We start from the raw sequence: 144,179 nt of genomic DNA, 5'->3' as shown, positions 1-144,179 counted from the left end.
ACAATATTATATTAGTTTCAGTTATACACAATAGTTGTTCAACATTTTTATAACTGAAGAAGTGATCACCATGATAAGTCCAGCAAGCATCTGACAACGTACCATGCTATGATTGACTATATTCCCTATGCTGTGCATTACATCCCTATAACTTATTTGTTTTATACCTGGAAGTTTGGACCTCTTATGCCCTTCACCTTTACCCCTTCTAATTTTTTAGTTACAGTTGACATTCAATATTATTTTATATTAATTTCAGATGTACAGCTTATGGTTAGACATTTATATAATTTAAGAAGTAATACCCCTGACTAGTCTTGTATCCATCTGGCACTATCCGTAGTTATTACCATATTATTGAATATCTTCCCTATGCTTTACTTTACAACACCATGATTATTTTGTAACTACCAATTTGCACTTCTTAATGCCTTCACCTTTTTCACCGTACCCTCCAACGCCAAACGCCCCTCCCATCTATCAACCCGATAAATCTAGTACCCATCTGACACCGTACATAGTTATTACAATATTATTGACTGTAATCCTTATGCTATATCCTATATTCCCAAGACTTTGTAAAAACCAATTTGTACTTCTTAATCCCTTCCCCCTTTTCACCCATATCTTCAATAACCCTCCCGTATGTCAACCATCAAAATATTCTCTGTGTCTGTGAGTCTGTTTCTATTTTGTTTATTTTGTTGTTTAAATTCCAAATATAAGTGAAATCACATTGCATCTGTCTTTCACTGTCTGACATACTCGTCTCAGCACAATGCTTCCAGGTCCATCCATGCCGCAGCAGATGACAAGAACCCATTCCTTTCCCTGGCCAAGCAATATTTCATTGTATATATGTACCACCTCCTCTTAATCCATTCTTCCAACAGACACCCAGGCTGCCTCCACATCTTGGTCATTGTAAATAATGCTGCAATTAGCATATGAATTCACATGTCTCTTTGAAGTAGCATTTGGGTTTCTTTGGATAAATACCCAGAAGTAGGATTATTGAGTCCTTCTTTCTCTGTTGTTATAGTCTTTGTTTTAAAGTGTATTTTGTCCGGTATAATATTGCTACCCCAGCTTTTTTTTTTTTTAATAACTTCTTTCATCCCTTTGCTTTCAGTCTGTGTGTGTCTTTCAATCTGAAGTGTGTCTTGTAGGCAGCATATGTAAGGCTTTTGTTGTCTTATCCATTCAGCCACCGTTTGTTTATTTATTTATTTTCTCATTAATTTAATGGTTCTTAAAAATCTGTGACAGATTTTTGGTCAAGTTGATCCCTTTAAAAAAACACTGATTTTAAAGTTTAAAAACTGCCACACACAAAAAAATAAAAGGTCCACAAAACATTCTCCTTTCCTTCTGAAGATTTTACAACATATTATAATCATTAAACAGTTTTTTACTATTCAACTTAAATAGCCAATTGAGACAAACAGTTCTGAGACTGTTTTTCCACAACTGATTAAGATTGAGGTGGCGGGTATTGGGGACAATATTCATTTAGCCTTCTGAGCTTTCTGGGCAGTCTTGGTGACTTTGCCAGCTCCAGCTGCCTTCCTGTCCACTGCTTTGTGATGCCCACAAATGTCTGTTTCATGTCATGGACAGTGAAAGGGCCCAGAGGAAAGTAGTCAGAGAATCTCAACACAGATGGGGTTGCCAGGAACCATGTCAATGATGGCAGCATCGCCAGATTTCAAAAATTTCAGGCCATCTTCCAGCTTTTTCCCAGATTGACGATCAATCTCTCCTTCAGCTCAGCAAGTTTGCAAGCGATGTAAGTAAGCTGTGTGACAACAAAGCACAGGTGTGTATCTGGCACTGATTTAGCGTAGGTGGTTCAGGATAATCACCTGAGCCATGAAGCCAGCTGCTTCCATTGGTGGGTCATTTTTGCTGTCTGTCAGCAGTCACATTATCATGATGAACATTTTTGCCAGACACATTCTTTTTTTCCTGTAATTTTCATATTTTTTTTATTTTTAAAAATTAGATTCAGGTGTGAAAAACAATGCACTAGACAGCTCACCCCTCACAAAGTGATAACCCCTCTCCCCCAATCTATTGCCCCTCTGACATCATGTATATCTATTATAATTCCATTGACTCTATTCCCTATGCTATACTCCATATCCCGTGACTATATATATACATAAATTATAGTTGACATACAATATTATTCAGCTTCAGCTTCAGGTGTACAGTGGCCACATTGACATTGAAGCCCACACTGTCCCCAGGAAAGCTTCATGGTGCATTTCAACAGACTTTACTTCAGTTGTAACATTGACTGAATCAAAGGTAACCACCATTCCGGGTTTGAGAACACCAGCCTTCACTTGGCCCACAGGCACAGTACCCATACAACCAATTTTGCAGACATCCTGGAGGGGCAGACACAAACATTTGTCAGTTGGATGAGTTGGTGGCAGGATGAAATCCAGAGCTTCAGGAAGAGAGGTTCCACTGGCACTGCCATCTTTATGGGTGACTTTCCATCCCATGAACCAAGGCATCTAGTCTGCTGGTGATTCCCTCTAATGCAGCCTTTATTTCAGTTATTGTAGTCTTCATTTCCGACTAGTTCATTTTTATGGTTTCTATGTCTTTTTTTAATGCTTTCTATCTCTTAGTTGAAGTTCTCACTAGTTCCTTGAGCATCCTTATAAACATTGTATCTGGTAGGTTGCTTACCTCTATTTCGTTTAGTTCTTTTTCTGAAGTTTCCTCCTGTTCTTTCATTTGGGACGTATTTCTTTGTTTCCTCATTTTGGCTGTCTCTTTGTGTTTGTTTCTATGTATTAGGTAGGGCTGCTATGTCTCCCAGTCTTGCCGGTGGCCTTAAGTAGTCTGGGTCCTGTGGGGCCCAGTGTCACAGTGTCCCTGGTCACATGTGCCATGTGTTCCATGAGTGTCCTTTGTATGGGCTATTATAGTTGAGCCTTGATTGTTGTTGGCATGTCAGTGGGCGGTATTGACCTTCAGGCTGCCTGGCTGTGGGGTTTGGCCACATCCATAGCTATGGGCTACTATGTGGGGGGCTTACTCCATGGAGCAAGATTCACCCCAGTGGGCTCTGGTCCCTGTTGAAATTTCCCTTCGGATTTGACCCTTGTGGGGCTAATTGGGTGGTGTTCTGCTGTGGTCTGAAGCCAAAGTCCAAGTATGTTGGCTTGGTTCTGGGGCCGCTTGGGAGAGGCTCCAGGGGAGGTCCAGGTTAGCTGCTGCCTGTGACTGGCCAGGAAGTACCCAGTAGGAGCTATGAAATGATACACAGTTGTTTACTGCCTATGCTCTTCCTGGAGGTACATGGGAGAGGCCACGCTGCAAACCAAGGATGGCTGCCACCAGTACCGGGTCTGGGCTAGCTCCACAAAATGCAGGACACTCAAGGCCTGCTGCCACCTATTGGGTCCCATAAGGATCAGCCACTAATAAAGCCTCCTGGGGTAGGCAGGAGGGTGAGGCAGGGTCTCAGTGAGTCAGGAGGGTGAAGCAGCAGAGCTCACCAGGCCAATCAGATTCAGATTGTCTGGGGGAAGGGGGCGCGCTCAACACAGGAAAGATGACACCTACCTGCTGGCTGCAGGGTAGCAGGGCGCCACACAGGGGAAATGGGGACTGTCCCTCCAGTCCTCACCCTGAAGTGCACAACTCAGTGTCTTTCCATATGTCTCCAACATCCCGAGTCACCATCCCTCCACCGGAGTCCAGGGTGAGTGCCTGCACGGGCCCTTTAATAGCATACCTGGGTTTCCCTGCAGGTTTCCATCCCACCCAAATGGTTGGAATCCCCCACTGTTTTTAACAGCCAGAAGTTTTGGGGGCTCCTCTTCCTGGCACAGTACTCTGGGCAGGGGAACCTGGTGTGGGGGGCTGGGATCCCTTGCTTCTTCATGGGGAACCTCTGTGGTGGAAGTATATCTCCCAATTTTCAACCGCCACACGTGGGTGTGGGACCAGCCCATTTTCCATCTCTGCCACTCCTACTGTTAACGGAGAGTGTGTCCTCCTCGGTGAGAAGCCCAGGTTCTTGACATCTTGAACAAAGAATTGAACGAGACACAGAGGCAAAGTGGTGAAAAAGTGTATTAGAAGAGGTAGTACACTCCAAAGAATTAGAAGTGGGCCAAGCACCAAGAGGAGCGGCTCAGGGCTCAGGGCTCAAGGTGGCATTATTAGGAGAAAAAGTACACTCCAAAGGGTTTGGAGCAGCCCTCAGCAAAGGGAAGGCTCAAAAGGGGCTCAAGGCTTAATGCTCAAAGGGCAGCAGCTCACGGGAGCCTGGGGCTTTTATCTTTTTTTCTCTGTGATGGGCTTTTCACCTCCAGATGCGGGACTACTTGATTGACATCTGTGATTGATAAGGGCCATTACCTCACCCTCTTAGACTGTGCGTGTTCCTTCCCAGAGTTCAGTATGTTATAATGATATTAATGAACTACTGGGCACATGTGTGATATTATAATGATGGTATAATGAGGCTAGGGTGAAATGGAGGTCGCTATAGCTCTCTACTGTGCAGGACCCATCTAATTTATGGTCTGTTAGTTTTCTCACAGTGGCTAATGGGCAGATAAGGGAAGAATTTGAGAGGTCTCCAGGCAATGCTCCCCATAGATTGTGTTGAACATGTAGGAATGCAGAGACTCCATTATCTATCTCTAACTGCCTGCCTTATTTTTCCTAAGAGATGTGATCCCTATAAATCTCTGTGGGGAGTTGAAGGACAGGAGGTCTCTTCTTCTGTATCTGCTTCAAGTTGAGAAGGGGGAAGAGATGTCCCTACCTAACGGGGATTCATGAAATTGTCACCCTATCTGTTCTTAAATAAAAAGAGGGGCCCCTTCTTCCTTGGTCAGGGTGCACTGGGAGCTTTGCTGGGACATAATTCATATCCTGATGGCCCCTAAATGAGGAGTGACAGACATTAGTTAATAAACTAAAAGTGCTGTCTCCAGGGATGGGACTCAAAGCCTATTTATCTTAATTTTACCCAGGGGTTATTTAACACTCCCAGAGGAGTGTTCAGACCCATTTGGTCTCTAGAATAGTGTTCATTTATCCAAGAGTTAGGTCTGGAATGGCTTGGGGGAATGTTGGGCTTCAATGATTACAATTCACAAGCTTTTAAGTAGTTATCTGAAGCAGAGATGAGAAACACTTTGTGAATTAGGCTAGCAACAATCTTTAGTTTAGGATTAAAATACTGATTTGAAGAGTGATTAAAACCAGGGGCTAAGGAGCTAAAAAACTAAGGAAAAGGAGACTTAAAATTTCTATAGTGAGGGGACATAAATCTGTAGTGAGTGAGGCTTAAAACCTTTATAGTGAGGGAGCTCTCCCATATCACTACCAGTCTCGATGTGGCTTCTTCTTTGTATCTTTAGTTATAAAATTTGTGTTCAGCTAGACTTCCGATTGTTCTATAGGCTCTCCAGGTTGATTGTTCTATAATTTTGTTGTAATTTTGATGTGTTCATGGGATCAGGCAAGCACAGCATTTATGTTCTCTACCATCCTGAATATGCTCTTCCTTATGATTGTCTTAACATTTTATTTTTTCTAGCTTACTTTATGTAACAATACAGTATATAATACATATACAAAGTATACGTTAATCAACTGTTTATGTTATAGGTAAGGCTTCTGGCCAACAGTAGATTATTGGTAGTTAAGTTTTGGGGGAGTCAAAATTTATATCCAAATTTTAGTCTGTGTGGGGTTTTGGTATCCTTCACCCCCACATTGTTCAAGGGTGAACTATACATTCTAATAGAAATTTGGGATATTGGCTGTCATAAATTGAAGTATCTTAAATAAATATTGAGTGTTTCTTCCAGTCTAAAGAAAGATTCTCATAGAGGGTAAGCAGAGGGAGAGACAGGTAAATGAGATGAAGGTCCCATAAAAGAGGAAACAGGTACCCTGATTTTTGTCATATATACTGGCTGCAAGACCCTGAAGAGAAATGGCTGTGTGATACATCTGGTCATAAGAGATAAAAAATAGCCCAGCAAAGATTTCTTCCATCTTCCAAACATGTTATGCAACATTGTAGAGATGACTATCTCATTGGAAATCTGTGGAACCAATGATCAAGGCATACTTTCCCCTCCCCCTGATGTATTGGCATGGTGTGAGATCTGGGGACAGTAGCATAAACCTGGGGGACAGAGAGCTATCTCAAGATGAGCCCAAGTTAAAATTTTGTTTTCCAGTTACTTACAGCTGGAATTCAGAACTTATGTTGTAAGCAGAAAAATTATGAAACTTTGACTCATGTGTCCCTCAGGGGAAACACTGATTCCTATATTCAAGCTGTCTATCTTGTTACCCAGAGAAACTCCACATTTTCTTTTCAGATAAAGCTTTACAAAATGAAACTCCCTGCTTAAAACCCTTCAGTTATTTTCCATGATCTCCAAACTAAAGTTCTTAATACAAGACCATCCATGATCTGTCCATTGCAGATTCTGCTTTCGTATCTTCCCATTGCCAGTTATGTCCCACCAATCAACCCTCCATTTTTCCCTCAGTCTGAAAGTACTCCTTGCAGTTCTTTAGTTTGTGTTTTCCAGTTCCACATTTTTTACTTTCTTTTTCCTTTTCTGAATTGTTCTCTCCAGTTTTTCATATGGCTAATTTTCACTTGTCTAGAACTCAACCAAACACCACGTCATCTGGGAAATTTTCACCCAGTTCCTTCTCGATGGGTTGGGTCCTTCTCCGATCTGCCAAGGCACACTGTACTTGCCGGACAGAGGGCTAATCACACTGTATTGATGCTCATTGATGTGTCTGTTTCCCCCACCAGATTATGAGGCCTTTAAGTATTCTTAAAGGGTTGCATCCTATTCATTGTAGTATTTCTAGCATAGCAGTGTCTTACACATAGCAAATCCTCAATATAAGTGTGTTCATTGAATCATGACAGGATTTTGTAAAATATTTTTGTCTATTTTGGCTGATGACTCAAGCAGTATGTGTCACATTTCAAAGTGAGCTGCAAGACCACCAGACGAGACCTGTAGTTTAAGCACAATCTTTAGCTTGTGCCCCCCGTTCTTATTTGTAGATGAGGTTGACCATCCCCTTTTCAGCTCATCCTATGGAATATTTCATTGTGAAACTCCTGCGAAGATTCTCATTTTCCCAAGCCTAATGTTGCTTCTGTTTATAGGGTAAGAGAGCTTGGGTGATGCAGCCCATAGAAGACAGCTTCCCATAGCTTAGAGAAGAAAAGAGACAGGCTGAGAATGGATATGGATGGGCAAACAGAGAGATTCCAGCGAAACTGAGATACTATCAGGCCAAATGAAGGAGTTAAGAAAACAGAGCCTCATTAGACAGAGGGAGAACAAGCCTGAACAGAAGAAAACACAACAGAAATCTTCATCATTAGCAAGCACAGTTTTGGCTCCTGCGGTGAGATAGCAGATCCAGGAAACAGAGAGGGAGAGAAAGTTTGAGGGAGCGTATCAAAGGAGTTACTGAGAAGACACATGCACGTCATGAACAGAGTAGATCTTACCTGTTTTCTGCTTCTGAAATCTTCAGTTAAAATTCGCTTCAGTGAAGCACTTGTGACCATCAGTTGGTACTGATGTAGCAGGGCGCACAGGAAAACAAAGTCTAGAGAATCTAGCTCTAATTCTTATTGGATCTCTGAACATGTGGGCCACAGTCCCTAATTTCATATCAAAGAAGAGATATCAAGCATTTCAGACACAATTTCAAGATTATTCAATTGATTGTTGAATGAGACAGAGTGTGGTGTGGATGAGGTGGGGATCAAAGGCGTTATTCCAAACACCTAATATCCATTTATATATTTCTTTCTTTTTCCACTTCCACTTGTTTATTTTTTTAATAGGTGCTACACTTTCTCCAAGGGGAATTTAAGACAACCTAAAAAAAGAATTTTATCTACAAGACCACTCAATTACAAGTAGAAAACAAAGGGAAAAAAACAGGCACAAGAGAAAGTGGTGCTCTGGTTGTGTGTTGCTGCATAGGAAACCATCCCCAAACAACAATCATTTATTTGGCTTGTGAATCTGTAATTTGTGTGAGGATAATTCCATGACATTTAGGGACATAGATATATGTGACTTGAATATCTGTGGGGACTCAAATACAGGTTGTAACAGTGGGGGCTGGCTAATCATTTCTCCTTCCCTCCATGAGGCTTCTTAACATGGACTAGCTTGGGCTTCTTTTTAGCATGATGACTTCAGGATAGTTGCACTTTTTACATAGCATGTCAGGGATCCAGATAGAAGGTTAAAAAAAACAATCCAGATGCAAGGTGCAAGGCCTTTCATGACCTAGCTTCAGAAGTCACCCTCTGTCATTTCCCACCATGTTCTATTAATCGCACAGGTCCAATCATACTTCAATGTGGGAGGAGATGCATATTGCATGAATACATGGGAGGCATGGATCGCAAGAGAGGCATTCTAGAGGCTGGATTCCTTAAGTGGTTGCAGAAATTAGGCTAAGAACACAGGGAATAATGGCATATCCACTTGGTCTGAGTGGGACAAAAAGCCATTCAAATTATGAGGATAATAATTATAATAATATAATATTAAGTACTATTTACAACAATTTTTTATGTCACTCACTGTTCCAAGGACTTTGTATAAATAGTTCAATTTATCCTCATCATAGCCCTATGAGGTAGGTACTATTAACATCAACATTTGGGAGATGAGGAAACTAAAGCATAGAAAGCTGAAGTAACTTGTCTAAATTCAAAAGATCAGGACATGGCAGAACTGGGGTTCACATTCAGACAGTTTGGCTTCTGAGCCCAGGTTCTTAATCACTAATTTTTCTAGCAGTCAAAGAAAAATGAGAAAGGCTTACAGTTCTGCAATTTAGTGTCCTTGAAATTTTTATTTTTTAATTAAATATATTGGGGTGACAATGGTTAGTAAAATTACATAGGTTTCAGGTGTACAGTTCTATAATACATTATCTATATATCATATTGTGTGCTTGCCACCGAGATAGTGTCCTTGAAATTTTTATAAGGGCTCGGGAGAGTCACAACTGTTGTAGTACTAGGACCAGTTAACTGTGTAGCAAATAACAATCTCATGACTGATTCACAGGTGAGTTTTGAGGTATTGTCTTGTATCAACTGTAAGCTGATATATTTTACAGTATTTGGAAGATCAGATGAAGTGTGTTTCCTTTAAAGAAGTCTCCAAGAACATTGTTTCTTTGACCTGAACATTTGATAAATCTGAATGGCCATGACCTTGAGATTTACTCCCTGGGATACAACACATTTCTTAATAGTTAACTAATGACATCTGTGCCTGGACAGACTAATGAACTTGGGGGCACTCGATATTATGTTCATATTGAATCTCTCCCACCTCTCTTCGTCAACCATTGCAAATTCTGAAAAGGCATAAAGGAGAGCCTCTGTCATTTCCAAAGCTTCTCCCCCTACATTGAGCTTCTTTCTGAAATGCAAGAAAGTAGGGGTTTTTATAAATGTTTACAAAAGTAGGGAATTTTTATGAATGTTTGTGCCTGCAGACTTCCCGGCACCACCCCCAATGCCAGTTCCACCTCAGTCACTCCTTTGCCAGCAGCTATGTTGTGTGTGTTTGTGTAAATGTGTCTCAACTTGGCCCACATTAATGCAAGCTGCAGCTGTTCCTTGGTGTCGGGGATTTCCAGGGGAAGCTTCTTTAAACTTGCCAAAAGTTGCTAGGAAATGAAGGATGGGAGATATGCACACTCTGATAATCAGAATTAGAACCTTCTGATATGTTAAGAATTCGGTAAGGCTTGTTGTTTCTTGTTTACAGTCACCTCCACTTTTCTTTGCATTCCGCTCCTTTGCCCCAAGAGAAGTAAGAGTCAAGGGTTCTGCTATTTTTTACCTTGAGCTTGGTCTGGGTCGAGTGGACCCAGTTTTGAACTGCTTTATTGTGTAACTCTACACTGAAAAGTTCTGCATTCTAAGAACTTGATGTACCAACATTATTCCTGCAAGGCTCAGTTCTGAGATCAGGGCTTCGGCGGTCCCACGAACCCAGCATACACAATTGGATTGTTTGTGGCCTGAGATGAGCCTCTGAGAATTTTTCTATCTCGCTTGTAATAATGTTTTGTTTCACAGAGAAGAGCTTTAAGTTTTGTGTGTGTGTGTGTGTGTGTTTCGGATCTTTATTTTGTTATCAGAGAAATACCTTTCCTTTTTTCTCTTACCTTTTCCTTATTTTCCTCACCTCATTTCCTTTCCTACGTCTTCTCTTCGCCTGGCCTTTAAAGCCCTCTTTTCTTGTTTTCCTCCCTCTTTTAAATTTTACCATTGAAGAACAGGATGGAAAAGCATGCCAGCTTGGATAAAACCAGGATGTTGGATCAGATTCTATCCGGGGTCTTGCGGCAGCATCAGTACAAGGATGTTTGAGGAATACAAGCCCTCGCTCTATTCAGACTAAATGTAAACTTGTAATTAGGTTAAAAAGTTTCACAAAAATGGAATTGGAGAAAAATTACTTAATAATTGTTAATTATAATTTTAAAAATATCCTAAGATTTTAATACAAACCCAGCTCCATGTGAGCCAAAGTCAGATGGTCCTGTTGAGTACTCACCTTAAACAGATAGACAGCCAGATAGTTCTCCAGCAAAAAATGGGTTTATTCAGAAAAAACAAAAAATTTCATTTCATGACACGTAGTTTGATGGGGAAGCCTAGTCAAGTCCAGAGAAACAAAGGAGAAAAACTCTCTTTTATGGATTTGGGAGGGGCTGTTGTAAATAAAGAGTCCATTGGATGAAACTGAAAGTTTGAATATGCAGCTTTTCATTGGCTGGGTTGTTGCAGGGGCAGTAGAATAGGAAACATCTCCCTGTTGGCCATGCAAGACAGGGTCTCTTTTTATTTGGGGCAACAAACTATGAGTGGTAGGATGTGAGAACTACTTAGATTCCAATCTTGGTTGAGGTCTCCTTTATTGATTTTCACATGAGTAAAGGTCATTTGATTTTTTCCAGCTTTATTGAGATATAATTGACATGTAACATTGTGTAAATTTAAGGTACAGAATGTGTTGATCTGATGCATTTATATATTGCAACATGATTACTACCATAGCTTTAGTTAACACCTCCATTCTGGCCTGATTTGATTTTACATTTCAATCTTGCTAGCCAAGTGTCCAGAAAAATGAAATTACATACTTGTGCACTGATCAGCATATACCTCAAGTGCTGTGGTCAATGTTGAGAGTAATACTATTTTGCTCTGATGGATTTCTCAGGAGCCAATTCCTTAAGTCATTGGGGGGGGGGGGGTGTGGATATGTGTGAGCATCAAAGCAAGTTCCTTTCCATGTAAGTCAGATGTTTTTGGTAGCGATGGACAGCAGGACAAGCCTGAAGGCATTACAATTGGGGATGGGGAGATTAGGTCAGCAAAGAGCCTGAAAAGGAGATGAAAGGGCATTTCAGGATAGCCTGGTATGCTACGGATAGTGATAAGGATTGTCTTAAGGCTAGGAAATGCTAACTTCAATGGTTCTAGAAAAAAATAAGAAAATAATTACCAAGACTTTGCGGAGCATCAATCATTGGAGTAATTGGAGTAATGTCTAAAATTGACTCAAGTTTGTAGGCGTTTCCTTTGAAAGTGTATTTGATGGCTCTTGTTTTGTTTTGTTATTGTTAACTTTCCAGAAATAAGAACTATTTCTCCCATAGTTTGCCATACAAAGTTAATCAATATTTCAATTAAAAAGTAGGGAGAATATTATTGACTATTCCCTGAGCTATACTTTACATCCCTATGACTAATACTATAATAACTATATATAGTGCCAGGTGGGTACTAGACTAATCAGGGGAATCACTTCGTAAACTATATAAATGTCTAACCACTGTGCTGTATTGAAACTAAAATAAAAAAAATATTGAATATCAGCTGTAATTGAAAAATAAAAAATAAATAAAAAGTAGGAAGGATACTAATTAATAATAGAACTCACACACTTTATAGATAAAATACCTTTCTTCCTGGGGTATGCACGTGGGCTTAACTAAGGGATTAGGGAGAAATTCAGCCAGAGTTAGGAAGAATATGAATGTCCTTGTAAAAATAGGAGAAGGGTCTGATATCAGACTCAGAATATGGAGTAGGGTAGAGGAATAATAATGTGGCTACCATTTGTTGTGCATCTACTCTGTGGAGGGGATGACACATAGCATTGATATTTACATAATATTGACATGTACATAGCATCATATAAATTGGGTATTATTCTAAGATAATGAAACAGAAGCCAAGGAAAGTTAATATTTGCTCCAGTTTACAGAATTGGGAAATAGCAAAAGTATTATATCCACTTTTTCAAATCCGTCTATAATGATAGAAAGATTTTTGCTAAGATACAGCTGGTAAATTTCTATATTCACTAATGTCAGTTACTCTCTCTTGCTAACTAGTTTTATAACTATAAATCATATTTATGTTAATATATTTTTAAAAATATTTTAAACAAAATGATTCAAAACCTACAGACAGTGTGAGAGATTTAAATACTTTAGAAACTTATATTTTCAAGTTTTGGGGAGAGTTCCCTCCTCCCCCTTCTTTCGCCTACTCCGCCACTCTGGTTCAAGCCGTTGTTTCTCAATCTAGTTGTGTAGGACACAGCTCCCTGGCCATGCTGGTATTATGAGCCTTGTGCTCCCCCCCAACTGAGGCAGTTGGTTACCAGTCAGATGCCAAGAGCTGCTGGCCACTCATGCTGGCTGATGGCCAATCACGCTAGCCATCAGCCACTCATGGCGGCGCATAGCAGCCCAAGGCAGCTCACCTCAACCTCCAGCTCCTCATGGTAGCCCAGTTACAGGGAGAGCTGTTGTTCACAGTCTTAGCTGTAGAGGGCGCACCTCACTGGTCCATGTGGGAATTGAACTGGCGATCTCGTCATTAGAAGCTCGGAGCTCCAACCACCTGAGCAACCAGGCCAGCCGGGGAGACTTTTTATATATAGCAAACATTACTGTTAGCCACAGAATCACATATGAACAGAAACATTTTCAAAAATGATCTCTTATTACTATTACTTTATTTAAAAGATTAGTTTCCTTTTCCTCAGTGTTGAAATATTATTGTATCAGTCAACAGCTGGCAGGAAACTTAGATGCATCAAGAAATTTTAATGAAGTGATTGCTTATAGAGGTAAGGACGTAATTAAGGGAACCACCAAGGGATAGCAAGGCACCCAGACATGCAATAACAGGAAGCCATTACTGTCCTAAGCTTGAAGGGCAAAAGGAGGAAATACTGTACTAATGTATTTCAGGCAGAGATGCAGTCCAGAGGAGGGATCTCCCACCAGAGTTTGGATATAGAAACAATCAGAAAACAGAGCCCAGAGTAGGGAGCAAGCAGAGATGAAATGCTACGTCTGTTTCTATTCCTGCTCTCTTGTCCTCTGCTGACATTTCTCATTGTCTACATCCAATTGGAAGCCAGCCCTCAGGGAATCCATTGATACATTCCTTGGAGATCAGCCTCCTAGAGAACAAGGCAGACCACAGAAAAGCTTAGAATGTTTCAATGTAAGAAGGTGGATGGCAAAAACCAGTATAATCATCTTTTCCTTACAGGGAGATACTACAACTATTCATTAGGTTGTAACAATCTCTTGTGCTGTTCTAGTGGCATTCACCTAGCATCAAAGCAAAGGTCATCTAATTTGGGTTTTTGTTTTGATTTTGGTACTTTTCAACTAAGTTGCCAATGACTCCTAATGTTGTGCAAATTTTTAAGGTTACTTACCATCATCACATTATAAATACTTGTAAAGTTTCTATAATGTACTAAGTGTTTCTATTTCTAAAACCCTTATATTGAGGACATATTATAGAAATCTGTACACTCTGACTCCAACACCATTGCTTCAATAACTTTGTTATGAATGCCTCAATGAATGAATTTTATATGAGTTGCTATTTCCATAACCTTATTTCTGAATGATCCCTATTTTTAAATTGGCGTACAGATTAGATTTTTTGAGAATAATTTTTAAAATGCATAATTTAAATATAATACATCTATTTCAAACATATAGTTAAGCATCTTTTCATATTTCTATTGGTCATCTGGATGTCCTCTTTGGAGGAATGTCTATGCAGGTCCTATTGCCATTTTTGAATTGGATTGTTTGTTTTTTTGTTGTTGAGTTGTATGAGTTTATTATATATTTTGGATATTATCCCCTTATCAGAGGCATTGTTCGCAAATATCTTCCATTCGATTGATTGCCTCTTTATTTTTTCGATGGTTTCTTTTGCTGTGCAGAAGCTTTTTTGTTTGATATAGTCCCGTTCATTTATTTTAGCTTTAACTTCCTTTGCCTTTGGAATCAAATTCATAAAATCCTCTTTGAACCCTAGGTCCATAAGTTTAGTACCTATGTTTTCTTCTATGCAGTTTATTGTTTCAGGTCTTACGTTTAGGTCTTTGATCTATTTTGAATTAATTTTGGTACATGGTGTCCATCGATAGATGATTGGATAGAGAAGAGTGGCATATATACACAATGGAATACTATTCTGCCATAAGAAAAAAGATGAAATAGTGCCGTTTGTAACAACATGGATGGATCTTGAGATTATTAAACTAAGTGAAATAAGTCAGACAGAAAAAATTGAGAACTATATGATTTCACTGATATGTGGGGTATAAAACTGAAAGCAAGAAATGAACAAGACAAACAAACAATGAAACAAAAACTCATAGACAAGAGTTTAGAGTTTACCAGAGGGTAAGGGAGAAGGGGAGTGGCAGATGAGGGTAAACGGGATCAAATATATGGTGATGGAAAAACTGACTCTGCATGGTGAACACACAACGTGATATATGGGTGATGTATTACACAATTGTACACTTTACTAACCATTGTCACCAAAGAAACTTCAATTAAAAAAATAAAACATATCGTTAAATTAGTTTTGACAAATGTATGCACCTGTGTACCTAGCTCCACAATCAAAATATGTAATATTTTCTGGCATCAGATAATTTCCTTGTGCCCCTTCCTGTCACTTTTTATAAACCGATCCCCAAGTAACTACTGACCCAACTCACAAAACTACTATACTAGTCCTCAAGTAACTACTGACCCTAGAATTCATGAAAAAGAAATCATGTATTATGAACTCTTTTGTGTATAGTTTTTTTGTTCAGCACAATGTTTTTGAAATTCAACCATAATGTTGCATTTATCAATAGCTCCTTTTTTCTGATGAGTAGTATTTTATTAAAAGGATGCACAACAGAGATATATCAGTTTATTTATACATTCATCTATCAATACACATTTTTTTTGAGTGTTTGACTGGTTTGCATAAAGCTGATAAGAATGATTATATTGGAAGTTTTATGTGGGCCAAGGTTTTCATTTCTCTTGGGTATCTAGGAATAGAATTGCTGGGTTGATTAATAAATACATATTGAATTCCAAATGCCCATTTAAAATTTTGTCTCTTTTTAATAGAGTTTGAAATCAAGGGAGGCCAAGAGATCCCAATTAGTGTCTACAAGCATAATATAAAAGACTTCAGAATATCTTGTGAAATCAGACTCATGGGAATGCATTGTTTATGTCAGCTCTCAGGACTTCAGTTTTAATAACTTCCTCTTAGGAAAATCCACTGTTTATGCCCCTGGAGGATTTAGGTTTGTGTCTTTGAGACAAGAGGTTGGCAAAGGTTTAAGGTGGAGAAACATTCTGAGTGTCTAGGAATAAACATCCGGTAAGAACACCAAGTGGGATTTTGATTTCCAGGCTACAGATTTTACCACCTTATACTCAGCCCTTGAGACCAGTGAATCTACTGCTCTGTGCTCAGCTCAGCTCAGCCCAGCAGGTGAAAGTAGGTAATGTGTCCAGGGGTCTGTGTTTCTTCGGGAGATACTGCTGGGTTTGTAAAGAATTGGCTTTTCCTCTTCAGCATCATCTTTCTTTTTCCTGGGTTGGGGAAGACTTGTCGTTAACTTTCCTCCTATAGAACTCAATATACTCATAGAAATTATGCTCCAAGCTGCCTGTATGTATCTGATTCTACACAGAAGAAAACAAATTAGTGTTAGTACCCTAAAATCTCTATTGTAATTACCTTCCACTTTGCCCTCATCTTCCAACTACGGGACCTTTGCCAGATATCCCCTGTCCTTTTCTGACTCTGTGTTCCCATCCACTTGTACTTTTCGTTTTATCACAAGCAAAAGGCTACAAGGAAACCTAGTCTTTGATTTTGAAAATCCCTGGGTGTAGAAAGTGAGATAAATACGACAGCTATTTGAGGGCTTTTGTTACTGTAAGACCAAATACTTTGTTCTTTCATCTCTGTCACAGCTCATGGAAAGTAAAGGGTTTGTCCAATTTATAATCTTTGCTTCTTCTTGAGTTCAAGCTAGAAAGGAAAAAAAAGAAAACATTGTTTTTGCATCTTTATGTGATGAACATGCTTCATTTTTCTTGCTGGTCAGTTCTGGGGGCACTCACGCTAAGAGATATTGTATCTTTTATACTTCTCACACTTTTTTGTTCCTGGTGGTATAAGTGTTTGTGTTTGGATGTGAGTGAAAATATGTATAAATACGTTATGTGCGAAAATATATGCATGAAATATATACTTATTGATTTGCTCAACAGATCTTAATTGAAAAACTTATCTGTGTCATGTGATGGGGGTAAGATTACTGACCGTCTTTTTCATCAAAGAACTCATAAAATAAAAGAAAACAGAGGGACTTGAAAGTATATGTATATATATGTAACATATATATGTATATATGTATATATAATATACATATATAACACATATTTTATATATATATATATATATATATGCTGTGATAGAAAAGATGTATTGATAGTGGTAGGTATAAAACCTAGAGGAGCAGAGAGATGGAAAATAACAACTCGCCTAATGAAGTCTGTAAAGCTTGGAAGAAGCAGTGACATTAGAGGAGAGTATTGGAGGATGACTAGGAGTTTATCTAGTTAATGAAGCAAGAAGGGAACTTCCATAGAGGAAGTGGCACAGGTGAAGGCATGAGATCATGTACCTTTGTGAATGGAGGCCATGGGTTAAGAGTTAGGAAGTGGGGAGAGCCAGCCTTGCAGACATCTGCAGTCAGGCAGAGATGCTGTGGGGCCGGATTTATGCTTCTGGGCTTAGTCTATAAACAATGGAGAATTATTGAATAGTTTAATGGGGAATTGAAAAGGATACAATTGGCATTTTCTAAAGATTATTGTATTATTTGAAAGAGCGATAACAGGAGGCAGAGACATCATAGAGTTATAACTGGTAGAAACTATGGGGTCAGAAAATAGGTTGGTGATCCTAGGAGTAGAGAGGAGGAGACAGATTTGAGATTTTCTAGGATAACATCCAGTGACTATTTAAATTGACCAGTAGGTGGAAAGGAAGAAAGAGAAAATGCCTCCTATTTTCAGTCTGAGAGATGGTCATACTAGTTGTGCCAATGTAAGAGAAAGAGAAGGAGTATTTAGGTGAAAAATAAATTATCCAAAAAACAAGAAAAGCATAATAATTTCAGTTTTAGTTGTATTAACTGGAAGTTAAACGAGAAAGTGCATGTAAAGTAAGTGTTCCATAAGTGTGCATTAAATAATACATATGTATTATTGCTCTAGATAAAGTTTATCATGTGCTAAATAATAACTGTGGTTTTAGAAATTATTTCACTTAATCCGTGTAGTAAATGGAGAAATTAGGCACAAATATCCTCATATTATAGATGCAAAAACTGAAGCTTCTGCAGCTCAAATGACTTACTTACGATGATCTATATATTTGTTAACTTATAGAGCTCAGATTCAAACCACGCTGTCTGTCCTGAAGACTTAGGCCATCACTAGCAACATCATCATTATTATCATTACTATCATTGTTATTATTTCTATGACATATTATGGGAATTGTGAGTGAGGTCATTTGATATGTGAATCAGAACTTTGGAAAAAAACACCTCAGTTGTTTATAGAGACTTAGGAGTCATCAACAATTAAATGATAGCTGAAGTCAGACGATTTGATGAGGTCATGAAGAGAGTGTGTAGCCTCAGAAAGTGAAGAAAAAAGAAAAATGCCAATGTTAAGTGATGGACAGAAGGAAAAATGTGAGAAAGGAAAAGGAGATGTCATCAGGAGAATAAAGGAGTAAGAGAAGACAAAGGAGAATACAGCTTCAAGAGTTTCTATAGTTTTAAATATGACTGAGAGATCAATCAAGACATTTTACTAACCAATGTCACCCCGGTAAATATAATAAAAAAGATAACTAAAAGCAAAATCAATATATTTGGTCATTGAGAGGTCAATTTGAATTGTGCAAAGTAGATTCACTAGAGAAGCAAAATCATTATTTTGAGAAGCTTAGAGTGAAGGGGAAGAAGATAAATGCATTCCTGTGTTAGAAGGAAAAGCCAGTAGCACAAGAAATGGGAAGGTAAAGGAAAAATAGAGGTTATACCTATTAGAGTAATCGCCAGAGAAGAAATGTAGGGCATTTAGACCACAAGGGAATACACTTACTTTAGTTAAGACAACTCTTCCCCTGAAAGGAAAAGATGAGTTTTCCTTTTCCTTTTTTTCCAGGTTTGTAGGGATGTGTGTCGGGAGAGGTGAGCAGGTGAACTTACTTATGTTGAGGCCTTTAATTTCTCTGTGACATAACAGAGAGAACATCCTGAGAGTGATGAGGTTAATGGGGTTGCTGTAGGTAGGGACTTGGGAAGAATGTTCTCCCAGCTGTGATGAGGGTATTGGGAAGACACAGGAAAACGTAAAGGAAGGAGACTGACAGGCGTGAAAGCACTGGAAGTAAGAAGAAATGTATGCACTTGTGATCTTTCTCCTATTTCACCTAGCAGCTGGAACATACGTATATGAGACAGAATCCCATTAATCAAGGACTTCAGATTCAGGAAATTATATTAATGATTCAAAGAATCCAGTGGACAAGAGTTTTGGGAAGGAGTGCCAAACAGTTCCAAAAACAAACAAGCAAACAAACAAACTGACAATGCAGTCTGAAAAGAGGTCACATCCGATAAGTAGCAAATTATGAGAGATTTGGAAATGACAGTTTTAGTAGTCATAGGAGTAGAAGTTAGATTGAAAGTGTTAAAGAAAAAGGGGGAAAATGGATGGGAATTTTCAGTCATGAATATGCTGGCAATGAAAGAAAAGAGAGTGATTGGAAACGTTGGCAACAAATGAAAAGAAAATTTAGTCAGTGGCTAGAAAGGATAGACCCTCTGTGTGTGAGTGTGTCTGTGTCATCACATCAATGAACAAGCATTTGTCTCATGTATCTGGGAATTCTTTTCTGAATCTACTTTCTGAGGCTACAACCTAATGATAGGACTTGTTAGAAAAAATTCACTATATTAAATTGGGTTGGTAAATTTCTTAATTTTTATGATCTCCTCCTCCTCCTTTTCCTCTCCCTTTCTTCTCCTACTTGCCCTCAGCTCCTTGTCCTCCTCCTTTTTCTTTCTTTTAAATCATTTTCACTTTATTTATCTTGTCTTCAGATAGACAGAAGTTCCCAATTTTAGGATATTCTCAACTTTATCATACTTTTCCATTAGTTCGTACCTTTTTGTGCCTTGTTTAAGAAATCTTTCCCAAGTCTGAGATCATGAAGATAATTTTCCTATTTATCTTCAAAAGCTTTGTAGTTTTGTCTTTCACCTTTAGGTGCATGGTGTGAAGGAGAGGTCAAAATTAGTTTCTTTTATGTGAATATCCTTGTCCCATCACCATTTATTCCAATGGCACGTTTTTCTCTCCCTGCACCAATGCCATGTTATCTCAGTTAGTATAGTTTCATAATACATCTTCATGTCTTCCAGATCAAGTCTTTCCCCTTTGTTCTTCATGAGAGTCTTGGCTATTTTTGTATATTTAACTTCTATACATAAACTTTAGAATCATTTTATCAGGTTGATGGGATTTTGCTTGGTATTGAATTTAATGTGTTAATGATTTTGAGGAGAATTGACAACTTCACAATATTGAATCGTCTGATGCATGATAGAGAATATCTCTTCATTTACTTACAACTTCTTTGGTGTCTCTCAGAGTTTTACAAGTTTCCCTCTAGACATCTTGCTCATCCTTTGTCAGATTATTCCCTACATCCTTCACATTTTAAAATGGTATTGAAAATGGTATTTAAAAGAAATTTCATGTGCTAACTACTGATTGCTGGCATATAAAAATGCTGATCATTTTGTTGGATTGATTTTGTGACTAGAAGCTTTAATAAACTCTTTATTGCAATAACTGTAGATTTTTTTTGGATTTTCTATATGCATAGTCATATCACTAATAAATAGTGAGAGTTTTATTTCTTTCTTTCTAATTTTTATTCAGTTTCTTCTTGTTGTTCTGGCTACAACCACTACTACAATGTTGAATAGAAATGACAGAAAAAAATGAGAATATTCTTGTCATTTTCCTGGTATAAAAGGGAAAGCTTTCAATGTTTTACCATTAAATACGATATTTTCTGTATTTTCTGTATATGATATTTCCGTATTTTATTTTTCATTTATGTTTTATTTAATTTTTAATAAATTTATTGGGGTGATATTTTAGTAAAATTATACAGGTTTCAAGTGTACATCTCTCTAATATATCATCTGTGTATATTGCATTGTGTGTTCATCACCCAGAGTCAATTCTCCTTCCATCACCATATATTTGACCCTCCACCTCTACCCTCTGGTAACCAGTAAACTGTGTTCTGATTTCTCTTCAGATCACAGAAATCTTGTGCCTTTTTCTTCTTCTTAAAAAAATTTTTGAATCCAGAAAAATTTAAGAAATAAAATAATATAAAATCTTAAATAAACCACAGTTAATTCATTTAGACATTTTATTGTGGATTGACTATTTTAAAAATACTCTTTTCTGAGACAGTATAATTATACTTGTCAAATGTTCTATTTTAAAGCAAACTCTTAAATCAAAGCATAATATAACTACAGAGAAGCATTCAAATTATATAGAGTTCAATGAATTTTCAAATCATGAGCACAGCTATGTGATCAGCACATATCTTAGGAGTAAGAAAATTGTCAGCACCCCTGAAACTCGTCCCTGATTTTTTCCTCATCACTATATCTGTTTAAGTGTAGCTAGTCTTGAGATAGCTTATTTAAAAAAAAGAAAAAAGCATCTACATAGGGCAAGAGGAAAGAAAGAGAGGTCTGTTTGGTGTGAAGTCACGTTAGCCAATACACACAGCTCCATCCTCATTCTAAGCAATTGACTTAGACCGAGTTAATCAGCAAATTTCTCCTCCCCTCAGAAATGTGTCCTAATCAGGCTGAATCTCAGAAAGTGTGGTAGAAACCTTGGTCAATTTTGGTGTCTTTCCTTTTACATTTTAGTAAGGCAGTAATACTGGAAGCTTCTTGTAATTATTCTTAGATCATAAATGGAGTCATCCGTAAGGTTAATGTGACGTCTTTAATGGTAGAATTAAAAAACAAAAAAGCAAGAAAACTCAGAATTCTTATCATGTTAAAGCATTGGATAAATTCTCTTCTGAACCCAGCCTGTCCTCCTTATCAATTACAAGAGCAATAGATTAATTTCCAAAAGTTTAAGATGGGTTTTTTGTTCATTGAAATGTTCAACATCCTATTTTTATCCCTTGGTATAATTTAAATAATAAGAATGATCTAGTCCTTGATGTTTATCTGTAAAACTATATGTGCCTGAGCCTTATCAATTATAAATATTTATAAACCAGTATAGTATCCCTATGGTTGTCAGTCTCTTTATGTCATTCCCCTTTTTTTCAAAATTCATAACTTAGAAAATTAAAAAATTGTTTATTATCTCAGGAAATTCAATATTTATTTTTAGATAGTGTACATATTTTTTTAAAAAAACTTAAACCATTCTCCATTAACAGATATATTTAATGTGACCTATTCTTGTTATCAGTCTCTGTCTTTTTTACCTAACCAAGCTCTTTGAATCCAAACTCCACAGATCATTAACAATTTGGTTTTATTGAAACAGAATATAAAGAACAAATGCAACTCAACAACAAAAAAACCAAACAATACAATTGAAAAATGGGCAGAGGATCTGAACAGGCACTTCTCCCAAGAAGACATACAAATGGCCAACAGATATATGAAAAAATGATCAGCTTCACTAGTTATTAGGGAAATGGAAATCAAAACCACAATCAGATGGCCATTGTCAAGAAGACAAGTAATAACAAGTGTTGGAGAGGTTGTAGAGAAAAAGGAACCCTCATACACTGCTGGTAGGAATGTAAATTAATACAGCCACTGTGGAAAACAGTATAGAGGTTTCTAAAAAAATTAAGAATAGAATTGCCATATGACCTAGCAGTCTCTGTTCTGGATATCTACCCCCAAAATCTGAAAATTTTATCTGTAAATATACCCTTGTGTTCATTGCAGCATGATTCATGGTGGCCAAGACATGGAAACAACAAAAGCGTCTTTCAATAGATGATTGGGTAAAAGAAGGTATGGTACATATACACAATGGAATATTACTCAGCCATAAGAAAAGATGAAATACTGCTATTTGCGACAACATGGATAGATCTTGAGATTATAATGCTAAGCGAAATAAGTGAGAGAGAAAAAGTCAAGACCATATGACTTCACTCAAACGTGTGATATAAAACTGAAAGCAACAAAGGAATAAGACAAACAAAGAAACAAAAACTCATAGACACAGACAACAGTTTAGTGGTTACCAGAGGGAAAGAGTGGAGAGGAGGAGGAGGGAGATGGTAGAAGAAGGTAAGCGGGGTCAAATATATGGTGATGGTAGGAGAACTGACTCTGGGTGGTGAACATACAATGGAATCTATAGAGAATGTATATTATAATTTTACACTTGAAACCTATATAATTTTACTAACCAATGTCACCCCAATAAATTTAATTAAAAAAAGAAACTTCAGGCAAAAGTCGGAAAGAGACTGAGATATGCTTGAGATAAGCTTTAAATGCTCAACTAGGGAATTTTGAGTTTATTTAATTGGATATCGGAAACCATTTAATTTGGAAGATTTATCAGTTAGTGAGTACAAGATGTATTAGACTCTAGGGTATAGAAACAAGTTAGAAGGATATTGAAATACAAAAGTAGAACTGAATGAAAGGCTCATCTAGCAAGAATGACAATGACAATAAAAAGAATGTTTAGAGATTTAAAAGGATTCAAAGGATGAACTTGATTGACCAACTTGGCATACAGTAGATAAAGAAATCAAAGTTGATTTTATATTCTTAGGTTATGGTGTTTAGAGAAAATGGTAGTGATATTTATTTGCAGGAAGGGTGAAGTTAAAAATTATTTGTGGATTAAATTAAATTACAAATACGTTGATTTTGAGACAGAAATGAAATATTCTATTGTAAATATCCAGAAGAAAATTGAAAATTCAATTTTAGCATAGTGGTCAGATGCCAAATAATTATTGAGATATTCTAGATATGGGTGATAGTTTAGGCAATGGATTTAAATGAGATCCTCTAAGGAACAGTATGTAAAGAAGGAAAGGACAGAAACAAACTTTGAGGAATATTAAGATGTTGCAGATATTTTCACAGATGCTATGTAGCTTCCTCTCCACCTGAATCCAAACTACAGAAAGAAAGCATGTCTGTTTCTTTCCTATGTACACCCTGAGCCTCTGCCTTACATTTTCCCAAATCCCAGTTCTATGGTGCATTCTACTTCTGACTCCTTCTATGGATCCAGACAGAGCCCAGTTCCAGAGTGTGTCTCTAAAAATAGAATCTGTCCTACTATTCAGTGGGACAATATCATGTCTGGGCTATGGAGCCAGACTATTTGGGACTGAATCCTGATTCAATACTTTACTAGCTCTGTGTCCCTGAAAGTGTTTTTCTTAGAATACTCAGTGAGTCTCAGTATCCATATCTATAAAATAGGGATATTAGTAGTATTTATTTCTTGAGAATATTCTGAGGATTAAATGATAGATATTAAATGCTTATAAGAGTTTCTGGAACATAGTGTCATGTGAGGTAAATTATTTCGTTGTTTTTTATTATTGTTGTTATTTTATTATTATTATTATTATTATTATTATTATTATTATTATTATTTAGTAGTAGTAGTAGTAGTAGTAGCAGTAGTAATATGCTCTGCTACCCAGTATACAAGGTCCTATACACAACAGTTGTGCCACTGAATCTCACCAAATATCCTACATTGCAAATCTAATCCAGTAACGTGAGTGTTAAAAGTAAATTTATGACAACCATATAGTCACCAGTGGCACCAGACTCAAACTGACTACTGCTCCATTGTGGCCCTGGTAGCAGACCTGGCATATGCGTGGTTGACACTCCTTAAATCTGATTGGTTGTTCTACCTGAACCTCGAGCCCTCTCTTTTGTTACAGAAACTCCTCCCTAAATTTAAAAAATATGGCGAGAATCCTATTACAAGGCTTAGTTTGTTCCAAGTTATTTTCTAATTGACAACATCTGGAAACCTTAAGCTCAGCTAGCTTTCAGAGGAGTCAAGCCATTTATAAACATGTTTGGGATTGAGGATAATTTCCTCCATCTTTTGAGCATTGCTTGGATTTCCCTTAGATTTCCCTACGTGAATGAATTTTGCAGTACTAATTACTCGAATTGGAACTCAGAGTGAAATTACAGTGAAGATTTAAAAGCTCAGATGCTAGAACAAGACTTGGAGACTTTGTCTTCCAAGTCAACAATTGATATCTGTGTTAATAGCAAGTTGCTGAACATCTCTATCCCTTAATTTCCTCAACTATAAAATAGAGATTTGAAAATGTACTTCTTCATAGGATTGTTGTGAAGATTAAATAAATAAACAAACAAACATGGAGTACTTTGAACAATGCCAGCTACATAGTAAGCACTAAGTGTTAGTAATTATTATCAGACATAGCTGGGACTTCCCCCTCAAGAAGGCAGCCTACCCATATAGCCTTCATCAGGCCTTTATCTCAGGTCCCATACTTTCTCTCATACTTTAGGAGCTAAAAGCAAAGCCCAACAAAAGGGCTTGGGTGGAGTTAGTTTATTTGAAAAGTGATTCCAGGAAGTGGTCTAAGGAAGCAATAAGATTTAAACAGGAAACAACTAAACACCTATAAAATGTAGATTACTTAACTTGTTATTCTAGACTGTGCATTCTCAATGGGGGCAATATAGGAAAGAGAAAGAAATCTTAGAGATTGCAACAGTATGTGGCCTTCCAAAAGGCTGCAGTGTATAAATAAATATACAAAATATCTGTGCTATTAAAATTTATGAGGGATGGTGGTTAGGAAAAAAATTCTAAGAAAGCTTCATAGGCAAAATAATCATCAATCATCATCATCATCACCATCATCACAGTATAGACAAAGAAGGCTCAACTCCATAGAGCTCAACATTTAAGAAGCATATAGAATGACTCCCAGAAATATCTGGTGCATTTATTCATCAACACCCATTGTCCAATGGTTAAAGGGGCATTGACTTCCCCATACTCCCAACACCCTGGGCAGAAAGGCCTGGCAGCCTTGAGATAGAATATCCGTGGTGCCTAGTGAGTGAGAACTGTTCACCGTAGGTGGGGTTGGGATCAGAGGTGAGCTGAGGTTGTGTGTCATGGGCTGTAAAATCTGCTCATATTCATTCAGAAGTTCAAGCTCCTGCTTGGTCCTGGCTTCCGTCCCTCAAACAAGGCACTAAAGTCTCATTATTCAGTTACGTTTCTGAATGTTACATTTTTTCATGCTGATTTTCCTTTTCCCTGGGTTTGGGTTACTATTTAAGAAGCTTCTTTATAAAAACACTATGGACAAAAACAAGAACTAATACCTACAATTTATCTGTTTCATCCCCCAAACCATATTTGAACTTCCTACTCTATTCTGAACAAACTTGTCATTAACCTCTGTATTTTGATTTTGAAGTAAAGCAAAAGTGGTTTTTATCGACTAAACAAGTTCACATCATTCTCAAGCTGCTAATCCAGGTAAAATGTTAAATATTTCTTGAGAAGAAAAAAATGAAATTGAACCAAAGAAAATTCCTTTAATATATCTTCATAGCAACATATGAATATATCAATATCAAGATTAGTGGAGACACCACATCGAGTGTGACACTTAGCCTACCAAGTGGATCAAGCAAGGAAAAATGTGCTTAAAAACCATGTGAATTGATAGAAACAACAGTATGCATCCTAACGCAAACTAGCACCTACTGAGAAATAGCTGTAAGCCAATATTTCAGTAAGATGCACTTGTTAACATTGTATTTGTTTATAAACATGTGAAATCAAACATTAAGAATGCATCTGTTCTCTTTCTGATAATAGGTAAACACGAATAAACAACAATGGGAGAAGGAAACCAAACTTCTGTGACTGAATTTATCTTACTGGGACTTTCACAGGATCCCAGGATCCAGATGTTGCTGTTCTGTGTTTTCCTGATCATTTACCTTCTCTCTATATTTGGAAATCTGCTCATAATAATCCTTATCCAAACTGACTCTCAACTTCACACTCCCATGTACTTTTTCCTTAAAAACTTGTCCTTTGCCGACCTCTGCTTCTCTACAAGCATAGTTCCTCAGATGTTGGCACACTTCCTTGTAAAAAAGAAAAGCATCTCCTTTGCTGGATGCTCACTACAGATAGTTGTCTTCCTTCTAGCAGGGTGTACAGAGTGTGCACTTCTGGCAGTGATGTCCTATGACCGCTATGTGGCTGTCTGCAAGCCCCTGCACTACTCCACTATCATGACCCAGAGGTTTTGTGTCCAGTTGGCTACAGTGTCCTGGATCAGTGGGGCATTTGTATGTTCAGTGGACAGTGCTTTTACACTGTGTCTCCCCTACCAGGGACAGAATGTAGTTAATCATTATTTTTGTGAACCTCCTGCACTCCTGAAGCTGGCTTCAGCAGACACTTACAATGCTGAGATGGCCCTCTTTTCAATGGGTGTGATTATCCTCTTGGCACCTGTCTTCCTCATCCTGGTCTCCTATTGGAACATTCTCTCCACTGTGATTCGGATGCAGTCAGGGGAGGGGAGGCACAAGTTGTTCTCTACCTGTGGCTCCCATCTCACTGTTGTGGTTCTCTATTATGGCTCTGGAATCTTTGCCTACATGAGACCCAATTCCAAGACAATGACTGGAAAGGATAAGGTCATCTCTGTGTTCTATTCAGTTATGACTTCCATGTTGAATCCCATCATTTACAGCCTGAGGAACAAGGACGTGAAGGGGGCTTTCAGGAAGCTGTCTGGGAGACAGATAGTCCACCTTCGGAGGCAGTGACTTCTGACATGTTTCCTTAGTGCATGGAACATAGTGATTGACAACAATAGCTCCACTATCCTCCCTTCCTGCCCTTGCTTTATTTGCCTCATTTGATTTTTTTTCCACAACTATTCATTAAATGCCTACTTTGTGCAAACACTGTGACCAGAACCTCACAATGTGAGTAAAAGTTAGGGCTTTCTTTAAAAGAATTTGAAATCCACTAACAAGATAACACAAATATAGACATAATTATTTTTAAAGTTAAGTAAAGAACTATTTTAAGTTTAAAGAAAACTGCTATGCGGATCAAAAGCAGGGCAATAGCTTCTTTGAAGATCAGGAATATTTCATGAATATGACTACTGAAATGAGACTTGATTAATTAGCAGGATGTATGATTTCAACAAGCAGCAATGGGCTGGAGAAGATGTCTAAAGGAGACTATTAGGTGAACAAAGGCACAGAAATGTGTAACTGAGAGTGTGTGGCAGAAAACAAAGTTAGAAATAAATTATGCATAGTCTTGTCATAAGACTAACTAGTTTGTACTCTATTCTGCAGAGGTTTTTTTGTAAAAGATTAACCAGTTTGCCCTGTAGGTAGAATTGATAAAGACATGATCATGCCTTCACTTTTAGAGCTTCATTCTGAAAGACAATGATTAAATGGAAAATTAACCTTGGCAATTTATATCATCACAGAGTCCTAATTCTTCAAAATATTTGTGTTAGAAGCTATCAAATTTGTGATGTTCAATATCTGAAGAGAATTTTTCATCTTACTGTTAAATTTCAGCATTGTAGGGAATCATATTGATCATATTATGTAACTATCTAATGTTTTATTCTTCCTGTAATTTTCTTCATTAACACACACTGAGTCCATTGTATTAAGGTATCTGGCAGGTATACAGTCATGATATTTCAGCCAGAAAGACTTTTTTTCTCTTCCACAAAAATGTAAACCTCATCGTGACATCCAACCATTAGCACTTGCTATTCACTTCGTCTGAAATACTTTGCCAGTCATTTTTGACACATCTGACTCATACTCAACTGTTGTCACACAGCAGCCTAGCAGACTGTCCCCCCATGTCTTTCCTTAAGGAAAGAAGAGTCTGTGAGACTGTGCATCTCTGGGATTGTATGTTTCTCTCTATTTAGTCTCCAAAAGAGGGTTTGCAGCCAATGACGAGTAAGATTCCCCATGGGGCGGGGGAGACAACTCAAGCCAGGCAGAACCCCATGGAGACCCCCATGAACTGCTTAAAAAGATCTGGGAAGGGGACTTGCCTCACTCCCCCTGCCTGGGAAAAGCCGCTGCTGGCTCTGACTTTTCCCTCTCACCTAATTGGGAGAAAAGTCTTGAAAGTGATAAGATTAAGCTCTCTCTGCTCAGCTCTGTGAAACAATTTCGACATGTGATGCATGTCCCTTAAAGGAGTTGCATACCTCACCTCAAGGACTTTCTGTTTCGGCTGTTTGAAGATCAACATAATTGGTTTGGGTTGTTTCTATAACGTGATAAGTGAGTCTCACAGACCGTGCCAAAAACACTGCTACTTCCTTGTATACTTATCAATAAAAACCTCCAGTCGGCTCAAATCTGGGCTCCAGTCTTTCAGAACTGTGAGACCCGTGGCCTTCTGAGATTTAACTACATTAAGTCTCTGTATGTTTCTTTCTTAAAAACTTAACCCAAAGCCGCCCCTTCTCATACCCTCACTGCCCGTGTTGCGCTGGACGCGACACTCAACATTGTCAGCTCATTCTCAACACAACTGACAGCTCTCCAGAGGCCATCCCCAAACATCCAATCGTATGTCACTATCTCCATTATTGTGTTTATAGAACTTGTCTCTGAAATTATCTTGTTTACTCATTTGGAAACATCCTGATTAAAGCCGACTTTAAATCTACAATTAAATTAAGACATAATGATGAAATTAATAAAGAGTTATCCAAGGTCTAGCAAGGGAATCTGGCCATAGTGGTGTGTATCATAAATACAAAAAGAGAATATTTTAAAAATGAGTAATAAAACAAATAAGTAATGGGGATGTAATGTACAGCATATGAAATATAATGAATAATATTGTGATAGTGTGGTACAGTGTCAGGTGGTTGCTGGACTTACTATGGTGATCACTTTTTTTTTTCTCCCTTCTTTCGCCTCCCCCTGCAACTCCGGTTCAAGCCGTTGTTTCTCAATCTAGTCGTGTAGGACACAGCTCCCTGGCCCATGCTGGTATTATGATCCTTGCGCTCCCCCATCAGCTGAGGCAGTTCATTGCCGGTCATTGGTCGACTACTCACAGCAGCTCATGGCAGCTCTCGCCGACTGCTGGCTGGTCACGATGGCTGCTGACCTCTCACGCTGGCCGCCGGCTGCTCCTGGCACCACACTGCAGCACACAGTAGCCGGCGGCAGCGCACAGCAGCCCGTGGCAGCATACAGCAGCCCACGGCAGCTCACAACGACCTCTGGTTGCTCAAGGCAGCTCAGTTCCAGGGAGAGCCTTTGCTCACAATCTTAGCTGTAGAGGGCGCAGCTCACTGGCCCATGTGGAGTAGAAGCAGCCACCTGGGCATTAGGAGCACGTACTCCAACCACCTGAGCCACCCATCGGGCCGGCCATGATCATTTCTGTAGGTATATAGATGTTGAATAACTATGGTATACCGCTGAAACTAATATGATATGTGTGTTAACTATATTTTAATAAAAATATTAAAATAAAACAAGAAATAAGGAATATTCAATAGTTAACAAACACAAAAAGATAGTCCAGAAGGGTGAGGACTGAAAGTGGGCTATTTGTCATAAAAGAAGAGATATTGGATAGTTGCTTGAGACAGTGATTTTGTTATTTATTTTTTAACCATGATCTAGTCAGTTCTTGTTGGGAATCAAAATCCTGATTTATAAAGTCAATAAGAATTAAATTAGATGATGTTTAAATTCGCTCCCAAAAATAAAAAATAAAAAAATAAATTCCCTTCTAGTTGCATATGGTTAAGACTGAAATGGTTCTTTAATAATTCAGAAACTTAAATAAGTATTGTTGAATTAAATAATATCAAATATAATTGTTTAATTATCATTGAATGTGTTATTAGGACATTAGTGAGCATCTAGAAGAGCTAATCAGTTGAGATAAAGTAGGAGATGGAGATGATCCTGGTTTTTATCAACTAAAATGTCAGTGAAACTTCAACAGCCAGGTTCATTATCTCTGGGACTACAGAGAGTCATGCTCTGTCATAAGGGGAGATTTACACTCTTCTGTTTTCTCATGGTCTCTTTCTTCAGTATTTCTCTGAGCAAAATGCCCTCTTAACAGAGTAAACATACCATCCCTTAGAGAAGAGCAGATAAGGACATCTCCCAAACCAAGAAATCTGCATTCAACTGTTACATGAGTGAGAAATACAATTTTATTGTGTTATGCTACTATGATTTCTGGGTTGTCTGATATAACAGGTATCAAGTGTTACTTCATATATCATGAGTAAGTAATTCAAAATAGAAGTAGACCCGGTAATTATAATGCTTTTTCAAGAAATTTGTTGTGAACATGGAAGACATTTAGAGAAAAGATCTGAAGAAAAAGGAAAATCAAAGGATGGTTTTTTTGAACAGGGAAATCTTGATCATATTTGGAAGCTAAATCAGAGGATTGAGAGAGCTCGTACTACAAGAAGAACGTGTAAATGCAGAAGCAAACAGAGCAGGCAGTGAAGGTAAGAAAGACAGAATCTCAGCAATAACTGGAGAAGTCAACTCAAGTGGAGAAGGTGCTCTTATTCCTCTTAAATAAAAGGCCCAGGAGTAAAGGCAGTTTCTACATGTGATAATGAAGAGGTGAAAGATAGTATGCATCTAAGGGATTTAATCACCTGTCATCTTTAGTTTATCTATAAAGTAGAAACATTGGAAGTCAGATGTGTAAGAAATTAATTCATCATTACCATAAAGTCACCACTGAAAACAAGAGGTAGAACCTTGACAATACCTTTTATCTAACCATTAGATCACCACCAGTCCTCTCTGCCTCCTTTCGTTGTAGTTAACTATCATCTCAGATCTTATTTCCATCATTCTCTTTCCATCTCTTTTATATAGTTGTATTGAATCTATGTGTAGACATAAAAATTATATTTGTATTTAGTTTTTAAATCTGCAAAAGGAGTATCATGATATTTAATACTTAGGACTATCTTTTTTTCACTTACTATTAGATTGTTGAGTTATTCATTTTGTTGTATGTCTTTCTGTTAGCTTTGTTTCAATCACGTATAATATCCATTTGTGTGAATATTTATTCATTCCACTGTTGATGGATATACGTGGTTTCCAGTTTTTATTCTATTGTGAATAGTGCTGCTCTAGCACTTTATCTTATTTATTTTTATTTATATTTTTTTATTAGTTTCAGGTGCACAAAACAATGTAATAGTTAGACATTAATCATTTATATCCCTCACACAGTGACAACCCTCCTACCCCCCATCCACTACACCTCTGAAATCGCACACAGCCATTACATTTCCACTGTCCACACTTCTAATGCTGTACTCCGGTTCTTGTAACAATATATCTATATAAAACTGTGGTTGACATTCATTATTGTTCAGCTTCAGCTTCAGGTGTACAGTGCAGTGATCAGGCATCTACATCATCCCTGAGGTGTTCTCCCTAATGAGACAATTGTCCATTGGATACCCTACAAAATCTTTACAACATTATTGATTACATTCCCCAAATTGACTTTCGTATCCTTGCCCAGTTCCCTCCACAGCCCCAAGCAGGACAATATCAACGCTGTTTTCTACACAATTGTCACTCCAGCCCTGAACCCCTTCATCTACAGCCTGAGGAATAAGGAGGTCATGGGGGCCTTGAGGAGGCTCCTGGGAAAATACATATTGCCAACACAGTCCACCTTCTAGGGAGGGCTCATGGCTTGTCTCTCACAATTCCTTCTCCAAGTCAAAGTGCTATACACAACCAGTCTTTATATAATATTCTGTGTGTGATGATATGAAGAATTTATAATTTTCTTCATTTTTATTCTACTGTGTAGCTGGTGAACCTTAAGCTGCACTCACATGGGACATACCACTGTGACCTCTTTTTACAGCCCATGTTATAAAAGGAATACTAGAAGAAAATCATGGAATGGATGCCTTAGACTCACTCTGTGGTAGGACTTTGTCTGGACTTGTTACCAAATAGACACAGTAGGGGACAAAGTTTTAAATTCAATATCATATAGCTGTGACAAACAGTAATAGTTTTAGGCTTACTCAACTCCAATAAGCCTCTTAACATCCAAGGACGACTGCTTTCCTTTGAATTTGATTTTAGGATAATTAATAGAGAGAGGTATCCCCAAAAGATATATTTGGTTTCCTGTTTATTAGGCAAATGGTTGTTTGAGCAATTAGTTAGAAAAAATAACAGATTTGTACTCCAGACTTAGCAATCCATATTGAATACCTAAATAAAGACAATATTTATGTTGAGCTAGTGGAAAAGTCTAAATAGGACATTTTTATACTGACAAAAATTAAATCTAAAATTAAAATAGAGAAATGAATAAAAGAGAATGTGAAAGTATCAGATTTGAAGTAATGATTAGAGATACAATAACGGTGAGAGACATCTGTTGTGTATTTTGCTTGAATTTTTAAAGAATATGATCTTACACAATTTGTGTTTTGAGACATCAAATTAATTACAAAGAGGTCATATTCTTTTTTTAAAATTAAAATTTATTGGGGTGACAATGGTTAGTAAAATTACATAGATTTCAAGTGTACAATTCTATAATATATCATCTATATATCACACTGTATGTTCACCACCCAGAGTCAGTTCTCTTTCCATCACCATATATTTGACCACATTTACCCTCTTCTGCCACCACCCTTACGCTCTGGTAACCACTAAACTATTGTCTGTGTCTATGAGTTTTTGTTTCTTTATTTGTTTCTCTTTTTCCTTTGTTGCTTTCAGTTTTATATCCAATATATCAGTGAGGTCATATAGTTCTCAACTTTTTCTGACTTATTTCGATTAACATAATAATTTCAACATCCATCCATGTTGTCACAAATGGCACTGTTTCATCTTTTCTTATGGCACAGTTGTATTCCATTGTGTGTGTATACCATATCTTCTTTATCCAATCCTCTATTAAAGGGCACTTTGTTTGTTTCCATGTCTTGGCCATGGAAAATAAAGTTGCAATGAACATTGGAGCTCACATATCTTTACAGATAAATGTTTTCAGATTTTTTTGGTGTATACCCAGGAGAGGTATTGCTGGATCATATGATAATTCTATTTTTAATTTTTTGAGGAACCTCCAGACTACCTTCGATAGCTGTTGCACCAACCTGCATTCCTACCAATGAGGGTTCCTTTTTCTCCACAACCTCTCTAACACTTGTTACTATTTGTCTTGCTGATGACAGCCATTCTAACAAGTGTGAGGTGATGTTTCATTGTGGTGTTCATTTGCATTTCTCTGATGATTAGTGATGTTGAGCATCTTTTCCTATGTCTGTTGGCCATCTGTATGTCCTCTTTGAAGAAATGTCTATTTAGGTCCTCTGCCCATTTTTTTGTTGTTGTTGAATTGTATGAGTTCCTTATATATTTGGGATATTAGTACCTTATCGGATGTGTTGTTTGTAAAAGTCTTCTCCCATTTGGTTGGTTGTCTCTTTATTTTAGTGATGTATGTGTGTGTGTGTGTGTGTGTATGTGTGTGTGTGTGTGTGTGTGTTTGCTGCGCAGAAACTTTTCAGTTTGATATAGTCCAATTCATTTATTTTAGCTTTTGCTTTCCTCGCCTTTGAGGTCAAATTCATAAAATCTTCTTTGAACCCAAGGTTTATAACTTTAACACCTATGTTTTCTTTTATGCAGTTTCTTGTTTCAGGTCTTATGTTTAGCTATTTGATCCATTTTGAGTTAATTTTGGTACATGGCGACAGATAACAGTCTAATTTCATTCTTTTGCATGCAGCTTTTCAATTCTCCTGGCACCATTTATGGAAGAGGCTATCTTTTCTCCATTATATGTTTTTGACTCCTTTGTTGAAAATTGTCTGTCTGTACTTATGTAGGTTCATTTCTGGATTTTCAATTTTATTCCATTGATCTGTATGTCTGTTTGTCTGCCAGTACCATGCTGTTTTGGTTATTGTTGCTCTGTAGTACAAACTGATGTCTGGGAGTGTGATACCTCTAGCATTATTCTTTTTTCTTAGGATTGCTTTGGCTATTCATAGTCGTTTGTGGTTCCATACAGATCTGATGTTATTTTGTGCTGTTTCTTTTAAAAAATGCCATTGGGAATTTGATGGGGATTGCATTAAATGTGTATATTGCTTTGGGTAATAAGGCCATTTTAACTATGTTGATGCTTCCAATCCACGAACACAGAATGTCTTTCCATTTCTGTGTGTTTTCTTCAACTTCTTTTTCAAATGTCTTATGGTTTTCAGTGTATAGGTCCTCCACATCCATGGTTAAGTTTATTTCTAGGTATTTTATTCTTTAATTCTTAAAAAAGGAATTTTTAAATTTATTTTTCTTAAATTTCATTGCTATTATATAGGAGTGCCATGGGTTTTTGTACATTGACTTGTAGCTGGAAACTTTACTGTATTCTTTTATTGTTTCTAACAGCTTTTTGGTTGAGTCTTTATGGTTTTCTATATATAGTATCATGTCATCTGCAAAAGTGACAATTTAATTTCTTCATTCCAGGTTGGATGCCTTTTACTTCTTTCTCTTGCCTGATTGCTTTGGCGAGGACTTCCAATACTATGTTGAATAGGAGGGGTGATAGGGGACAGCCCTGTCGTGTTCCTGAACTTAGAGCAAAGGGCTTCAGTTTTTCACTGTTAATTATGACATTAGCTGAGGGTTTGTCTTATATGGCCTGTATGATGTTAAGGTATTTTCCCTCTATACCCATTTTATTAAGTATTTTAATCATAAGTGGATATTGTATCTTGTGAAATGCTTTTTCTGCATAAATTGATATAATCATATGATTTTTGTCCTTTATTTTGTTTATGTGGTATATCAGGTTGATTGATTTGCAAATGTTGAGCCAACCTTATGTCCCTGCAAGGAACCCCTCTTGATCATGAGCTCATATTCTTGAGGCCAATATGTGTATATGTCTGTGTCCAGGGGAAAGGAGGAGACAAACATATAATTCACTTTCTAGTGAACTTAAATGTGGTTTATTTTACCAATTGATTTATTGGTATGGGAAGATTTATAACAAAAGCTGGGAACTTAAATCTGTTGAGTGAAGAAGCTCAAAAATACCTTGGCTCATGTAGCTGGTGTTATTGTTAGGATAGTGCTTTGTGAAAAATCAGCAAACTTGTTTGTTTACAGAAATAATCTAATTGCTTAATCTATAAATCTAAACCATAATATGAAAGCTATTCTGTAAAACTTAACCAAATTTATTATAAAAACCGAGAAAATTCAGAAATTTAGGAAGAAGCAAAAATCATCTGTAAAGTTTTCCTTTCATTGTTTGATTATCCACATATGTATTTTACTGAATTATCATGTGCATGTTGATTAAAGTCTTGCTTTTTTTCATTTAAAAGTTGTCGTAGATTCTCCCTTGTTAAGAAGGGCCATTATAGGGTAGGGGTAGGGAGTAAGTGGCAGGGATGGAGGGGACAAGAGTGCTGCATGAGAATCTCTGCTCCCCCTTTATTATCTGTGAGTCTTTTGACACTAAATTTAACTTTGTGCCTCAGTTTGTTCATCTTAAAAGTAGTGGTAATAGTAGGGCTCTTGATGATCTCATGATGTTTTTAGGATGACTGAATAAGATAATAACTGTCAGACACATAGTCCAGAGCTTGGCAAATAGTGCTTGTAACATGCTGGCTATTATATGAATAAATAGTAAATAGTCTTTAAAAACTTATTTTTTTAATGAGAAGTAATTGACATACAATGTTTCAGATGTACAACATAATGATTCAATATTTGTATGTATTACAAAATGATCACTATAATAAGTCTAATTAGCATCCATCACTGTACATATTAGGTGCTGCAAAAGTAATTGCAGTTGAAAAGTTTAAAAGTAATTGCAAAAACCGCAATTACTGTTGCAACAACCTAATAGTTACATTTTTTTCCTTGTAACGAGAACTTTTAAGATCTACTTTCTTAACAACTTTCACATATGTAGGACATCATTAGTAACGATAGTCACCATGCTGTACATTACATCCCCAAGACATATATTTCATAACTGGAAGAAATTATTTTAAATAACTACCTAATAATTCATCATATGAGTCCTGTGTAATATATATAAGGCATTTGCTTACATTAAGTTTTGGTTCCCCAAATTTTCTCATGTGAGGGTCTGGTTTTATTTTAGGTCAAATTTCTAGAAGTGAAATTACTGAGATATAAGCAAAGAAACTAAAATTCTTGTCACAAAAAGCCAAATTGCTTATCAGAAAGTTAAAAACATTTTGCATTCTGACTTGCATTTTGTGGGAGTGCCTTCCTCACTATACTCTTTCTAGTGCTGCCTAATCTCATGAACTCTCTTTGCTAATCTATTAACATATTAATGCAAGGTAGCAGATGTTTTCATTTATATTGTTTATTTTGTTTGATCCTAATCGTTTTTTGTAGCTGTTTATAGACAAGGTGACAAACGATTTGACAGTTATATATGTGGCAACATTTACTTTAAGTTATTTAGCTATGTGATAGGATTTGTTGCCTAGGAAACTGTTACAATATTTATGTAGTTACATATATTCCTTTGTATTTTTCAGGTGATTGTATCCTTATAATTCCCATTCTTAGTTCAGAGTATATCTACATATATTTCTTTTAGATTTGCTTAATAAGTTAGCAATAAGTGATATTTAACTTTTAAATAAGTGTTTTAAAATAACTTTTTAGTCTCCCTGAAGTTTATTATGGTATAGGGTGTATGTTGAAGATTTAAGTTAATTGTGTCCAAATAGCTGATTTTCCTATTAGCATTCTTTTTTCCCCCCATTCTTCTGCCTCCCACCTCACTCCAGTTCAAGCCATTGTTTCTCAGTCTACTTGTGCAGGACACAGCTCCCTGGCCCATGCTGGTGTTATGAGCCTTTTGCTCCCCCTGGCTGAGGCAGTAGGTCAACCGGTGACAGCACTCAGCAGCCCTTGGCATCACACAGCAGCCCGGTCAGCTCAAAGTAGCTCATGCAGATCTCTGGTTGCTCAGGGCAGCCCAGCTCCAGGGAGAGCCGTTGTTCACAATCTTAGCTGTAGAGGGCGCAGCTCACTGGTGACCTCTGCGTTAGGAGCAAGGTGCTCCAAACACCTGAGCCACCAGGCCGACCCCCTATTAGCATTCTTAATAATCCGTTCGTGTTACTTATTTGTTATTCTTTTTACAATTGTTTGACTATATACTGTCTTCTTATAAATATAGTAATAGGAAGCATTTCTGGACTAGTTCTCTAGTTCCAGTCATCTTTCTCTGAAAACACTATTGCACATCTTCACTCTCGGTTTATATCTTTATATCATACATCCTTGAGAGAATAGAAGAACTCATAGTAGGAATTCCTCATCTCCCACCACAAATTTATTAGCAAATCTGCACATAGCTTTTTATCTTTCAAAAGAACCCATCAGGCACCAACCTCTCCACTAGTGCTCTTAATACCTAGCTCTTCTACTGCTCAAAGAAATTGGTCTTGGAATTACCTGCTTCTCCTGTGTGTGATCGCTCTCTCTCTGCTGGAACATTTGCTATAGTTCACAGACGTGCTCTACTATCTCCCATCTTAAAGAACCCTTCCCTGAATTACATTTCTTTTCCAGGTACACCGCCTTTCTCCGAACAAATCACCTTAAAAGATATGCCTATACCCATAGCTTCCACATCCTTTTCTACCATTCATGACTCGTGTCACTGTACTCAGGCTCCCTCCTTGCCCCACCACCCACTTGCGCTGCAATTCTGCTTGTCAGTCAGTGATATTCATGTTGCAAGTTCAATATCAATTCTCTGTCTTAATCCTACTCAAACTTTCAGCCACATTCGACACAATTGAGCGCTCTTTCCTTCTGGACACATCTTCTTTTCCTGGCTTTCATGCCCCCCCACACACTAGATTTCCCAATTTCCCCACTGGACTCAGGCTTCAACTTAGTCCAATTCTCTTCTTCATCATGACATCTAAATATTGAAGTGCCTCATGGCTCCACTGCAAATTCCCTTTTATTGTGATTCAACTTTCTCTGCCTTAGTAAATTAATCATTTCATGAGTTTGAATTCCATCTACGTTCATTTGACTCTCAGTGATGTGACCTCTTCCGAAGCCCAAAATCACTTAGGTAACTGCTGATGTGACCTTTTTGCCGGAATAGCTTAAGCATTTCCCTTTTAATCTAAAACTGAATACTTGATCCAGTCCCTAAAATCTGTTCTTCCCAAGTTTTTCTTATTATAAGAAACACCATTATCATGTTCACTCTTAATCAAACTAAAAATTGATATATAATCCTTGTTTCCTCTCTTTGCCTTACTACTCCTCCCAAACAAGAAGATTCTATGAACCCTGCCTCCACAATATAGTCCCAATCTTTTTACTTCTCTCTATCTGAATTACTACTACTGAGCAAAACTGCTAAACTTACCTACCAGTTTGAACTTTCGGTACAAACGTCTATGCTAGGATTGAGATGGACACTAGAGTATATAGTCGGTCACAGCTTTGGAACTGCCTGGCTTTCATTCCCAGCTCTACCACTTACCAACCGTGAGATGTTGGTGAATCACTTTAACTCTCCCCCAAGTTTTCATCTGTAAAATGAGATTAAATGTATTACCTATCTCATAGACTTGTTGTGAGGATTGAGGTAATATATGTAAAGTGCTTAGAAAAGTGCCTGGAACATAGTAAACTTTCAGTATTTTGTGTCATAATCATCAATTTTGCTGAAACATCTAAGTGACACAATCTGGGCAAGTCATTGGAACTTTAAATGTCATATTGAAACATAGTTTGTCACAGGTTAATTCTCCTGCAGCACACACTGAGGTGGGATTTGAAGTGATGTTTATTGAGGATTAATAGCTGTGAAAGAAGGGGGAGGAAACAGGGCAGGGCAGACAAAAGATTAGAAATTACAACAGGGGCTCCACAAAGCTTAGCCAACCTAGTGGAACACTCTAGCATGAGAATTGCCAGTCAGTTGTCCTGCCCCAGGCTGATTTGCATGGATTTTATGCAATATAATCTCCTGGCATGGTTATGGGATACTGGCTGACCCAGGAAGATGAGACTTCGTGGGAGATGCTCTCTGCAGCTAAAACAGATCTCAAGAGTTTGAAACTGTCTGTTGACGTCATTCCCAGCAGCTGGATAGCAAGTGCGTCCTTAAAGGAGGAACTGGGCAGTACATCTTTGTGTGTGTCACATTATTTGGTAGACTCATCTAAGGTTTGGTAATTTTCTAGGATAATGTATCATTATTTGGCCTTGCTACTTATTACTAATTAAAGGTGCAGAATCCTGATGTTACTTGTTTGTGGTCCTGTGTCTTGTAGACCTGCACATGATTTCTCATTAGTAAGAAATATAAACCATTAACCACAAAGATTACAATGAATTGTTTTCTGGGACCTCAACACATTTTGTATTTAACCCGATGATCTTATTTTTAACATTTAAAATGAATTTCCTGATGAAATATACAAATCCCTGTTTCTCAAGTGATCCTCATGACTATTTTGTAACTACCCATTTGTATTTTATAATCCCTTCACCTTTGTCACCCTGCCCCCAAACCCCCTCCTATCTATCATCCTGATAAATCTAGTACCCATCTGACACCATCCATAGTTATTGCAATATTATTGACTATATACCTTATGCTATACCCTACATCACCACGACAACTGTGTAACAACACATTGGTACTTCTTGATCCCTTCTCATTTTCACCTACCCTCAACCCCCTTCCCATCTGTCAACCATCAAAATATTCTCTGATCTATCAGTTTGTTTCTGTTTCACTTGTTTATTTTGTTCTTCAGATTCCACTTATATGAGTAAATGAAATCATATGAATTTTGTCTTTCACTGTTTGACTTACTACACTCAGCACAATATCTTGTAGGTTCATCTATGTTGTTGCAGATGGCAAGATTTTGTTCTTATTTAGAGCTGAGTAATATTCCATTATATATATGCACCACCTCTCCTTTATCCATTCAGGGACACCCAGGATGCCTTCATATCTTGGCTTATGTAAATAATGCTGCAATAAACATATGGATATGCATGTCCCCTCGAAGAAGCATTTTGGGCTTGTTTGGAAAAACACCCATAAGTGCGATTACTAGGTCCTTCTTTGTCTCTTGTCTTAGACTTTGTTTTGAAGTCTGTTTAGTCTGGTATAAGTATTGTTATGCCAGATTTTTTTGTTGTTGTTTGTTTGTTTGCATTTTCATGAAATATCTTTTTCCATCCCTTTATTTTTAGTCTGCGTGTGACTTTCAATCTGAAGTGAGTCTCTTGTAAGCTGTATATGTAAGAGTCTTGTTTTCTTATCCATTTAGCTCTCCTATCTTTTGATTGAAGCATTTAATGCATTTACATTGAAAGTAATTGTTGATAGGTATATAGTTATTGCCATTTGATTATTCATTTTTTTATTAAAGTTTATTGGGGTGACAGTTGTTAGTAAAGTTACATAGATTTCAGGTGTACAATTCTATATTACATCATTTATAAATGCCATTATGTGTTCACCACCCAGAGTCAGTTCTCCTTCCATCACCACATATTTGATCCCCTTTACCCTCATCCACCACCCTTCTCCCCCCTTAGATTATTCATATTTTAAATTTATTTTTGGTCTTAAAGTAGTCCCTTTAAGATTCTTTGTAATACTGGTTTGGTGGTGAGGGACTTCTTTAGCATTTTCTTGTCTCGGAAGCTCTTTCTTTATCTGTCCTTCGATTCTAAGTGATAACTTTGCTGGACAGAGTAATCTTGGTTGTAGGTCCTTCTTTTTCATCACATTGAATATTTTATGACAATTCCTTATAGCCTACAAAGTTTCTGTGGAGAAATCAGCTGATAGTCTTATGGGAGCTCCCTTGTAGGTAACTAACTGCTTTTCTCCTGTTGCTTTTAAGATTCTCCCTTTGTCTTTAACCTTTGGCATTTTAATTGTGGTGTGTCTTGGTGTTGGCCTCTTCGGGTTTATCTTGTGTAGGACTTTCTGCACTTCCTTGGCTTGTATATCTATTTCCTTCACCAGGTGAGGGAAGTTTTCTGTCATTATTACTTCAAATAGGTTTTCAATTCCTTGCTGTCTCTCTTCTTCTGGCACACCTATAACATGAATGTTAGTACCCTTGATATTGTCCCAGAGGCCCCTTAAACTATCCTCATTTTTTTTGAATTTTTATCTTTTTGCTGTTCTGATGAGTGTTCTCTGCTACCTTATCATCTAAATCTCTGATTTGATCCTCAGCTTCATGTAATCTACTCTTGATTCCCTCTAATGTATTCTTCATTTCCATTATTGTATTCTTCATTCCTGACTGGTTCTTTTTATGTTTTCTATCTCTATTTTTATGTATCCTATTTATTTGCTGAAGTTCTTCCTGAGATCATTGAACATTGTTATAACCACTGTTTGGAACTCTGCGTCTGGTAGATTACTTGTCTCTAGTTTGTTTAGTTCTTTTTCTGGAGCTTTGTTCTGTTCTTTCACTTGTGACATATTTCTTTGTCTGCCCATTTTGGCTGCCTCCCTGTATTTGTTTCTATGTATTAGGTAAGGGTGCTATTCCTCCCAATGTTAGTAGAGTGGCCTTATGTAGTAGGTGTGCTGTGGAGCTCAGTGACACAGTTTTCCTGGTCACTTGAGCTGTGTACTCTAGGTATATCCCTTGTGTGGGTTGTGAATGCCTTTCTCTTGCAGTTGAGCCTTGGTTGCTATTTGCACATCAATGGGAGAGTTTCACTCTCAGGCTCACTGGCTGTGAGGACTGGCCTTGACTATAGTGGAGGAGTTGTGGTGCAGGGACTGACCCTATAGTGCAGGATATGCCTCAGCAGGGATCTGGTGCCTGCCCAACTTGCCTCTTGGGTTTGTCATCCTTTGAGGCAACTGGGTGATGCTCCAGCTCATTTTAAAGCTGGCTGCTGAGGGCACCAGGCCCAAGCCACCTGGGAGGCGACACGCTGCAGGTCAAGTTCAGCTATAGCCAGTGCCCCACCCAGATTCATCTGGCAGGAGCCACAAAGAAATCCGCAGATGGCCACTGCCTATGCCATGGTTGGAAGTGCCTTGAGATGTCAAGCTGTGAACCTAGACCGGCTTCCACTCGTTCTGTGCTTAGGGTTGGTAAACCAGAGGTATAGGACTTGCTCAAGCGAGATGCTGCTTGCCTGGATTCTGCAAACCTTTGAGAGACCCTAGGAAAGTCTGTAGTGTGAGGCAAGGCAGGTGGTTTGTATGAAAAAGCCATTGGTGGTTTGTATGAAAAAGCCATTGGAAGCAGCTTGGGGGTGCCCAAAAGTTGGGTGGGTCAGGGTTTTAAATCATCGGGGCATGGCGAACCAATGGTGTTAGCCAGCTTGATGGAAACTCTGATATGGCGTCTGCCTGCATCTGCAGGGAAGGGGGAGGGGGCTCAAAAAAGAAAAAATGGCCTCCACCAGCTCCTCTGTCTAGAAGAAAACTGCCCCACCAGCCCCTTCCTGAAGCCAGAGAACTCAGTCCCCCACCATATGTCTCTGCTGCCTCTCCAGCTGCTGCCCCAGTGCTGGAGATCAGAGCCAGTGATTCTGTTGGTAAGCCCATGTCCGGTGCCTTTAAGAGGAGCACTTCAGAATCAAGCTACCCTCTGTCTCACTCAGTCAAAATCACCACTGGTTTTCATAGCCAGAAATTATGGGGACTTCTCTTCCCAGCACTGGAAACTTGGGCTGGTATAGCATTGGACCTCTTGCGTTTACAGTGGAATCTCCACAACCGAGATAATCCTTCTCAATTTTCAATGGTCATACGTGGGTTTGGATCAGCCAGTTCCATTTCTTTGCCCCTCCTACCAGTTTCGAGGTGGCTTTTTCTGCATGTCCTTAATTGTATGGCTTCGGTTCAGCAAGATTTTAGGCAATTCTCAAGGATAGTTGTTTTGTAGTTTAGTTGTAATTTTGATGTAGTTTGGAGAGTATGTAAACATAGAATGTACCTTCTGCACCATCTTGACTGGAAATTCTACAATTGATTTTTGTGGAAAATTAATTTTGGATGTGATTCTCATCTCCTGTAACTTGGTGAACTCATTCGTTAGTTTTAGTAGTTTTTTGGTATATTCCTTAGGATTTTTCTATGCACAAGATCATGTCATCTATGAATAGAGATAGTTACTATTTCTTCCCTTGCAATACAGCTGTCTTTTATTTCTTTTTCTTGTTTAATTGCCCTGGTGGAACCTCCAATACAATGATGAACAGAAGTAACAATAATAAAACAGGACATCCTGGTCCTGTTCCTGATTTTAGAGAAAAAGCTTACAGTCTTTCTAATATTAGTAAGATGCTAGCTGTGGGCTTTTTCATGCATGCTTTTATTATGATGAGAAATTACCTTTAATCCTAGTTTATTGTGCGTTTTTATGATGAAAAGTTGACAGATATTGGCAAATGATTTTTGTGTGCCTACTGAGATAATCGTGTGCTTTAAAAATTCTATTGTTTTGTCATGGTGTATTACATTACTTGATTAAGAATGGTTAAATCAAGCTGCAATCCTGGGATAAATCCACTTGTTCACAGTGTATAATTCTTCTATGTTGTTGGATACAATTTGCTAGTATTTTGTTGAGGAATTTTCCATATATATGCAACATAATATACGTATAAAAGATATTGACCAGTATATTTCTTTTCTTGTGATGTCTTTTCCTGTTTTTAGTATCAGAGCAAGACTGGCCTCATAAAATGGGTTAGAAAGTGCTATGTTTAATTCATAGATTTGTTTATCAGCTACCTGAAATGAGTATTATCTATTTGTCTTAGGCATCTGAATTCTAAGTATCTGAAATGAGTGTCATATACAAAAGTGACATTCAACAGAGTTTGACTGAAATTTGGTACACAACTATCTCATAAATAGACTTCAGTAAAACTAAATTGAAACTTAAATAATGAATTTAACTTAAAACAGAAAAGAATCCATAAAGATATTACACTTTTCACACCACACAATTTCTACAAACTTTATGAGTAATAGTAATAGAAACAAATTTTGGGACAATTTGATAATTTCACCAAATTGGATTTTGGTATTTAAAAGCAAATATTTTTAAAGTTGATAAAATTGGATATTTTGGTGAAGTGACCTTTGGGTGGCTATATCATTGGGCGAACTGTCTTTCATAAACATTTTCAACTAATTGCCTAGTTTCTGGATGCAGAAACTGGGATCAGGAAGGTCAGTAGTTAAGAAGACTATGCCTACAGTCTCCTCTACCCCCACCCTTTTTTTGAGAAGTAGGAGGTGAGGTTAATTGCTAATAGTAAGAGATGGTAATTTAAAGAGTTCAAGAAAAGTGGAGAAAGTTTGCAGGCTTCAAAGAGGTGACAGGATTAAACAATTCAGGCTTACTGAGTTGTGTTCGGGGTCCAGCTCTGTTGATTCCAATTCCAATGGCTGTGTGATATTTTTTGTTCATAGGAACTCTCAGTGATGAGGGCACAAGAGTAGAGAAATTTGGTGATTAGGAAGTGGGTGGGAGATGGTGACATGAGGTTGAATAAGGGCTGCCCTGAGAATGGATGAAGTGTTGGATCATGATATCTAGACCGGTTGAAAAGGAAGTAAGTCCTGGTTCACACAAGGAGAAAAGAGAAAGTTCGAAGGACTGGAGGTACAAGAGCTTGAAAGTTTAACATGTGCAAGGGGATGAGAAGGCCCCAGTCAAGAAGGTGTGTTTACAGAGTGAGATTCTGGAGGGTAAAACTGCGTAGATAAAGTAGATCTGGTCATGAAAGGGTGAAAGACCTAGTAGAGTGGATTGGATAGATGGATTTCAGGAAGAGAGAACAATAAAGAACTCTGGGGCCAGAGTTTTGAATGGGGCATCCACATGGATAGAGTAAGCACATAAATGGGATGGTAGCAGGTCTCTGCTAGCTCCATGTTGACTTCTCAATTGTATTTTGAATTAATGATATTCTGTCTGTCAGTCTAGCCCATCCTTTTAGGTCTTTTAGTGAATTTAATGATTCATTTTGTGATTAGCTTTGGGCCGTTTTCTCCTCAAAAGCAGACAGGGAAGCTTACCAACTTACTTTCTGTGGTCTAGGCCTTAGCAGCTAAGGCCAAGACCACCAGGAAGAGGTGGTACAACCAATGCCACGTCCTAAAAGACAAGAGGCTTTACATAAAGGTGGAAGAACCACGGAAACCACAATGGTGAATGAGAAAGCTCTCCTCCCTCCCCCTTTTCCTTCAACACATGATTTTGGACTTTTCCTTCAATCTATACATACCCTTAAGTGTCTGTCTCCATGACTAAGGACTTGGAAAAGTTCTTATTATAAAACAACTGTCTTAGTATGTTCGTGCAATCTGAACTATTTTACCTTTTTTTTTTATCCTTCTGGGATAAAAAGAAAGTTGCAGGAAAAGTTTCTGAAACAATTTTAAGGAAAAGCAGTTACAAATTAAGTCAGGACGATGGCCTTCAATTTTCCGTGACATCCTGAGGTTCAGCTTTTGTATTTTCATTGTCTTGAAGTGAAGAGCAGTGAAGCTTTAATGCTGTGCTTCCCATGCTGGGCCACATGGCAGTCAGTGTGCCAAGGTATATGTGAAGCCACCGTGCACACAAGGCTCAGCTTCCTAGAGCATCAGTTTTGATAGAAGTTTGTGTCTGTGTCTTTAAAGTACAATATTTATGTTATAATAAACAGACACAATGTGGAACATAATGCAAAATGTCAGAAACATACTGTCAGAAAAGTTTAAACTCCTTTCCTCAAAATATAGACAAACAGGCCATTTCTATTATTAGGGACTCTTAAGTATAACCAACAAATTCATGTTCCAGAGTCAGAGACACGAATTACAATATGCCCAAGTATTTAAGGGCACAAAGAGGAAAGCATTAAGGGTAACAGACATTATCCAGTGGTGGGCAATGGGAAACCAGCATTACAGGAAGTTTTTTTTCAGATGAAATAAGAGGAAACTGGGTAAGGGAGGAGTTAGCTTTAAATGCCAAGCTAATCTAAGAACTTGACACAATGCCTTGATTCAGTCGACAGACATTTTTAGATGCCTATTTATGTTCTCAATTGGGTGGCATTAGATACCGTATTTTGCCATGTATAATGTGCTCCCGTGTATAATGCGCACCCACATTTTTTGCCCAAACTCTCAGGAAAAAAATCTTTCGTTTTAATTTTTTAATTCAAATTTTTGTTTACATTTACATACATGTGTTTTGTATTATAAAGGAATTTTAGCATTTATTTTTTAACATGTTATGGTACAAGACATTTTATGTAACAAATAATTACAAAACACAAGAACAAATACAAGGTACAAAACATTTTATATACCGGTAACAAATTTATGATATTTACGCATCATAGGAGACCAAGAACTCTTCATCATCGCAGATTTGTCATAAGTTCAACAAAACTGATTTTTGTATTCCAGGGTATTATTATGCATACAGATATCATTATTGATTTCTAGAGTTACACATTTAACACCTAAGCATAAGAATTAGAAACATTTATATACATGCAGAATTAGTGTTACCCATGTATAATGTGCACCCTTATTTTCCCCTCACAAATTTGGGAAAAACAATGCACATTATATACGGCAAAACACAGTATGTCCCTTAACTTCAAGGAGTTCACTGTAATTGTGCCTTTGCTACAGTGAAGGGTGTACAGTGTGAAATTGGATCACTGGAAAAGTGCCTTGCTTTGCTTGGGAATGCAGTGAATACTTCACAAAAGACCCATCACTTTAGCTTACTTTAGATTTTGGCTAAGTCTTGGAAAATGGATAGGTATTTTTTGTCGTAAGTTAGTGAGAAAGATCTCAGGAAATTGGTATATGAAATGTGTGCAAAATAAATTAGATCCATGCTTACACTTTTGACAGTCATTATGAACACTTAAGTGCCTGGAGAGGAAGAAGCCCATGTCTTTAGTCTTGGTACACTCAGCAGTGTAGCTTAGCACTGTTCCTGCACACGGTACCATGTTATTGTTTTGTAAAGCTCAGCCAGACAGCTGAATATGTCATGGACAACATGTGGTTTACTCCTCATTTAATAAGCATATATTGAGCACCTATTATGATGAGGTCCTTTGGTAGAAACAGAGATATCCAGAAAAATGAGTCCAAGTTCCTGGCTTCAGGAGCTCAGCTGAGTGAAGGAAATCAGTCATGCAGACTGGCAATTGTAGTTTAGTGTGATGAATGCTTTGAAAGGAAGGTATGCCCTGAGGACTATAACTGCACATAGGAAGGGACATAGCCCCATTTGGAGGGCAGAGTTCAGAGAAGCCCTCAAAAATTGACTTCTGAGCAAAGTTTTGAATGACAAGTAGGAGGTACCTTAAAACAGAGCAAGCATTATAGTAGATGCAACATCATACACAAAGGTATGATATATTCAGAAAATAACAAGTAGTGTCCCATGAAGGCTGGAAGCAGATTATGGTAGGAGATGATACTGAGAGGTAGCTGAGACCAGGTCAAAGAAGGCCTTTGTGTCATGATACAAGTCTGGATTTTACCCACACAATAGTGAGTCAATGGTGAGTCACTATAATTAAGGCTGGTTGAGATCAGTAGTTTTTAGAGTAGGTTGTAATCCATTAGTGAGATATAAAATTAATTTAGTGAATTGGGACCAGCATTTAAACAAAGTGAACTAGTTCACTTAGAACTAGAACTGGAAACTAGAATATACAATATTAGTGTGCCTCATATTTGTAAAGGTAAATGTTTTGTGATGCTTTAGTTTCAATTACAGAGGTATGTGAATATTGTGTTCTGAGGTAAAATGTTTTTCGATCAGTGGGTCACAGTAAACATTTTTTGAGAAACACTAATCTAAAGGTACAGTACAAATTAATAATATGTCAAATTATTTTTTGTAGCTATTAACAGAAAACCCAGGCTCAAATGGGAATCACCACTAAATATTATTACTATGTAGTTCCTTTTAGTTGTTCTGAGCTGCTATTCGGTATCACCTTCAGCCTAAAGACAGTTCCCCATGGCACTCACAATAACATGCTAACTTACTCTTCTTGTCCAGCAGAGTAGAGCCTGGATTCTCACTGCCTCAATTAAATTAGTTTAGGCCTATCCATCGCTGAACCATCAACATCAATTGCAAGGGGATGGAAATACTAACACCTTTAATCTGGGATGGATGTGTGCGAACCAATCCACTGCAGGGAACTGTAATACAATGTGATAAATTCAGTGGATTATGGAAACATCGTAGTAGATCCACACTCACAAAGTAATGAACTTTGGTGTGTGGTCAGAGGAGCCACCCAGGGGATGCCCAAAGTTTGTGTACAAGTTAGGTAGGCAAAAGGGGGAGGAGGGCTTTCTCGGTGGTTATGAGGCTGCATCAACAAAAGGTGGTAACGGGGCTGTGCATAGGGAAACAGTCAAAATAAGGACTTCCATGCTTCTGGAGCATAAAATTAGAGGAAAGGGAAAGAGCTGGAGTACTGAGAGGATGCGTAGTCATTAAGGGGAGTCATGGTAAGGAATCTGGACTCTTCTTACAGGAAAGATGGAGCCACTGCAGATCACCAAGCAGAGAATTTAAATATCAGATTTCTATTACTCTGGCTATAGTCTAGAGGACAGCAAATTAGGAGGCTGTTGCAGAGGATAGAGATGTCTTGAATTTCAGAGTAGGGAGAGAGGTGACTGCAGATTTCAGAAACATGGGAATAAACTCAACATGACTTGTCAATTTGACTGTAGATGACTCCCTGGCCTTTGTAGTTGTGTCTCCTCTGGATATTGGGCTTATATTGTGTCACTGATCTGTTGAGGCTAGAGTTGATGTTAATTTTTTTTTTTTAATTTATTGGGGTGACAATTGTTAGTAAAATTACATAGATTTCAGGTGTACAATTCTGTATCACATCATCTATAAATTACATTGTGTGTTCACCACCCAGAGTCAGTTCTCCTTCCATCACCACATATTTGATCCCCCTCACCCTCATCTCCCACCCCCCAACCCCCTTACCCTCTGGTAACCACTAAATTACGTTCCCCAGATTAATTTTCAAACCCCGTGGCCATCCTGTGGTCACCGACTGTTTTCTAATCCCCTCACCTTCCCCCTTACCCCCACCCCCCCACCCATCTAGCAACCCTCAGTTTTTCCTCTTTGTCTCCAAAACTGTTTCTAATTAGTTCATTCACTTATTCTTTTCTTTAGATTCCGCATATAAGTGAGATCATATGGTACTTATCTTTCTCTGTCTGACTTATTTCACTTAACATAATGTTCTCTAGGTCCATCCATGTTGTTGCAAATGGTAAGATTTCTTTCTTCTTTATGGCTGCGTAATACTCCATTGTATAAATGTACCACAGTTTCTTTTTTTTTTTTTTTTTTTTTTTTTTTTTTTTTTTTTTTTTTTTTGTTTGTTTGTTTTTTTTGTTTATGTCTGTGCTTTTATTTCTTTTTTTTTTTAGGGTTTTTTTTTTTAGGGTTTTTTTTTTTTAATTTATTGGGGTGACAATTGTTAGTAGAATTACATAGATTTCAGTTGTGCAATTCTGTATCACATCATCCATAAATCACACTGTGTGTTCACCACCCAGAGTCAGCTCCCCTTCCATCACCATACATTTGATCCCCCTCACCCTCATCCCCCACCCCCCAACCCCCTTACGCTCTGGTAACCACCAAATTACGTTCCCCAGATTAATTTTCAAACCCCGTGGCCATCCTGTGGTCACCGACTGCCCTCCAATCCCCTCACCCTCCCCCCCACACCCCACCCCCCCGCCCATCTAGCAACCCTCAGTTTTTCCTCATTGTCTCCCAAACTGTTTCTGATTAGTTCATTCACTTATTCTTTTCTTTAGAATCTGCAAATAAGTGAGATCATATGGTACTTATCTTTCTCTGTCTGACTTATTTCACTTAACATAATGTTCTCTAGATCCATCCATGTTGTTGCAAATGGTAAGATTTCTTTCTTCTTTATGGCTGCATAATACTCCATTGTATAAATGTACCACAGTTTCTTAATCCAGTCATCTACCGATGGGCATTTCGGTTGTTTCCATGTCTTAGCTATTCTGTATAGTGCTGCAATAAACATAGGAGTGCATAAAGATTTTTGAATTGGAGTTTTGGATTTCTCCGGATAGATACCTAGGAGTGGAATTACTGGATCATAGGGTAGTTCCATTTTCAGATTTTTGAGATACCTCCATACTGTTTTCCATAGTGGCTGCACCAATCTGCAATCCTACCAACAGTGCACAAGCGTTCCCTTTTCTCCACATCCACGCCAGCACTTGTTGTTTGTTGATTTATTGATGATAGCCATTTTGACTGGGGTGAGGTGGTATCTCATTGTGGTTTTTATTTGCATTTCTCTGATGGTTAGTGAGGTTGAGCATTTCTTCATATGTCTGTTTGCCATCTGTATGTCCTTTTTAGAAAAATGTCTCTTCAAGTCCTCTGCCCATTTTTTAATTGGATCGTTTGTTTTTTTGGAGTTGAGTTGAGTGAGTTTTTCATAGATTTGTGATATTAATCCCTTATCAGATATATCATTGGCAAATATCTTTTCCCATTCAGTAGGATCCTTTTTTGTTTTATTGATGGTTTCCTTTGCTGTGAAAAAACTTTTTAGTTTGATGTAACCCCACATGTTTATTTTTTCTCTTAGTTCCCTCGAGCGAGGGTGTATATCAGTAAAAATCTTACTCCGGGTAATGTCTGTGAAGTTTCTTCCTATATTTTCTTCTAGGTATTTTATGGTTTCAGATCTTACATTTCAGTCTTTGAGCCATTTTGAATTTATTTTTGTATATGGTGTAAGGAGGTGGTCCAGCTTCATTTTTTTGCATGTGTCTGTCCAGGTTTCCCAGCACCATTTAATGAATGGACTGTCTTTACCCCATCGTACATTCTTGCTTCCATTGTCGTAGATTAAATGGCCATATAGGCGTGGATTTATTTCTGGACTCTCTATTCTGTTCCATTGATCTATGTGTCTGTTTTTATGCCAATACCATGCTGTTTTGATTACTGTAGCCTTGTAGTATAATTTGAAGTCAGGTATTGTTATACCTCCCACTTTGTTCTTATTTCTCAAGATTGCTGAGGCTATACGGGGTCTTTTATGGTCCCATATAAATTTTAGGATTATATGTTCTATTTCTGTGAAAAACGTCGTTGGTAGTTTGATAGGAATTGCGTTGAATCTGTATATTGCCTTAGGCAGTATGGACATTTTAACTATATTAATTCTTCCTATCCATGAACATGATATGTGTTTCCATCTATTTATATCTTCTTTCATTCCTTTCTTCAGTGTCTTATAATTTTCTGAGTACAGATCTTTTACTTCTTTGGTTAAATTTATTCCCAGGTATTTTATAGTCTTTGGAGCAATTGTAAATGGGATTGTTTTTTTAATTTCTCCTTCTGATGCTTTATTATTGGTATATACAAATGCAACTGATTTCTGAATATTAATTTTGTATCCTGCTACTTTACTAAATTCATCTATCAGCTCTAATAGCTTCTTGGTGGAGTCTTTAGGGTTCTCTATATATAGTATCATATCATCTGCATATAATGATAATTTTACTTCCTCCTTACCAATTTGGATGCCTTTTATTTCTTTTTCTTGTCTCATTGCTGTGGCTAGAACTTCCAGCACTATGTTGAATAGAAGCGGAGATAGTGGGCAACCTTGCCTTGTTCCTGATCTTAGGGGGAATGGTTTTAGCCTTTCCCCGTTGAGTATGATGTTAGCTGTGGGTTTGTCATATATGGCCTTTATTATGTTAAGATATGATCCCTCTATTCCCACTTTCTTACGGGTTTTTATCATAAATGGCTGTTGGTTTTTATCAAATGCTTTTTCTGCATCTATTGATATGATCATGTGATTTTTATTTTTCATTTTGTTAATGTGGTGTATCACATTAATTGATTTGCGAATGTTGAACCACCCTTGCATACCAGGGATGAATCCCACTTGTTCATGATGTATGATCTTTTTAATGTATTGCTGAATGCTGTTCACTAATCTTTTGTTGAGAATTTTTGCATCTATGTTCATTAGAGATATTGGCCTGTAGTTTTTGTTTTTTTGTGGTGTCTTTGTCTGATTTTGGGATCAGGGTGATCGTGGCTTCGTAAAAAGTGTTTGGGAGTCTTCCCTCCTTCTGGATTTTTTGGAAGAGCTTGAGGAGAATAGGTGATAATTCTTTTTTGAACGTTTTGTAAAATTCACCTGTAAAGCCATCTGGTCCAGGGCTTTTGTTTGTTGGGAGATTGTTGATTACTGATTCAATTTCCCTGGTGGTAATCAGTTTATATAGGTTTTCTGTTTCTTCTTGAGTTAGCCTTGGAAGTTTGTACACCTCTAGAAAATTGTCCATTTCTTCCAGATTGTTAAATTTGTTGGCATATAGTTGCTCATAGTAATTTCTTAAAACTTTTTGTATTTCTGCGGTGTCCATTGTCACTTCTCCTCTTTCATTTCTGATTTTATTAATTTGGGTCCTCTCTCTCTTTTTTTTAATGAGTCTGGCTAAAGGTTTGTCAATTTTGTTTATCTTCTCTAAGAACCAACTCTTGGATTCATTGATCTTTTGTATTGTTTTTCTGGTTTCTATTTCATTTATTTCTGCTCTGATCTTTATTATCTCCTTCCTTGTGCTCCCTTTGGGCTTATTTTGCTGTTCTTTTTCCAGATCCCTTAAGTGTGAAGATAAACTGTTGGTTGGTGATGTTTCTTGTTTCTTTAGGTAGGCCTGCAAAGCTATGAATTTCCCTTTTTGGACTGCTTTCGCGGCATCCCATAGATTTTGGGTCGTCGTGTTTTCATTTTCGTTTGTTTCGAGATATCTTTTGATTTCTTCCTTGATCTCCTGCTTGACCCATTCATTGTTTAGTAATAAGTTATTCAGCCTCCATGAATTGGTGTGTCTTCCAGTTTTTTTCCTGCACTTCATTTCTAATTTCATAGCATTGTGATCAGAGAAGACAATTGGTATGATTTCAATTTTCTTAAATTTATCAAGACTTGTTTTGTGGCCTAACATATGGTCTATCTTGGAAAATGTTCCATGTGCGCTTGAGAAAAACGTGTATTTTGCAGCATTGGAGTGAAATGTTCTGAAAATATCGATTAAATCCAATTGGTCCAATGTATCATTTAAGGCTGTTGTTTCCATATTGATTTTCTGTCTGGAAGACCTGTCCCTTGTTGTCAGAGGTGTGTTGAAGTCCCCTAGTATGATAGTGTTACTGTTGATCTCTGTCTTTATGTCAGTCAGTACCTGTTTTATATATTTAGGTGCTCCTATGTTGGGTGCATAGATGTTTACTAGGGTTATGTCCTCTTGTCGGATCGATCCCTTTATTATTATATAGTGCCCATCTTTATCTTTCAATATGTTCTTCATTTTAAAGTCTATTTTATCAGATATAAGTATTGCAACTCCAGCTTTTTTCTCATTTCCATTTGCATGAAATATCTTACTCCAACCCTTCACTTTCAGCCTGTGTGTGTCTTTTGTTCTGAGATGAGTCTCTTGTATACAGCATATACAAGGGTCTTGCTTTCTTATCCAGTCAGCCACCCTATGTCTCTTGATTGGAGCATTTAATCCATTTACATTTAAAGTGATTATTGATAGGTACATAGTTATTGCCATTTTTAAATTTGTAGTTAGGTTGTTTTGATCTTTCTTCTATTTACAGAAGTCCGTTTAGTATTTCTTGCAATGCTGGCTTGGTGGTAATAAATTCCTTTAGCTTATTTTTTTCTGGAAAGCTCTTTATCTCTCCATCAACTTTAAATGATAGCCTTGCTGGATAAAGCAATCTAGGTTGTAGGCCTTTGTTTTCCATCACTTTGAGTATCTCCTTCCACTCCCTCCTGGCCTTCAATGTTTCTGTAGAAAAGTCATTTGATAGTCTTATGGGGGTTCCCGTGTATGTAACCCTCTGTCTTTCTCTTGCTGCTTTTAGGATTCTCTCTTTGTCTTTAAGCTTTGCCATTTTAACTATAATGTGTCTTGGTGTGGACCTGGTTGGGTTTATCCTGATCGGAACTCTCTGTGCTTCCTGGGCTTGTATGTTGGTTTCCTTCATCAAGTTGGGGAAGTTTTCGGACATTATTACTTCAAATATGTTCTCAATCTTTTGCTTCCTCTCTTCACCTTCTGGTATTCCTATGATGCGCATGTTGTTGCGCTTGATGTTATCCCAGAGGTCTCTTAAGCCATCCTCATTGTTTTTTATTCTTTTCTCTTTCTGTTGTTCCTTTTGGGTGATCTCTGCTACCTTGTCTAAGTCGCTGATTCGATCCTCTGCTTCATCTAACCTGCTGGTAATTCCTTCAAGTGAGTTCTTAATTTCGGTAATTATGTTCTTTAGTTCTAACTGGTTGTTCGTTATGATTTCTACATCCTTCTTTATGTCTTCTCTAAGCTCCTTAAACATTCTTATCACCAGTGTTCTGATCTCTGTCTCTGAAAGTTTGGTGACCTCTGCTTCATTTGGTTCCAGTTGTGGAGGTTTGTTCTGTTCTTTTATTTGGGATGTGTATCTTTGTTTCCCCATTCTGGCTGACTCTCTGTGTTTGCTTTGATGCATTAGGTAGATCCCCTAGAGTTCTTAGTTCTTGCTAGGTTATCTTATGTAGCATGTGTCCTTTATATTTGACTTGCACTACTTCATTCATCTCCTCTGCATGTGCTCCAAAGGTGACTCTTGTGTTGTGTATATTGTCCTGTTCAAGATCTTTAATTGCTTTTTGCTTGTGAGTAGGTGGGGTTAACTCCTAGGCTGACTCATTGTGAGACTTGGCTCTGCCCACCGCAGGGCGTTCTGCTGCGTGAGGGTTGACCACTTAAATGTGGTTTGGCCTCTATGGGCTCTAGTGCCTGCAGAGAATTCCCTCTGGGTGTGTGACTTGTAGGTCAAACCCGGTAGTACTCTAGTTTGGTCTGGAGTTGGCCTCTGGATATGTTGAATCCTGTGCCTCTTAAGCTGGGCCCTAGTAGGGAAGTTTCAGAACAAAGCAAATCACCAAGCACAACAACAACAACAACAACAAAGAAAAAAATCAAATACATTCACATGTAAAAACACCCAATAACCCCCACTCGACACAGGCAAAGATATCAAAGATATAAAGACAAAGCAAAACAAAACAAAACAAAGCAAAACAAAAAGCAGTGCCAGTCTTGGCTTAAGCCCACCAAGTAATGTCCAGGTTGTCCTCTGCTCTACCAAAGAGCCCCTTGCTTATTGCGCAAGCAGAGCCGGTCACCTGGTGCCCAGAGTGACTTTGGGACTGTAGATTTAAATGCGTGGGCCTGAGGGGTCTGGATGATAGTTTTTACAAAGTCAGTGCAGCTTCTGTCCTTGCCTGCACATATGCACACTGAGAGTAGCACCACCAGCCCCGTGTCCAGTACTCCTGAGTCTTAGGGCACTTCTTCAGTGTGTGTGTGTATGGCGGGGGGGGGTGCGGGTGGGAGATTTCTGAGCTGCTGCAAGCCCAGAGCTGCGTCTGTCATTTACTGCTGATCCCTGGGAGTGTCTCTGCAGTTGCAGTTGCCTCGCCCTAGGCAGGCCAGAAAGGGTGGGGGCTGGGGATGGAGGGGTCTTCTCTCTCCCAGCCCAGCCGTGCATCACCCTCTTCCCACAGACCAGAAAAGGTGGTGGCTAGAGGTGGAAGAGTCTCTTCTCTCCTAGCCCAGCCAAAATCACACTCTTCCCAGCCTCTTCCCTGGGTCAGGGCTGCCTGTCAGTCTTCCCAGAGCCTGAGCACTACTACAGCTCCTCTGTAATCTGACACTACTCCTCAGTTCAGAGGCCAGTTTAAGTCACTGGAAGGGCGGGGGTAGGATTGGAAGAGCGGGGGGGAGGGGCCCAGGTATGGAGTCTGTGTTCTTTGTCCGCCCTAGGACCCACTAGCCGCCCTCCCGGTGGGAGAAATCAGCCATGGGACGCAGGGAAAGAGCCCACCTCCTGGTCTCTGTGCTCTCAGTTCCGCCCTGCGATCCCGTGCGTGCCCGGAACTGCAGTTGCCACCACGGTTTTCGCCACCGCCGCCGCTGCTGCCACCTCCACTGCCGCCGGGAACCCGCCGCGGGCCCGCGCGTTTTCACTCTGTTCCCTTCCTTCCTTCCCCTGCTCGCCCAATTAGCGCACCTTCAAGTAATCCTTCCACGAGTCTCTTAGCTGTTCAAAGATCCAAAAAGCTGCCTTCAAGCACTAAAAATGCAGATTGCTTCAATCTTGCGCTCCTGCCAGCTCTCTTCCAAGTCACCTGCTTTCTTTGACCATCTCTCCTCTGACCTCCTGGCAGCATGCACTTCCCAGTCAGAAATGTTTTCACTGAAGATCTCAGGTAAAGACAGGATGGTTACAACCAAAAGCTCTCAGTCTGGCACATCCAGGACAGTTGCAGAAGCTTTTTGCCACCTTGTTTGGAAATACGAATTTGCAGGGGAAACAAAGATAACTGAAGAAATGCACAGACACATTCTTTATCATTACTATAGCTAGATGAAAACCTTGAGTAGGTAAGTGCCTGTTTATTCTTTTTCAATTAAACTTGCCAACTCATTCACTGAACCAATTTCTCTGTTTAACATTCCTCTGTGTATTATATATATTCCCTAGGCATCACTTCTTGCAGAAATTTTTTACTGGGGATCATTAGCAATAAACTGTTTTAGTTTGTGTTTTTAATTTGTCTTCACTCTTTAATGATGGTTACCTGTGATTAGAATTCTAGGTGTGCAGTTAGTTATATTCCCTCAGCACTTTGAAGATTTTTCCCATTGTCCTAGTACCATTGAAAACTCCACTATCATCTAACTGTCTTTATTAGTGGATAATCCATACTTTATCTCTAGGAGGATTTAAAAGATTTTTGTTTAACATTGACATTCTATAGCTTCAGTACTGTGTGCATTTCTTTTTAGTTTTTGCTGCTCAGTACTTAGAAAATTGTCCACTCTCTTCAAGTATTACTGGAAGACAACACCAGGATGCACATACTCTGCACAGGTCATACTGGATTGCCAAAGGTCAATGAAAGGAAGATCTTGTAATTACAGACTCCATAGAGCACAGTCACACTGAATTAGAAATAGTCCAGGCTAATAGAATCATGAAGGAAGCCATGGAGAAGGGAGAGAGGTGGAAGGCGTGTCCCACAGACGCCACAAAATCTACTTTAAAATCTGCATCGGGGCAGACCATGAAAGGTGCTCTTGCTTCCTGGTGTGTTCAGTCAGCAATTTAGAAATGGGCCATCCGTGCCTCCCTGAGGATGGGACAAAAACCTAGGGCCTCCAAACTAATTTGCTGAGAGGATTGTATAGGGATATCAGTCCAGGAAACCAGCCCAAAAGGATTCATTAACATCCCTTTTCCTGGACCAGCATTTCCAGGGGAGGCCATTTCATCTGAGAAAATAAGTCCCTCTGAAGGTAGGGGTAAAATAGAGTAGAAAAGGTGATAGAATAAGTAGACAGAGTGGCCTCCCCCAGGACAGGGCCCTGGCTCACTGTCGGCCCCAGGGACAAGCAGGCCAGGCACAGCAGGATCTCCCTTAGGCAGTTCTTTCAATATCTACTTCCTCCAGCTTCCTGCTGCTTTCATCTTTGCTCTCCGACCCTAGCAAGAGTGAATGAACATCTGGGCATCTGGACCCAAAAACTCAGTCTGACAACTGCTCCAGAGCTAGATGTGCTTCCTACCTGGGAAACTATGAACGAAACAGTTTCTCTGAATTACCCACAGGTGTCAGAACAGAAAAGCCATCTTCTTGTTCCATAGAAGCTACCCAAGGACTGTATTAGCTCTCTGTCTGTGTCTTCGGCTTCTCTAGAGAAGCTCTGTGGAGGAACAGAAGGTACAGAAGGGCCCTGATAACTATCTCGGTCAGACTTCTCAGACTCTTAACCTAACTTAGCAAAAATTAAACCAATTGGATGCTGCTAGAAAATCCCCACCTTCCTTCCGCATTTCTACGGGAACATTCCTGACCATCAAACAATCCCAAGGCAGTCTGCATGGTCGGCCAGCCAGCTGGGCTTCTCACCACCTGAGGTAAGAGCATTGATTCTTTCAGGGAGGTGTGCAGCCTCCAGGAATGTTGAGTGGAGAAACAGAGCCCAAGCAGACCCTAAGAACTAAGCTACTCCATCTTCCATTTTCTCTAGTGCTTTGAGCTCCATAGCCCTTCCCAATTCCTTCTATTCTTGGTGTTCTAAATAAGAAGAGGAATCAGTGAGGATGATGAAAGAGCCTGTGCTACATGCCAGGCTTGGGTATCTGTTTCCTGGCAAAGTATCAGTACCTGTCTTTAGACTCCATGGACTTTGCTGGCCTCTGATAAGGATTTTTGCACCTGTCTGATAATATATGCCTCCAAAGGGCCATGTAAGAGCAGATGATGTGCTTGTCTTATGTTCCTATAACTTTTTACCATTAAAATCCTGTGGAGTCAGAAGAGGCCAATAGAAACCAGTGAAATATCAAAATACATAAGCCATAATATAGGGAAATGATTTAGAGAAAGATGCTTCATGTACAGATTCTTTACTACATGTTCAGAGTTGGCTTTATCTGTCTAGTTCCCATCATGCATGACAATGATTTCCGTCAATCTCAGGGCTTGACTCTTCTGGCTTCTCTTGGGATTGGGTACCACGCTCCGACAACAGCTTTTCAGAACAGGAGCTCTTCCTCTCTATTCCTGTGGCCCTCCAACGCAGTGTGGGTACTCTGGCCCTGCAAGAAGAAGAGTAGGGGTCTAGGTCTGATGCAAGAACGGGAAGCCAGGATTTTTGAGCCTGATTACAACATACAATACCTACTCTCTTGTTGCCTACACCTTTTACCATTTACCCAAACATAAACACTCTGATATTCCTGGGCAGAGCCTCATTTGTTATCATATTTCTGAGTCCTCCCAGGTCACATTTTATCATAATCAGTTAAAACAAATTAGAAAAAAAAACTGTTAAAAAAAAAAAAAGCACAGATGTTTGCATTGATCCTGAAGGTTTAACTCTAAAAGTAACGGCAACTCAAGCACACGATCCTGTATTCTCAGACAATCTAGAATTCTTCTCTCTCAGGCACATGAAAAATGTGGAGCTCATCAAGAGAGGTGACTAAAGGGCACACATCTCAGCTCTTCCAGTGAGGCTTGTGTCTACAGCCTTGAGTGCTGCAAACAAATGTGGGCCTAAATTACATGGAAAAAGAAGTGGAAGTGCTTTATTGAAACTTAGTTCTATACCTTTTCAGGTTTTCATCTTCAAACAGGTCTCTGTAGAACACTAACTGGGTATTTAAATCATTAGCCTAACATTATACTTATAAGATAGGTCCAAGAATAACCAAGGGTATGGGTGCAGAAATTTGCTTTCTATTAAGAAAGAGATGATTTAATCTATCTGGAAAGATACACATTCAGGTTTGATGATTGAATAATATTTTTACGTAGTGTCTCTTAATGTTTAGCTATCACTGTGACACGTGTTCTGTATTTAGATGGTTCTTTATCAAGATACAATTAAAAGAGCCAGAAACTGAGAAATAGGAGGTAAAGTCACTAATATTGTGATAAGTTTACATGGCAACATATGATTACTAGAATTAAAGGGGTGATTATATTTTAAGTCATAAAAATGTCAAATCACTATATTATATGTCTGAAACCAATATAACCAACATAAGATTGTATACCAATTATACTTAAATTAAAAAAAAAGAGGTAAAGTCATTTACCACTGGAAAAGGCATCACCTCATTGGATTTATTTTGGCCATTCTCAGGAGCTTTTCATGTTACAAAACCAAGCAACCATTTTAGCAAAATTTCACCAAGAATCCATTTGGTTCTAGGCAACTAAAGAGACAGCTCAGCATGGAGCACTGGAACTCCACCCTGGGAAGTGGCTTCTTACTGATGGGGATTTTGAAGGACAGTGGGTCTCCTGAGCTGCTCTGTGCCACAATCTCAGCCCTGTACCTGATGGCCCTGACCAGCAATGGCCTGCTGCTCTTGGTTATCACAAAGGATGTCCGTCTCCACGTGCCCATGTACTTCTTGCTTGGGCAGCTCTCACTGATGGACCTCCTCTTCACATCTGTTGTCACTCCCAAGGCCCTCGTGGACTTTCTTCGCAGCGAACCTACAATTTCCTTTGGGGGCTGTGCCCTTCAGATGTTTCTGGCACTGAGCCTGGGTGGTGCAGAGGACCTCCTACTGGCCTTCATGGCCTATGACAGGTATGTGGCCATTTGTCATCCTCTGAACTACATGGTCCTCATGAGTCCGAGGGTCTGCTGGCTCATGGTGGCCACATCCTGGATGCTGGCATCCCTAAGTGCTCTAGGATATACCTTGTATACAATGCACTATCCCTTCTGCATGTCCCGGAAAATCAGGCACCTGCTCTGTGAGATCCCACCTCTGCTGAAGTTGGCCTGTGCAGATACTTCCAGATATGAGCTCACAGTGTATGTAATGGGTGTGACCTTACTGATACTTCCTCTTGTTGCTGTCCTTGCCTCCTACACACTAATCCTATTTACTGTGCTCCACATGCCCTCAAATGAGGGGCGGCAGAAAGCCCTAGTCACCTGTTCTTCCCACCTGACTGTCGTCGGGATGTTCTATGGAGCTGCCACATTCATGTACGTCCTGCCCAGTTCCCTCCACAGCCCCAAGCAGGACAACATCATCTCTGTTTTTTACACAATTGTCACTCCAGCCCTGAACCCCCTCATCTACAGCCTGAGGAATAAGGAGGTCATGGGGGCTTTGAAGAGGCTCCTGGACAAATACAAATTGCCAACACAGTCCACCTTCTAGAGGGCTCATGGCTTGTCTTTCACCATTCCTTCTCCAAATCAAAATGCTATACACAACCAATCTTTATATGATGCTCTGTGTATGATGATACAAACACTTGAAAATTTTATTCACTTTGATTCTACTGTGTAGCTGGTGAACCTTAAGCTGCACTCACATGGGACATACCACTTTGACCTTGGAAGATCACGTTGTAAAAGGAATACAAGAAGAAAAGCATGAAATGGATGTCTTAGACTCACTCTGTGGTAGGACTTTCTCTGGACTATTACTAAATACATAGTAGGGGACAAAGTTTTAAATTTGATATTATATAGCTGTGACAAACAGTAATAGTCTTAGGCTGACTCAACTCCAATAGCCTCTTAACATCAGAGGATGACTGCTTTTCTTTGAATTAGATTCTAGGACAATTAATAGAAAGAAGTATCCCTAGAAGATATATTGGGCTTCCTGTTTAGTAGGCAAATAGTAGTTTGAGCAATTAGTTAGAAAGAATAACAGATCTGTACTCCAGACTTAAGTAGCAATCCAGATTGAATACGTAAATAGGCACAATACTTATGTTGAGCTAGTGAAAAAGTCTAAATGGGACATTTTTATACTGACTAAAATTAAATCTAAAAATAGAGAAATGAATGAAAGAGAATGTGGAAGTATTAGATTTGAAGTAAGGATTAGAAATACAATAACAGTGAGAGACATCTGTTGTGTATTTTGCTTAAATTTTTAAAGAATATGATGTTACACAAATACAGATGTGTTTTGAAACATCAAAGTAATTGCAAGGAGCTCATATTCTTTTTTTAATTAAAATTTATTGGGGTGACAATGGTTAGTAAAATTACATAGGTTTCAAGCGTACAATTCTGTAATATATTATCTATATACTGTGTGTACACCTTTGATCACCACATATTTGACATCATTTAAGCTCTTCTACCACCTCCCTACCTCCTTACCCTCTGGTAACCACTAAACTATTGTCTGTGTCTATGAGTTTTTGTTTCTTTATTTGTTTGTCTTGTTCCTTTGTTGCTTTCAGTTTTATATACCGTATATCAGTGAAGTCATGTGGTTCTCGACTTCGTCTGACTTATTTTGCTTAGCATAATAATATCAAGATCCATTCATGTTGTCACTAATGGCACTATTTCATCTTTCCTTATGGCAGAGTAATATTCCATTGTGTATATAGACCACAACTTCTTTACAAGTCCTCTATTGAAGGACACTTTGGTTATTTCCACGTCTTGGAAAATAAAGCTGCAATGAACATTGGAGCACATAAATGTTTACAGATAAATGTTATCAGATTTTTTGGGTATATACCCAGAAGAGGGATTGCTGGGTCATACAGTAATTCTATTCTTAATTTTTTGAGGAACATCCACAATACCTTCCATAGCGGCTGCACCAATCTGCATTCCCATCAACAGTGTATGAGGGTTCCTTTTTCTCCATAGCCTCTCCAATACTTGTTATTATTTGTCTTGCTGATGATAGCCATTCTAACTGGGGTGCGGTGATATTTCATTGTGGTTTTTATTTGCATTTCTCTGATGATTAATGATATTGAGCATTTTTTCATATGTCTATTGGCCATTTGTATGTCCTCTTTGGAGAAATGTCTCTTCAGGTCCTCTGCTCATTTTTTTGATGTTGAGTTGCATGAGTTCCTTATATATTTTCGATATTAGCCCCTTATCAGAGGCATTGTTTGCAAATATCTTGTCCCATCCTGTTGGCTGCCTCTTCATTTTGTTAATGGTTTCTCTTGCTGTGCAAAAGAGTTTTAGTTTGATATAGTCCCATTCATTTATTTTAGCTTTTACTTCCCTTTCATTTAAGGTCAAATTCATAAAATCTTTGAACCCAAGGTTCATAAGTTTAGTACCTATGATTTTTTAATGCAGTTTATTGTTTCAGGTCTTATGTTTAAATCTTTGATCCATTTTGAGTTAATTTTGGTACATAGTGACCGATAGCAGTCTAGTTTCATTCTTTTGCAGGTGATTTCCAATTTCAAAGTCTTGTGATCAGAGAATATGCTTCATATGATTTCAATCTTCTAAAATTTGCTGAGGCTGGTTTTATGTTCCAATATATGGTCCATCCTTGAGAATGTTCCATGTACACTAGAAAAGAATGCATAGTCTGATGATTTAGGATTAAGTGCTCTATAAATGTCAATTATGTCCATTTCATCTAATGTAACATTTGGGGCTGCTATTTCTTTATTTATTTTCTGTGTGGATGATCTATCCATAGCTGTCAATGATGTATTTAGCTCCCCTAGTATAATTGTGTTTTGGTCAGTTTCTCCCTTTAGTTCTGTTAGTAGTTCCTTGGTATATTTTTTATTTTTCTTGCTTCTTTAAGTAGGCCGGCAATGCTTTAAATTTCCCTAGTAGGACTGCTTTTGCTGCATCCCATAGATTTTGGGTCGTCATGTTTTCATTTTTGTTTGTCTCAAGATTACTTTTGATTTCTTCCTTGATCTCATGGTTGACCCATTCATTGTTTAGTAACATGTTATTCAGCCTCCACGAATTGGTGTGTCTTCCAGTTTTTTTCCTGTAATTCATTTCTGATTTCAGAGCACTGTGGTCAGAGAAGACAATTGGTATGATTTCAATTTTCTTAAATTTATCAAGACTTGTTTTGTGGCCTAAAGTGTGATCAATCTTGGAAAATGTTCTATGTGTACTTGAGAAGAAAGTGTATTCTGCAGCTTCGGGGTGAAATGCTCTGAAAATATCGATTAAATCCAAGTGGTCCAATGTGTCATTTAAGGCCGTTGTTTCCATACTGGTTTTCTGTCTGGAAGACCTGTCCCTTGTTGTCAGATGTGTGTTGAAGTCCCCTACTATGATAGTGTTACTGTTGATCTCTGTCTTTATGTCAATCAATATCTCTTTTATATATTTAGTCCTATGTTGGGTGCATAGATGTTCACTAGGGTGATGTCCTCTTGTCGGATCGATCCCTTTATTATTATGTAGTGCCCATCTTTGTCTTTTAATATATTCTTCATTTTAAAGTCTATTTTGTCAGATATAAGTATTGCAACTCCAGCTTTTCTCTCATTTCCATTTGCATGAGATATCATACTCCAACCCTCCACTTTCATCCTGTGTGTCTTTTGATCTGAAGTGAGTCCTTGTATACAGCATATACAAGGGTCTTGCCTTCTTATCCACTCAGCCATCCTATGTCTTTTGATTGGTTAATTTAATCAATTTACATTTAAAGTGATTATTGATAGGTACATAGTTATTGCCAGTTTTAAAATTTGTAATTAGATTGTTTTCATTTTTCTTCTGTTTATAGAAGCCCTTTTAATATTTCCTGCATGCTGGTTTGGTGGTAATAAATTCTTTTAGCTTATTCTTTTCTGGAAAGCTCTTTATCTCTCCTTCAATTTTAAATGATAGCCTTGCTGGATAAAGCAATCTAGGATGCAGGCCTTTGTTTTCCATCACTTTGAGTATCTCCTGCCACCCCTTCCTGGCCTGCAATGTTTCTGTAGAAAAGTCATTTGATAGTCTTACAGGAGTTCCCTTTTATGTAAGCCACTGTCTTTCTCTTGCTACTTTTAGGATTCTCTCTTTGTCTTTAACGTTTGCCATTTTAACTATAATGTGTCTTGGTGAGGACCTGTTTGAGTTTATCGTGGTTGGAATTCTCTGCACTTCTTGGGCTTTTATGTCATTTTCTTTCACCAGGTTAAGGAAGTTTTCAGACATTATTACTTCAAATATGTTCTCGATCCCTTGCTCCCTCTCTTCACCTTCTGGTATTCCTCTGATGTGCATGTTGTTGCGCTTAATGTTATCCCAGAGGTCTCTTAAACCATCTTCATTGTTTTTCATTCTTTTTTCTTTTTGTTGTTCCGTTTGGGTGATCTCTGCTAACTTGTCTTCTAAGTCGCTGATTTGATCCTCTGCTTCATGTAACCTGCTGGTAATTCCTTCAAGGGCGTTCTTTATTTCAGTAATTGTATTCTTTAGTTCTAACTGGTTGCTCATTATGATTTCTCTATTCTTCTTTATGTCGTCAGTAAGCTCCTTAAACATTCTTATCATCAGTGTTCTGAATTCTGTCTCTAATAGGTTGGTTACCTCTATTTCATTTGGTTCCAATTCTGGAGGTTTGTTCTATTCTTTTATTTGGGACATGTTTCTTTGTTTTCCCATTTTGACTGACTCTCTGTGTTTGCTTCAATGTATTAGGTAGATCTCTTTGGGTTCTTAGTTTTTGCTAGGTTATCCTATGTAGTATGTGTCCTTTACATTTGACTTGCACCACTTCCTTCTTCTCCTCTGCGTGTGCTCCAAAGGTGACCCTTGTGTTGTGTATGTTGTCCTGGTAAAGTTGATCTTTAATTGCTTTTAGCTTTGTCAGTAGGTGGGATTGACTCCTAGGCTGACTAGTTGTGAGACTTGGCTTTGCTCACAGCAGGATGTTCTGCTGCATGAGGGTTGACTGCTGAAATAAGACTCAGCCTCTATGGGCTCTTGTGCTTGTAGAGAATTACCTCTGGGTGTGTCACTTCTAGTTCAAACCCTTTGGTACTCTGGTTTGGTCTGGAGTTGGCCTCTGGGTGTGTTGAATCTTGTGCCTCTTGAGCTGGGCCCTGGTGTAGGGCAATTTCAAAACAAAGCAAATCACCAAGCACAAAAACAACAACAAAGAAAAAAACAAATACATTCACTTGTAAAAACAACTGATAACCCACACTCTACACAAGCAAAAATATCAAAGATATAAAAACAAAACAAAACAAAAAGAGCAGCACCAATCTCGGCTTAAGCCCACCAAGTAATCTCCAGGTTGTCCTCTGCTATACCAAAGAGTCCTCTGCGTATTGTGCAGGCAGAGCTGGTCATCTGGTGCCCAGAGTGATCTTGGGACTGCAGTTTTAGATGAGTGGGGCTATGGGGTCTGGTTGGTAGTTTCTACAAAGTCAGTGCAGTTTCTGCTCTTGCCTACACATATGCGTGCTGACAGTAACACAACCAGCCCTGTGCCCAAGTCTCCTGAGTCTAAGGGCCCTTCTTCTGTGTGTGTGTGTGTGTAGGGCAGGAGATTTCTGAGCTGCAGAAAGCCCAGAGCTGTGTCTGCTGCCTACTGCTGATCCCTGGGAGTATCTCCGCAGTTATAATTGCCCTGCCCTTGGCAGGCCAGAAAAGGTCGGGGCTGGGAATGCAGGAGTCCTCTCTCCCAGCCCAGCAGTATCACATTCTCCCCAGCCTCTTCCCTGGGGTAGAGCTGCAAGCCGGGTCTTCCCAGGTCCTGAGTGCTACTGCTCCTCTGACACTACTCCTCAGTTCAGGGGCCAGCTTGAATCTCTGGAAGAGAAGGGGTATGATTGGGAAAGTGGGGGGAGGGTCCCAGGTATGGGGTGTACGTCCTTTGTCTGACCTAGGGACCAGCTGGAGGTCTCAGCTGAGGTTACTGCCTCAAATGCTGGATATGCTGCTCTCTTGGCAGGAGAGATCAGCTGTGGGCCGTAGGAGAGAGACCACCTCCTGGCTTTTATGGTCTCTGTTCTGTCCTGGGACCCCTGCATCTCCCCAGCCATGGATGCAGGCAGCGTCTCCAATCTGCTCCCTTCCCTCTTCCCCTGCTCACCCAGTTTGCCCACCTTCAAGTAATCCTCCTACGAGTCTCTTAGCTATTCTGTGTGATGAGTAGAGAGTCCTTTGATGGGTTATAGATTTTCAATTTGAGGTAAGTTCTGGAGGAGAACTCAAGAAGACCACCTTGCTGCCGCCATTACTATGACGTCCCCCTCCCAACTTTTAATCTTCATCACGGGTGTGGGACCAGCCAGTTCCGTGTCTCTTAATCTCATTCCAGTCTCCAGGTGGCTTCTTCTGCATGTCCTTAGTTGTTGTACTTCGGTTCAGGAAGATTTTAGGCAATTCTCAAGGATGGTTGTTTTGTAGTTTAGTTGTAATTTTGATGTGGTCGTGAGAAGAGGTAAGCACTGCATGTACCTACTGCACCCCCTTGACTGGAAATTCTGCAATTTATTTTTGTATAAAATTAATGTTTGGATATGGATCTCATTTCCTGTAACCTTGGTGAACTAATTTGTTACTAGTTTTTTTTGTATATTCCTTAGGATTTTTCTATACACAAGATCATGTCATCTATGAATAGAGACAGTTATTTCTTCCCTTCCAATACAGTTGTGTTTTTTTGTTTTCCTTGTCTAATTGCCTTTTTCCATGGTAATGGAACTTCCAATACCATGTTGGACAGAAGTCACAAGAATGGACAACCTGGTCCTGTTCCAGATTTTAGAGAAAAAGCATACAGTCTTTCTAATATTAAGTATGATGCTAGCTGTGGGCTTTTTCATACATGCCCTTTATTATGATGAGAAATTGCCCTTATTCCTAGTTTATTGAGTATTTTTATGTTGAAAGGCGTCAGATATTGTCAAATGATTTTTGTGTGTCTACTGAGATAATCATGTGCTTTTAAAAATTCTATTGATATGCTATGGTGTATTATATTACTTGATTTAAGAATGGTTAAATCAAGCCATATTCCTGGGATATATCTGGATGGTAGTTTCTACAAAGTCAGTGCAGTTTCTGCTCTTGCCTACACATATGCGTGCTGACAGTAACACAACCAGCCCTGTGCCCAAGTCTCCTGAGTCTAAGGGCCCTTCTTCTGTGTGTGTGTGTGTGTAGAGCAGGAGATTTCTGAGCTGCAGAAAGCCCAGAGCTGTGTCTGCTGCCTACTGCTGATCCCTGGGAGTATCTCCGCAGTTATAATTGCCCTGCCCTTGGCAGGCCAGAAAAGGTCGGGGCTGGGAATGCAGGACTCCTGCATTCCCAGCCCCGGTCACAGTGTATAATTATTTTCATATGTTGTTGGATACAATTTGCTAGTACTTTGTTGAGGAACTTTCCATCTACGTGAAAAATAATGTAAAGGATTGTTCTGTATATTTCTTTACTTGTAATGTCTTTTCCTGGTTTTAGAATCAGAGCAAGACTGGCCTCATAGAATGAGTTAGAAAGTGCTATTTTTAATTCATAGATTTGTTTATCAGTTACATTAAATGAGTATTATCTACTGGTTGTAGGCATCTGAATCCTAAGTATCTGAAATGAGTATCACATACAAAAGTGACATTCAACAGAGTTTGATTGAAATCTGGTACACATCTATCTCATAAATAGACTTTGGTAAAACTAATAAAACTAAATTGAAACTTAAAAACTCATTTAAACTTAAAAAAGAAGAGAATCCCCAAAGCCATTAAACTTTTCATGGAACACAATTTCTATAATTTTGGTAAATAAAAGTTGATAAAATTGGAAATTTTGTTGAAGTGACCTTTAGGTAGCCATGCCATTGGGTGAACTGTCTTTGATAAAGACTTTCAACTAATTGCCTAGTTTCAGGATAGAGGGTAAATAATTGAGAAGACTATGCCTACAGTTACCCACCACACCTGTTCTTTCAGAAGTAGGAGGTGAGAGGTTAATTGCTGATAGTAAGAGGTGGTGATTTAAAGAGTTTAAGAAAAGTGGAGAAAGTTTGCAGGAGTCAAAGAGATGATCGGATTAAACAATCCAGGCTTACTGATTTGTGTTCAGGGCCCAGCTCTGTTGATTCCAATTCCATTGGCTGTGTGATATTATTTTGTTCATAGGAGCGCTCAGTGAAGACAGCACAGGAGTAAAGAAATTTGGTCATTAGTAAGTGGGTGGGAGAGGGTGACATGGGGTTGAATAGGGGCTGCCATGAGAATGGAAATGGATGAAGTGTTGGATCATGACATCCAGGCCGGTTGAAAAGGAAGAAAGGCGTGATGCACACAGGGAGAAAAGAGAGAGTTCAAAGGACTGGAGATACAAGAGGTTGAAAGTTTCATATATGTTCAAGGGGATGGGAGAGGCACAGGCAAGAAGATGAGTTTACAGAGTCAGATTCTGGAAGGTAAAATTTCAGAGATAAATTAGATTTGGTCATGAAAGTGTCAAAGGTCTTGTAGAGTGGATTGGATAGATGGGTTTCAGGAGAGAACAATAAAGAACTATGGAACCAGAGTCTTGAATGGGGCATCCATATGGATAGAGTAAGCACATAAATGTGATGGTAGCAGGTCTTGGGATGAAGAAGACTCTGGGCCTAAGACTTCACTAAATGTGTGAGTGATCAGAAGCTGTCTTTCCCCACCTCAGTCCCCAATCAGCCCAGCATGAATCACCCGCTTGTTATAATAAAGGGGGGAGCTGGTTCTCAGAGTTTGTAGAACTCCTCCAGAGAGGCCTTTGGCCTTCCTGTACTTGCTTCTATCTCTGCTAGGTCCATGCTGACTTCTCAGTCATGTTTTGAATCAATGATACTCTGTCTGTCACACTAGCCCATCCTGTTAGGTCTCTCATTGAATTTAATGATTCATTGTGTGACTAGCTCTGGGCTGTGTTTTCTCCTCAAAGGAAGACAGGGAAACTTACCAACTTACTTTCTGTAGGTTGGGCCAGCAGTTGGTCTAGGCCTTAGCAGCTAAGGCCAAGAGCATCAGGAAGAGGTGGTACAACCAATGCCAAGTCTTAAAAGATAAGTGGCTTTACATAAAGGTGGAGGAGCAATGGAAAGCACAAGTGTGAATTAGAAAGCTCTCCTCCCTTCCCCTTTGCCCTCAACCCATGATTTTGGACTTTTCCCTCAACCTATACATACCCTTAACTGCCTAAACACTGGCAAAAGTACTCATTATAAAATTGTCTTAATTTGTTTGGACTGCTATAATAATACACCATAAACTAGGTAGGTAAGAAACAACAAAAATTTATTTCTCATGGTTCTGGAGCCTGGGAAGTCCAAGATCAAGGTGCCCGCATGGTCGAGTTCTGCTGAGGGCCCTCTTCCTGGTTCATAGCTGGTGGCTTTTTGTTGTGTCCTCAAATGGTGGATGGCGCTAGGGACCTCTGTAAGGTCTCTTTTATAGAACACTAATCCAGTTCATGAGGACTTCACCGAAAGTCCCATCTCCTAACACTATCACATCCAGCCTTGGGATTTCAACGTACGAATTTGGCGGGACACCAACATTCACACCATAGCAAAAATGAATACACTGATCTTCAAAATTCACTTTTTAAATCTGCTTTCCTTTCAAGGTGCTGCTATTTCTGGTCCGTCTTCTTTTTTCATTGTCACCTAACTTCTCAAGTTGTCTTTATGGTTTCTGCTTTTGCCCCTCTCAAGGGACTGCTCTGTCACAGGTCAGAACACCATGATCCCCAGGTCCAGTGGCCAAAGATATTTATTAAACTACTATTCTGGAGCCTGGCCAACATTAGGGTCTGAGAATTGAAAAATTATCTAGTGTCTGCCCCCAAGAATTCACAATCTACTGAGGGAGATAGTCACAAATAGATGTTTTTGACACCCACTTCCGATGGATTTTTAGACACCAGTGTTCTAGATGTAGACCCTCTTTTTAGTGTCTTCAGAAGGCTTCTCTTTCTCTGTCTGGCCTTGAATGTTGGCTCTATCCTCAGCCTTCTTTTTCTTACTCTGTATTATTTGTTGGAAATGTCATTTAATCCAATTGCTTCCATTCCCGTGTTTATGTGTGTGTGTGTGACTCTCACATCTTTATTGCTAGTTTACATATATCTTCTGAGCTCACAAGACTGCTAACATATATCTCCTGTTCATGAGATAGCTTCTTAACATGAATAGTTTGTTTTTAACAAAGTTCATCACAGTAATCTCAGATCTGCTGCTCCTCTGCTATTCTGTTACTGGACAGGTTCTTTGAATGGAATTACCCCATCCAACTGGCCAAGTAGAAATGTGGTATCACCCTTGACTCTTAACTTCTTCTTTTACTTCATGTAATCACACACAATGTACAGTGTATTCTATCTCCTCTATAGCTGTCTGATCTGTCAGCTTCAATCTCTCCTGCCTCTGGCTTAGTCTGGTCTTCAATCATCTCCCCTTGGATTCCTTAACTAGCCTCCTATTCAGGTCCTTTGCTTCTAGTCTCATCCCTCTAACCAGTTTTCCAGTCTGATGCAATAATCATCCTTCTGAAATGCAAATCTGATGCTTTCCTCATCATTTAACAATCCTTTAGTGGCTTCCCCTGGTCTTCAGGATAAACTCCAAGCACTTTATCATGTTTTACAGGGCCTTCTGTAACCTGATTTTGCCTGACTTTCCTGCGTCATTTCCTCCACTTCTTCCTCAAATGGTAAACCTCATCTGTACCAAATTACTCACTTGGAATTTCTGAAACACCACATACTGTTTCATAATTCAGTGCACTCATACCTGTAGCTCTTGCTGCCTGGAATGGCCTCACATCCGACCTCTCCCCTATGCAAGATGAATACCTACTCATTCCACAAGGTTGAGCTCTAGCATTGTTTACTCTGAAGTTCTTCACTGAGCTCTTTTCTTGATACTCCAGTAAGCCTGAGTGCACCACTTTCATACTTCCTGTCTTACTATGTTGCATATATTTGTTTACGGTCTATCCCTCCAATTGGCTTTTTGGGCCCTTAGAAAGTCATTCCTGTATTCTCTATACTAGCACAGTGCTTTGAGTGGAGGAATATGCTTGCTGAATATATTTGATAATTATTTTTTGAGTGCTTCCTATGCACAAGGAGGACACTGCAGAACGTACTGTGATGAATTTTGCACGTTCTCTTTCCCTTTAGAAGGCAATTTCTCAGTCTCCTTCAGATTCTATATCCTGTCTGTCCCCTACTATGTGACCTCAGCCTCTTTTTCCTCTACAAATGTACTGAGTTACCCATCCATTTCCTTAGCTTTAATTGCTGACAACTCCCAAATCTGTTCTCCCAGCAAAGAACTCTTTCCCAAACTCCAGATGGTCCCAGGCATCTCAAACTCAGCTTATACAAAACCCAACTATTTTATCTTTCTTTTATCCTTCTGGGATAAAACGAAAGTTGTAGGAAAGTTTCTGAGACAATTTTAAGGAAAAGCAGTTACAAATTAAGTCAGGACGATGACATTCAGGTTTCCGTGACATCCTGAGGTTCAGCTTTTGTATTTTCATTGTCTTGAAGTGAAGAGCAGTGAAGCTTTAATGCTGTGCTTCCCATGCTGGGCCACATGGCAGTCAGTGTGCCAAGGTATATGTGAAGCCACCGTGCACACAAGGCTCAGCTTCCTAGAGCATCAGTTTTGATAGAAATTTGTGTGTGTGTGTTTAAAGTACAATATTTATGTTGTAGTAAATAGATACATTGTGGAACATAATGCAAAATGTCAATAACTTAATGTCAGAAAAGTTTAAACTCCTTTCCTCAAAATACAGACACACAGACCATTTCCATTATTAAGGGATCTCAAGCATAACTACAAATTCATGTTTCAGAGTCGCAGACATGAATCACAATATGCCCAAGTATTTAAGGACATGAAAAGGAAAACCTTAAGGGTAACAGACATTATCCAGTAGTGGGCAATGGGAAACCAGACTTACAGGAAGTTCTTTTTCAGATGAAGTAAGAGGAAACTGGGGAAGGGAGGAGTTTGCTTTAAATGCCAAGCTAGGCTAAGAACTTTACACAATGTGTTGATTCAGTCCATAGACATTTTTAGAAGATGCCTATTTTGTCCCGTGTTCTCTACTGAGTGTCACGAGAGTGAATTAGATATGTCCCCTAACCTCAAGGAGTTCACTATCTAGGGAAGGGTACCAAACAATGTAATTGTGCTTTTGCTCCAATGAAGAATGTACAGTGTGAAATTGGACCACTGGCAAAGTGCCTAGCTTTGCTTGGGAATTCAGTGAATACTTCACAAAAGACACATCACTTCAGCTTTGGCTAAGTCTTGGAAAATGGATAGGTATTTTTTGCCTATAAGTTAGTGAGAAAGATCTCAGGAAATTAGAATATGAAACGTGTGGAAAATAAATTAGATCTATGCTTATACTTTTGACAGTCATTATGAGCACTTAAGTGCCTGGAGAGGAAGAAGCCCATGTCTTTAGTCTTGGTACACTCAGCAGTGTAGCTTAGCACTGTTCCTGCACACGGTACCATGTTATTGTTTTGTAAAGCTCAGCCAGACAGCTGAATATGTCATGGACAACATGTAGCTTACTCCTCATTTAATAAACATATATTGAGCACCTATTATGATGAGGTCCTTTGGTAGGAACAGAGATATCCAGAAGAATGAGTCCAAGTTCCTGGCTTCAGGAGCTCAGCTGAGTGAAGGAAATCAGTCATGCAGACTGGCAGTTGTAGTTTAGTGTGATGAATGCTTTGAAAGGAAGGTATATGTCCTGAGGACTGTAACTGCACATAGGAAGGGACATAGCCCCATTTGGAGGGTAGAGCTTGGAGAAGGCCTCAAAAACTGACTTCTGAGCAGTTTTGAATGACAAGTAGGAAGTAACTTAAAAAAGAGCAAGTATTATAGTAGAGGCAACATCATGCACAAAGGTTTGATATATTCAGATAATAACAAGTAGTGTCCTTTGAAGGCTGGAAGCAGATTATGATAAGAGATGATACTGAGAGGTAGCTGAGACCAGGTCATAGAAGGCCTTGTGTCATGATACAAGTCTGGATCTTATCCACAAAGTCAACAGTGAATCACTATGATTAACGCTGGTTGAGATCAGTGTTGTTTAGAGTAGGTTGTAATCCATTAATGAGGTATAAAATCAATTTAGTGAATTGGGACCAGCATTTAAAAATACGAAGTAGAAAAGAGTAGAAAATATTAGTGTGTCTTATACTTGTAAAGGTACATGTTTTGTGATGCTTTAATTTCAATTATATATGTATGTGAATATTGTGTTCTGAGGTAAAATGTTTTTTGATCTGCGGGTCACAGTAAAAAATTTCTGAGAAACAATAATCTAAAGATTCAACAGTAGAAATTAATATATCAGATTATTTTTTGTACTAACAGAAAACCCAAGATCAAATGGGAATAACCACTAAATATTATTACTATGTAGTTCCTTTTAGTTGTTCTGACCTGCTATTTGGTGTCATCGTCAGCCTAAAGCCAGTTCCCCATGGAACTCAGAATAACATGCTAACTTACTCTTGTCCAGCAGAGTAGGGCCTGGATTCTCACTGCCTCAATTAAATTAGTTTAGGCCTGTCTATCACCGAACCACCATCAATAACAAGGGGATAGAAATACTGATTCCTTTAGAGTAATCTGGGAGGGATGTCTGGGAACCAATCCACCGCGGGGAGCTATAATATAATACAATGTGGTAAATTCAGTGCATTATGGAATCATTGTCGTACACCTACATTCATAAAGTAATGAACTTTGGTGTTTGGATGGTCAGAGAGCCACATAGGAGATGCCAAAAGTTTGTGTACAAGTTAGGTAGGCAAAAGGGGGAGGAGGGCTTTCTCGGTGGTTAAGAGGCTGCATCAACAAAAGGTGGTAATGGGGCTGTGCATAGGGAAACAGTCAAAATAAGGACTTCCATGCTTCTGGAGCATAAAATTAAGAGGCAAGGGAAGGAGCTGGAGTAGTGAGTGGATGCCTAGTCACTAAGGGGAGTCATGGTAAGGAATCTGGACTCTTCTTTCAGGAGATCATCAAGCAGAGAATTTAGATGTCAGATTTCTATCACTCTGGCTATAGTGTGGAAGGAGGCAAGTTAGGAGGCTGTTGCAGTAATCCTGGATAGAGATGTCTTGAATTGCAGAGTAGGGAGAGAGGTGATTGCAGATTTCAGAAACTTAATGGGAATAAACTCAACATGACTTGACTTGACTGTAGATGAGTCCCTGGCTTTTGTAGTTGTGTCTCTTGTGGATGTTGGGCTTATACTGTGTCACTGAACTGTTGAGGCTAGAGTTCACTTGTTATTTTTTGAAGGGAGTGGGTATAACTGTAAGTGTTGCAGTAAAGAACTGGATGTCGAGACAGAAAAGCTCTGAAAGTAGCGAGGGAATTCCAGTGCATCTAGGTCCTTCTCTTGGAGGTTTGCAATTTGTTAACGAGGTGCCTAGATGGACTGGAGGCATATTCCAACAACTTGGGGAAAAGTTATCATTTACAGGCCAGACTGGGAAAACCGATAGTGGTATTTCCCGTGTTATCCCTGAGCCTTTAGTAAGTTCTAGGATTCATGTACTCTTCTTTGGGCCACATTATTATAGGGGGTGCCAAAATATTAACGTGCCCCTTGAGGCCCCTGTGGCATTGGGAGTGGGCCATTAGATTGTGAGCTCCTTGAAGGCAGAGGTTTTTTCTCATCTCTGTATCACTAGTATCTCTCCCAGGGCTTCAACATATGGCAAACACTGATAAAGATTATAACCTTGAGTCCTAAATTCATGCTGGATACTGGTAGATGCTTAATAAGCATTCAGGGAACTGATGAAAGCTCCAAGAGGGCTAAGAGGAAAAGCTATGAGAGTCAGCCATAACCCAACTATTACTAATAGTTAAAGATGTGGTTTTAAGTTTAAGGAAAGCACTTCAAGTTATTTAGCTGAGGTGAATGTTCATGTCAAGACAGGTAGGGGATGAATTTTTTTTTTGGGGGGGGAAAGGCATTCAGAGTTGTAGATTTATTCAATCAATGCTTTGAGTGCCTACTATGTCACTCGAAATGTAATGTCAGAAAGAGCTTTCTGGTAAGAACGTCACAAATTGGAGCAGGGGGAGAGATGAAAAACCCTGTTGGGAGGAGATAGTGTCAGACTAGAGCAGCTGCAGTGAAATAGTACCAGAATACCTCTGTCACTGAAACTAGTATCTATCTGCTAGATCAGTGACCTCTCCACCTTCACCTTTATTGTCTCAGACAATGAATGGGTTTGGTGGGCCCAATACAATCTGAAGGTCCAGCCTAACATAAAATCTCTTCTTTCCACCATATTAGGGATATGGGAACTGTCAGGCCCTGCTATCAAAATTTCTGACTGGGATGACAACACCAAGTCTTCCCACAACTACCACCCTAGTCAAACCTGAGTGTCAAGGGATGGGCAGCCTGGCTGGGCCCAGTTTGGCTTCTTACTTCTCATATACTCTGCCCATTTTGAAGCCAGATTTCCCTTTTCTGAGTTCCCAGAGAGGCCCAGATTTGACAACAATAAAAAATTTCCAGGAAACCCCAGGTTTAACTTCATAATCCTCCTTCCTACTTCAACCCTCTCCTTCACTCTTCTCTCTTCCCCAATTGCCACCCCAAGAGGAAGAAGCTTATTCTGGAGTCTAACATCCCCTGCTGAATGCTTCTACTCCCTTGACCAGTATGGTAGTACATCTGCGTTCTCAGGTCCTCTCCTCTGAGGCCCATTCAGGGTTTGAGGAGAGCACATGAGGGTAATATGTCATCCAGTTTAGAAACAGAATGGTTGTCGAGTTCCTTGAAGGTGCTTACGGTACCAGGTTATTATTGAAGATTCACTTCTAGATGTTCACTCTCCAACTCCTGTTAGGAAGTAATATTCCTCTAAGAAATCCCAGGGGCTCAGTCTCTACGTTGATGTCAAAACTCAGTCAACTTTGGGGGCCATTTTGGAATTACAGGATTCATGCCCATATAAATTGGCATTATGAAAAACAAAACTGTTTAACCAAACAAAATCTAGATCTAAGAGAAACATACACTGTGAATTTACTATCCCTCGGAGACTGAGCACTTGGACAGTACTTATTCTCAGAAATCCCAAGGGAAGAAAAAAAAATCAGTTTATATATATTCATACAAGGAATTTTATCTATCGTGCAAAGAGAGGGTTATCTGGCTCCCCAGAAGGTTCTGGGCTCCATTAAGACTGTCTATTTCACAACTCTAGCTCTTGTTCTTCTTAGCGGTTAACCGAGTTCCAAAAGCCTATGATCCTGGGCACTGATGAGGGCCACACACCGTTTGACACCAGTTAAATCCCTGCTGTTTGAGCCGTGTGGGAGTTGCCCTTGCTTGCTTCCTGGTCCTGCCGCAGCCCCTGAAGTAGTTGGTTTAGGAGTGTAAGGTTGCTGTCTCTGCAAGGCAGGGGCAGCGGTGGGAGGCAGAGTAAGAGACAGGAGAGAGCAGAGTCAGGCACCACTACAGACATTTAGCTTTCAGCACTCCTAAAAGTTGGGTCCAAACACAGACACACACCCCTCCCCCACCCTCTAGGGTGGTAGAGTCAAAGTAACAGTTACTTTGGTGGGGTCAGTTACAGGCAGATGTGCAGATTCACATTCACATCAAATCCAAGCAATTTAAGACATGCCTTTCTAATTTAGTTCACATTTGTCTATAAGTGAGTGCCTTGGCTTAATTCTGCCCTGTCGCCCTTTCTCTAATAATTCCCTCCCACTCAAGGAGGAAAGAATGAAATTTGGGTGGCAGTTAGTATGCACTCATTGTGAGCTAGAAGTCGGCTATGCGCATGGTCCGTTCGTTGGAGTCTCCCAGCTTCCCATAGTCGATCCGCTGTGAGGACAGAACATCACTGATGTAATCCCAGGAAGAAACTAGGCGTCCATCTTCCTCCTCTAATGCTGGATTGTAACCCATTCATTCCACTAGCAAAGCTTCGCTTTAATTCAGGGCACCCCTAACCCCGCAGCGCTAAACAGTCTCCCATTTGAGGGTCTGGAGGAGTGGGCTCTGGGTAGTGGGGGATTCAGACTTCAGACAGGGCGTCCCGGGGCGGTCCCACTCCTTCTCCAAGTCCAGCCGGACTCCGGCCCCTCAACCAGACCGCGCTGTGGACCAGAGCGTCCCGCCCCTCACCCACTTTGCGTCACCCCTCATCTCGTCCACGCGCGCCCATTACTCCTCTATGCGTTCGTGTCGCACTAGTGCCGTAAACAAGTTCCGCAACAGGTGGATGCGGGACTCGGGACCAAGGCCCCGACAGTGGAATACGCGGCCATGGGAGATGGCGGCGGCGAGTGACAACCGCATGTTACCTTCTTCTCCCCGCCCCCGTGAGGCCGGAACTGGAAACTCGAGGGGAGGCTGCGCGGAGAGGCGGATTTGAGAGGACGCATGCGCTGTACTTAAGTGCATGTTGGCCATGTTTGCGCATGAGCATCAAAGGCTGCCTCGTGGACAACCGCGATGAGGGCGGAGAACGGGTGTTGACCTGTTCAGAGCAGACGAGCTCTGGGGGCTTCCGGCACCGGAGCGCTGCCAGTGGGGCCAGGGAACCAGGCGCCCTCTAGTGTGGGATGAACCTGCTGTCGGGATCCTCTTGAGTCCGTCGTCTTGTGGCCTGTAGGGCGTGGAGAAGGTTCCCTGCGGAGCTTGATGGGAAAGTGAATATCTGAGGAAAAAGGCGCCTGGAGGGGTCGCGCTCCTGTAGGCTGGTGGCTCCGCCCCGCCCTGAGCTGTGGAGTGCCGGCGGGTCTGACAAACCTGAGTACGTCATTTGACAAAATTATTGTCAGTAAAAATGGTGAAATGAAATGAATAACAACGATGTTCAGAAAAGAAACGCAGATAGTGAAAAATTTCTTTTGTCGAGGTAAGTACATATAATCATCCCAGTTAAATAAAAAAATACAGCAAAGAAAAAGTGATGGATTAATACTTTTAAATTACATCAGTGTATTTTTTTAGAGGGAGAAAATATACCTGCGCATTTATGTGGTAAAGTAACAGAAAATAACATTGTAGTTTCAGTTTTGTAGTCTTAGTGTCTGCAAATTTGCAAGCAATTTGTCAAAATTTCTCCTTGTTGAGGGTTGAATTGTGGTTTACCCCCCTCCGAAGGATACCTTAAGCCCTAACCCCACCCCACCTCCTCCACCTCACCTGCATCCAGTACCTGAGAATGTGGCCTCATTTGGAAATAGAGTCATTGCAGATACACTTAGTTAAGAAGAGGTCATACTGGAGTAGAGTGGGCATCTAATCCAAATGACTGGTGTCCTTATAAAAGAACTCAAGTGGAGAGACAGACACTCAGAGTGAAGACAACCATGTGAAGACAGACACACAGGGAGAACGCCATGTGATCAAGAGGACAGAGATGGAGTCATGCAGTTGCAAGCCAAGGATCATCAAGGATTTCTGGCAAACACTGGAAGCTAAGAGAAGGGCAAGGAACTGATTCTTCATTAGATCCTTCAAAGAATGTATGACCCAGCTGGCACATTGGAACTATGAGACAATAAATTTCTTTTAAGCTGCCCAGTTTGTAGCACTTTGTCACAGAAGATCTAGGAAAGTAATATGCACATCTTTATGTTTAGTAGATAGCATACTTGCTTTTGTCAGTCTGTCTTTACTGATAAGTGATCAGAGAACACTTCTTGTTAATTTTGAAGTTTCTTTCCTTTGAAGCAACAAGTAACAATTAATTAGGAAAAGTCTTAAACATGAATCTGTTGGCAGGGATTTACACAAATCACGCTGCACAATAAATTCCAGAAATTAAAATATTGTGTGTGGTTTTCTTGGGATCAATTCTTGCAGCTTTCAGTGATCTCCACAATTGAAAATTCATCATAAGTCTATTGGCAAAACTTGTGAAGATCTTCTGCAAAAGTTGGAGAAAATGAACATTGACACTGATGTTGTTTGATCCATTGCTTTAGAAGGTGCCCACTTGGTGAAAATGTACAGCATCAAACATTGTCCTCTCTTTCCCTCCTGCCTCCCTCCCTTCCTTTCTTCCTATAAGACCGTCATTTGTTGTTTTCTGGCAGTCTTCAAAATTTGATTCTTTTTTTTTATGTCAGTTTGTTTACATTTTATGTTGCATAGTTAATGCCTTTCTCCAGAATTTGTGACGGTGTTTAAGGAACAGTTTAAAACCTTGTTTTACTGTATGTTGGTCGAGGCTTATTTTGGCTGTTTGCAGATATTTTTGTGTCTGATTGACTGCATGTGAAACTTCACCATAGTAGAAAAAGATAAATCAGAAAAGGATAGTCTCATACAAAAGATTGTTTATTTTAAATATACTGCTTTAAAATGGCTATGTTCTACCGCAAGGGTTGGAGTCACAAAATGCACCTGAAGTGAACTTGAAAGATCACAAATTCTTATTAATTTACTATGAAAAGTAATATATGTGGCAGAATTTAACTATGTAACTGGTAAGTCTTCAAATTAACTTCCATGTAGAATAAAATATTTTTAGTGGATTAGTGGTAAAAAGTGATAATTTTAGCAATTGTTTAGAAGTTAGACATAAGAAAATACTTTTTATTTTTTTTTTAAAGATTTTCTTGGGGAAAGGAAACAGAGTGTTTTTCCCAGGGCCCATCAGCTCCAAGTCAAGTTGTTGTCCTTCAGTATTCGTTGTGGAGGGCACAGCTCAACTCCAAGTCCATTCGCTGTTTTCATTGTAGTTGCGGGGGGTGCAGTCCACCATCCCATGCAGGAGTCAATCGGGAGTCTACCTTGCAACCTTCTTAAGAGCAAGCACTCTAATCAACTGAGCCATCTGGCCGCCCCAAGAAAAGATTTTTGTGTAAAGGTTATTGTATCTCTAACACCATTAGCATTATTATACAATGTGATAAGAATCAGATTGACTTAGTTTTATTACTATTTTTAAATTCTTCACAGATATTTCACCTCCTTATGCTTACATCAAAGCAGAATACTCCTACCTCCTAACCCTCGGAACCCAGTGGCTTTGAGTGTCCAACTAGCCCCCAGGGAAGGTGCTCAGATGGATCTGAGTATTCTGGGTGAGCCAAGACTTGGAGTAACCCCCGTGAGAGTCCAGGTTAAACCTCTGAGGAGATGTTGGTAGTGACAATAGTTAGTCTGGCAGAGGGAGGAAAGCGATCCCAAAAAATGTGTGGGAGACAGCTGAAAAAGAAAGATCCTAGCCCGTAGAAAATGTTACACATAAACTTTCTTAGCTTCTGCTGGGAGAAGGGAGTTGAACCTGCCCACAGTACTACAGAGAACCCTTGTGTGATGTGATACAATAAACCGTCTTGCATCCTGGTTCCTGGCACAGAGCACAGAAAACCCTTGGAATAGCCTCAGTGATAGTGATAAAGGAGCATTTTTTGTTATTCATAAAAAGTCCACTTCAACCAGATCTGAGTTATGCTAATGAGGTGGCTCTTGGATGATGGAGGCTGGTTACCAGAGAAATTAATCATGTGATTAGAGTGATTAGAGAGGGTGGAGAATTCAGCACTCTCCCCCACGCCACCCCATGGGAGATATGGAGATGACATAGTCACCAGTGACCAATGATTTAATCAATCATGCTTCCATTAAAAACCCTTAACAACAGGGTTTGGAGAGTTTCTGGGTTGATGAACACATTGAGGTACTGGGAGGTTTAGCATGCCCAGGGAGGGCACAGATACTCTGCATCCCTTCCCACACACCTTGTTGTATGCATCCCTTCCATTTAGCTGTTCCTGAGTTGTGTCCTTTATAAAAACCTAAAGGTAAAGCACTTTCCTGCTTTTCAAGCAAATTATCAAAGTTGAGGAGTGGATCTTGGAAACCCCCAGTTTACAACCAGTTGGATAGAAGTAAAGGCGACAACTTGGGCTTTGCAATTGGTATTTGAAGTGGGGGTCTGAGCCCTTAACCTATGGATTTGTGCTAACTCCAGGTATTTAGTGTTAGAATTGAACTGTAAGACACCCAGTTGTCCGCAGAGAATTGGAGCATTGCTTGCTGTGGAAAACCTACATATTTGATATTTGATGTCAGACGGATTGTTAAGTAGAGAAACAAGCTTTTTCCTTTACCTTGAATGACTACATCTTATTCTGCTGAAGCCTCCATGAGGCAGTGTCCTGGGAGCCAGTACAGGAAGCTCAGCAAGTGTTCAGTCAGAGATTTAGTGGTGAGCATGGCAAGCATTTGTCAATTGGGCCTCAAGCCAGTTTTTGGTTCTATGCCTAGAATCATAAAGGTCTCAAAGTATAGGGGCAGGCTCTTTCTTGATGTATTTTTTTTTCTCTCATGTCAGGGTCTTAAAATCTCTCTGGATCCAATGTTCTGAGAAGGATTGGACAGAAATAGAGCCTGTGTCTGGTATCAGATGGAATTGTAATCTCATTAGGCTCAGTGAAAATGAGTTTTCCACAATTAGAATCACTAGACTATTGAAGATAGCAATAAATCAAACATACCCCAAATGGAAGCAAGAAACCTTCTAAACAGTTGAGTTTAGAAGGATAAGTTCCTGATCTATATGCAACTGAAGTTGAGGTCCAGGGCTTAGAGGGACATGGAGTTTGACTAGAAATCAGCATAACCCTCTGTGGTGATATTTTCCTCTGGGAATGATGACTGGCTATTTCCAACTTGGCTTACTCTCTTCATGTGGTGTTTCCTCCCTCCCTGATTCATTTCCTTGTATTATTAGTGAGATGAACTGCCTGCTGTGGAGATTATAAGGTCCTTGAAGGTCAGAGGACTCTGACTCATGGGTCCCATCTCCACTCACTCTGCTTCACCTCCAACCTCCTGCTGTGCTTTTTTTTCTTAAAGTCTTTCAATACAAATTTGTGAAAAAGCGAAATATGATTTCTTTTTTTGTCTGTATCCCTGATGATTTCACCTTTACTTAGAACAGTTGTTTATCCTCTTCCTTAGACTTTCTCCTAGAGCCTCCAAAAGGAATGCAGCTCAGAATAATTTGTGTTTATCCCAATAAGACCCAATTTGGAATTTACATCTGCAGATATGTAAGGTAATTAATGGTTGGTTAAACCACCAAGTCTGTGATAATTATTACAACAGCAATAGGAAATTGACAGTGGGTTACACATCGTACCTGCCAGAGTACATTGCACATAATAAGTGCTTTGTGAATGTGTATTGAATGAATGGCCAAGCTTCCAGAATGTCTGATTCTTAGTTATGAAGAAGAGATTTTAGAAATAAATAAGGATGTTTCTGTGAGAATTCCAGACCACTAGTATGATGTGATTTGACCAGGTAGTTTTCTTCCAGTCTCTCTCTACTCTTTAAACCTCCTGAAATTTTCCAGGCTGAAAGATCAACAGGGGAAGTGAAAAGAGCACAGGATTTGTAGTCATCAGGCTACAACAAAATTGGGGATGAGGATATGGATGTAGGTGGCATCCTTAGTCCATGACAAGTGTTTTCCTTAACACATGAGAGGTATTCAAGAGGAATTCTTGAATAGAATTCTTTATAAAAGAAATGTAGACAAAATTATCAAGAGGGAGATTAGAATTCTTTATAGAAGAAATGTAGACAGAAATAAGACTGAGGCAATATTAGTCTTTTATATCCAAAATAGATTTTGCCATGTTTCAAGTTTAGGACTCTATAATGTAGTACAGAAATGTAGTACATCATGGTCAGGAAGAGGGAGGCCCTGGGGTTTAGCTTTGCAAAGATGCCCTGAGTATTTGTGTGCTGTGGATGCTCAGCTGAAACCCAGTGGGCTGTCATAGGGCTGTCATACCAGATTGAGTTGATTCAACCATCAAGTAGTGTATACTACTGGGCCATCTTTTGTGGTGGAGGATGTGGCAATAAATTCAGGGGTTGTGCAGGCAGCAGAATCCTGGTACAGCATCTTCAGCTCAGGAACACTGTTCCTGATAAAAGTCTAGACCCAGGTTACCTAACCAGTTCAGCAGTGGGCACATTCTGCAGCATGTTCAGCAGCTGGGTACACAAAGGAGATTGTGCCAGAGACTAGCAGGTGGCAGCCACCATGCAAGAAAAACCCTTTTTGATGCCAGGAGATTGCTGGAGACATTCTTTCCACCATACTTTGCGGAGAGACATGGGGGAAGGAAAGACTGAGTGATCAAGCGTTATTTTTTTCCAATGGGGATCAAGCAGTTCCTAAAAGTATACTTAAATTGTCAGATTGAATTAAGTTTAAAGTAGATTGAAACTTTAATTTTCCCCCCCTGCTAACCAGTGGATGGAAATTTGGGAGGGATATTAGATTCTAGACGAAAATAAGGGGAGTAAAATATTTTTCTACCATCATTTGAATTGTAGTGTAAGCCTTAGGATTTATCCCAAATTGCCCTTCTGCAAGGTCGTCAGATTTCTCCTTGGATAAGCTTTTCAGAACAGGAAGGAGAGGATCAGAGATGTACATAGTAATTTACATTTCACTCTTCCTCCCTCTCTTGCCCATCCCTGTTTCCGGGTCTGTCTTTGAGTTTGGGAAGTTGTAAGGTAATTTAAACTTGTATTCATAGCCCATTTGTTCTTATGTGATTCTCCCTTCTCTGTTTTTAGGAGAATTGTTTCCAGGCAGGAAGGTTTTCAAGATATACCCCCATTTAGCAAGCCTTTACTGAAGATTCAGTGTGTACGAGGCCCTATGATAGATACAGGGTACATACAGAAGAGAAAGCTGGTCTTGGCTAATACACAGGGAGCAGGGGAAACAGGCATTTAAATAAATGGTTGTTATAAATAACCATTTAAAGGAAAAAGAGCTGAGACTAACTTTTGTGCTGACTCTTTCTAGGCCCATGTCTGTGAAGCCATACCTGACCCCCATCAGTTATATTCTTTTATCTTTTGCTAACATTTCTACCTTGCATTTCCATGCCACTTTCCACATTTTATTTTGTTCTGTGTTCATTTTCCACTACCAGTCTGTGTACATCTTTGAAGTGAGATCTCTGCCTAATTCATTTTTTAAAGTTCTGAGTCCTGGCAAAATTCTAGATACGCAGAAAATGTTGAATGTCAGTGTTGGTCTCAGCCGGTGTAAAGTTGTAAGTTCAATGATGTTTGTTGCCTTGCTATTTATAATAGTGAAAATTTAGGAACCAGGTTGCCAACCCACAGAGATCTGGTTAATTACAAAGGGATATTATGCAGGAATTAAAATTAATTATTAAAGTAGATCAATATTGTTGATCTCAAAAGATGTTCATGGTAGATTTTGAGTGGAAAAGGAGATTATAGGAGAGTATGTATAATATACATTGCCATGTATGCGAAATTGTACATATTTATGTGTCCATACTCCTGAAAAGATGGTCATTAAAATGTTCAGAGAAATTAATCTACATGGTAGGATTTTGTGTTTTTCATTTCTTTTTGTATGTTTTCCCACAGTTTTGAACTACTTTCAGTAAATAAATGTTATTTAAAAAACTAAGAAACCTTTTAAAAAAAATTCCATCAAAATCTGATTCTATTTCTCCTACAAAACCTGTCAGGGTCTCATTGCATAATGCTTCTCATCTGGGATAGTCCAGCTGTGGGGGCATATGGCAATGTCTGGACAGATGTTTGTTTATCATGACTACAGGGAGTGCTACTAGCATCTACTGGGTAAAGGCCAGGGATGCCGCTAAACATACTATTACGCACAGCACAGTCCCTCACAAGAAAAAATTATCTGACCTCAAATATCAGTAGTGCAGAAGTTGAGAAATCTATCAGAATTGTCATGATCAGGTTCTTGACCACCATCTTGTGGTAAGAGAAGGGTCTGCAACTACCTTGGTGTGTCAGTGGGAAGCCAGATGTTTGAAGGAGGCTTCAGAAATAAGATGGGAGGCTATAAGAAGGATAGCTATAATTAGAATGGGAGGCAGGGGAAGAGCAAGGAAAATATGTCATCAAGCGTGTCTGTGATACTATTACTGAGACCAGTATTTTCTTATGAGATGACCATTCTGTATTTGTAAACCCTACATTAAGATTCTCAGTTTCCAGTTTGATTGTGATTCCAGAGACCCAGAATAACTAGGTGCCGAGGCTAGAAAGGCTTTGGCACCAATTATATGAATATAATTTGGCAAAAAAGAAGTGGTTTGGGGAAGATCTGCAATTGTACCCATAGGTGCATCCCCAGTACGCATGATGATGAAGCTACTTTCTTAGGAATAATTCCAGCCTGGAGCACATGGGACTGAGGCTGGGCTTCTTGTTTTGGCTCACGTTAACTATTACCTCCATTTCATTGCTCTTAAGGAATCCATTTGCAAGGTCTAGGCTTTCTTATTTGACACCACCCTTCTTATCCTTACCCCAAAGGCCATGTGGAAAGAGAATCTATTGCTGTCACCAGTTTTACTTCTCTTGTTTTCCCTCTCCTGTTTTCTGTTTTCTAGTATCACTTACTAATGAGTTGCTCATCTCCTGGCTGTGTGTCATGCTCCTCTCCAAACTCAATGGGGCTGTGGCCACTGCTTACTTTCCTGCCTGCTGCTCACTTCTGGAAGTCCTGCATTCTCTCACCTCTTCGATGGATGCACTTTTCTGACCAGTGTAGGAATGTTATGCAGCCTTTATTTCCTTTTTTGCACATTTAAAAAAAAAATTCTCTACAACTCCATTGCTGAAATCCATTTAGATGTAGCAATGTTTACCAAGACTATGTTCCATTAGCCATCTTTACAACTCCCTGTGCGTAACTGACTGTTGGCTGTGCTCCTGTTCCTCTTGTTAGGATAATTTCAGCCTCCTGGTTTCTGGTGGTTCAGTGCTTGCACGTGACTTCTATTACTTTAAATTTCCATCATCCCCATAGGTGTGAATGAGCCCAGCTCTGGATCAGCACTTCTGTCCTTACCCCTGGCCTGCAGAGGAGAGCCACCACTGAACTTCCTAGTGACATGGTGCCCATTGGCACATTCCTATGCCTTGGTGAATGTTGTGACTTTTGGGCTTTGCCGTGAAATGTAAGTCTCTTGTGGGTCTCCTGGCCCTGCAGAATATAACCACCCAGCATGCCCATCCTCCTGTCACCATTTAATTTTTTCCCTTATTATCTTCCAAGAACCTCAGGTATTTCTACTCTGCTCAGTGTGGGCTTTTGATTTCTCTAAACTTCTAAGAGCCTCCCTACTTTCTGTGATCATCCATTCTACAGTGTGTCCAATCCCCTAGGTCCTTGACTAAATATTAAAACTCATATCCCGAGAAAGTGTCCCCAAGTCAATGAATTATTGCATATCCAGTCTTATGTTCTAGCTCCCTTGATCAGGCACCCTCAAAATCCAATCCTGGGGTACTCCTTTGGCTCCTGCTGAGATATCTTGTGGCTCTTTTGGGATGTAATCTCTTTCCTTTTTTAGTAGGCCCAGCAGGTCACCATCTGGGTTCTTCTGGGATTTTACCCTAATTAACTACGACAGTCAGGAGAGGTAGTAAGGTAGCTCCTTCCCTCCATTCTGAGAGAGGCACTTATTATTTTGCAGAGGAGATGCTTCTGCAGTATCATCCCTGGCATGAGAAGTGCCAGCTCTCACTGTGGAGGGATGGGCTTCCTCTGCAAACTCTGAGGGTCCAGGGAGGCCTGCAGAGCTGCAATCCTTGGGGGTATATGCTGAGATGTCCAATTCCTGTTCCAGGTGGAAGCTGATGGAAGCAGAAATAAAAGCAGATTGAATTAATGGAGAGCTTGTGAGAAAGAAGATGGAAGCTCAGGGAAGTGGTCAGTCAGGTTAATGAATAGAAGATCTATGAAAATTTCTAACAGAGAAAATCAAACAGCTTGCTCTAACTGGCATTTTATTTTTAATGGCATTCTTTACTTGTGTTTTTCATAGATTTTATTAAACTATTCCTTTTTATAAGACCTACTTCTGGAATAGCAATGTGAGGAGCTTTATGGACCCATTCCTTAGTGAAATAGAGTAACTGGTGAAAGTGATTTAAAAAGCCAACCCATTAACGTTCCTGGAAATTATCCTAAGGGTGTACAACAAAGTAAAGAACATTTAGTCAGGAAACTGTATTAAAACTCGGTAAGAACAGTGAAAGAATCTATGGCATGGGCCAGGACAGCTCCTTTCCTCCATTCTGAGCAGGTGTGGGTCAAGAAGATGCGGTTTCCTCTCCCATAAGCTCCCAGTCAAGAGATAGAGAATCGCACTGGGAGGGTCTGGCAGTCAGCATTTCCATCCCCTCTAAGTTTGAGTTGCAGAGGCTGCATTTCAGGAGAGTGCTGCACCCAGCCCTACTCATAGGTGTGCAAGTCCTCCCACAGGGATGGTCAGCTGAAAATACTAGGACTTCCGTTGTCCTTGTGTCAGCTCATCTGCGAGCAGAGGTTCCGTGCTGGGAAAGGGAAGCCAAAAAGACTAGAGACACTGTCCTCACCCAGTGCCTGGATCACTGGCTCTGAGATTGTTCCCAGAGGAAAAGATAGTTCATAAGAACAGAGAGTCCTGAGTCGAGTGTCCTACCTAAATGAACTGGGTACGACTTGAAACAGAGTGTGGGGAAGTGCAAGACTAAGGTGTTCTTGAAAATGAAAAAATGGAGATTTTGGTGGTAAGCAGTTAACAGGAAGCTGATAACTCCATGGCAGCAAAACAATGCATTGAAACAATGGATTTCCTTTTAACTCAGAGGTGTCCAAATGCGGCCTGCGGGCCAACTGCGGCTGCAATCCATTTTTAATTGGCCCGCAGCAAATTCCAAAAATATATTTAGTTTACTTAAATAAACCAGGTGAGACAACATGTACTTCACCTTGAGTGAGTGTCCCGCTGTTTGTGTATTTTACCGCATATGGCCCTAGGTGAAAAACGCTGAAAAAAGTTTGGACACCCTTGTTTTAACTATAATGAGGAAGTCTGTCAAAAGAGCAGGTTTTGGGTGAGGGGATGTTTAGAATCCAGTTCTGAGCTTATTAAGGTTGAGATATCCTTAAGACATCCACCTGGAGGTGGTGAGTAGGCAGGTGTTCGATGTTTGGGGTGAGGTGTGTGTGAAATATATGTATTAGGAGGCATGAATGTGTAGGTGGTATTTAATGCCACGGGGACTGGGGACTCCTTAAGAGAGAGAGAGTCTAGATTGAAGGAAGACCAAAGATTGAGCATTGGAGTGTGCTAGCACTGAGAGTTCTAATAGAACATGAAGACCCAGTAAAGCAGAGTGATGTAGGAGGAAAAGAAGAGTACAGTGTCCTCAAATCCAAGTGAAGAAAGTGTTTCAGGGAGGAAAAATGTGGTAAAATGATGCTGGTACAGCAAGTAAGATAACAGAATAAAAAGTTGGATTTAGCAAAATAGAGGCCATTGATGACCTGTATTTGGTTAATGTCAGCTACATTATCTGTTTGAAATATCTGAACCATCTTTGATTTCATTCTTTTCCTACTAAATGTCACCACTTCCACCTCCAATATCTAGTAAGCTTGTCCTGTCAATTGTATTTAACAGCAATTATTCATCATCTACACTGGGATAAATAACCATTCTAGACGCTGAGCATATGGAGACGAACAAGACTTGGACCCTCTTCTTCAGGAGCTTAGAATTGAAGATGGGGTTCAGGCAAACTATATTTCAATATAGTAGCAATGATAATGTTAATAATTACTAGATTTTATTCTATTAACATGACTATTTCTGCTCTTGCTGCTGCTACTATTACTACCACCACCTAACATTATTGGAACACATACTCTGTGCCAGACATATATATTATCTCAAGTTGTCCTCACACCTCTATGAGGTAGCACTATTTTTTAGAGGTAAAAAGTGAAGCAGAGACAGGTTGAGTAACTCACCCAAGGACATAACAGCAAGTAAATGGTTGGGGGTTCTGTGGAAAACCAAGCAGTCTAACTTCCGAGTTTGTGTTTTTCACTTCAATTGCAAGCTGGCATTCCATAACTCTGAAAAGTTGACTTGTATCTACTGATTTATTCCCTTACTTTAAATTATGTTCCCCTTTTTCCTTTATCTTTTTAGATTTTACTGGGATAAATTTTCTACTAAATCACTTGCATGTGAATCTGTGTCTTAGGCCTACTTCCGAAGAACTGAACCTAAGATATATAATCTTCCATACTGCTAACGAATTGTGACAGTGACTTCTCTATACCTTTAACTGGTTGATTACTGTTTGAATAGGTGTAACTACTGATAAAGTACCAAAGGATGTCAATATTTTGAGATGCATTTGAGCTATAAGTTAAAATCAGACTTATGTAGAACTTACTATGACCTCACCTGTGATTTCCCAAGGGGTCCTCATTGAATATTCCTGCCATTTAAGCCCAAATGAGACTGTCTCAAGTTATAATGTGGTTATAATAAAATGTTACCTAAAATCAAAGGAATAAGGGATTTGGGAGTGTCAATGTAACATTATAGTAATTTAGAGAATACTTATTCTGTGTATGGCACTGTACTAAATTCTTTCTATATAGCAATTCATTTATTCTTCCCAAAATAGCATGAGAAATGTACTACTTTACAGATAGGGCACTTGAGCACAGAGAGGTTAAATTACATGTCCAAGGTCTCACAGGCATCACTACTACAAAGATAGTCGTATTGGTAATTAGCATTGACAGTGTCAGTGATGGTGCACACACTTTCCTTCACTGCCTTGTGCACTCATGCAGCACAGCACTACCAGAAAGGGCTGAATGGCTCTTTCAGACCTTAGTGACAGGTTAGAGTGATTAAAGGGAATTATAATTTTGAGGAATGGGGAAAAAGTTGTATGATTCATGTGTCTTCCCTATAGTTCCAAAGAGAAGCATGCCAAAACTTAAGGGGGTCAATTTTTAGACACACCCTGCTGTAGTCAGCTTAGGCTGCCATAACATAAAACCATAGTGTCATAGATTACAGAAATTTATTTCTGACAGTTCTGGAGCATCTACGAGCAAGGTGCTGGTTGATTCAGCTTCTGGTGAGGGTTCCCTTTCCATCTTGCAGATAGCTGCCTTCTTGCTTTGTGTGCGCATGGCATTCCCTTGGCTCATGCATGTGGAGAGAGAGAGAGATCTGTCTGGTGTCTCTTCTTATAAGGTCACTGATCCAATAATGAGGGCTCTGCCCTCATGAACTCAGCATACCCTAATTATCTCCCAACAACACCCCCTCCCCCAAATCACATTGTGAGTTAGGGCTTTGACATATGAATTTTGGGGAGACTCAAATATTTATTAACACACGCCATTCCCTAAACTTTCTCACGTTTGTATCCTCTCTCTGAGAGAGACCTACTTCAAAACTTCTCAGTGTAAATTTTACCTTCATTTGAGAAACTCACATCTTATTCATGTGGTTTGGTCATGTCTTAGAATATATCACCCTCCTAGCTCCATTCCTACAAGCCTTGTGACTTCTTTCCCACTGCACTTGGGATCTGTTGCTTAATATACTCTGGAATTCCCCTTATCTACTGATGTGGTGACCCTCAATTGTTATGTTTCTATGTTCCCCACTTTAAATGACTCTTAGAGACTCATTGCCTGTGAGCCTTATCTCTACTGGCCTCACAATTCTGGCCACCTCTAATCCTGTACCTACACCTGGTTCCAGTGTTTCCTACTCTTTCTGATGATGTGATTCTCATCCTTACTGTCACCATTCACCATTTCCCCTACTCCATTGGTCCTCAGGGCGCCTCCCTCAGTGACCCTAATCTAATAACACTGTAATCCCTTTAATCCTGACCCCACCTGATGACAGCTTTACTCTCTCTACTGCTATCACAGAAAACCCCATTCCTATATAGTCATCTTCTCTCTATCCCAATTTACTTTTTGCCATTTTTTCCCCTTGAGCACAGTCTCTGAATCTTATTTAATAACCACTCTTTTTTATTTATACATAACAATGTTGGCTTGAAAATCAAAGTTAATATATAATATATGATACTTCTTAGTTAGGAGCCATTATGGATTCTTTAAACAAATACAAAAGGCACTCAGCAAATGTTAACTGAATATTGCAGTTTTCAAGGATGCAGTGATGTGAGAGACAGGCACCATGCTCGGCAGCGGTTCTGTTTGTGTCACCATTTCAACATCATCATATTGGACCTATGAGGTCCTTTTAACTCTTACTGAGACTATTTTCCAGAGAACAAAATGGAAACCATACTGTACAAGAACACTTGTTTCCTCTATAATTTTTCTGTTTCAAGATTTCTTCTGGATACATGGGTCATTTGACCTCAAACTGAGAGTATGCTTGAAGCCCTTTGAGGGTATAAAGATAGCAGAATCTTGTCTGAATCAGGACAGAATCAGTACTCCTGTCTCCAAGCTCTGAAGATTCAAGTTAAGACTGCGGTGCCATAGATTGTTTGTCTGGCAATGGAGGGGTAAACATACCCCTTCCATGTAAGTAGAAGCCATAGATGCTCCCGTGTCTAACATGAAGAGATTTTCTTCTTTGTGTCAAGATTCCTTTAGATCATCAGCTTTGAGAACCTAACATAAGTCATTGTTTCAGAAGGTGTAGGATTGCAGAATGGTGATTTCTTTCCCCTCTCAGGGTTTTGGTTGGCTTCAGAGTGTGTTTTATTTTTATTCTGATAATGACCCTATGGCTCAAATAGCAAGAAGAGTCACAGGGTGACTGTTTTAGAGATAAGAAATTCCTTCCATTGTAACATAAAAAATAATTTATTGAAATATCAGAACCTAAAAACTGTATACTCTTTGATATTTTATTCTTGAAGGAATACTTTATAAAATCATTACTAGCATAATGAAATCAGGCCTTGTCCGTAGCCATGATTAAAATGGCTCCTTCAACTGGTCATAAAAGCTAGTCCTTCTTTGATTTGTACAAAGCACCAGGCTTTGAATACCTAAACCTTTGTGAACCATATGTTTTTTAGAAGCAGGCACAGGGAACTGCCAACATACCAGGGAAGAAGAAGGTATGGCTAGATGAGAAAAAAACAGTTACTTGATTTCTATTTACCATATTTGCTTGATAATGTTTCCTGAATTGATGCAGGCTCTATCGTGGTCAAGTCCCTTGTGTTCTTTCCCAGAACAGAATATGTCCATATATCACTATGGACTTTCCATGAATATTTTTTCATTCAAGGGTTAGTAACTTTTCTTCACAATTTCAGAAGGTATAAAAATACGCTTTAAGAAAGGCAATTTGTACCTTTTAGCCAAGAACTGTATATTGATTTGAACAATCATATATTAATAGTTAATCTATAGAAGTTTGTAGCAGGCTTCAATGATTTTGATTTCCCTGTAGGAAAATGTCTTTTTTGAGACTTCATATAATTTTACATGTTTTAAAATAAAAGAAAATTCTGAATAATAGTTTAAAATATGAAGTAGGCATTTTAAATGAATTTTATTTTATTTTTATCATATGTTCATATATTTTAGTAACCTGTTTTTAGACCAGAAGGAATTGAGACGAAGAAAAATGAAATCCTTCCAAAAGGAAATCTACTCTTGCAATGTTAATTGACTTATTTTTAGATGTTTCATTTGAAAAATGGAAATAATGAAGATTCTCGTTGTGAGAAGGAGGTCTCTTAGGATTGTTCAGGTACTATAATTCTTTTGTTCACATTCTCGTACTCTTGTGGTCATTGAGTATTACTGTTTTTTCAGGTCATCAAGCACGTCCTGCTTTGTGATTTCGAACCATTGATCAGGGATTTTACCTCTACCTATAAATTTTTTCTCATATTTTTCTTCTAGGTTTGATCTGAAGCGACAGACAAACCATTTCCAGTAGGGCTGGGTAGATGAGTCTGGGGTGATGCTCCATGTGGCATAGTCCCCTCCTGCCTGTCGATAGTTCTTATATGGGAATCTGCGGTCCTCACTCAAAATAAATGCACAATCACTTGCTACCGAACTAGTACAGTACTCAATGGCAAACTCTTCTGTTCTATGCCATTTCGTTCCAGTGAGAGCCTCAGGACGGTGGAAGGGAACACTGTGGTCTCCGTCATGTGTGCGGACTGTGTTTGTACAAATTGCTCCGCAGAAGGGACACTGTTTCCAGCAGCCACAGAGCTGGTCAGAGAGCATTTTCTGGATTTCAGGAACAATTTCTTCTACAGGCATACTCGAACACATCTGTTCTACCGTCTTCATTGAGGGATCCAAAACTTCAGTCATGGCTTCTTTGAGAAACTCAATATCTTTTATCTCCTGGTGTTCGATGCTTTTCAAGTCATTTCGTGGAAAGATCAAGTTACTTCCCAGGTGATCACAGAATAAATCCAACCACTTAGACATAGTGCTGCTTTTATCTTTGGCTATTGCTGTGGATTCATGAATAGCTGAGAGGATGACATTCTTGATGTCATCTAAACATCTTTGTAAAATCTTCATTGTTTTACTTCCTCTGTCTGAACAATATCTTCTAATTTGGGTTTGAATGTAATTCCTAAAACATGATTCTGGCTTATGAAGGTACTCCCAGTAATCATCAAAATTTTCTTTTTCTGCCAGAGAGATGAGAACGTGTTTCTCCAGGTTAGCTCTGTTTCCATTGAATGCAGGGAAGGTAGATTGTATGTCTCTAGCAATTCGAAGGGCCATGTTTTGCCACATGGTGGTAGAGACAGCAGGTGTGAGTTTTTTCCACAGAAAATCAACCAATGATTTGATGGAGATTGCTCCTTGACAAGAGATCTTAAAACTCATGAAGAAATCATCTTTCTTGCTTTCCAGATAGTTTACAGGATCATTTGAACTTTTGAATGCCTTGTGCATCTCCTTAAAATTCTCTGCTGCTCTTCGGAATAAAAACAAAGATAAGTCAATTTTATATTTACTTGTAAATGTGTATCTACCCTCAGTGGGGGGCGATTTCACCATCTCTTCTATTATTCTCAGGATTTTATGGAAATAACTTGGATTGTAATCATATTGTTGCCCTTGAATATTTTTAATGTATTCAGTAAATCTTGAAATAATGTTCTCAGTGGTCCTCTTTATGGACTCCTTATCGTGTTTTTCTAATTGTTTTGTAAATATGAGATATTTCTTGCTCATCTGGACATGTTCATCATAATTTTCTTGAAATGTTTGCCCAGAATATTTCTTAAGTATGCTCACCATGTCTCTCTCCGTTTTAAAATGCTCTAAAAGGATGTCTTCAGAATCCACATCAATGTTAGGGTCTGTGACTGGAGGGAGAGTTGAGGACAAAGCATTGATCCGTGTTTCCCAAAATGATTTGAATATGTCATGTAACTCTTCCTCCCTCAATTCCTTGCCCTTCACAGTTAAAGCTAAATTTCGGCTTTTTTCCAATAATTCCTGTTCATAATGTGACTTTTCACTATCCAGTCTTTCTTGACTCTTTTTATAATTAATAAGTTGCTCAACCTTTCTTTGGCTATCTAAAGTAAGTGACTCTTTTAGGGTCATTAGCTTATTTTCAAAATTTGCTTTCCACTGAATCAGTATTTCACTCTCTGGATCTTCATTAAAATATTTTTCAAGTTCTTGCTTGATGGCTTCATATTTTTCTGCAACTGGAGCCTCAATTATGCTTCTTCTGAGTGTCTGGACCTTTCCATTCTGAATCTGGTTTATCAGCTGGTTCTGTAAGCCTAGCACATGGCTCCTCAGCTCCCAGGTCCAGCTGTTATACATGGTTTCCAATTTGCTCATGGCCATGACCTCTCGGGTATTCCTGAAACTGAAAATAAAGTTCTCATTCACCAGGGCTCTCCATAGATCTTGAACTCGTGATTTTACATCTGATATCTTCATGATGCTCCCCCTGGATTCCTGTTTGGCAGTCATAAGAATTCTAGTTTTCAGTTCCTGGACGTTGTGGCTGTAGCGAGGATTGGGAGGGGCCATTGGGGGATTGCCATCCCAGAGGTGAGCAAAGTAGTAGACATGAGTATTGACATCAAACTTAATGACATCACTAAAGCGGGTTATATCTGAGCATTGTTCTTGCTCAGCCGCTATTGCTGCCATTTCATCCAGTCTCTGCTCTAAGCGCCTTCGTCCTTCCATAGTTTGGTCTTTAGCTGTAACTTCCCCCACATTCTGATGGACAAAGAGGCAACTTGGGGAGATTTTTACTTGCTTCATCCTCAAAAAGGCTTGGACAACGATTTGGAGAATATCTTGAATTTCTGATGGATTTTCCCCAAAAATATTGATCAGAGTCAAGTTTCCAAGTCCAATGACAAAGGTTGCCAACTCATTGTCACGATTCTTAGATTTGTTGCTCAGTTCTGGGGCCCGAAGTCCTTCTGTGTCCACAACAAGCACAAAATCAAAGCCAAATTCCTCTGAGAATGTCTCCTCCACCTTCAGGAGCTGCATGTAGGCCCCCCGGGTACACCTCCCAGCACTGACAGTGAACTGCAGCCCAAAAAGTGCATTCAGCAGGGTGGACTTCCCTGAGCTCTGCAGGCCAAGGACAGAGAGAACAAAGAGCCGTTTGTTTCCAAGTTTCTCAGAGAGCTTGTCAAAAAGAGCTGTCACCCACTTTAGAGGTACATAGGAAGCATCCCCATCCATCAGCTCAATGGGAACACCAGATATCATTAGATCTGCAGCAATCTGGGGAAGGGAGAGAAAAACGATATGTTTTGTGGAAGAAGTTTCTTCCAGAGCTTCATAGATCTGGCCAAATTCTCGGAGAAGTTGCTCAATTCCCAAGGTACATTCATCAATCTGTATGGAGATAGCTTCTATCTTATTTTGCCAACCTTTCAGGTTGTTGCTATTTGGTGCTTTTCGCTTTTCTGTTTCTATCAGAGACCATACAGATTTTTTCTCTTCATTCAGTTTTTCCAAGTGTCCTGCAGTCAGGTTGTCTAAACACATACTCAGCCATTGCAAAAAATAGAGTGTGGGGTGAGTTTCTGAATGTATTTGGAGAATTTCAAGGACAGAGCGCATTAAATCATTGAGAGGAAAGGCTTTGGTCAACTGTTGGTGTCGTATTCTTTGTTTTTCTGTCTGAATCTCACATTTGTGTTGTTCAATGCTCCGATTCCCCTTTTCTCTGAGGTGATAGAGTTCTTTGTCCTTTTTACACCAAAGGTGCCATAGTTGTCCCTGAAGGGGTAGTAAGTTTTCCTTCACCTGAGATATCTTCTTTTCTTTCAGAAGGGCCATTAGGATCTCTGCCTTTTCTCTGGCTTCCCTGCAATCTCTCTGGTCTTCATCAATAAGGAATCCTTGCTTGCGAGCAATCTGGGAACAGTCCTCTATGCTCAGAGCAGTGTGTGAGAGCTCTAGCAAACGTCTGATTATCGTAGCGAGCTCCTCTGTTAATTCCGCCTCATTTCTGTTCTTGATCCCAATGATCACTTTCTGGTTAGAGTTACTGGCCATGGCTTTTTCTTTGTTATCAAGCAAGCAGATCAGAGGTCTTTGTGATTGACTCAGGTCACGGACAATTTTTCGGTTTTCTTTATTTTCATCTGAAGTTGACATGAGGACAACAAAGAGAGAAGAGACCTCCTGCAGGAAGGTGAGTTGCTTCTCATGTTTCTTTGCATCTCCATGAAGATTGGTGAAGGTCAGGCAGTTGTCAAATCTATCTTTATATTCTCCACCAGGACAGAACCAGCAGACTTCCACCACACCTCCCATCAAGAGACAGTCTTTGCTGCTCCCTATGCAGTGTCGGTGAAAAAAGATATCATGTTTACGTTTACTGAGGAGACAGTTCATGATCTGAGATTTGGAAGCAGAGAAGCCATTTCCAACTCTAATAAAGGACACAATGGGGGTAGAGACACAACACATCTGCTTATTCTTGTAATTGTCCTTCTCGTTTGGTGATTTCCTGGCTTCTTGCCAGCTTCTTCTAATTTGACGGAGAGACCAGAGAGAGAATTCAATTTCAGAACTACAGGGATTAGGTATGAGAAAGGGGAGGGCAAACTGACAAACGGCAAGTTTGCCCATAATATATTGTCTGGCAAAATCATCTGCACAGTGAAGAATCGCCATCTGAATATCCATAGGATGAATATGGGGCCTAGGATTAGTGGCTGAAGGATTAGTGGGAGCATCAGTGTCTTCGAACAAGTCTTCATATGGATCAAAAGCCTCATTTTCCTGATTCAAGGCACTTGGATAGACTTCATTCTGTTTGTTTTCATCATCTCTGAAGACCAAGTATCTCAGCCCATAATCCAGCATCAGTAGCTTCTGCAGGAAATAGAAGGGAATCTCCTGTTCAGAACTGGGCTGGCTGTTGTACACAGAAGCCTTGCAGATCACGTGGAAGTTAGCTTTGCTCATCCTTTTTGGGTAGTAATGTGTTAGGCCTAAACGCTGGAGTAACTCTTGGAAGGCTCCATCTTCCTGTTTGCTGTTTTCATTATCAGGTGGTTCATGGGGCTCTTTCTTTTCATGGAAGATGCTTTGCAAATTTTTTCTCACCTCATCCATTTGCAGTGAAGAGGTGGTGGCTTCATAATTCCCATCAATGAGCAATCTCAAGTCTTTCTCTAGGTTTTCCCAATCATGATCTGCTTCAAGTTTGGTGAGGACATGTACCAGTTCTTTAGATAAAGATTGGCCCATGTGTTGTCTTATTAATGCCAAGCGTTGTGTTTTCTCCTCTGGAGACACAGCTGTGACTCCGACAGTAGTTCTAAGTCCTGTGAGCACCAGGAATGCCTGAGCCCTGTAGGTGCAAATAGTTTTGAGCTCCTGGTATTTATCTTGGGCAGTTTGCATTTCATTCAGAAGGGAGTCTATCTCCTCACACCCCAGGAGATACTCAAAACTATGGTTTCCCACATGATATCCTGCACCAGCTGCAATGTTAAGTAGCAAGAGCTGTGTGTCTGGCTGCTCTGTTTCTTGGAGGTAATTTAAGAAGCAGCCAAGAGACAAGCTCACCTTGTAAGTGGCCTTTCTTTGAGCTTCCTCCACTGTTTCTGCAGATTCAGATTTGGCCTTCACTTCCCAGAGTTCATTCTGCGTTTCCTCTAAGATTTTAATCAATTCAGAAAACTCAGAAATGTTGCTGTGCTCTTGTTCTGATTCTGGCTGGAAGATCCACTGCATGATGGAATGAGCCTGAGGAAAGTTTGTCACTCTGTAGATGTGAGGATTCAAAAGGCTGCACAACTGAGATTTAACAAATTTGGTTTTATAAATGGAAGACTTTTTGCAAAAGTTAACAGTGTTTATCAGAAAATTCTGCAGACTATAATCTGTGAGGCATATGTTAACCCAAGCATCATAACTTTCAATGTTTTGACTCAACATTTGCATGAAGTTTATAAGCTTTTTAAGCTTCTCTTCTGGATCAGATACCTCCCAGGATTTCACTTCCTCTAGGAAAACCCTAACCTCCTTCCCAACACTTAATAATTCTCCATCCTGGATCTTGGCAGTGACGCCAGTCAAAGCAGTGTAGCTGTCTTTTAGCAAGTTAGCTACCTGAAGAGGATCCTTAAAATCTGTTCTGTGCCTGGATAGGATGATGTCCCAAATGGGCACCAGCTGAAGTCCCCGGTCAATGACACACCAGGTTTGATTACTGGCAACTAGGCCAGCTTTCCACTGCAGAAAGCCATTTGCTTCTGGTGGGCCCCCTGTGTGGGCCACAGATAGTTGGATTTTGGTTTGAAGATTTTGGCAGGTTGTGATTTGGGAGGATGCGTTTGAATGTGAGTCTGACACATCTACACCTGCAGCGACGTTCACTCCAAAACCACTGTAGCTGCCCCTTACGTAACTATTCAGGGATTCTGCTGACAGCTCTTTCACTTCTGCCAGCTGCTCACTTCGGAATCCCTCTGAAATGGCTTTCCACCAGTAGATTCCTCCCAGGTGCAGAGGGCCCTGGTTAGCATGAGAGCCAAACCTGTGGAAGAAAGCTTCAGCCTTGTGCCTTAGCAAGAGGACTCTTGCTGGGTCTGCAGGCTGACCCAGGATATCTTCAATGCATTTCAATTCCTGGAGAGCAGCCTTGGAGAACTGGAGCTGATCAATGGGAAAGTGGAAGGAGGAGAGTGGGAAATAGATGAACTTAGTAGAGCAGAAATAAGAGTGATCAGAACTCGATTGATGGGTTTCCTTGGATTCTGAATGTTTGCTGTGATCCATACCAGTTTCCCAGCTAAATCCCCAACCTCCGCCCTTGGCAGAAGAAGTTATGCTGAAGCCCAGCATCTCCATTGTCTGGGTAAACATAGATTCTGCTTGAGTAGATTTAAATTCCTTTGTGTCCATCTGTGTGCCCTGCTGAGGGCCAAAGAGTAAGAAGTCCTTGGGGACACTGAGTAGTGCCTCTCTCTTCTCTATAAGGTCCCTTTGGTATCTGGTTTTGTAAATTCCCTGCAGGGCCAGCCCTCCAGATGCCCATCTCACCAGATCTCTATCTGGGAGGTTTTGCTTGTGAGACAGTGTCCCCTCCGTGAGGTTGAGTTGTGTATCCATGTTTCCCATGACTTCTCTTAGGGAGTTTTCAGGGGGTGGCCAGTACTCCTTGGGGATCTCCACCACCTGCCTCAGCTCTGCCTCTCTTTTCCTCGCTGCCTCTTCTTGTTGTCTGCCTTCTAACAGCAAGTCTTTCAATTCCTGCTGCACCTGTTCTGTCTTCTTTTGCTTTTCCTTTATCATTTCCACCTGTGACTCCTGGAACTCCGAAAGACTAATTGGGTGTGGCAGGAGAAGCAGCTTCTCCAGGGCCCTTTTCTCCCAGGGATATTGTGCCTGGGATTTCAGCTGCTGGAGGTCTTTGTCTTCTAGGTGTTGTAAGGCCTGGGCACAGGTCACACCCAGGTGTTCCTGCAGCTTGGGCAACCAGTACTCAACCTCCAGTCCTACTTCTCTCAGCATCTCTTGGAGATCTTGCTGTTTTTTGCCTCTGAGAAGGGGCTCATCAGCAGTGGACTTTGCTGTGTCTGTGGCTGTGGAAAGAAAAGATACTCAGCCTGTGTCGTGCCTTAAAGAAGTGTCAGCCACATGATGAAGAGGGTGAGTGTACTAAAGACGCAAGTCTTTAAGCCTTTCTCATCCCCTCCTTTCATTGTTCCAACAAATATATTTTAACAGTTAAAAAAAATGTGTGTGTGTGTGTGTGTGTGTGTAAGATATTTTTGTGGGTGTTCTGAACATGGACTTTTAGTTGCCTGGGTGAGTTGCAACTTAAAACCCTGGCTTTTGCACTTATAACACAGAATCAATTGCATCTCTATTGTCTGGGTAAACATAGATTCTGCTTGAGAAGATGTAAATTCCTTTGTTTCCGTCCATGTGCCCTCCCACTTGTAATTGCATGGAGAGCATTATGCTGAGGATTGCCACTTGTAAATATACATGAGTTTGATAGCTTGATGTTTGTTTTAAAAACAAAGTTGTGTCACCAATTGTCACTCTGCAGTTAGTTTCTGTCAAACCTATGTTGAATGGTTTTTTCCCGTCTTTCTGTCACTCCTTCTTAAGCCCTTTTGTGATATTTATTTTCTTTCCTGTCATTTAAAATGCACTTCTAGATGTTAGCCTCATGGTGGCAGTTCTTCCTCCTTTTTGTCCCCCTTTTAAAACAGCTAATGAGAGACAAATCCACAAACAAAAGTGCCCCTGTGGGAATTGAGGGCTGTAGCACCATAGGCCAAGGGATGTAAAAGGAGTCTCGCCGCCCTGTAACTGATAATAAGCGCAAGATCTCAATATGAGCCTGTCGTGCGGAGTGACAGGCGGGGTCTCTGGTCCTGCTCCCCACATAAGAACACAGGATATGGTGAGGCCAAAAAGGAACACCCACGGAGCCATAGGTAGGGGGGTCACACCACTATAGTCTCACTGGAGACTGGATTCACACGACGTGTGACCTGCTGTCCACTTTTCTGCCAACTGACCAACTCCCCTTGCAAGTTGCAATCCATCGTGCTAACTGCAATCCGTGCTTGCTAGCTGAGCCACCATCTTCTTGCTAGCCCCCATTTTTCTGCTAGCCTAGCCACAGCAGTTATATTAGAGGCCAATAGCTCACTGGTTACAGCTGACAGCCAACTAGCCACAGCTGATGGCCATGCAATCACAGTTGATGGCCATTTACTACCTGAGCCAGCACCTTTCCACGTGAGGCCGAGGGCCTGGAAACTGCACTCCTTGCTCTTTCCCCACAGAGCCGTAAAAGCAGCAGAGCCAGCAAACCTGTGCCAACTATCTCCCTGTTGCCTTACTGCTGCCAAACCATTTGTTCACCCACGCTCTTCCCAGGATTTCACAGCAAACTGAGGCCTGATGGAGAAATATCGGAAAAGCTCCTTTGAGGGGAAATCTCAGCAAACTGAGACCCGGTGGAATTATATAGGTCCCTCCCCTTCAATGGATTCCTTGGAGATATGCGTGTGTGTGAAGGCAAAATTCAGGCTGGAACACAATGGGAACTTTCTGAAAGACGGCCAGCAGGCTGCTAACACACAGATCTTGAGATTAACAATCACTACCTCTTTAGAAGTTTACCAATAAAAACTACACATTGGCCCAATTCGGGGTTCAGTCCCTGAGACTGTTCCCCTTGGCCGTGCTTGCACTCTATTCATGGCTACTGTCTTTTCTTAACCCTGTGCCGCCCTTCTCTTTCCTCACAACCCACATCGTGCTGGATGCGACATCTCCCAATGGTTGGAAAACCCTTAAAGTTCTGACTTGGGCAGATACCCACAGATGATTTGCAGAAGTCCAGTCTTCCCAAGGGGAGAGTCAAGCATGAGTTGGAAACGTTACATAGGCTAAACTATCTGGTGGTGGTGATCTTTCCAGTGGAGTAAATGGAAAGTGGCTGGTAGGTGTCTAGCTATCCCAGTTGTGTCAAACATGGGTAGAAAAACACATTGCCTTCTAGCAGCGCTCAGAGTATTGTATCATGGCCTCCATGACTGCGGGGAGGGAAAAGATGCAAAAGAAGCACTGAAGAATATCAAAGTGCATTGAGGAAAAAGGTGCCTGTTGATCCTTCTCAGGACTTTAGCAGGAAAGCCTCCCATGTCCCTCTGAGAGAACCTCGCCTGAAAATCTCCCCACTGGGTTTGTAGCAAACCCAATTCCTCGAGTGCTAAACCCAAACTCCACTCACACTGAGCCTGGCTCCTTGTGTATTCTCCTGAGTTCAGAAATGAGAGCTAGTGTTGTAAATGTATTGCTATCAAAAACACACACTAGGATCTTTGTGCAGGGGAGAAACCACACACTTGAGCTATAGTGCTACCTACTGCAAAAACATAAGAAAAATTTCCAATAGCCAGACTGGTAAGTTGTAACATCTAGAGAAGACCTAAAAGCTTATCAACTCTGCCATAAGAGAGAGCAAGCAGAGTGGAGCCGGGCTACCCATATAAAGGCAGATAAAAACCTAGATATACTGGCACCAATATAGGGAATAGCCTATCTGTAAGAAACGAGTAAAGATTTAAGGAGGTGTCTGCTACTTTGAATGCAAAGGCAACAATGCAATGATACACGGTAATAAAAAAATTCAGGAAACATGTCATCAACAAAAGATAATAATAATTCTCCAATAACCAAGCTTAAAGGCATGGAATTTTGTGACCTGACAACAAATTCAAAATAATTGTTTTGGAGAAACTCAGCAAGCAACAGGAAAACTCAGAAAGACAACTTAACAAAATCAGTGTAAAATATGTGAACAAAATGAGATATTCACCAAAGAAATAGAAATCATTCTAGATTTGAAAATTTTAATGAATGAAATGGAAAATGCAATAGATAGCATCTGTATTAGAGTAGCCCAAATGCAAGATACAGTAAGTGAATTAGATGGCAGGAAGTTTGAAACAACCTAGTTATTGAAGAATAAAGAAAGAAAAAAAGCAAAGAAATCCTCCATAATCTATTGGATTCCATAAAAAGAACAAAAATTAGAATAATCAGGATTGAACAAGGAGAAGAGGGGGAGAAGGGTGCAGAAAGTTTATTTAAAGAAATAATAGCTGTGGACTTCTCAAACCTGGGGAGACAATTGGACATCCATGTCCACAAAGCTGATACATCACCCTATTATTTCAATGCAAAAAGATCTCTGCAAGACACCTTATAATGAAACTGTGAAAAACCAAAGACAAAGAGAGAATCCTAAAAGCAGACAAGGAAAAAATATTGTAACCTACAAAGGAACCCCCATTTCGCTATTAGTGTATTTGTAAGCGGAAACCCTCCAAAAGCTAATAGAGTAGTATGACATTCAAAGTGTTGAAAGAGAAAAAAATGCCACCCAAGAATAATCTGGCTAAGTTATCCTTCAGATATGAAGGAAAAATAAAGACTTGCCCAGACAAACAAAAGCTGAGGGACCTGCCTGGCAAGAAATACTGAAAAGAGTTCGTTAAACTGAAATGAAAAGATGCTAAGCAGCAACATGAAAACATAACAAATTATACAACATACTGGTAAATGTAAATATTTGGAAAGCTAATTCTGTAATAGGATGGTATGTTAACCACTTAACTATAGTGTAAAATTTAATGGAAAAGAATATGAAAAATCACTATACCCATTATAATAGCTAATGAATACACAATATATAAAGAGGCATATATATATATGACATTAATAATGTAAAGGGGGGGAATAGAATGTAGGTGATAAAAGTTAAGTTGTTATTAGCTTAAAATGGATTGTTTCATCTATGAGGTGTTTTATGTAAGTCTCACAATAACCACAAAGCAAAACACAATGAATGATTTTATGCCAACAATTGGACAATCTGGAAGAAATGGATAAATTTCTTGAAACATACACTATTCCAAGACTGAACCAGGAAGAAACAGAAAATGTGAAGAAACTAATCACTGCTAAGGAAATTGAATCATAAGTCAAAAAACACCCAAAAAACAAAAGCCCAGGATTGGGGGCCTTCATAAGTGAATTTTACCAAACATTCACGGAAGAATTAATATCTATTCTCTCAAATTATTCCAAAAAAATTTAAGCGAAGGAAGGCTCTGGAACTCATTTTACAAGGCCAGCATTACCTGGATACCAAAGCCAGATAAAGACACTACAAAAAAAGAAAACTATAGACCAATTTCCTTGATGAACACAGATGCATAAATCCTCAAAAGTATATTAGCAAACTGATTTCAGCAATATAGTAAAAATCATACACCATGGTCAAGTGGGATTTATTCCTGGGATGCAAGATTGGTTGAAAATCTGCAAATCAATTAATGTATTATCCCACATAAACAAAATGAAGGATAAATATTGTATGATCATATCAATAGATACAGAAAAATCCATCATTTCTTCATGATAAAAACTCTCAGCAAAGTGGGGATAGAGGGAACATACCTCAACATAATCAAGGCCGTCTACGACAAACCCACAGCTAACAGCCTTAATGGGGAAAAGCTAAATGTGTTCTCCTTAAGATCAGGAACAAGACAAGGATGTCCACTTTCATCACTTTTATTCAACATAGTATTGGAAGTCCTGGTCAGAGAAATCAGTCAAGGAAACAAAATGCATCTGAATTGGAAAGGCTGAGGCAAAACTGTCATTATTTGCAGGTGACATGATAGTATATATAGAGACCCTTCACAATTCCACCAAAAAACTATTAGAACTAATAAATGAATTCAGTAAAGTAGCATGATACAAAATTAATATTCAGAGATCATTTGCATTTTATACACTAATAATGAACTATCAGAAAGAGAAATTAAGAAAACAATCCCATTTACACTTGCATAAAAATATACCTAGGAATAAATTTCACCAAGTTGGTGAAACAGCTATATTCATTAAACTATGACACATTGAAGAAAGAAATTGAAGAAGATACAAATAAATAGAAGGCCACACTAGACTCATGGATAGAAAGAAGCAACATATTTAAAATATCTATACTACACTAAGGAATCTGCAGATTTAATGTAATCTGTATCAAAATATCAATGATACTTTTCACAGAACTAGAACAAATAATCCTAAACTTTACATGGAACTTCAAATGTGAACCTGAAATACCAAAGCAATTCTGAGAAAGAAGAACAGAGATGTAGGTATCACGCTACCTGATATCAAACAATATTATAAGGCTGTAGTAATCAAAACAGCATGTTGCTGGCATAAAAACAGACACATAGATAAATGGGACAGAACAGAAAGCCCAGAAATAAACCCATGCCTATATGGTCAACTAATCTAGGATAAAGGAGACAAGAATATGCAGTGGGGGTAAAGACAGTATATTCGATAAATGGTGCTGTGAAAACTGGACAGATAAACATGTACAAAAGTGAAACTAGACCACTTTCTTACAGCACATAGAAAAATAAACTGAAAATGGATTAAAGGCTGGAATACAAGTCCTCAAATCAGAAAACTCCTAGAAGAAAACATAGTATGGTCTTTGAGCATTTTGTAAGGTATATAAATGTCTAGTCACTATGTTGTACACCTGAAACTAGTATTATATTGTATGTCTAGTGTAAATGAAAAATAAATGTAAAAAATTTATAATACATCACCTTAATAAAATGAAAGGTAAAAAAATCACATAATCACAATAGAGGCCAACAAAAGCACTTGACAAACTACAACATACTTTCATGATAAAAACCTTCAACAAGTTGTGTATAGAAGAAACACATCTCAACATAAGAAAGGCCATATATAAGAAACTCACAGCTAACATACTTAGTGGTGAAAAATTGAAAGCTTTACCTCTAAGATCAGGAATAAGACAATAGTGCCCACTCTAATTCCCTCTTATTCAATACAGTTCTGGAAGTTTTAGCTACAGCAGTTAGGCAAGACAGAGAAATAAAAGACATCCAAATGGGAAAGGAAGAGTAAAATTGTCATTACTGCAGACAATATGATCTTATACATAAAAAATCATAAGGACCAACCGAAAAAACAAACAAACAAAAAAACCCAAAAACTGTTGGAACCATCAATAAATTAAGTAAAGTTGCAGGACATAAAATCAGCATACAGCAATTGATGTGTTTCTATTCATTAACAATGAAACATCTAAAAAAAATAAAACTATTCCATTCACAATAGCATGATAAACATTACTTAGGAATAAATTAAACTGAGGAAGATAAAGATCTATACAATAAAAACAAGATTTTGATGAAAAAAATTGAAGAAGACAGAAACAAATGGAAAGATATGCATGTTCATGGATCAGAACAATTAATATTTTTAAAATGTCCGTACCACGAAAGCCATCTATAGGTTCAGCATAATCCTTATAATTCCAATTACATTTTTTTTCCACAAAAATAGAATAAGCAACCTTATAATTTGTGTGGAACCATAAAAGACCCCAAATAGTCAAAGCTATCCTGAGAAAGAAGAACAAAGCCAGAAGCATCACAATTCCTAATTTAAAACTCTTCTGCAAAACTATAAGAATTAAAACAATATGGTACTGGTATAAAAATAAATACATAGACCAAAGAAACAGAAGAGAAAGCCAAGAAATAAACTTCTGCATATATATGGTCAACTAATAATTGACATAGGAACCAAGAACTCTCAATGGGGAAAGAATAGTCTCTTCAATGAATGGTATTGGGAAACTGGATGACCACATACAGAAAAATGGAATAGGACCCTTATTTTATACCACTCACGAAAATTAACTCTATATGGTTTAAAGTCTTAAACATAAGCCCTGATACTGTAAAACTAGATTTAAACATAGGAAAGAAGCTCCATGACATGGTTCATTACAATGATTTTTTTTTTTATCTGACACCAAAACAAAAGTGACAAAAGCAAAAATCAACAAGTGAGACTACTACAAACTAAAAAGCTTTGCACAGCAGAAGAAGCAAACAAAAAAAGAAAGGGTAACCTGCTGAGTGGAGAAAAAATATTTGCAAACCATATATTTGATAGTTAGTTAATATCCAAAATACAAACAAAAACAAAACCTCATACAACTCAATAATGAAAACTCAAACAATCCAATTAAAAAATTGGCAGATAAACTAAATAGACATATTCCCAAAGAAGTCATCCAAATGGCCAACAAGTACATGAAAACATGCCCAACTAATCACTAATCATCAGGGGAATGCAGATGAAACAGCAATGAAATATCACCTCACACCTGTTAGAAGGACTATTATCCAGAAAACAAGAGATAAGAATTTATACTGACAAAGATGTTGAGAAAAGGGAACCTTCGTGTACTCTTGGTGGGAATATAAATTTGTTGAGTGAATATGAATGTAGTATGGGGATTCCTCTAAAAATTAAAAGTAGAACTACCATATGATCCAGTGATTCCACTTTTGGGCATATATTAAAAGAAGTGAAAACAGGATACTGAAGAGAGGTATGTATGCCCATGTTTTTTGCACTGTTTTTCACGATAGCCAAGATTACACACACACACACACACACACACACAAATATTATTCAGCCATGAAAAAGAAGGCAATCCTGCCTCTTGTGACTATGTAGATGGACCTTGAGGGCATTAGGCTGAGCTAAGTCAGAACGAGAAAAACAAAAACTGTATAACACCAAGTATATGTAGAATCCAAAAAAGCCAAACTTGTAAAATAGGAGCCTAGAATGATGATTATCAGGGGTTGGCAGGTGGGGGAATTCGGTAGATGTTGTTTAAAGGTACAACTTTGTAACCAGTAGATAAGTAAATTCTGGGCAACTAATGCTCATCATCGTGATTATAAACATACTATATTATAAACTTTAATGGTGCTAAGAGACTAGCTCTTAATTGTTCCCACCACAAAAAGAAATAATGAGGTGACACGATACAGGTATTGGCTGACTTTATGTTGGTAATGATATTGTAATACATAAATGTATCAGATCAACATGTTGTAGACGGTAAAACTACATAATGTTATGTTAATTATGTCATTAAAAATAAATACAATGCACTTTTAATGTTGTTTATGCATGTCCCTCCTTTCTTATTCTTTATCTGCCTTAGTTAATATCATCTTTGTATTATGATAACTGTGTTTGTGTTACGAATTGTGCATGTATTACAAACAATTGTCTGTACACTGTTGTCATCCTAATCTGTGTATATGAACCCAAAGATACTCTTGGATTCAATGTTTTATTATTATGCTTCCCCCACTTCTCCTTCACCCCACCCACCCACTGCTTTCAAGACATGTCCTTTGCCAGCATTTGAGATGAGATGATATTTTACATGTCTCAACTTCACACAGTATTCAGGTTTTCCCTCTTTCTGTGATTCCTGTCCTACTGAATGGTATTACCATACTTCCAAGCCAATGGGCATCCTACTCTACTTTCTTCTCCCTATAAATATAGTTTAAACTATAAATATAGTTTACCATATCTTTTTAATTTCTCCAGTTAAATCTCTCTTCAATCTCACTTCTTTTTCATTACTCACAAGCTCTCCCTTAGATTTCATCTGCATCCTGTCTTTGTTGTATACTGTAATTGTCACCTCTTCTTACACTCTCATCATCTGTTTTACATGTTTCCCAATATTACTAAAATTTGAATCTAGACTTTAACAGTAGAATCAACTATTCAGAACAACATTTCCAAATGAAGATATCTAGAATAGATAGATAAGATTTTAAGGTAAAGTCTTTAAAGCCTCAAAGAATTTAAAAGATAGTGAAGAATATCTGATAGAAGAGGCAAAGAATTTGAAGCAATAATGACTGAACCATTTCTATTACAAAATTAAAGACAAAATTCAAGACCTTACCAAATACCAAGCAGGACAAATAAATTCACATTCCCTCATATCATAGTGAAATTGCAGAATAACAAAACAGAACAACAAAAAGAAAGCATTCAGAGAAAAACAGAGTTCATCACCAAATGACTAACAGATAAAGAACTGACTTCTCAACAGCACCCATGGAATCCAGAAGACAGTGGAATGGAATCTTTATTTTATTGAAAGAGTATAGCTGAGAACTACGATTCTATACAGAGAGAAAAATTTTTAAAGAATTATGGTGGAGAAACCAAAATTGAAAACAACAAATTGACAGAATTTGCCATTACAAATTGCATATTGAAGGAACTACTAAATTAAAGTTTGTTTTTCATGAGAAGGAACATGTCACCAATGGAAGGTCAGGGTTGCCGGAAGAAATGAGCAATAAAAGAAGTAAATATAGATAAATCTAAATAAATGCATAAAACAGTGGGGTTTAAAATATGTAGCAATTGCATTCAAGTTGGAGTGTGTGACCAAATAGGTTTAAATTGCCCCCAGGTTCTTGCAGTATTTGGGCGAAGGGTCAAAAATAAGTGCATTTTGATACCTTTTGTTAAGTCAAGAATACGTGTTGCCATGTCTTGTATAATATGCAGATAGAACAGTCAAAGAATGTATAACTGCCAAACTTACAGAAGACAAATGAAATAATAAAAATGGTTGATTATACAGCTTATCATAATTTGTTGAATACAGAGAAAGCAGTGCTTGGAGGGAAATTTATAGCATTGAATATATATGTTAGAAAAGATTAAATATCTGAAATCAATAATCTAATCTTCAACCATGGGATATGAAGAGAAAATTAAATCCAAATAAGCGGAAAAAGAAACAAAAGAAACTGAAGCAGAAATCAATGAAATTGAAAACAGGAAATCAATAGAGATTGTCAATGAAGCCAAAATCTGGTTCTTTGAAAATACCAACAAAACTGATATGCTAGACTAAGAAAAAAGAGAGAAGACACAAATTACTAATATCGGAAATAGAGATTATGAATTCTGATCCTATAGACATTAAGAGGATATGAAAGGAGTACTATGGACAACTGTATGCTCACAACTTTGATGAAATGCCCCAATTCCTTGAAAGTCAACTTACCAAGTATGCAAAGCTGGTTCAACATTCAAAAAGCAAAGCAAAACATCACAACAGACTTAAGAAGAAAAGTCCAATTATATCAATAGATGGAGAAAAAGCATCTGACAAAATCCAACACTGATTCATTAAAAAAAATAATAAAACTCTCGGTACAAAGTAGCAATAGAGGGGAACTTCCTCAACTTGACAAAGAACATTTACAAAAACCCTACAGCTACCATCATATTTAATGGAGAGAAAGTGTGGGGACAGAGCCCCCAAAGCAGTTTCCAGGCTCTCGGCCTCACATAGAAAGGTGCTGGCTCAGGTAGTAAATGGCCGTCGACTGTGATCAAATGGCCATCAGCTGTAGCTAGTTGGCCTTCAGCTGTAACCAGTGAGCCATTGGGCACTAATATAACTGCCATTGCTACGCTAGCAGAAAAATGGGGGCTAGCAAGAAGATGGTGGCTGAGCTAGCAAGAGCGGATTGCAGAGAGGCAGATGCCGCCAGCGAGAGTATAGTGGTATGACTCCCCTACCTATGGCTCCGTGGGTGTTCCTTTTTGGCTTCACCATGTCCTGCGTTCTTGTGTGGGGAGTGGGACCAGAGACCCCACAGGCCGCCCCGCACGACAGAAAGTATAAGCTTTCCCTCTGAAATCAGAAACAGGCAAGGATCTGCCCTCTCACCACTCCTACTCAATATCCTAGTGAATGGATTAAGAAAAGGAAATAAAAGACATCTGGATTGGGAAGGAAGAAATAAAACAGTAGTTGTTCATTGATGACATGATTGTCTAGTAGAAAACCCCAAAGAATCAACAACAACAAAATTCCTCGAAATAACAAGTGAATATAGCAAGTTTGAAGGATACAAGGGTTAATATACAAAAAAGAAAAAAAAATATTTTTTCTATGTATAAGCTTTTGGAGTTTGATATTAAAAACACAATACCATTTGTATTAGCACCAAAAGAGAAATACTTAGATATAAACTTAACAAAATAAGGGGTGTATCCCATCAAGAGTAGGTATGGCCATTATCTGGGGATACATGTAACCTTCAATATATCCTTTATGATTCCTAATTCAATATTGAGTTGGTAGAAGGGACTTGGGTTTTGTGTGGCTCAGAAGTTGAGCTGGGCTATTCAGGACATGGAATTCATTTGGTGCCTCCATCTCTCTCCAGGTGGTAGAGGCAAATTTATTGAGATTATTCCTGGTTAAGAATGGCCTAGGAACCAAAGTACAGGAAACTGGAGATTGTAGCTGGAACACAAAGGAGAAAAAGTCTGCTTTAATAGGATAAGGTCTGAGAACCAGAGACTCCTACAGGACTGGGAATGGAAACCTAGGAAAAACAGAAGCTCCCAAGATAGAGGAACTCTATCCAATCTCCCAGAGACCTTGAAGACTGAAAGGGGAATGACAAATTAGCCACTGAAGGGAGCATAAATACAGGATTTTGGATTACCACATGTCAAATTATGATAAAGATTCAAAGCTTACATTGGCAATGAAAGGAATGATCAAGACAGAAGTGCCTGAAGTAAGCCTATGCTTTTTTCCCCTTTGAACTTTAATTTGAAACTACGTACCACAGCAGCAGCTAGAGGTGATCCTGTAGGTTAACTTTCGGAGGTTGCTTCCCATCTCCTGGAACCTCTGCAATGAATTAATAAGAAACATTAGCCATGGAAATTGCTACAATGTGGAGAATAAATTTCCATTTTGGTATAGACTGAAAGTTAAGGGAGATGCTATGTCTCTTTTCTGCTAATATTTCAGCAAGCCCTGTTTTTTTTTTCCCATGTCTCAAAATGGGGAGACTCCTTCCTCTAGGGGGATATAACAGATTGTGACCCAAGGAAGGGCTCTTCAGCCTTTGCATTCCCACAGCTATTAACCATGGAGTAGGTTAGGAAGGAACCAAAAGGTAGGATACAAGCTGCATCTGCTTTATCCTTCTAAGACTAAAGACTATACCTATTGAACTAGCATTTGCAGAGCTGTCACTTCAAGGCACATACAAAGGCATGCAGGAAGGAGGGTAGACTTCAGTGATACTTGTCTCCACTAAATAATCTGGCTCAGATTTGAATTAATAATATTCTGGTACTGAGAACTGGGAAATCAGTGTGTGTTCCATTATACTATCAGGCTCTTCTCACTCTGCACTCTGGATGAGTAAGCTCTGCAGGGCACTGTGCAAGAGAGTAATGGGTCAGAAGACGTTCTTCAAAACCTTCTCTGAAGGGAGCTGGCAGACCTTTGATATGTTCCCAAGGAACAAGATGATCCACTAGTGATTTGGGAGCATCAATTTGTACACTAATGGACACCACTGTATATTGAACAAAATGAAACAAGTAATATTTTATACTGACTAAAGAATAATATTGGAAAGCCATTCACATAATTAATTCTTGCTAAGATGGAGTCCCTGGTAGTTATGGAGTCTTCTAAGGTGATCTTTGCTGAAGAATAATACACAGGCCTTTACTAAGTGTAGTTGGTTCCAGAGAACACTAGTATTTTTCCCATGAGGAAGTTACCTTTATAGTTAAGGAATGTACTAGGCTCCCTCTTTCCTAGCCCAGCTAGAGAGTCTGGGAAGAAATCCTTTGCAGCCACATAAAAAGTCAACTTTGTCAGTTCCAGCAAGAACCTAATCATATTCACAGAGTTACATCCTTGTTCGAGACCTAGTTTCTCTTTTCACTGACTTATTCTCTAAGAAAAATACATACAAAATGGTGTGTTTATCCAAGTGCTGTATATCAGGCACTTGTTCTGAGAGTTTTCAAAGGCCACAAGCCATTCTTTGTAGCTTTGTGTGCCTCAGAGCAGGTGTTGGGGTTGTATAAGTGAGGAAGAAGTAGAAACACGGGTGGTAGTAGGAAGGAGTAGAAGCCACAAATGTCCCTTAGTCTTGTGAACTTTATTGTTGCCTCCTGAAAAGCACTTGATCCTGGAGGTACATTCCTTGCCCATACTTTGGGATGCTGGAAAGATTTAGACAGTGTTTTTTCCTCCTGGTCTATCATACAATTTGGTCTATTTGAATGCCGAGTTATAGAGATAGATTAAAAGCAGGCAGGGATCTATTCAAGAAAGGCAACATTGTAGCAAATTAATGGAGGTGTTAGTATGGTAATGTTCTCACTCCTCTGTTTGATTGAACTAGACTTGGTTTTAAGCCAATTTAGAGTTCAAAACATGAGTTAATATTTCCAAGTGTTTGTCCTCAATCTTTATTTTGTATAATTACCACCTGAGGACATCTTAAAAATGTGGATTTTCAGTCCGATTCCATAGATTCTGTTATGAGGGGGTCTGCTTATGGCTCTGGACCTATCATTTTAAAAAGTACCTCAAATTTCATTTTATAAATGCTGCCAAGTGTTCAATCATATTTTGAAAAAACACTATTCTAAGGAGAAAATTTTAGTGGAGAAATTGTGAAAGTGTACAAAATAAATTTATCTCCTGCAACTTTACAGTATTTATTCATATAATAGTCGTTTGGATTTTATATATATACAGCCATGTCATCTGCAAATAGTGACAGTTTTACTTTTTTATTCCCTATTTGGATGCCTTGTATTTTATTTTCTTGTCTGATTGTTTTGGCTTGAACTTCCAGTACTACGTTAAATAACAGTGGGGAGTTGGGCATCTTTCTCTTGTTTCTGATCTTAGAAAGGAAAAACTCTCCGTTTTTCACCACTGTGTTTGATATTATCTAAGGGTTTGTCATATTTGGGCTTTATTAGTTTGAGGTACTTTCCTTCTATACCATGTTATTGATTGTTTTGATCATAAATTGAAGTTGTGTGTTGTCAAACGCTTTTACTGCATGTATTGATATGATTTTATAATTTTTATCTTTTAAAGGTTAATGTGAAGTGTGGTGTACCAAATTGATTGTTTAGAGCAACTAATTTTTGACAAAAGAGCCTAAAACATACAGTGGAGAAAGTAATGTCTATTTAGTAAATATTGTTGGGAAAACTGAAAAGCTACATATAAAAGAATGAAGCTAGAGTCCTGTCTGACACTATACGTAAAAATGAAGTGAAATGGATTAAACACTTGAATTAAAACCCAAAACAATAAAATACATAAAAGAAAACATAGGCAATAAATTATGGACCTTGGTCTCAGAGGGATTTTTGTTAACTTGACCTCAAAGGCAAGGGAAGTCAAAGAAAACAATAAATAAATGGACTACATCAAACTAAAAAAGCTTCTGTAAAGCAAAAGAAACCATCAACCAAACAAAAAGGCAAGCACCAAATGGGAGAAGATATTTCCAAATGATACCTTCCATAAGTGGTTAATGTCCAAAATATATAAAGAACTCATACAACTCAAGGACAAAACATTCTCAACATCATTAGTTGTAAGTGAAATGCAAATCAAAATCAGAATGAGATACCACCTTATATTTGTTAGAACGGCCATTATCAATAAGACAAGAAATAACAAGTGTTGGAGCAGATGTGGAGATAAGGGAACACCTGCACACTGTTGGTGGTAATGTAAATTTGTGCAGCCATTGTGAAAAATTACCATATGACCTAGCAATCCCTCTTCAGTATATCTACCTGAAAAATTTGAGAACAATTATTTGTAAGGGTATATGTACCCCTATGTTCATTACAGCATTATTCACAATACCCAAGACATGGAGACAATCTACGTGTCTTTTGACAGATGACTATATAAAGAAGGTATGGTACATGTACACAGCAGAATACTACTGAGCCTTAAAAAGATGAAATAGTGCCATTTGTGGTAATATGGATGGGTCTTGAGAGTATTATGCTAAGTGAAATAAGACAGATGGAATAGCTCAAGAACCATATGATTTCACTCTGTGGGATTCAAAACAAAAAGCAACAAATGAACAAACAAAACAAACTAAACTATAAACTCATAGAGACACTAGAATGGTGGTTATCAGAGGACAAGGTGGGTGGGGGGAAGATGAAAAGAGTAAAGGGATCAAATGCACGGTGATGGAAGGAGACTAGGGTTTGGGTGGTGAGCACCCAATAGAGTATATAGATGTCGTATTTTAAAGTTGTACACATGAAATTTATATAATGTGATTAACCAATTTCAACCCAATAAATTTAATTTAAAAAATAAATAAATTTGCTATTCTGGGTGGCCTGCACATGAAAAATAACTCATTTGAGACATTTTACTTTCTAGTTTCCAATTGAAGTATTCTTTCTAGCTGAATAGTTGAATGAATACACCAGATAGCTCTACGACTATGTCAGAATGTTCAACTGAAGGATTTTTCAGAATTTAGCTTCAAAGGATAAAGAAAGTAAAAAGTCTGTAAAGAAATATAGAGCTCTGAAAGGAGACATGTAGGCTAGATGGAAAAGTGTTGCCAACATGTGACTGACTCTAATATGGTTTCCAGAAGGATAGATCAGAAGGAGTAGTGGAGAAAAATTATCAAAGAAACAATAGAACATTTTTAAAAGCTGCAATATGACCTGATTCTTTATAATAAAATATACATAAAATGTTGAACAGAATTAATAATAATAATAATAATTTCATTTAGATATATCCTGGCAATATTCTTATACTCTTAGAATAAAGAGTATAGAATTTAAAGATTAAACAAATGAATAAACATGTTAATTATACTTCATTTAAAACAGACAAGCAAACAAACAAAGCCAAACAGACAAAAACCAAATGAACAAATTATGTTATTTACAGATAAGTTAAAATCAGGCCAATATCAGAGTTCTCAGCAGCAGCATGGAACACTACATGATATTACAATTCTATTAAAATTCTGAAGTGCTATGATTTGAAACCTTGTATGTCAATCAAATTACTAAAGAAACTAGTAAAAACAGTAATGTAAGTAATTATTGTTTTATAAAGTATAAATTAAGACGAATCTATAATTAAAATTCCAACTGATTCAATATAGGAATGGTGGTATTTATGAAGAGGTGAGTTTGTGTGTGTGTGTGTGTGTGTGTGTGTGTGTGTGTGTGTGTGTGTTTATAGTGAATTTGTGCAAAGTTGATAGGAAATTATTTTTGAATGTATAGGATAAAAATGGAGGTTAGTTATGGCATAAAGGGTGATTGCATCTTAACTAATATAAAAAGAAAATGAAATTAAGAAATTTCAATCAGTACTACAAAGGTAGGAAAGAAAGAAAGAAACAATAAATCATGGAAATCACATAAAATAACAGTAATAAATCAAGATTTTTATTCCTGCATGTATGTCAATAGAATTGTGTGTACATATGCACCAAGACATATCCACTAGAATATTTATTGCAGCCCTACTCCTAAAGGTCACAAACTGGACACAACTCAATGTCCATTCACAGACAAATGGGTAAATAAATTGTGGCTTATTCATACAATGGAATGTTATACATAATGAAAACAAATGTCACAGCTACATACAGCAATATGAGAGAATCTTACAATATTAAGTTGTCAGAAAGAAGCCAAATACAAAAGAATGCATGCAATGTGATTCCATGTAAATAAAGCTAAACAACTGTCAAAATTTAACTTATGATATTAAAAGTCTGAATAGTGACTAGTGTAAACTTTTGGAAAGTAGAGAAGATTAATGATAAGAAGTAGATATGGGTATGAAAGATTGTTCTGGGATACAGGAAGTGTTCTCTATCTGGGCATGCTTACAGGGTCATTTAATTTGTGGTACTTCACTGAGCTGTCAAGCCTAGTGGGCTCTACTGTGATGGGATGATCTTCTCTATAGATTGTGAAGTCATGGGCAGGTAGAGGAAGGATCAGTAAGACCAGGAGAAAGGACCAAAGCAGTCTTTGTCTTGTTTTCATGACAGTCAAGTTCATCTGCATTCTTTGTACTTAAGTATTGTTGTAGGCACATGTTTTCTTGTTTTGGAGTTCAAATCTCTTGTAATCACAAAAGAGAAAGCAGGCAATCTCAGACCTCATATAGAGAAACCTGTGAGAGCTTGTGTCCCGTTTCTTGAGCTGTCTGAGAAGCCTGGGCATGGTCAGTCTGAGAGAGATTTAAAGGTACAGTTTGCCAGGAGTAGAGAAAAAATTGAATGCCATTGGGATAAGGTTCATGCCACTGGGAAGACATAATTTTTCAGAGACTGGCAGGTTGGTACAGACTTATTATTAACTGACTTATCCCCTCTAAAAAGGAGAACATAATTCTTCCTTTAATTTCTCGTGGTTTAAGAAACACAGATAAAATAGCAGGGACACCCATGGCCAGTCAGTACATTACATAAGAATTTGTTCCGAGATCTTCTCTGACATCCCCAAACTCCAAGTTTCTTTTCTACTGGTTACACATCCTCATCTTCTGAGTTTGTGTGAGTAAAGAGTAAGAAAGGGGAGAATAGGTCTTTCTGCTATATTCAGTAGAAATTTGCTTGGAGAAGGGATAGAGTTCGTAAGATAGATGTTATAAAAGCTTAGATAATAGTTCAGTTTTCTAACCCACATTGATTTATATCTTGTTAAACATGCAAATTGTTAATTACACCTTGCTCAGATTGCCAAGAAACTTTGAGGAATTCATAACTCAAGATGACTTCTTTCAGAGACAGGTATTTTTCTTTTTGACTCTTTTGTCTACGGAATTTGGATATATATATGTGGTTTGGGTATGCATGTAAAAAAAGAGAAAGTTCATTACATTGTCTGAATTAAAGACTTGCTATAGTTACAATAAAAAAAAACAAACAGTCTGGTGTAAGTTAAAGGACAGATATAGATGAATGGAAATGGAACAGATAAAGAGTCCAGAAATAGACTCAAACATGTACAGTAAATTATTTTCAAGTGGGAAAGGAAAGTCTTTTCAACAAATGATGCTGGAACAATTAGATATTGACCTGCACATAAATAAACATGGACCCTACGTCACACCAGACACAAAGTAATTCAAAATAGATGAAATAGACCAAAGGCTTAAATGTAAAAGCTAACCTATAATAGTTTTAGAAGAAAACATAGTGAAAAATGTCCATGGCCTTGTGGTTGGCAAAACTTTCCTAGCATATTAAAATTATGAACCATAAAAAAAAAATTTAAGTTAAAGTTTATTGGGGTGACAATTGTTAGTAAAGTTACATAGATTTCAGGTGTACAATTCTGTAATACATTATATCACATTGTGTGCTCAGAATGAAGGGACAAAAACTCATAGACACAGACAATAGTTTGGGGGGAGAGGGGCTCTAGAAGAGGGTAAACAGGGTCTAATATATGGTCATGAAAGAAAAATTTGATCAATTAGACTAATCAAAATAAAAACTTTTTGCTCTTTGAAAAATACCATTAAGAAAATTAAGAGCCAAACAAAAGAATGGAAGAAAATATTTGTAGTACATATATGCAACAAGGGAATGGTATCCCAATTATATGAACACTCCTACAGCTCAACAATATATAAGAGTATGAAATAAAAAATGGACAAAAGTCTGAACTGACAGTTCACAAAAGAAGATATGGAAGGGTCAACAAGCATATGAAAAGATGGTGAACATAATTAGTCATCAAGGAACTGCAAACTAAAACTGCAATGAGATAACATTACACACTCATTAGATGGCTTACATTGAAAAGATTGACAATATCAAGTGTCAGGGAGAATGGAGAGCAGCTAGAACTCTCACACACTGTTGTTGGTAACCGCTTTGGAAGATTGTTTGCCAATTTCGTAAAAAGTTAAACATACCCCTGCCATACAATTCATACATTTCAATTCTAGGTATCTCCCCAAGAGAAATAAAAATATATGTCCACACAAAGGTTTGTGTATAGATATTCATAGCACCTTTTTCCATAATAGCCCCCAATTGGAAATTCCCTCAATGTCCATCAATAGGTTAACAGATAAATAAAACACGGTATACAATGAAATTCTACTCAACAATCGAAATGGATAACTACTCATACAGGCAACAACATGGTTGAATTAAAAAAAATACTATGATTTGTGAAAGAAGCCATCCACAAAAAATACACAACTGTATTATTGTATCTATAGGAAATGCAAACTAATTTATAGTTACAAAAAGCATATCAGTGGTTGCCGGGGGCTGGGTCACAGTGAGGTATAGACTGCAAAGGGGCACTAGACATTTTTGGGGGGATGATGAAAATGTTTTTATCTTGATAATGTGAATGGTTTCAAGGTTTCAGTGCTTTCAACTTGGCAAAGTTCATCTAAATGTGTACCTTAAATGTGTGCACTTATTGTGAATAAATTATTTCTCAACACAGTTGACATAAAATAATAAAAACACATTTTAAGCCAGGATAGAGGACTGCAAATGATACCATCTCCTATGGTACATTTCAGTGGGAGACATAGGCCCATTTACATGGGAGTATGTGCTCACACTTAGACATGACATTCCTAGGATGAGTTTACCCCATATTCTAATTTGCTTTCAGACTAACAAGGCTTCTACGATGTTATCTGAAGTATTCTGAAGCCACATAGCAGGACGATAATTTTTCCCTTCCCTTGGTTTTTACATTTCTGTCCTTGTATATCTAGTGATTAGTAGTAAATCCCTTAGCTACAGTTGAAGCAAGAGGCACTGTTTTGAGGACAGAAAGGAACTGAACTGGACCCTAGACCAGGAACAGCCAAGTACTTGGAGGGTATTTGTGAATAATTGAGAAGAGGGAAGAAGAAAGTTAAATCTCTGAAGGGTGAAGGGAATGAAACTCCTGCAGGGCCAGCCTGACACATAGATGTGCGTCTCACCAGCGGGGTCCCGTGAAGTGGGATATAAATAAGTGCATCCCAAATTGCACCCACCACCTTCTTTCCAAACCTCTTATTTTTGTTTTTTCAAAACACTCATCCTGTTTCCATCTTCCCAGTGTCTCAGGTCCCAGGGTGTCATCTTTGACTCTTCTCTCTCCTTCACTGTCCACACTCACATAACATATCTTCATAATTTTACGTCTAAATTACTTATACTTATTGATCTCCTCCTAACTGCCAGGTACTTTGTTAGACAATGAGGTTGGAGAAATAACTAATAAAAGGTTTGAGAGGATCTGTTCAACCCACAATCCTGAAGCACAGAGAGAGGGCTAGGATTGCAGGAAAGATTACACCCAACACTATTAGTAGATCCTCATCTTTGGTGACTTACTTTTTTTTTTTTTTTAATTTATTGAGGTGACAATTGTTAGTAAAATTACATAGATTTCAGGTGTACAATTCTGTATCACATCATCTATAAATTACATTATGTGTTCACCACCCAGAGTCAGTTCTCCTTCCATCACCTGTCATAATAACAATGTTAAACTTTCCTGAGCCCCTTATTTCTGGAAAACAGTTAAAGAAATCTATCCACCCTTTTGCTCTAAGATATGGCTTCCTGCAAAGAACCATCCTTCCCCCATATGACTTAGATAGAAAAGACTCACTGGTGATTACCCTTTTCAATTATAATGAGACCAGATACAGATCCTTCAAATTCCCTTCTTGTTTTTATGGCCTCAAAAAAGATGAGCTGAGCTGTTTATTTCCATTCATCACTAAACCTTAACTAAGCTTCTGTCCTTTCTCCAGGCCCCTGAACTTTGAACTACCTACCTTCTAACTACCTACCTTTAATCCCTCCTTAAAACTCCTGCCTGAGAATCATCAAACCTCAAGGAGAAACATTCTCATTGTCCCACTCCCTCCACATCCTGTTCTTTCTAGCAGAACTTTGTTGATCAATCCCTATTAAGAAAATTCCTTTCTGCCTGGCTTGTCAGTTGCTTGCAGCTCTGTGGTTGTATTGTTTTCCCTATTGCAACAGTCTCCTTCCCCTCCTTGCAATAATCCTTTCAAATAAAGTCTCTTTTTACCTGTCTATGCTTATTTTTATTTAATAATACAAATTGCCAAATTCTTTAATTGTCTGTTTAGATCAGGGGTGTCCAAACTTTTTTCAACAGTTTTCACCAAGTGCCATGTGCGGTAAAATACACAAACAGCCGGGCCACTCACTCGAGGTGAAGTATGTATTGCCTCACCTGGTTTATTTAAGTAAACTAAATATATTTTTGGAATTTGCTGCGGGCCAATTAACAATGGATCGCGGGCTGCAGTTGGCCCGTTGGACGCAGTTTGGACACCCCTGGTTTAGATAATATCCTCCTTTTCCCCCATGTTTGGAGCTGTGCTTTGGAATAATGAAAATGCCAGATTCATGTTTGTGTTCTTATCAGGCCTTAATCTGCCTTTCTCTCTATTACCCATGATTATTTCCATCAATTTCTGTTTCTATTTTAGTGTTTGAGTCTGCCTTTGTATCTGTCTACCCTATTTCACTTCACCTACCTGTCTCCTTGACTCCAAACTCCTGTCTTCAGTTTGCTCCATGTGTTGCCAAAGGCTCTCAGGGATATCCTGAGGCAGACTCAACCCAGAGCAATGGTGACCAAGTTCTTGTCTTCATGTAAGAAAAAATACAAAAGCGAGACAGAAGCAGGAAAGCACAGGGAGTTTACTGAAGTCCAAGTCCACTTGAGAGGGCAGTGCAGGGGAACTCAGAGACTGAATCACCCTAAGGAAGTTCTGAGTGGGTTTTTTTATCTCCGTTAGTGACTGGATCCACCCCCTGGGTTAGACCCTCTGTTTCCCACTTTTCTTCCTTATTTGGTGCTGCTAGAACAGTCATGGTGTCAGATGTATGATGGGAGTTAAAATAACCACAATGTAAATGGGATTATAATGACATTAAAATTAGCTGAAGGTCAAGTCCTGGTCATGGATATTGTTCTTGCCAGATAAAGCATGTTCTTGTTTTTTCCTACCTGCAGATACTGGATCCACTTTGTTATAAAACTCTAACTAGGGTGGTGCCTCATGTTGTATCCTGAAGGGGGTGGTTTCCCTAAGTAACTTATCCTGCCTTATAAATCCCCCGAGGGATTTTCAGACCCATAGTCACATGGGGCACGAGGGGCAGGAAGTCAGGCCTCTGTAGCTGCTTCAGGTGGAGATGGGGTGTTGACCCTACCTAGCCTGGGACTGAAAATCCCTACCTGCCTGATCTAGGGGGTCAAGACCTCCCTCCAGTGTGGTCTCTGTTGAGGGTACCAGTTTAAATCCCTGAAGGACCATCATCTTTATGTGGAACTGCTGTAACCTGGAGGAGACAAATTTGATGAGGTTAAAAAGACATGGTCTGAACAGTAGTTCTAGTAGGATAAAGATCAAGGGTCTCAGCAGGGACAGGTACCAGGTTATGGAAGGCAAAATATTCTTTAGACTGTCAGACAAAGTCAGCTGTTGGATTTCTCCTTGTGAAATCATGAAGCCATTTAGCTTGATCAGATATCCTTTTAATATCTTCCTCTACCTGGCCAGTATATTAATATAGGTGCTCCAAGTCTTGTTAATAACTGCACATACACCTCCTTGTTTGGCTAGCAGATGATCAATCAAGAACCAATCAGTTGCCAAGGACAACGCTTGTGAGTGAATGGAGTGAGCATGGTAGGTTTTGGAGGGCATCCCCGGTGCTTTCCATTAGGGTAGCTGTACTCTTTGTCAGTGACTCTTAAAGTGACCTCATGATAGGCAAATCCTCCCTAAGGGGCCACTAGACCGATGGCAGCCCCAAAGCCAGCTAGGATAAGTCCTATGGCTCGCCTGGATCAGGGTTGGTTGATGTTATTCACAATCCCCGGAAATACCCTGAGGACCTAGGAACCTGAGGGTACATTGACCTTGGAACTGAGAATTGTGAATACGGATGTACACTAGAGCTACAGAGTGATAAAATCCATTGCGGGAGCCCTCACTGGGCTACATATTTGTGGTAGGATAACAGAGGAACAAGTATCTAGGTGGGGCACGTGCACAATTTGGGGAAGAGAAGTTAAACCATGTGGTTAGGTTGGGGCCCCAGTGGTCGATCTGAGTTATATTGGGAGGATAAAGGTCTTCCCCAAATCTCAGCATCTCTGGGCCTGGTTGGTGTCCTGTCTCCTTTAGGAGGTACATAGTATAGTCACCAGGTTTCCCTTTCAAGTCCCTCCCAATATGTGCACTGGTTTTAAGGGCTTTTATTTTTGTTTCTTTTTGGTCTCTAGAAAGGCATCGAGATCCATGAATCAAATGACAGCCTAAGTATTTAACGGCTGGAGGAGAGATTTGGGCCTTGGCTGGGGATACCTGACATCCCTTTTCTCCCAGAAAATTGAGATCTAGGATGGTGTTAGCATCAGAATCCTGTTTGGTGGGGCTACAAATCAGAATATCATCTACATATTGGAGGACGGTCCCTCAGGGCAATTTTAGTTTCCAGAGGTTTCACTCCAGAGCCTGCCCAAAGAGATGGGTGCTGCCCCAAAACCCCTGTGGGAGGACAATCCAGGAATATGGGGCAGTTTCATAGGTGTCAGGATCCGTCCATTGAAAAGCAGACAATGGCTGACTCTCAGAGTGAAGGGAAATGCAAAAGAATGCATCTTTGAGGTCTAGTACCATGAACCACTTTGTGTCATGGGGAACTTGAGTGCAAAGGGTATAAGGATTTGGGACTATGGGGTGATGGTGAACTACAGTCTCATCAGTAGTGCTCATGTCCTGGACATATGATATTCTCCATTTGGATTTTTTATAGGCAGTGTAGGGGTGTTATAAGGGGAGGGACGGAATTATCAGCCCATGATGGATAAATTTATCAAAGAGGTGTTTTATTCCCCTATGAGTTTCAGGGCTCAAGGGGTATTGGCACTTGCCTGGGTATCCTGCCATTTCCTTTAGCCTGATCTTATAGGAGGCACCTGAGTAGACTCTCTAAGCATCCCCTTATCTCATACTATAGTATTTACAACTGATCATATATGAGCAGGGATGGGAATCCCAAGAAACTTGCTTGGGCCAGGGTTTCAGGCCAAGAGGGATATTAAATGATTGGGTTTCCGAGGGGAGTTAAGAACCTGTATGTTTGTGCCAGATCATCATTCAATCCCTTCCAATTAAAGGAGTGTGGCATTCTGGCATAACTAAGAATTCTTGAGACTAGACAGTGTATAGTGAGGGGACAATAAAGGGGTGGGGTGAAGTACGTTTTCTGGGCTTGGTCATCTAACCCACTGATAGTGCAAACTTTACAGATCAAGAGCCCCACATGATCCATCAAGACCAAATAGGTGGCTCCCATATCAATTCAAAATTTATTTTCTTACCTGCTACCTCAAGGGTCACCGGGGTTCCTCTGTAGTCATGAGATGTCTTTTGTAAGGAGCCACCAGGAACCATGGGCCCCTTCAGTCCTCTTCACATAGGGCCATCATGGGTTTGGGGACCTGCCATTCCCTTCAGAGGTGGGGGTATTCATTTTTCCAGTGGCATGGTTGGTTGCACTGGGGACAGGGCCCAGGGGGCTCTTTCCTGTGTCGAGGACAGTGGTTGCTCTAATGCTCTGATTTTCCAGTTAAAGCAGACTCCTGTTTAGAGCTTCAGGGAATGTCCCTTTACACCATTTCTTTAACTCTATTGGTGACCCTGAGGTCGAAGAGCATTACTCAGAGTAACCGATAACATTTGAGCTTGACGCCTGGTCTGTCTGTTCTGATGCTGGGTCCTTTTATCCTCCTCAGCTTGGCCTCGATTGTTAAAGATGCTGAAGGCTATATATAATAATTGAGCCCCTGAGGTCTGAGGGCCATATTGAAGTTTTTGCAGCTTTCTCCTGATATCAGGAGCAGACTTATGAAGCATTGGCCAAATAGAGATTGTCCCTCAGGAGAGGAAGGGTCACTATTGGTAAATTTTCTGAAGCCTTCAACCAGCCACCCCTGGAACCAGACTGCGTTTTCTTCCCATTCCTGAATCACCTCCTTGACGTTTTCATAGTTGACTGGTTTGACTATATATTGTTTCGTACCTTCAATTAGGAAAAGCATTGTATGATCCCTCTTTGTAAGATCTTCTTGCCCCAGTTGATAATTCCAGGTAGGGAACTGATTTGGGACCACATTTGCTCCCCCTGGATGTCTGCCTGGCTGGGTGGCTGCCATCCTATCTGCATGTCCTTGTGTTGTGAGCCAAATTCTGTGTTTCTCCTCAGTAGGGCAGCAAGTGGACATGAGTATCTGGATGTCTCTCCAAGTTAGATCGAAAGACATTGTTAAGGCCTGGAATTCATCAGTAAATTTAGTTGTGTCCTTGGAAAAGCCCTTAGCTCAATTTTGCATTGGGAAGGTCTGTCATGGAGAATGGGACATGGATCCTAATGGTCCATTTACAACCGTTCTGAGCAGACATAGTTTGGTAGAATCCTGGTGATGAGTAGCTCCACTCTGGGTATGTCTTATGGGGCTATGTTCAACCGCCTCTTCTGGCAAAGGGGGTACAGAGAAGCACAAGGAGGAGATGAGGTAGGAAGACTTGTAGGTGGAGTGGAGGGTGAGGAGGAAGCTGAAGAAACTGGGCGTTCTGACCCTGGATCTGGCTGCCCTATGGATCCCTACCTGCCCGGACAATTAGCTTCCCAATAGGAGGGATTCATCTAAGAGGTCAGGACTATATTTAGGTGGGGCAGCCAGGGGAGTGTAAGTATAACAAATTTTACAGGAGTCCCTCTTTTCTGGGTCTTGATAGAGGGCGTTGAAGGCCTGTACATATGGAATCTGTGTCCATTTCTCTTCTCATTTACAGAAGAGGTCTAGTTGGAGGTCTAGTTGGAACCCTATAATTTAGGGTTCCATTTTCAGGTCAGTTTCCCTCAACTCCAGTTTATGTTGGGAACAGGCTATATTGCAAAAGAAAATAAGTTTCTGTTGCTTTAAGCCATGCAATTTAAAACCTTTCTAATTAGTTAAGTACACCTGAAACCTATGTAACTTTACTAACAATTCTCACCCCAATAAACTTTAATTAAAAAAAAAAAAAAGAAAGAAAAAAAAACAGCCAAGTCGTGGGTCTTCAGGTATTGACCAAGAATTTCCCATGATGCCTGGAACAAGAAAACAGAAACTAGAAGGCCAGACAAAGATACAGGTGTCCCCTGGTTTGGACAGTCTGACAAGCAGGACCCTGAAATCCGAAAGGTGAACCTGGGTGATCATTGATATTAAGATTTCTTGACCCCCTGTGATTCTGGGGTTTTGAATAGAATGGATGTTCCCAGGCAGGGAAGGGGGCTGATTGGAGGGCATAGGACCTTGTGAATGGTATTCGGACCTTCTATGGAATGGGCCTCAGATTGTTCATAGGTGGCTTGAAGAAGGGCAAGGAGACTAAACTCCTGAAGGGAAAAGTAGGCCTGGGGACAGTCTGTAGGAGCAGTGAATAAATGATCTAAAAATAAAGACCAGATGGGTTTTACCTATGAGATCAGTGTGAGACCAGCTGCAGAATCAACTGGACCTGAACATCCAGTGCCATGAACGTCAAGTGAAAAGGTGCCTCAAGAAGCAGAGAATTGCTACAGAAAGGGAGGCCTCCAAAGAGAGGTGTCTGACCTAGGAGCAGACAGGAGACCAGAGGGTCTGAATGCCGAGACAACATCGAGCCTATGGATGATGAAAATGAGCAAGGTGCAAAAGAAATAGGGAGTAAGAGGATTGCCCATTGAATGAAGAATGAGGCCGGAAAAAAAACACACAAAAAACACAAACAAAACAAAACAAAACAAAAAACGGTCCCGCTTGGGATCAAGGGACAAGATGGAAAGTTGAAGAGAGAGACCAGAAACTGGGGCAGAGTTAAAGCTAGAGTGAAGAGGGACCAAGTCTCAGAAAGCCATGATAATCCTGACAAGTGAGTCCCAGGTGAGAGGGGACAAATAGGAGGCTCAATAATACTGGAACTATGCACCTCATTGTACTGATATTGTTTTGATGTTGGGGGAGATGCCTAGAGCCAATCTAGCCCAGTTCATGACCAGCTTATCCTGTCTGGGAGTCTTCAAGAGGCGAGTGCCCTAATGTCCCTTGAGTGCTCAGCTTATGCCCACAATGTTGCTAAGGGCTTCCTGAGTCAGTCTTGGAAATGAAAAGAAAGTGAAAGATAAAAATGACTTTATTCTTACCTTAGGAGAAAAGATCAATCCAGTTGTTGGGGAAGGTCTCCTGATTGGCTGGCCAGAGAGGTTGTTGGAGGCTCCCAGGGATGTCTTGAGGTGGATTCAACCTGGAGCAGTGGTGACCAAGCTCTTGTCTTTGCGCAAAAAAAGAATTCAAGAGTGACAGAAGCATGAAAACAGAGAGCTGATTGAAGAAAAAGTACACACTAGAGAGGGAAATGTAGGCAAAGTCAGAATTGCGTTGCCTCCTGATGCTTGCATCGAGGCAAACTGCTTCTACCTCCCAACCCTTGGTACTAACTGGCTTTGAGTGTCCGGCTGAGCCCCAGGGAAGGTGCTCAGATGGATCTGAGTATTCTGGGTGAGCCAAGACTTGGAGTAACTCTGATGAGAGTCCAGTTTAAGCCTCTGAGGAGGTGTTGGTAGTGATTATAGTTAGTCTGGCAGAGGTGAGGAAAGTGGTCCCAAGCAATGTCTGGGAGGCAGCTGAAGAAGAAAGATCCTAGCCTGTAAAAAACAGTTAAACATAAAATTTCTTAGCTTCTGCTGGGAGAAGGGAGTTGAACCTGCCCACATCACTACAGAGAACCCTTGTGATGTGATCCAATAAAACATCTTACATGCTGATTTCTGGCAGAGAGTTCCAAAAACCCTTGGAATATCCTCAGTGATAGGGATAAAGGAGCATTTTTCGTTTTTCATAAAAAGTCCATTTCAACCATACCTGAGTTGTGCTAATGAGGTGACTTTTGGAGGATGCGGCATGGTTACCAGAGGAATTGATCATGTTTTTAGAGTGATTTGAGGGTGGAGATTTCAGCACTCCCCCTACCCCAGCCCCACACGAGATATGGGAGATGACATAATCACCAATGTCCAGTGATTTAATCAGTCATGCTTCCATTAAAAATTCTAAACAACAGGGTTTGGAGAGTTTCTGGGTTGATGAACACATTGAGGTACTGGGAGGTTAGCATGCCCTCACAGAAACTCTGCTTCCCTACCCACATCTCTCCCATTTAACTGTTCCTGAGTTGTACACTTTATATAAACCTGCAATAGTAAGTAAAGCACTTTCCTGCTGTTCAAGCAAAGTACTAAACTTGAGGAGTGGATCTTGGAAACCCCAAATTTATAGCCAGCTAGAGGTACAGGTGACAACCTGGGCCTTGCAATTGGTGTTTGAAGTGGGTGTCTTAGCCCTTAACCTATGGGTTTGCGCTAGCTCCAGGTAGTTAGTGTTAGAATTGAACTGTAGGACACGCAGTTGTTGTCCTCAGAGCATTAGAGCACTGCCTGGTATGGAAAACCTACATAATTGGTGTCAGAAGAATTGTAAGTAGAGATTACAAGCTTTTTCCTTTACACTGAATGACTGCATCTTATTCTGCTGAAGCCTCCACGAAGCAATGTCCTGGGAACCAGTACAGGAAGCTCAGCCAGTGTTCAGTCAGGGATTTAGTGGTGAGCATGGGAAGCATTTGCCAATTAGACCTCAAGCCAGCTTTTGGTTCTATGTCTAAAATCATAAAGGTGTAGAAGTATAGGGACAGGCTGTCTGTCTGCTGGTCACTTCTGGAAGTCCTGCATTCTCTCACCTCTTGAATGGATGCACTTGTCTGACAAGTATAGGAATATTATGCAGCCTTTATCTGCACTGTTTATATCCTACAACCCCATTGTTCAGATCCATTTAGATGTAGCAATGTTTACCAAGACCATGTTCCATTAGCCATCTTTACAACTCCCTGTGCTTAACGGACTGTTGGCTGTGCTCCTGTTCCTCTTGTTAGGGTACCTGCTGCTTCCTGGTTTCTGGTGGTTCAGTGCTTGCACATGACTTCTATTACTTTAAATTTCCATCATCCCCATAGGTGTTAATGAGCCCAGCTCTGGATCAGCACTTCTGTCCTCACCCCTGGCCTGCAGAGGAGAGCCACCACTGAACTTCCTAGTGACATGGTGCCCATTGGCACATTCCTATGCCTTGGTGAATGTTGTGACTTTTGGGCTTTGTCGTGAAATGTAAGTCTCTTGTGGGTCTCCTGGCCCTGCAGAATATAACCATCCAGCATGCCCATCCTCCTGTCACCATTTAATTTTTTCCCTTATTATCTTCCAAGAACCTCTGGTTTTTCTACTCTGCTCAGTGTGGGCTTTTGATTTCTCTAAGCTTCTAAGAGCCTCTCTATTTTCAGTGATGCTCCCTACTACAGTGAGTGTGTCCAATCCTCTTGCTTAGCATTATATCTCATATCTTGACAAAGTGTCCCCAAGTCAATGAATTTTCGCAGACCCAGTCTTATGTTTTCAAGCACCCTCAAAATCCAATCCTGGGATACTCCTTTGGCTCCTGCTGATATATACTAACTAGTCGTTGGCTCTTTTGAGGTATAATCATTTTTATCTTATTAGGTCTAGCAGGTTACCATCTGGGTTCTCCTGGGATTTAACTCTAATTAACTCCTGCAGTTTGAGAGGTTGTAAAGTAGCTCTTTCCCTCCATTCTGAGGGAGACACTTATTATTTTGTGGAGGAGATGCTTCTACAGTATCACCCCAAGCATGAGAAGTGCCAGCTCTTACTGTGGAGGGATGGGTTCCTCTGCAAACTCTGAGGTTCCAGGTGGCCTGGCAGAGCTGAAATCCTTGGGGGTATCCACTGAGATGTACAATTTATTCCCCCCCATTTTCTCCTGCCTCCCATTTTCTCAGTCTAGTTGTGTAGGACACAGCTCCCTGACCCATGCTGGTATTATGAGACTTGTGTTCCCCCTGGCTGAGGCAGTCGGTCATCAGTCCTGAGTCGTTTGTTCACAGCAGCTCACAGCAGCTCTCGCAGCCAGCTGCCGGCCACTCACACCAAACTTCAGCTGCTCACGGCAGCCCAGCTCCAGGGAGAACTGTTGGTCACAATCTTAGTTGTAGAGGGCACAACTCACTGGCCACGTGGGAATCGAATCGGCGACCTCAGTGTTAGGAGCTCGGCGCTCCAACTACCAGAACCACTGTGGGGCCTGATGTCCAATTTCTTGTTCCAGATGAAAGCTAATGGAAGCAGAAATGAAACAAAATTGAATTACTAGAGAGCTTGTGAGAAAGAAGAATGAAGCTCAGAGAAGTGGTTAGGCAGATTAGTTAATAGAAGACCCATGAAATTGTTTAACAGAGATCAAACAACTTGCTCTAAATGGAGTTCTTTAAATATTTATTTCATAGATTCTATGAATCTGTTCCTTTTTTGAAGAGTCCTGCTTCTGGAACAGCAGTGTGAGGCGGTCATGGACTCATTTCTCAGTGAAACAGAATAACTGGTGAAAATGATTAAAAAGTCAACCCATTAAAGTTCCTGGAAATTGTCCTAAGGCCATACAGCAAAGGAAAGGATATTTAGCCCGGAAAATCTCCTAAAACTTGGTAAGAACAGTGAAAGTGTGTATGGCATGAGCCAGGACACCTCCTTCCCTCCATTCTTAGCAGGTGTGGCCAAGATGATAGGACTTCCTCTCCCCTAAGGTCCCAGTCAAATGACAGGGTATCTTACTGAGAGTGTCAGGCAGCCAGGATTTCTCATCCCCTCCAACTCTGAGTTGCAGAGGCTAAATTGCAGGAGAGTGCTGTGGAGATGTTGGGGTTCCCTTCTTCCACCCAGTCCTACTCATAACTGTGCAAGTCCTACTATAGAGATGGTAGGCTGAAAATACTGGGACTTCCACTGTCCTTATGTCAGCTTATCTGTGAGAAGAATTTCCATGCTCAGAAAGGCAAGCCAAAAAGACTAGAGGCACTGTCCTCACCCAGTTCCCAGATCACTGGCTCTGAGATTGTTTTCCAACAGGAAATAGTAGTTAATAAGAACAGAGAGCCCTGAGTAGAGTGTCCTACCCAAAGGAACTGACTTTATTTGAAACAGAATGGGGGGAAGTTCAAGCCTAAGGGTGTTCTTAAAAACAGGGATTTTTGGTCAGAAGCAATTAAGAAGAGGCTAATAACTCCATTGCAACAAAACAGTAAACTGAAACAATGTCTATTTACCAGAGGCTGACCGTAGAGCAGGTTTTGGATGAGGGGATATTTAGATCAAGTTCTGAGAATGTTAAGCTTGAGATATCCTTAAGACATCCAAGTGGAGGTGTTAGGTAGGCAGGTGTTTGATGTTTGAAGAGAGGTGTCCCTGAGATATATGTATTAGAAGTCATGAATGTGTAGGTGATATTTAATGCCGTGAGTGATAAATTAAGAGAGAGAGTTTAGCCGTTGGTATGTGCTAGCATTGAGAATTCTAATAGAAGAGGAAGACACAGTAAAGAAGAGTGATGTAAGAGGAAAACAAGAGTATAGTATTCTCATATTCAAGTGAAAAAAAATGTTTCAGGGAGGGAAAAATGATAAAATGATCCTGGTACAGCAAGTGAGGTGATTAAGATGATTGGATTCAGCAAAATAAAGCCCACTGGTGACATTTAGTTAATGTCAGCTGCATTAACTGTTTGAAATATCAGAACCATTTTTGATATCTTTCTTTTCCTTCCAACTGTTACCACTTCCACCTCAAATATCTAGTAAACTTGTCCTGTCAACTATATATAACAGCCCCTATTCATCATCTATGCTGGGGTAAATACCATTCTAGATGCTGAGCCGATGGAGACAAACAAGACTTGGACCCTCTTCTTCAGGAGCTTACAATTGAGGATGGGTCCAAGCATAACTATATTTCAATATAACATCAATGATAATAATGGTAATAATTACTAGAATTTCTTCTGTTAACAACTTTTTCTGTTTGTTGCTGTTACTACTGCTGCCACCACCCAACATTATTGGAACACATACTCTGTGCCAGGCATATGTATTATCGGAAGCTGTCCTCACACCTCTATGAGGTGGCACCATTTTTTAGAGGTAAAAAGTGAAGCAGAGACAGTTTGAGTAACTCACCCAAGGACATACAGCTAGTAAATGGTGGAGGCTGTATGCAAAATCAAATAGTCTAACTTTCAAATTTGTGTTCTTCATTTCAGCTGAAAGCTGGCATTCCATAACTCTGAAAAGTTGACTTGTATATACTAATTTATTCCCTTTAAATTACATGCCCCTTCCTTCTTCCCCTTTTTAATTTTTACTGGGGTAACTTTTATAATAAACCACTTGCAAGTGAACCTATGTCTTTGGCCTGCTTCTGAGGAATCTAAGACATATCTTCCATAATGCTAAAGAATTGTGACAGTGACTTCTCTACATGTTTGACTGGTTAATTACTGTTTGAAATAGGTGTAACTACTGATAAAGTACCAAAGGACATCAATATTTTGAGATGCATTTGAGCCATAAGTTAAAATCGCATTTACTTAGAACTTACTATCACCTCAACTGCGATTTCCCAAGGAGTCCTTGTTGAATATTCCTGCCATTGAAGCCCAGATGAGACTATCTCAAGTTATCAATGTGATTGTAATAAAATGTTACCAAAGCAACTAATAAGGAACTTCGTAGAGGTAGTACAACATTACAATAACTTATACTTAGAGAATACTTATTAGGTGTATGGTACTGTAGTAAATGTTTTCTCTATAGCAATTCATTTACTCTTCATAACAATAGCACGAGAAATGTACTATTTTACAGACAGGGCACTTGAGCACAGAGAAATTAAATTACATACCCAAGGTCTCACAGGTATCCCTACTATAAAGATAGCAGCATTAGTAATTAGCATTGACAGTGCCAGTGATGGTACACACACTTTCCTTCACTACCTTGTGCACTCATGCACCACAGCACTACCATGAAGTGCTGAATGGCTGTTTCAGACCTTAGTTAAGGGTTAGAATGAATAAAGAGAATTATAATTTTGAGGGGAAGGGGGAAAAGTTGTATGTTTCATCTGTCTTTCGCTATAGTTCAAAGGAAGAGCATGCCAAAACTTAAGGGGGTCAATTTTTAGACACATCCTGTTGTACTCATCTCATGTTGCCATAAAATAAAACCATAGACTGTGTGTCTTAGATAACAAAAATTTATTTCTGACAGTTCTGGAGCATATAAGATCAAGTTGCTGGCTGATTTGGTTCCTGGGGAGGGCTTTCTTCCTGGCTTGCAGATGGCCACCTTCTTGCTCTACATGGCCTTTCATTGTCTCATGCATGTAGAGAGAGAGAGCTCCCTTGTGTCTCTCCTTGTAAGGTCACTGATCCCATCACTGAGCGCTGCCCCCATGAACTCATCATACCCAAGTTATTTCCCAAAGCACCCCTCTCTAAATCACATTGCAAGTTAGGGCTTCAACATAGGAATTCTGAGAGACTCAAACATTTAGTCCATAACACACCCCATTCTCCAGACTTTCTCAGATTTATATCCTGTCTCTGAGAGAGAGAGACCTATTTCAAAACTTCTCAGTTTAAATTTTCATGTTCATTTAAAAAACACTTCTTATTCATGTGATGAGATCATGCCTTAGAATCTATCAGCCTCCTAGCTCCATTCCTAGAGGCTTTGTGACTCCTTTCCCACTGCATTTGGGATCTCTTGCTTAACTTATTCTGGAAATCCCATAAGTTTACAGATGTGGTGACCTTCAATTTTTATGTTTCTATGTTCCCCATTTTCAATGACTCTGAGAGACCCATTCCATGTGAACCTTAACTCTACTGACCTCTACAACTGTGGCCACCTCTAATCCTGTACCTACACATGGGTCTAGTGTTCCTACTCTTTCTGATCATGTGATTCTCATCCTTACTGTCTCCATTTCCACTACTCCATTGGTCCTGAGGGCTCCTCCCTTAGTGACCCTAATCCAATGAGACTATAATCCCCTTAATCCTGACCCAACCTTGATGGTAGCGTTACTCTCCCACAGAAAACCCCATTTCCCTTAGTCATCGCCTGTTTATCCCAATTTAGTTCTTGCAAGTATTTTTTAATCCCTTTAGCTCAGCCTTTGAATCCATTTAATAATTATACTGTTTAAATGCCTGAGGAATTTATCAAAGGTATTTTTTATTTATACATAAAAATTTTGTCTTGTAAATCAAAGTTCATATATATGATACATGGTACTTCTTAGTTAAAAGCCATTATGAGTTAATTAAACAAATACAAAAAGCACTCAGCAAATGTCAAATGAATATTGCAACTTTCAAGGATGCAGTGATGTGAGAGACAGGCACCATGCTCTGCAAGGGTTTTGTTTGTGTCACCATTGCAACATCATCATATGAGGATGTCCTTTCAAGTCTTACTGAGACTCCTTTCCAGAGAACAAAATGGAAACCATACTGTTCAAGAACACCTGTTTCCTTTATAATTTTCCTGTTCCAGGATTTCTTCTGGAGACATGGGTCATTTGACCAACTTGAGAGTATGCTTGAAGCCGTTTAAGGGAACAAAGATAGCAGAATCAGCATTCACATCTTCCACCTCTGAAGATCCAAGTTTGGACTGCTGTTCCATGCATTGTCTCTTTTCACTGGCCATGGAGGGGTAGACAGTGTGCCTGTAAATAGAAGCCAATGGATGCTCTTGTGTCCAGCATGAAGAAATTTTCTTCTTTGTATCAGGATTCCTTTAGATCATCAGCTTTGAGAACCTAGCATAAGTCATTGTTTCAGAAGGTGTAGGATTGCAGAATGGTGATTTCTTTCTGCTCTCAGGTTTTTGGTTGGCTTCAGAGTGTGTTTTACTTTCATTCTTATTATGACCCAATGGCTCAAATAGCATGAAAAGTCATGAGGGTGACTGTTTTAGAGATAAGAATTTCCTTCCATTGTAGTACAAAAAAAAAGAATTTCTTATTGAACTATCAGAATGTGAAAACTACATACACTTTGCTATTTTATTCTTCAAGGGATAATTTTAAAAATAATTAATGGTATAATCAAATCAGACATTGTCCATAGCCTTGATTAAAATGGCCCTTTCACCTGGTCATAAGTCTTGTTCCAAAGCTAGTCCTTCTTTGATTTGTACAAAGAACCAGGCTTTGAATACCTAAATTCTTGTGATCCACATTATTTTTAAAAGAATGCACAGGGAACTGCAAAGATGCCAGGGAAGAAGAAGGTGATGGTTAAATGAGAAAAAAAACCAGTTACCTAATTTCTATTTTTCCATATTTGCTTGATAATGTTTCCTGAATTGATGCAGGCTGTATGCTGGTCAAGTCTTTTGTTTTTTCCTAGAACAGAATATGTCTACATACTGCTATACTTGGGAATCATGAACTTTCCATGAATATTTTTTTCATTCCAGGGTTAGTATCTTTCCTCACAATTTCAGAGGGTGAAAACAATACACTAAAAAACAGGCAATTTGTAGCTTCCAGCCAAAAACTATATATTGGTTTGACATAGGCATATAGTTAATCTATAGAAATTTGTAGCAGGCTGCAATGATTTTGATTTCCCTCTATGAAAATGACTTACTCTGAGAGTTTATATAATGTTATATATTTTAAAATAAAAGTACATTCTGAATAATAGTTTAAAATATAAAGTAGGTATTTTAAGTGGATTTTATTTGATTATTATCCTATGTTCATATATTTCAGTAACTTGTTTTTAAACCAGAAGGAATAGAGACAAAGAAAAATAAAGTCCTTTTAACAGGAAATCTTCAACTCTTGAATGTTTCATTTGAAAAATGGAAATAATGAAGTTTCTCATTGTGAGGTGGAGGTATCTCAGGATTCTTCAGGTAATGCAACTCTTTTGTTCAGATTCTGGTACTCTTTTGTGGTAACTGAGTATTATTATTTTTTCAAGTAATCAAGAACATCCCCCTCTCAGACATCATAGGAATGGCAGCAGCGAGGTGGTCTTCTTGAGTTCTCCTCTGGAATTTACCACAAATTGAACATCTGTAACCCATCAAAGGACTTTCTGCTCATCACACAGAACAGCTAAAAGAATCATACAAGGATTACTTGGAGGTGGGCAAACCGGGCAAGCAGGGAAAAAGGGAAGGGAGTGGTGCAGAGATCCGGCTGGCATCTGCGGCTGGCTGTGGGGACACAGGAACCTCAGGACACAGAACAGAGATCACAAGAGCCAGGAGGACGGCTCTTTCACTGCATCCCACAGCTGATCTCTCCTGCCAAGAGAGCAGCATATCCAGCATCTACCATTTGAGGCAGTAACCTCATTGGAGATCTCCACCTGGGCCCTAGGTCAGACAAAAAAAACAAATGCCATACCTGGGCCCCTCCCCCCACATGCCCACAGTAATCCTATCCCCGTCCTTCCAGAGTCTCAAGTTGGTCCCTGAACTGAAGAATAGTGTCAGATTACAGAGGAGCTGTAGTGCTCAGGACATGGAAAAAGCTGCTTTCCACGCTGTAACCTAGGGAAGAGGCTAGGAAGAGTGTGACACTACTGGGCTGGGAGACAGAAGACACCTCCCTTCCCAGGCCCCACCTTTTCTGGGCTGCTGCTGTGACAGGACACTTACAGCAGCCGAAACACAGGCAGGGGTTAATACCATGGGATAGAGGCGGCTCTAGGCTTTCAGCAGCTCAGAAATCTCGTGCCCTCCACATCCCCGAGAAGTGCCCTAAGACTCAGGAGACCTGTGCACAGGGAATAAACCCACCTCCCAGTGACTGGCTGTGGTGCTCTCAGAGCGCATTATAGGCAGGCGAGAGCAGAAACTGCACTGACTGTAAAAACTACCATCCACACCCCATAGCCTCACTCATCTAGAACTGCAGTGCCAGGGACTCTATGGGCGTCAGGTGGCCGGCTCTGCCTCCACAAGACACAGAGGCCTCTTTGTACAGCAGAGGACAACGTGGAGATTATTTGGTGGGCTGAAGTCAAGACTGGCACCTGCTTTTTTCTTTTTTCTTTTTTTTTTTTTGTATTTTTTATATTTTTGCCTGTGTTGAGTGTGAGTTATCACTTGTTTTTACATGTGAGAGTATTTGTTTTTTTCTTTGTTGTTGTTGTTGTTGCTGTTGTGCTTGTTGTTTGTTTTGTTCTGAAATTGCCCTACACCGGGGCCCAGCCCAAGAGGCACAACATTCAACACACCCAGAGGCCAACTCCAGACCAAACCAGAGTATTACTGGGTTTGACCTACAAGTGACAAATCCAGAGGGAATTCTCTACAGGCACAAGAGTCCATAGGGGCCAAGCCTCATCTGAGCAGTTAACTCCCACACGGTAGCTCATCCACTGTGGGAATAGCCAATTCTCACAACTAGTCAGTCTAGGAGTCAATCCCATCTACTCACAAGCCAATCGCAATTAAGGCTCAACTTCAAAAGGATACCCACAATACAAGGGTCACCTTTGGAGCACATACACAGGAGAATAGTGATCTTATTACCTAAGATCACCCAGCAAAGACCGAGAACCCTAGGGGATCTACCTAATACATCATAGCAAACACAGAGAGTCAGCCAGATGGGGGAACAAAGAAATTCATCCCAAATAAAAACAAAGAAGAAACCTCCAGAATTGGAACCAAATGAAATAGAGGTAACCAACCTATCAGAGACAGAGTTCAGAACACTGGTGATAAGAATATTTAAGGAGGAGTGACGTCATAGGAATGGCGGCAGCAGGGCGCACTATCTGAGTTCTCCTCCAGATCTTGTTGCAAACGGGAACTATAACCCATCGAGGAAATTTTCGCTCACCACACAATATTGTGGAGAGATTCGTGGATTGCTTGAAGCTAAGAAATTCTTGGGGATAAGCTAACTGGACGGAGCAAGGAGAGGAGGAGGAGAAGCGGCGTGGGAGCGCCCGGCCGGCAGCGGCGGGAGAGCCCAGCCCCCAGCGGAGCCTCAGCTGGCGGGGGCGAGGACCGAAAACCACGGAGCCGGGCAGGCGCGGGATCCCAGGCGGAACGGAGAGCGCAGAGACCGGGGGTAGGCCCTTTCCCTGCTCCCACGGCTGATTTCTCCCGCCGGGAAGGCGGCGCGCCCTGCGGCGGACGGAGGGCGCAGTCTCCATACCTGGGCCCCTCCCCCCCGCCCTGCCCTCCCAATCCTACCCCGCCCTTCCAGAGACTGGGACTGGAAACCGCGGTGCAGCCCCGCTGTGCCGGGCGCGCAGAGCGCAGAGACCGGGAGGCGGGCGCTTTCCCTGCGTCCCGCGGCTGATTTCTCCCGCCGGGAAGGCGGCGCGCCCTGCGGCGGACGGGGGGCGCAGTCTCCATACCTGGGCCCCTCCCCCCCGCCCTGCCCTCCCAATCTTACCCCGCCCTTCCAGAGACTTAAACCGGCCCCTGAACTGAGAAGTGGTATCTAACGCTCACGCTTTGGGAAGCCTGACGGGCAGCCCTGACCCAGGCAGACTGGGCAGTGTGCGTGATTTTGGCTGCGCTAGGAGAGAAGAGACGCCTCCACCCCCAGCCACCACCTTTTCTGGCCTGCGGGAAGAGGGCGACGCACGGCTGGGCTGGGAGAGTGAAGACCCCTCCATCTCCAGCCCCCACCCTTCCTGGCTTGCCTAGGGTGGGGTGGGTGCAGCGGCCGAGACACACCCGGAGATCAGCAGTGAGGCAGGCGCAGCTCTGGGCTTTCAGCAGATCAGAAATCTTCTGCCCGCACTCACACACACACACTGAAGAGGTGCCTTGAGACTCAAGAGTTTTGGTCACATATCTGGTGGTGCCACTCTCAGTGTGCATTTGTGCAGGCAAGGGCAGAAACTGCACTGATATTGTAAAAACTATCATCCAGACCCCTCAGGCCCACGCTTTTAAGTCTGCAGTCCCAAAGTCTCTCTGGGCACCAGGTGACCGGCTCTGCCTGCGCAATAAGCAGGGGGCTCCTTGGTACAGCAGAGAACAACCTGGACATTGCTTGGTGGGCTTAGGCCGAGACTGTCGCTGCTTTTTGTATTGCTTTGTTTTGTCTTGTTTTGCTTTGTCTTTATATCTTTGATATCTTTGCCTCTGTCGAGTGGGGTTATCAGGTGGTTTTTGCATGTGAACGTATTTGATATTTTTCTTTGTTGTTGTTGTTGTTGTTGTGCTTGGTGATTTGCTTTGTTCTGAAACTGCCCTGCCAGGGCCCAGCTTGTGAGGCACGGTCAGCAGATCAGAAATCTCCCGCCCGCACCCATACACACACACTGAAGGAGTGCCCTAGGACTCACGAGCTCTGGACAAAGGACTGGTGGTGCTCCTCTCGGTGTGCATACGTGCGGACAAGGGCAGAAGCTGCACTGACTTTGTGGAGACTATCATCCAGACCCCTCAGGCCCACGCTTTTAAGTCTGCAGTCCCAAAGTCTCTCTGAGCACCAGGTGACCGGCTCTGCCTGCGCAATAAGCAGGGGGCTCTTTGGTACAGCAGAGGACAACCTGGTCATTGCTTGATGGGCTCAGGCCGAGACGGTCGCTGCTTTTTGTTTTGCTTTGTTTTGCTTTGCTTGGTTTTGTTTTGCTTTATCTTGTATCTTTGATATCTTTGCCTGTGTTGAGCGGGGGTTATCGGCTGTTTTTTTTTTTTTTTTTTTTTTTTTTTTTTTTTTTTTTTTTTTTTTTTTTTTTTTTTCTTTTCTTCTTCTTTGCTGTTGTCGTTGCTGCTGTGCTTGGTGATTTGCCTTATTCTGGGACTTCCCTGCCGGGGCCCAGCTTGGGTGGCACGGGACTCGGCATATCTGGGGGCCAACTCCAGACCAAATCGGAGTGCAGCCGGGGTTGACCTACAGGTCACATACCTAGAGGGGGTTCTCGGCAGGCTCTGGAGCCCATAGAGGCCAAATCACATTGGGGTGGTCAACCCTCACGCAGCAGAGTGCCCTGCGGGGGGCAGAGCCAAGTCTCACGGCAGGTCAGCCCAGGAGTTGACCCCACCTGCTCATTAGCGGGAAGCAATTAAAGATCTTATTGAACGGGACAGTGTACACAACACAAGACTCACCTTTGGAGCACACGCAGAGGAGGACGACGTGGTGCGAGTCAAATATAAAGGACACATACTACACAAGATAACCTAGCAAGAACTAAGAACTCTAGGGGATCTACCTAATATATCAAAATAAACACAGTCAGCCAGAATGGGGAAACAAAGATACACGTCCCAAATAAAAGAACAGAAGAAGCTTCCACAACTGGAACCAAATGAAGCAGACGTAACCAACCTCTCAGAGACTGAGTTCAGAACACTGGTGATAAGAATGTTTAAGGAGCTTAGAGAAGACATAAAGAAGGATGTAGAAATCATAACAAACGAGCTTAGAGAAAACATAAAGAAGGATGTAGAAATCATAACGAAAAACCAGTTGGAACTAAAGAACACAATTACCGAAATTAAGAACTCACTTGAAGGAATTACCAGCAGGCTAGATGAAGCAGAGGATCGAATCAGCGACTTAGAAGACAAGGTAGCAGAGATCACCCAAACGGAACAACAAAAAGAAAAAAGAATAAAAAACAATGAAGATGGCCTAAGAGACCTCTGGGATAACATCAAGCGCAACAACATGCGCATCATAGGAATACCAGAAGGTGAAGAGAGCAAGCAAGGGATTGAGAACATATTTGAAGTAATAATGTCTGAAAACTTCCCCAACCTGATGAAGGAAACCAACATACAAGTCCAGGAAGTGCAGAGAGTTCCAACCAGGATTAACCCAAACAGGTCCACACCAAGACACATTATAGTTAAAATGGCAAAGCTTAAAGACAAAGAGACAATCCTAAAAGCAGCAAGAGAAAGACGGAGGGTTACATACAAGGGAACTCCCATAAGACTATCAAATGATTTTTCTACAGAAACATTGAAGGCCAGGAGGGAGTGGCAGGAGATACTTAAAGTGATGGAAAACAAAGGCCTACAACCTAGATTGCTTTATCCAGCAAGGCTATCATTTAAAGTTGATGGAGAGATAAAGAGCTTTCCAGAAAAAAATAAGCTAAAGGAATTTATTACCACCAAGCCAGCATTGCAAGAAATACTAAAAGGTCTTCTGTAAATAGGAGAAAGATCAAAACAACCTAACTACAAATTTAAAAATGGCAATATCTATGTACCTATCAATAATCACTTTAAATGTAAATGGATTAAATGCTCCAATCAAAAGACATAGGGTGGCTGACTGGATAAGACAGCAAGACCCTTGTATATGCGGTATACAAGAGACTCACCTCAGAACAAAAGACACACACAGGCTGAAAGTGAAGGGTTGGAGTAAGATATTTCATGCAAATGGAAACGAGAAAAAAGCTGGAGTTGCAATACTTATTTCTGACAAAATAGACTTTAAAATGAAGAACATACTAAAAGATAAAGATGGGCACTATATAATAATAAAGGGATCGATCCGACAAGAGGACATAACCCTAGTAAACATCTATGCACCCAACATAGGAGCACCTAAATATATAAAACAGGTACTGACTGACATAAAGGCAGAGATCAACAGTAACACTATTATAGTCGGGGACTTCAACACACCTCTGACCACAAGGGACAGGTCTTCCAGACAGAAAATCAATATGGAAACAACAGCCTTAAATGATACATTGGACCACTTGGATTTAATCGATATTTTCAGAACATTTCACCCCAATGCTGCAAAATACACCTTCTTCTCAAGCGCACATGGAACATTTTCCAAGATAGATCATATGTTAGGCCACAAAACAAGTCTTGATAAATTTAAGAAAATTGAAATCATACCAATTGTCTTCTCTGATCACAATGCTATGAAATTAGAAATGAACTACAGGAAAAAAACGGGAAGACACACCAATTCATGGAGGCTGAATAACTTATTACTAAATAATGAATGGGTCAAGCAGGAGATCAAGGAAGAAATCAAAAGATATTTCGAGATAAATGAAAATGAAAACACGACGACCCAAAATCTTTGGGATGCCGCGAAAGCAGTCCTAAGAGGGAAATTCATAGCTTTGCAGGCCTACCTAAAGAAACAAGAAACATCACTAATCAACAGTTTATCTTCACATTTAAGGGATCTGGAAAAAGAACAGCAAAATAAGCCCAAAAGGAACACAAGGAAGGAGATAATAAAGATCAGAGCAGAATTAAATGAAATAGAAACCAGAAAAACAATACAAAAGATCAAGGAATCCAAGAGTTGGTTCTTAGAGAAGATAAACAAAATCGACAAACCATTAGCCAGACTCATTAAAAAAAAGAGAGAGAGGACCCAAATTAATAAAATCAGAAACGAAAGAGGAGAAGTGACAACGGACACTGCAGAAATACAAAGAGTTTTAAGAAGTTACTATGAGCAACTATATGCCAACAAATTTGACAATTTGGAAGAAATGGACAATTTTCTAGAGGCGTACAACCTTCCAAGGCTAACTCAAGAAGAAACAGAAAACCTGAATAGACTGATTACCACCACGGAAATTGAATCAGTAATCAACAGTCTCCCAACAAACAAAAGCCCTGGACCAGATGGCTTTACAGGTGAATTTTACAAAGCGTTCAAAAAAGAATTATCACCAATTCTCCTCAAGCTCTTCCAAAAAATCCAGAAGGAGGGAAGACTCCCAAACACTTTTTACGAAGCCACTATCACCCTGATCCCAAAATTAGACAAAGACACCACAAAAAAAGAAAACTACAGGCCGATATCTTTAATGAACATAGATGCAAAAATCCTCAACAAAATATTAGCAAACAGAATTCAGCAATACATTAAAAAGATCATTCACCACGATCAAGTGGGATTCATTCCTGGTATGCAGGGGTGGTTCAACATCCGCAAATCTATTAATGTGATACACCACATTAACAAAATGAAAAATAAAAATCACATGATCATATCAATAGACGCAGAAAAAGCATTTGATAAAATTCAACAGCCATTTATGATAAAAACCCTTAAGAAAGTGGGAATAGAGGGATCTTATCTCAACATAATAAAGGCCATATATGACAAACCCACAGCTAACATCATACTCAATGGGGAAAAGCTAAAACCATTCCCCCTAAGATCAGGAACAAGGCAAGGATGCCCATTATCTCCGCTTCTATTCAACATAGTTCT

At 39.7% G+C, this 144,179-nt stretch overlaps 3 protein-coding genes across 3 annotated transcripts; 2 read left to right on the top strand and 1 right to left on the bottom strand.

Moving 5' to 3' along the window:
• The first annotated feature begins 26,501 nt into the window (after window positions 1-26,501).
• Window positions 26,502-32,386, top strand: LOC117029687 (olfactory receptor 2D3-like). Its single transcript, XM_033118897.1, has 2 exons — window positions 26,502-27,445; window positions 32,236-32,386. The coding sequence occupies exons 1-2, from the start codon at window positions 26,502-26,504 to the stop codon at window positions 32,384-32,386; spliced, it is 1,095 nt and encodes a 364-aa protein (XP_032974788.1).
• Window positions 32,387-60,708: 28,322 nt separating this feature from the next.
• Window positions 60,709-61,685, top strand: LOC117030827 (olfactory receptor 2AG1-like). Its single transcript, XM_033121066.1, has one exon. The coding sequence runs from the start codon at window positions 60,719-60,721 to the stop codon at window positions 61,667-61,669; it is 951 nt and encodes a 316-aa protein (XP_032976957.1). The 5' UTR covers window positions 60,709-60,718; the 3' UTR covers window positions 61,670-61,685.
• A 30,474-nt stretch (window positions 61,686-92,159) lies between these two features.
• On the bottom strand, window positions 92,160-122,696 carry LOC117030942 (interferon-induced very large GTPase 1-like). Its single transcript, XM_033121210.1, has 3 exons — window positions 122,489-122,696; window positions 112,714-112,780; window positions 92,160-101,198 (listed from the first exon to the last, which is right to left on the bottom strand). Exons 1-3 carry the CDS (start codon window positions 122,528-122,530, stop codon window positions 93,925-93,927), a joined length of 7,383 nt encoding a protein of 2,460 aa, XP_032977101.1. The 5' UTR covers window positions 122,531-122,696; the 3' UTR covers window positions 92,160-93,924.
• Window positions 122,697-144,179: the final 21,483 nt, after the last annotated feature.

The sequence above is a fragment of the Rhinolophus ferrumequinum genome, chromosome 11 (genome assembly GCF_004115265.2).
Source record: "Rhinolophus ferrumequinum isolate MPI-CBG mRhiFer1 chromosome 11, mRhiFer1_v1.p, whole genome shotgun sequence".
NCBI lineage: Eukaryota > Metazoa > Chordata > Mammalia > Chiroptera > Rhinolophidae > Rhinolophus > Rhinolophus ferrumequinum.
This window is presented reverse-complemented; position numbering and strand designations above follow the sequence as displayed.

Bases quoted from the DNA above. Each gene is read 5' to 3' on its own strand.
- LOC117029687 (XM_033118897.1), top strand. From the start codon at position 26,502: ATGGGAGAAGGAAACCAAACTTCTGTGACTGAATTTATCTTACTGGGA. The intron at 27,446-32,235 runs GTGACTTCTGAC...TTCCCTCCACAG, and splicing joins ATAGTCCACCTTCGGAGGCA to CCCCAAGCAGGACAATATCA.
- LOC117030827 (XM_033121066.1), top strand. From the start codon at position 60,719: ATGGAGCACTGGAACTCCACCCTGGGAAGTGGCTTCTTACTGATGGGG.
- LOC117030942 (XM_033121210.1), bottom strand. From the start codon at position 122,530: ATGGAGCAAACTGAAGACAGGAGTTTGGAGTCAAGGAGACAG. The intron at 112,781-122,488 runs GTAGGTGAAGTG...AATTCATTGCAG, and splicing joins GTTTGGAGTCAAGGAGACAG to AGGTTCCAGGAGATGGGAAG. The intron at 101,199-112,713 runs GTACGTAGTTTC...TTCTTTCCACAG, and splicing joins CACCTCTAGCTGCTGCTGTG to CCACAGACACAGCAAAGTCC.